At 43.6% G+C, this 144179-nt stretch overlaps 1 protein-coding gene across 3 annotated transcripts; it reads right to left on the reverse strand.

The window, feature by feature from the left end:
- Nucleotides 1-563: 563 nt before the first annotated feature.
- Nucleotides 564-118364, reverse strand: efr3a (EFR3 homolog A (S. cerevisiae)). Of its 3 annotated transcripts, none has more exons than XM_087832566.1 (24): nucleotides 118177-118364; nucleotides 117802-117930; nucleotides 76339-76415; nucleotides 73192-73319; nucleotides 70992-71142; nucleotides 64148-64269; nucleotides 55699-55848; nucleotides 40683-40823; nucleotides 28351-28429; nucleotides 26043-26178; nucleotides 20225-20392; nucleotides 20004-20118; nucleotides 17643-17694; nucleotides 16152-16324; nucleotides 15991-16066; nucleotides 12819-12980; nucleotides 9857-9988; nucleotides 9577-9644; nucleotides 7748-7875; nucleotides 2795-2880; nucleotides 2668-2716; nucleotides 2194-2297; nucleotides 2059-2108; nucleotides 564-1166 (listed from the first exon to the last, which is right to left on the reverse strand). In XM_087832566.1, the coding sequence occupies exons 2-24, from the start codon at nucleotides 117809-117811 to the stop codon at nucleotides 1061-1063; spliced, it is 2463 nt and encodes an 820-aa protein (XP_087688692.1). In that variant the 5' UTR covers nucleotides 117812-117930; nucleotides 118177-118364; the 3' UTR covers nucleotides 564-1060. The 3 variants fall into 3 exon arrangements, with proteins under 3 accessions (XP_087688692.1, XP_087688693.1, XP_087688691.1); XM_087832567.1 differs by having other exon boundaries at nucleotides 118046-118182; XM_087832565.1 differs by lacking the exons at nucleotides 117802-117930; nucleotides 118177-118364 and adding an exon at nucleotides 106586-106855.
- Nucleotides 118365-144179: the final 25815 nt, after the last annotated feature.

Below are 144179 nucleotides of genomic sequence, written 5' to 3' on the forward strand. Positions count from 1 at the left end.
TGTGACTACATTATGACATCATCCAAATGTGGAGCTCAAAACCAGACGCTGATGTCTCTGTGGCTCTATCCATCTTTTTTATACAGTCTCTGTTGATTTTGTCCACCTGTGGCTACTCAACTAGTACTACTAGTACTACTAGTAATACTAGTGGAGCATACAGTCTTAGTTCCACCATTTGGTAATCCAATGTCAAAGCTCCCCACTAAATTGACACCACACTGACTATGTCCATCTTTTATAGAGTCTCAGGTGGGAGCTGATGGACATGAACGCTCCTCTTGACCTTCCTCTTACAGACTCGCGCCTCTCAGAAACAATCACGTCATCACCAAACACGAGCGAGCCCATTTCCACTCGTCCAAACGTCGACTCTTCAGCTTTTGAGTGTCGCTGCCAAGCAGTTCAAGTATTGCCGTCATTGAATTTATTCATAAGAACTCAGCTGAAGTCATTTGTGACACTTTTATCTTAAACAGCAAAGACTGAAGATTAGAGCGAAGAGCTGAGGAGCAGCGAGCCTGAAACTAAACTGCTTTCTACCAACACTTATGTAATTTTCATAGCTGACGGCTAATATATATATATATATATATATGTTTTATTGCACATTCCTACTAATCAGTGACGGCACCGACGGCTACTGACAGGAGACAGATAGTTGTTAGGAGGCAGGAGCTGCGTTTGTGAGCCTCACGCTGCTTTTTTAAGAGAGCGTATGTACAAGGAGCGAAGCTTTGGCTGGACTGGAGCAGAGCAGCAACGTCTGATTCAGCAGAAATGCACTAAAACCTCAGAGTGGAAGCAGTTTATGGTTTTTTGTTGTTGTTTTTTTGTTCTCGGTGACTCAAAAGTTCAGTTTGGCTTCAGGGACGCGAGTCAGGAAACAAAGTGTGGCCAATCAGAGCAGCGCGAGTCAAGACGGGAAACGGGATTTCAACTTCGTCCCTGACGGCGTCCCCGCCACCTGAACGGAGGACACTGGAGTGCAGATGTGAGTGTGTTGTTCTTGCTGTGCATTTTCAATGTTGCGTGTGAGCTGGTTTGTGGATGTGTGCGTTCAGTAGACACACAGGTCTGGAAACTTCATCTCGTAGACGGGGACGGACTGATGCTGGGTGTGTCCCGCTGAGATGGAAACCACTCCGGACGGGCTGGGAGGAGGCCTGGTGACGAGGCGTGAAACAAGATATTCAATTAGAAGGAAAAACTGGTTGACTGGTGCACAAATGTAACCTTTAGGAAGCAAAAACCACCTGATTAACCTGATTATTAGGCTCTTGTCCCTTTCAAAGTCGTCTCCGTGTGCACCTGTGCACTGCCTCCAGCGCTCCGACAGTCCTGCCCACACGTACGTGCACGTCCCAGCTAACACAGCCGGGTCTAATCACGCTCACAGTGCTGTGACTCAGGAGAACTACACAGCAGGTAATTTCCTCTAAAAGATCCTTTCAAAAGGCGGCCAGTACTGAGGGGAACTCAACTCAAACCGTTCCAGACCGCCGTGTTAGCGATGTAAGCATGACTATGAGGAAAAGTGCACGTTATCTGCAGGCGTCGTACTCGTTCACGTGCTGCAAACAGACTGTTATTGTGTTCACGTGACGATGCAATCAAAAAAAGCTGTGAGAACATGTCAGACAAACACAGCTAAGCCTAAAAACACCGGGTCGTGTTTTATCATGAGCCACATTCGCTCCAAATATCTCGACACACCTGAAGCCTGGTGCACCTCAGGTGAACTCAGGCGGTCACTCTCACCTGGAGCCACATCTGGGCCAAAATAACCAAACATCTGTTTGCTGAGGAGAAGACTGTGGTGACGGCGGGTGATTGAGGCTTCAGGGCGTCACAGTCTCAGCCAGGGTGGTGAAATCACAGACGCAGCTTTAGCAGCGAGGACAGAACGTGACGGGACGCTGGAAGCAGAGCTGATTGGACGAGCTCGACGGGAGACGTCAGTCAGGTGTTCTGGGTTTGACTTTTAGTGTCACGCCTAAGCTTTTCTGATGTGGTGTATTTTGATCTAAATTCATATATTTAAATCAGAAAACTCACCTGATTGTGAGTTCAAAGATTTGTGCGAGCCGGTCGTGCAGCATGTTTGCCTGGAAGAAGCGAGCAGGAGTTTATTTGGGTGTTTTCTTTATTATTTTCTGATTTCTGGCTCTTTTTTGTTTAGTTTTTAATAACCTTGGATTCGCAGTGGGCGGCGATCTCCTCGAACGGCGCTTTCTGGAACTTCTCCATCACCTGGCGCCTCTTCGCCCTCTCCTGCTCCTCCAAACCGGTGGTGTCTGAAAACCACAAACACAGAGCTGCTTTAATAACAGAGACTTAACTGCACGGTGGTTTGTGAGCGCTCTTTCTTCTCCGCGAGACGAGCTTCTCGTAAAAAAACATTTTTTAATGGTGAAAATTTCACTGAAACATAAAATCAGAGCTTTTGAAAACGTATTTTGAGGTTAAAACTTTAAGTGCTTTCATCAGATTTGCTGCTACATGAGCATTTTTTCTGCTGGTCACTGAAATCAAAAGTTCATTTAGATCATTTTTAACAATAACTGAACACATTAGAGCCCACAGGTGTTGGTGAAGATGGCTGCCCGGTGGACAAAGTAACCCAGAGTCAACATGAGGAACAGCAGGAAGTCGCCGCGCTCTTACCGATGGCCTTCTTCAGGGTCTCAAACGTGATCTCCTCAGCCAGCTGCGACTGTGGACACAAAAACACAAACGTGAGCTCGCGTTTCCCTCCAGGACCAGACGCTGCTTTAAAGAAGATTACTCAGACCTTTTCTGGAAGGCTGTTGGAAATGATGTCCACTTGGAGGGAGACGGTGTCCACGAAACTCGGCCTCCTGGACAGACGTTCTACACCTTCAGGATGACAGATTCACACCACACAATGCTTTAAAAAGCCGCAAACATTTCAGACTTTAGTGTCACGTAAAAGTAAAAGTTGTTTCTTTGCAGCAGAATAATCAAACTGTGCTCACTGAAGCTGTCATATTACTGAAACCCAGGCAGCTCCTGTAATCTGCGCGTCCATCTCTGCTCCCACACACCAAACTCCATCTTTTTTCTCCACTTTAATACAACGAGGAACAAATCCGCCTGATCGCGCCGGGATAAACTCGTCCCCGGGGGACGAACGCACCTCGAGCACTTGTGTATTCATCGCCAGCAGAGGGGAAACTAAGGACCACAGAAGGGCAGCTACTGTCTGCGCTGTGAGGTCATCTGATGAGTACAGAAAGCAGCTCTTTACAATCGCACGATGACCTCTGCCGTGAACTGTGCAGAGGCCTGACTCAGCAGCCGTCCTGCGGGCGTTAATGAGGAAAACGATCTGATGGCGGCTGATCCGCTGGAGCTTTAAGATTTTGTTCACACGATGAAACACACAGAACTGAGCCGACGTGACAGGAAGCCACGATTTCATCGCTCCTCGTTGGGATCGCTCTCCGGAAACTTTGACCACCTGAGCCTGAATGCAGCCCGGTCAAGAGATCCGATTCCCTCTTAAAGGCCTCGTGCACTGATTTAAGGTCCCACTCACCACATTTACAGTCTGAATGAATGTTACTGAAGCGCAGCCGGAATTAAAGAGATGCTGTGATTCATGATCGAGCATCAACCTGCAAACTTGTGCAGCATCCGTCAGCATCCATCTGGTCCAGATCCTCCCCCAAGGTGTTCCCAAGCCAGCCAAGAGGCGCAGTCTCTCAGGAGTCCTGTCCTGGGTCCGGCCTCGGGGCCTCCTCAGTTAGACATGCCTGAAACACCTCACCTGGGAGGCGTCCTAGTCACATGCTTGAACTGCCTCCCTTCAATGTGGAGGCCGAGACCCCTCTGAACCATCGACCTCCATCTCTAAGTCAAAGCCCATCCACCCACAGCTTCAAACTCAGCTGCAAACCGCTCCACCTGCTGAAGCCAACAGAACCACATCATCGACAGAAAGCAGAGAGGTGATCCTGAGGCCATCAAACGGAGCTGGAAACCTTGCACAGCTTGGACGAACAAAGAAGACTCGTCCATAAAACCAGGACCGTGTGAAAGGCTGCCTGGTGGAGTCCAACAGGTCTGCACCGGTTTGTCCTTATTAGGAGTTTGAACCCACCCACTCTCCTCTCTGAGCTCCAACTGCTTCATGATGATTAAACTTCCTTATGTCATTAATAACACCCTACATCAGCGGTCCCCAACCCCCGGGCCTCGGACCGGTACCAGTCTGTGAGTCGTTTGGTACCGGGCCTGAAATGTATAGTTTTCAGTGTTTTTATCGGTGTTCAGCGTTATTTTGTTATCGTTTTTATCGTTTACTCGGTTTTCCTGGGTCTTTTCACGTGTGTTATGAATAAATCTTCTTTTTTTCGGTACCGGTACTAGTTTTATTTTGTTGTATTTATCCGCGACACCTTAAAGGCCGGTCCATGAAAAGATTGTCGGGCATAAACCGGTCCGTGGCGCAAAAAAGGTTGGAGACCGCTGCCCTACATGACGAGTTTTAAAGAAAAGCTTCTGTTAACACTGCAAACAGAAGCTCCACACATGTAAACAATCTGCACTACGGGTAAACTGCTCTACACAGACGTGGCAGCACGTGTACTCACCGCAACAGGTCCACGAGTAATGCAGGCAAAACATTTCAGAGTTATCAAATGACATGGTGAGAAAACCTACAGCTACACAACATCGAGCTCTGAAACAACGAAGCACCTCAACGACGCATCTACAGCTGCAGCAGTTTAAAGGTCAGGGCGAGTTTCTCTGCAGGCGTCAAAATGCTCTCGTGAATTCCAAGTTTGGTCTCTGCTCGGTGTGAGAAACACTTAAACTGTTCACACCAGGGGTCTCAAACTCGCGGCCCGGGCGCCACACGGGCACACGTCACCTACTCGTGGGAGGATTTGTTTGTTGTTACAATAAGTTCTTTAAAAAGCAAAAACTGATTTAATGTGAGCAGAGAGCACAAACATGCTGAGGGATCGGCTGCGTTAGTTCAGTGAGAGGGTCAACAACTAATGTGACACTTATGCAGTTTGTGTTTGTTTGGTAGTTCAATGAAAGGCTTCAGTTAAGAGTGACACATTTTAAAAACAAACACAACACGACATTTTTGGAAATATTTGTGGGTGTTTTCTTGTTTGTTTGTTGTTTTTTGCACTGCATGAACAGTGAAGTGGTCACATGATGACGGTGCCAGCGGTGGCCCACGGCTCGTTTGAGTTTGAGAGCCTGATATTTGTTCTTCTACACGTTCAGCTGAGACGACAGCAGCAGCAGAACGAGCAGAGCGAGAGCTCCTGCAGACTCTGATGCTTCACCGTCACAGCTCAAAACCCCGGGTCCTTTCATACTCACGATATTTAAAACTGTAAGGGTGTGCTATTATTATTATTATTATTAACTCTGGGAAAAAAAAGATCCTGCGGAAAAACTGTGAACTTCAGGGAAAATTTTAATGATAAAAAAAGAAGAAGAAATATTCTGAGATTTTACAAATTAGGAAAAAAACTAAAAAAAATCTTTAAAATTTAAAAAAAAAAAAGCTGACAAAAAAATCTAAAAAAAATTTAAATAAATAAATAAAACAGTCTGAGACTAAAGAAAACTAAAGATCATGAAAAAAATCTCTGAAATTCTTTTCAAATTTAAATTTAACCCCCAACTTATAAACATTTCTTTTTCTTGTATGTTTTTTAAACAAAAGTTCGAGGCTTCACTTTGTATGTTGGGTAAACTCGTCAGCGCGCAGACGCCGCTCGGCGCTGTGACATCACGTCAGCACCAGGTGCTGATCCTCCTCGCGCCATGAAAGGACAGTCTGTGCGAGCTGATCCCTCCCTCTCCTCCTGGGGGGCCGCAGCCTTTCAGACGCTGCTTTTACACCGATGCTGTTATCACCTGTGCTTCTGGGGTTGATAAGTAAATTGCGCCTTAATGAAATTGTCACCGTGCGGATCTAAAGCCACCTCACCCCGTCTCACCTCTTGCCCAGAGCAGTTATCGAGCTTCCATTCGCCTTACTGTTGCTAACGCCGCACTTTGCTGCTTTACTTCGGCCTGTTTTCGAGCCGCTTTAGCGACACAGTAGAAATGTGTCCACGCTGCTCCTCTCCACAGCAGCAGCCTCGCTCTCCTTCTCTGCAGAGTCCACCGGGTGAGTCAGCAGTGCAGAATAAGCTAACAGGAGGAGGCTGCATCAGACCTGCGAGAGTTTTCACTGGATCTGACTTTTGTACTAACAAAGTGCGTGAAAGACGGGGCCTGAGGACGTGGATCTCGGGGTCCACGGCGAGTGTGGAGACCTGCTTACACTGACAGCTCAACTCGGAGACTTCAAGGAAAGAAGAAAGAAGCCGTCAAACACTGACAGCGGTGTCCAATCAAAAACTGGGGTTTGCATTGATTACACTGAACTTTTCTGATTGCTGATTGCAAGTAATTTTGGTGTTTGGAGACAGCAACAGAGTTCTTGTGAAAGAGCCCATTCAGTTATAGACTGATGGCAGACTTCGTCTTACTGTCGTCTTCATGCACCGAGTGCTCGCACACCTGGGCCCCATGGTCAGAGTCGCCATTTCAAAGGCAACGAGACCAATAAGATTAAAGAAGACAGATGATGTGAAACGTGGGACGATCATAGAAGACGAACTTTTCAGAATCGGACCGATTCAGAGGAAGAACTTCATCGTTGCGCCTCCTCGTCTGCAGCGTGACGAGTTTCCATTCACCCAACTTTGCAAAGTGAAGCCTTTGGTTTAATGCGTCAGCTGATCTAAACGCAGCTACAACAGGTGACAGCACATCTCTACACGCCTGCACAGGGTTGCCTTGGTTACCTCTGGACGTCTGCTTGCACCTGTGGAGGATTTTTCCTACCGTGTAAAGAACTGAAGGGACATGAAAGCGTGACAGAGGGAAGAAAACAAAAGCTTGTTAGACAATCATCAGTTTTCTCCTCCTGCTCGTTTTATCTACACGAGGTCAAAGGAAGAGCACGAACTATTCCCGAGCCTTTTTTGGACGTGGACAGACTTCAAGGTCGAAGTCAAGCAACATTTTGAAGAAGTGCTTTTAAAGGAAGTTGTGCGTGAACACCTGCGGAGGTTCATGTTGTTCTGAGCTGAAACAAACCTTTAAATGACGGAGACGCCGACGGCCTTCGGACTAATAAAGCTGATCGCACACCGAGTTGGTTAAACTTTATTTTCTCTTCACTGAACAACTCCTTAAGCTCTTAATCCGACAAAGCTTCAAACAGCTCTGAGAGCACGGTGAGTATGAAAAGCAGGGAAATAAAAAAACACAGCACACAGCGTACCAGCAGACAGCGGGCACGTTAAATCCTTTAATCTGACTTTTTACAACCTTTTCAACTCTTGACTTTCCTTCTAAAGCGGTTACTTGTATCACTTTTATCATATTTCCTCTTTAAGAGATAACAGCATAATGTGACCATCGTCTAATTCGGTGGATTTTTACAGCTACGCTTTTCCATCAAAGGGAAATATTTTAGATGATCCGAGAATCAGCTGAGGCACATTTTCTCAGAAAGCGTCTGTGATATCTGAGAAACCATGTAACAGGACAAAAGGCTGCTCAACAGGTATGAGATTAAAAAGGTATGAATCAACCAATGAGGTAAAAAAGATGAGTTATCAGTTCAGCAGTTTTCTTAGATAAGAAGAAATCTAAACATGATGTTCCCGTCCTAACGGAGGCTGGACTGTCGTACCTGTGACCTGAGGAACGTAGGGGATGGAGAGGCGCTCGGCGTTGTAGCCCGGCCCGGCCAAACACTCGGCCATGTCGGCCGTCTGGAAGTACAGCTGGCTGTCCTCTTTGTCCAAAGATTCAGGAAGCCTGGAAGAAAAGACGCAAAAATAAACTTCCTGAGGAAAAACCTCAGAAAAGCACGGCTTTACTTCTCAGAGCGACGCTGCAAAAAAGGGTCACATTTGTTCTCATCTGTAATTCAACTCTGTACCAAGGTAACGAAAACTAACGAAATAATGAAAACTAGAAGTGAAAAAACATTTTCGTTAACGGAAATAAAAATAAAAACAAAAAAAGGAAAACTAACTAAAACTATAATGAGTGTTCACAAAACTAACTAAAATTAACTGAATTTATAGCAAAAATGTGTTTAGTTTTCATTGATGTGTGCGTGTCATACAATAGTCAAGGGTGAAAATGAAGTTTAGTTTCCAGATTTTTTTCTTGCTGTGTCTCATTATGCCAGCAGGTGGCAGCACGTTAGTCGAGTCGTCTGTGTCGCTGCTCCGTCCACGCGCAGAATCATGTCAGGAAAAGTCGGGAGCCAGAGTCCAATTTGGGATTACTTTGAATATGACTGTGTTTTGGATAAAGCAAGTGTCTTGTAGTGGAAACAGACAAATTATGAGGGACATTTCTAAAGGGAAAAAAATCCCACAAACCTTAAAGTGCACTTGAAAAGCTTACACAAGAAGGCTAACCTAGCTTAGCTTGAGAAGGTAAGGGAGCACACTCAACCCTCATCCCCAGAAAACAGAAGCTAACCCCAGGCAAGGCAGCGTGATGCATCCCGAGACAACAGGACGGGGATATCTACACAACTGTGTGAGTCAATTACCTTCAGAAAGTTTATCAATTCACTTGAACCAAAATTACGAACACCCGGTGCTGCGAGAGTTAATAGTCTCATTGGGGCCAAGATATACATTTTATAGTTGCCTGGTATCAATGGTTGTTCATCTGCCTTTATTTATTTATTTAAAGAACCCATAGGTGGGAATGTGAGTTGTCTGTCTCTGCGTGTTAGCCCTGCGACAGACAGGCGACCTGTCCAGGGTGCAGTATGGTAGCTGGAATAGCAACATACCCAAGGATGAGCAGAATGACTGATATGATGAAACTGGGATTTTGTTACACTTAATTATTGCAAACACAACTAAAACTATACCTGAAACTAATCAAAACTAAACTGAAACTAAGGATTTTCAAAAAAATAAAAACTAAACTAGCAAACAATTGGTAAAAACTAATTAAAACTGATATAAAATTGAAAATTGGAAGTCAAAACGAAATAAAAATAAAAACTAATGAAAATTGCAAAACTATTAAAACCCTGCTCTGTACAAGTTCATATCGGGGTCCCTGCACACGCGTCTCACAGCTGCTGCACAGAGACAAACTCAGTCTGAGCACAAATCGCTTAAATGAAAAGCAGCTGGTAGCGTCGAGGTGACCGCTGCTGTGATTTGGTGCCGTATAAATCAAACTGAACTGAAGCGAGTAGCTGTTTGTCAGTCTTAAATCTGTTGATGCAAAGACACGCTGCTGTTGTTCTAATGATATTTTTTTATGAGTTATTGATCCCAGAAGTTGAATATGTGAATTTATCTGCAACAGTTCCTTCACTCCTGAGTTTGTTTCTCGTAAATTCTTAAACCTTGTAAGCTTCAGCTGCCACACTCGTTACAGCTGTTTTATTAGAAAATAACGAGGCTTCACAGCCTTTTTCTAACCCGAGCCGTTGGATTATTTCTCATGAAACAAATTCAGGCTGTAATCTGCACTTACGGACACTTGTCTCTGAAGATGTGCTCTGGGAGGAGGTAAGGAGCATCCATGTTCCTCAACTCAATAACCTGGACAGAGAACAGCTGATTATATGATGTTACACTATTTACAAATAAGACGCAAACAAGAAGAAACAGCTAACAGGCAGAAAACGGCGCTGCATCATCAGGATACTGAATAAATCATATTTTTGTATTTTCTGCAACAAATGGCAGTAAAAACCAAAAGTGGGGATGAGAGCAAGCTGCTCTGATCCTCAGTAAAGTCAGGGAGGAGTCACCTTGCTGACATGCTGGCAGAAGGGCGGGTTGGCAATCATCTGACTCAGGAAGTTGAGGTACGCGGCCACCAACGCCATGATGCCGCAGCGGATAAACATGGGCAGGTTCTCTTCGTTGGTAAGAGCCATTTCCTGCACAAACCAGTTGCAAAAACTGTGTTAGCGAGGACAAACCAGCAGCTCGGCTTCTGTTTCTGGTCCTGGAAGCATCAGAACTCCCTGCATACACTCGGTGCACCCTCACAGGAGTTGAGGGTTTACTTCCCCTTTAATTTGTGTGCAGGGTTATAGCAGCAGCAGCATTTCTCTAAGGTCACACGAACACGTATCTTCTGTTTTCACACACCGTCAGTAAAAAGGTTGTTGTCAAGGTAACGACCCTGAGGTGACACAGCAAACACGGCAGACTAAATACACTGTGCCACATGTCTGTAGTGTGTCTCTGCGGCTCTTTGTTATTATGTGGTATTAATAACCATGTGAAGACTGAGTGCGACTTTGTTTTAGCTTCTAATACTTCACTTGAGCTAAGCCATCAAGCTAAAAGGACCAGTGCAGATGTGTGGTTGCTTTGGTTCAGGATACACATAAACTATTTAACATCAGATTCTCTGAAATTAGTCTGTACCTGCACCGAGGGAAGCTTGTAGCATGAAGATTGACACAAGACCGGGTTAAGTGCTCGATCTTGAAACTCAAGATGTGACGATCAGATTTGACTGAAGCCGCAGTCGTCGGCTTGAAACCATAAACTCATCAGCCAAAGTGTTTACAGAGCTCAGGCTGGAGGAACGTTTTACCAGAGGTGGGACCAAGTCATTGTTTTGCAAGTCTCAAGTCTTTATCCTCAAGTCTCAAGTCACTGGTGTAAAAGTCCGAGTAAAGTCTGAAAGTTTGAATTTCAAGTCCTTTCGAGATATGGGGTGAAATATCAAGTCTTTTCAAGTAAACCGGTTCAAGTCAAGTCACAAATCTTAGAACATTTTTTCAAATCAAGTCTAAAGTCATAAAATTAATGACTCGAGTCCAAGTCATGTGACTCAAGTCCACACCTCTGCGTTCTACCATCGATGTCTAGAAGACTGAAGTCTTTTTCCAACCACCAGTATCGCCCCCCAGTGGCCTTTAAATTAAACGCAAACACTTTAGCACTAAAATTGGCTGGCGAGTGATTGCAGGAGGTAGTCATGAGTGTAGAATGGTTACAGACTGGTATAGGATGCTGCACTGGAAACCTTGGGACTGGTTTGGTTACTAGCAGATTGCAGTGGTGGCCAGTAAATTGCATGAAAAATGCCGACTTGTAAACACTCGCCAACTTTTCTCAAGGCCACCGTGAAACAGACACGTGTGACAGAAACCAGACTGAAGGGAAACGTGACAGAAATGAGTCCCCATGAATTTGTGCTATGAAGCACTTCCTGTCTGAAGCACTAACTGCATGACAAAGAAACTAAACAAAGAGCAGAAATTCCTCTAAGTCTTTTTTTTAATGTCTCAAAAGTTCCCTGAATTAAACGAAGGTAAACACAGCACAGAGTGTGTGTGTGTGCACAAACATGTCTACAGTGCTGTGACATTGGAAACGATAAGATCTCAGCGTGATGCACAAACAAGCTGAAGCTGCGTGTGTGTGTCTTTTATGCGCGTGTGTGTTGGTGCGAGCGTGCACGTTTCCTTCACACCTCTCTTGCACTTCCAGGAGGTTTTATCGGAGCTGTGTGGGTCCTCACGGTCTAATGACATAAAGGCAAATGACAGCACAGCTACTCATCAGCCACTTAAATATGACACCTGACACCAAAAATATAGCATAATCACATCGAGGGTGCTTTAGACTGAAGCACCATAATGTGGAGCGTGAAGAGCTGCTTAAACACGAGGTTAAACACAAACCCTCCAAACAGGGATGTAACTGAGGATGTTTACTCCACACCTCGGCACCGACACCACCGCAGCGTCAACAGACGACTTGATCTCCTCGCCGATAAAACTTTTCCACTATCACCTGATACCGGTGACCTGGAAACACTGCACACTCATGACTCGTCTAATTTTACTGTATTAAGTTATAATAAGCTACGTTTTTACATTATATCTGAGTGAATGTTTGGGGACTGTCACTCTGGAGGATTCAGGCTCTTAACTGAATTCTTCTTCATTGATTTGCTGTAAAGTTGCTGCCTTCTACGAACACACACCATCACTGCAGGCATCTTAACTCATTTCAGTGGTCACCAGAACATAAAGTACATGTCATCAGTCAGATCTGATCTTAAAAACTCTGACCACCCTCTCTGCTGTCACATGGTTCTTTGGGTGTCTGCGGTGATGCAGAGACGGTAAAAATAAATGAAAAGTGTTAAACAAACATTATTTAGATTAAAATTCCCACCTGACACCCTTTGACAAATCAGATGTTCAGATGCACTTTTTAAAACTTAGCCTCAGCTCGTTGGCTGCAAGCCGCTTTGCAACCTCTCTGTCCTGCTCTGATCTCCACCTCTGACTCTGCACAGAGACGCAGACGTCCTGAATATAAAGTGCTACAGATGGAAAAAAAAATTCTCTGATCTGAGAAATATCACAGATCTTCACATCTGTGTGGAGAGAGGTGAGATACAGCCACAGTCAGGGAAGCTGTTAATGAGGAATGGAGCTCAGTGAGACTGCGACACGAGATCAGAATAAATCAGAAACAGAAGAAAAGCCCTCACCTTTCTCCTGAGTGTGTTGAAATCGAGAGTTTACAGATGGGTGCAGATTATTTTTAGATTTCAGATACTTAACTCTGGGAGTTATGGATGTAAAGTTTAACTGAAACTGTAAATGTGACAGAAAGAGCCAGAAAATCTACTTATGATGAGATTATTCTGACTGAGCTTCCAAACAGGTGAAACTGCTTTTTGTCTTCGCTTTGACTAAAAAACACAAACTTCAGATGTGAATTCATCGGTTTTACCTGCAGCGCGATGGCGAGTCGAATGAGGTCGATGACCACTTCCTCGTTGGCCAGCTCGATGGTCAGAATGGCGAGGGTGGTGAAGAGCAGCTCAAAGTTTTTGTGGACGTTATCTTCCTCTTTGCAGCCCAGATAGATGTGACGGTAGAGCTGCTGGCCGTGCTTCAGGGTCGACGCAGGACCAGAAGCAAAGAAAGAAACAAAGAGGACAGAAATATGGGAACTGTTTAAAAAAAAATTATCTGAGAGACACTCTGGCTGATTAAAACCTGTGTTCGTGTTTTATTCTTTCTTTCAGTGTTGGTGCTGTTTAACATAAGGAAACAGTGGAGGTGTCGGGGACTATTTTCAGTGGCTGATTAAACGATATGTGGGGAGTTTTAGTGGCAGTGTGGGGTAAATGTAACTACAACATGTGGGTTCACTTTAATGATGGTCCATGTTCTCCAGTGCAGACTCACTGATGTGGATGACAATAGAGTCACATGACTCAGGCTGCGTCACCCACACAGTCAGCAGGAGACGCAGACTCTGGACCATCAGGCAATCCGGTAGTTATGTCTGACGTCACTAGCCGTGTCTGGGCCTAAACTCCGCTGCAGGTCCATATATCAAACGATCACTATGGCATTACTGAGAGTTGAAAAACTGTCTAAAGTCTTTCATCTTTAATAAAATGATCAGCGTTCTGCTCTACCAGGTGTAACAATTGAGTTTAACATCCAGGCATCCATGAAAACAGAATTTATGACATTTGGAGTTAGAAGTTAGCAGGAAGTTAGCTCGCTAGCTTCTATCTAAATACAATATAGCATGTCCTGACTGCGGGGTTTTGGAAACAAATTAAAATGTACAGCTCTGTTATCACTTCCAACATAAATGAAGACAGAAAACTAAACAGCAGTGACGTTTGTAGGGTTACTGAAGTTTGGCTAGCTGGTATTTAATGATGTGCTACGCTACGTGACCGCTAGCGACACAGCTATGTTAGCATAATATAAACAAGCTAACTTTTTTTCCTCTCGATAAAAGTTAGCGTGAATGTTCTCGGTGGTCAGGAACAAATGTAATCACATGGCAGGATGCTGTAAAAGGACCAAACTTCAACCAGGAGAACAACTGAGATAATCCATCCACAATACGAGGTTAGTCATTCATATACTGCTGCATGGGCTGGGCTGTAGTTACATCCTAAGGGTTTAAAAACTGAGCTTAAATAAATGATTAGCGGTAATAAAAGCCGAGGGAGGTCAACAGTGATCACTGACTGTTTTAGGAGCTTTTTGAGATTAAATAGAAGATAATACAAAACATTAAACATGTTAACAACACAAAAACCATATTAAACGCAGACTACTTTAGGCCTGGATTCGTCACGTCATCACTTAACGACCGGATGACAGACGGCGAGCTGAGGACGGCAGGGGGATAGTACGTAACTATATTACAGGAGTTTAAGATTAATTCTGCAGTTATTGCTTAGCTTCAAATTTAATTTCTTTAAAGTAAAAATATCAACATTTCCTCTTTTCCGGCTGTAAAGATTCATTTTTATCTTCTGCGATATTAACCTGACATTTTTTATCAGATGGATGCAGACATTTACAGACGGTGCCTTGGGCTCTAAAAATGCATGACGGCGATTTTTAAGGACATTCTTTGACATTTTAATAAGCAGAACTTAATGGCTCTCAGTAAAAAAAACAACCAGCGGATTAAAGTCTTAATTAATCGCCCTGTTCTGAACATCTATCACAGCAGCTCCACTGCGGATGAATTAAAAAGTTATTGTCCCTGAAAATGCAAATGAAAACGCCAATGAAATGATTAAGCCCATTAAAATCTGGATAAAAATACCCCACCGCTGCTGGAGTGGGATTTATGATACAAATATAAAAGCAGGGCCTGGCTGCCTCGACAGCTGAAGATAAAAACTTTTATTTACAGCTAATTAATTACAGTTAGACACCTACAGCCGGAGGTCGTTCGCAGGGCTTCATTTTGGAAATACCGCGTGCCGATGATGACCGAGGCTTCGCGCCCAGGTCAATAAGCTCCAAAGACCTCGCTTGGAAAAACACCTGCTTTCTGATAATCTCCAGCTCCATGTTTTCACTACGGCTCAGCTGGAGCAGCTTTCCAAGATTCCCGGTTCAAAATAATCTCTGTCTGAAATAACCTGCTTTAGCTCCTCCCCCTACCTTCTGATTGGCATTGCAAATATTTGGACAGCAGATGAATGAGGCAGCTGCGCCCCTGTATTATTCTTATTTACAGAATGACCACGAGTATAACAGGTGACTCCTCAAACATGTAGCAGAAACATCGCTGCACACGGTGATGTCGGCTTTTCTTGTTTGACATTGTTAACATGTACAAAAGGTAAACAATTTTATCTTTTGTGAAAAGATAAAATTGTTATTAAACGATTTTTTTTTCATGTTTATAATTTGCAAATTTGGTCCTTTTCATAAACTTCTATAAAAACCTTTTTAAAAACCGGACTTTCTGCCCCCTGCTGGCCACAAGAAAGAATGCAGATTTAAGCCATTTGTATACTGGCAAACCTACAGTGTTTATACAGTATCTATACAGCCTGTGATTACATTATCGCCTCGCAAAGATATTCAGACCCAGCGTCGGGGCCGCTGTGGCTCAGGAGGAGGTCATCTACCAACTGGAAGGTTGGTGGTTAAATCCCCGGCATGCTGAAGTATCCTCGGGCAAGATACTGAATCCCAAACTTCCTCTCATGGATGCACTGGAGTGTGAGGGTGTGAAAAAGTCCCTGTGTTTGTGTGTGTGTGTGGCAAGGTGTTTCTGCACAGTGTACCAGGGGCACGGAGAAAAGTTGTCGTACCATAGGCACGAGGAGTTTGAGTGTGTGTGTGAGTGTGTGAACGGGAGAATGAGGCTTGTAGTACAAAAGCACTGAGTGCTCAAATCGCCTATAATTATGCAGCATCAGATCCCCTTTAAAAGTTCTTTCCTATATTCTGAGCATTTTATTTCAATCATTCCCGGTTGGAAGTTTGGATTTCTGTGTTTCCCAACCGTTCTGTGTTTCACATTTTCCCCCCCAAGAGCTGATTAAGGTTAAATGAGGTCAGCAGTAAAAGATTGAGTATTTCTTTAGAGAAGAGAAACCGTGACCTCAGCGCGATTATGATACCTTCTTCATGAATGCGACGTCTTGCTTGGAAATCTTCTCTCTCTTAATCTTCAGTGCGGAGACATTAGGAATGATTCTGTAACACAGCCGGACACGAGAGCGTCGTTAAACCCGGCGCCAGCACCGCAGGGCTCGTGTAAATACGGTGAGCGATGCGCTACCTGATGCCGCGCAGCTTGGCGCGGTTGTCGTGGCGGTCGAGGATGTTGTGCAGGATCTCGAACACCAGCTGCCTCAGCTCGCTGTCCTCCATCAGAGAGATGGAGAAGAGCGGGTCCAGGAAGGGAGGAGGCAGAGCCGCCGCCATGGACTTAGACTTGAAGCCGGAGGTGACCTGAGGAAGAGGAGACAAGGTGAGATTCATAGCGGCATGAAGCAATTACCCCAGAGGGAGAAACGGCTCGTCGGCAGAGCTTAAAGGTTACGTTCACAAGCTCGTGAGCGTGTGCCAGTGTTGACTTTTCCCACCGTTTGTGACGCTGACGTGATGATTTTCGATCAGCGCGAACAGCTGAAGACAAATCTGATCGTTATCACAATCACGCCTCACTCTGCTGCGTGAGATTTCAGAGCACGTCGAGGCACAAAATGACACTACACTGTTTTTAGCAAAAAATGTATCCTGTCAGAGACGCATGCAGACGCTACACTGATCACTGTAACGTGGCCCATGTGATCAGCAACACATGCACATCAGAGATGCATACGCAGTAGAAACCATCACAACTCGCTGAATTTTTAACATTCAAACCGTTTGGTTTGTTAGCAGCAAACGAGAAGCTTTAGTGTAACTTTGAGTCCTGGCTGTGATGATCATTCAGCTTCAGAGACGCTGAAATCTGTAATGAAGCAGACTCACCTACTTCAAACAAGGTGGGAGAGTGAACCGAGCCTGTCAGCTGGTCCAGACTCTCACTCGGTGTTTGTACATGTGCACTGTGTGTCTAATTTACCAGCGCAGTTATTAAATGGCTTTAATTGAATAGCTCGGCCCTGTGATGGACTGGCAACCTCTCCAAGCTGCGTCCTGATCTTCGTCCTGGGTGAGTCCCTGCTTTCACCCCGACTACAAACCCTGAAAACATCTGGGTTTTCTCCCAGCAGGCTGCAAAATCACACACACACACCTCATAATGCTCAGCCCCATCTGCTGTCGCATGGCATTATAAATACTTCGACCTTTCACCCCTCCTCCAGCTGCTCTGAGAAGCAGGTGGCGGTGCGACGAGGGGAGACGAGGACAGACATCCGTAATGAAGCGGCGAGAGAGCGGGCACGAGGGTGTGTGTGTGTGTGTCGGTGCCACCTGTGCCTCCTCGTCTCGGGGAGATGAGGGTCTCTCGCTGAAGCAGATAATGAAGGAGAAGGAAGCTCCAACATGGCCGATAATAAACACACAAATACGACTTTCGTGTAACTGGAGACGCGTCGTTAGGACAGAGAAACACGTCTGTGATGTTTTTACATTTAGAGAACGTGACTCATTGTGAGGACGTCCAGTGTTTTCGTCCGTGGGTATTTCAGGTGGGACTGTGCACTATTTTAGTTTCCTTATTGAAGCTCAGGTTTCGTATGCCGGTGTCTTTGTCTCGCTTCCATTAACAGCACATTGTTCCTGTCTCATGAACAGAGGGAACAAACCGAGGACTCACCATGATGAGGGAGCTGAGCAGCATGGTCTGGATCCGCTTGGTGCCCTGATGCCTGCGTTACACAAAAGATAAAGAAACCCCGTCAGGACCGACCACAAACTCAGTGTCCAGTACAGCAGACCGGGGCAGTCAGTCCCCACAGGCTGCCATGTTACATGTTTACAGCAACTAGGGCTGCCACAAACGATTATTTTGATAGTCGACTAGTCACCGTTTATTTTTGCGATTAGTCGACTAATCAGATCATTATCCATTGGACATAAAACGTACAGCTTATTGCACCAGCACATCTGCTCTTATATAACTATCATTAGCTTACAGCTTTAAGTGTTTAAGGTATGTGCTAACTAAAAATAAAGACAAGATGAGAGTTTATTAAATTTTAATGAAGTTTGCAGATTGTTTCAATGGAGTTTAATCTGCTTGACGTTTATTCAGCTGTGTAAAAACTATAACTTTAATCTCAGCCAAACTGATTTAATCAGGAACCAATAAAATACTAAAAAAAGCCAAACAATAACATTTTTAAGTTATCTAAGTGACTTATATATCATGTTTAACCTGAGTAGTGAAAGACTGCGGTGGGTTTGAAAACGATTTGCGGGAGTCCGGTGTTCTCACGGCTCTAGTTAGCCTAGCCCCCGGCTAGCTATCGAGCTAGTGGCTAACAGACATCTCCGAAAACGTCGGAGCGCTTTTAAAAATATGTGGTGTCTTGATAAACTGAGCAGATATTTGAGGTTTACACAGCTACATTCTCGCCTGAAAATTTGTTAAACGTTTATTTTGTGACCCAGAAAGAATAATAAGAGTAATATTAAAACTAACTAGCTGCCGCCATTGTTGGAAACTGAGCTGGGCTGCGCTATGAATTCTGGGACACAGCTTCTTCTTCTTCGGGGTTTAACGGCAGCTGGCATCCTTGTACATGCAGTGCTGCCATCTTCTGTTTCAGTCCGTTATTACACTCTTAAATCCTACTACTTATTCCTGCGTCTTTTGTGATCTTACAAAGCTTCAAACGACGCGTCGACTATTAAATCAGTCGTCGATGATTTTGATAGTCGACGTAATCGTGACTAGTCGACTAATCGTTGCAGCCCTAACAGCAACTTTAAGACAAATAAGAAAGCTGTGAGATTCAGAACACCCGAGAAGTGAAATGAACGCATTTTATCTGCTTCTTAGTATTTATTAGTGTCACTGTCAACACACGATTGGTTCAGACCAGCAAACGTTTATAGAAGTGTGAACACTTGCTGAGGATCAGTTAATCATAATAAGTGGCTCTGAGGTGCTACTCACGTCTGAAATCACAGAGGCAGTGAGAATGCACTCAGTGTTTTTAAATAGACTTCATAGAGTGAAAACTTGACGATGCTAGCTTTAGCTGCAGCTTTAACATGCAGTCCAGATGTGCTCACCTCTGCCTATAAAATAGCAAACAACAAAAAACCTGAAGGTTCAAAATGAACGTGCACTGACATCCAGACAGTCTGTGGTTCTCTTCGCAGTCTCAACGTGAGGAAGAAGAGTAAAGGTGCTGTAAGCAGCAGCAGGATATCTTCAGTGTTGACTTTTATAGTGAAACACTGTCAGACCTCCTGTTAGCATCAACAAGCAGCAGAGAGAAATTACCCGAAAAGGAACAGAGAGAGCGAGCGTCTGTGAGGAGGAGGAGGGCGTTCGTCTGATTTGGGATTATCTGCCCTTGCACTCTCGCCTGAGGGATTAGCTTGTTTTTCTTTCTTTTTTCTGGCTGCAGGGACGGGTGCACCGCAGGGTGTCCAGGAGGTGAAGTGAGGACAGATTAGGAGAAAGATTTGATGAAGAGAGAAAAAAAATTGCGAGCTTATTCTTTAGAAACTGCTTCCAGTGTTCCACGCTACAGCGCTGAGCTAAAAATCAGCTTTAACTCGTGAAACCAGAACATAAAGGTTCAGTCCAAACCTCACAGCTGCTGAGGGACCACAAACAGAGTCAAAGTACTGAGAGGCGATGTTTTGACCTAATGACTGCCCTTTGGTCTCTGAGGATAAAATATAATATAAAAATGATTTTAAAAGCACGAAACGTATCAGCCAATCATATCGTTTCATTGACACAAGCATGGAGTTGATGTTCAGGACAGTTTAAATGTGCCGTGACAGTAAAATCCACTCATCGTCACCATCATCATCATCATCATCCAGCTGCAGAGAAGTCTCCTGACAGTACGGTCCTGTGAGCACGGCTCCATTTGTGACGAGCGGCGTCTTAGCTGCACGCAGCGTTAGCGGCGGCGTTCCAGAGCTGCGAGCTGACTGGCTGCAGCTCTACGAGGGAACCTCCGGGTCTCTGGATAATGAACGTGTGACTCACCCAATCTTGACTGTGTCCAAGGCGTGGCAGGGCGTCCCGTACACTGGCACTTTGCCCATGATGAACATCATGACTTCAGCTCGCTGGTAGTCTGGCAGATTTCCACCGAAGAAGCCTGGCGGCGACGCCACGAGAGACAAAGATGAGTCAGAACTCACTAACACATGCAGGCACATGCTCATTAAGACAAACACACTCTGGAGTAATAGAGGAGCTCGTACCGATGGTCTGGATGATGGCGTTCTGGACGATCCGCTCCTCGCTCTCTTTACCGCGGACGGACGAAACGCTGGAGGCGGAGTTCCTCCTCGAGCTGTCGCCCAGCTCAAAGTCCACGCTCATCCTCAGGTGTTTGAGCAGAGTGTTGAACACCTCCAGCACGGTGGGCCCTGCCGTCACACGAGCAGGTTAAATGAACAACAGGAAACATTAGCCTGGCATTTTCGAAAACAGGAAGTGACGGGATTCGATCTTTTGTTTGTATCTTTTTAACTATGATTTCGTGGGAGCTTTGCATAGAAAAAGGTGAAGAAAGAAGGATGATTTAATCCTAAAACAGGGCCTGTGTCGTTGCACCTGGTGTGGCTAAAAGTGTTCTTTTATTTTGAAGGCCAGTGGCAGATGTTGTAGAAACATCTGTATAAACGGCCTGGGTCGAGCTCTTTAATGAGTCGTTTAAACGTGTGTGTCAGCTGCCACTAAGTGAAATTTGGGGTTTTGCTGACACTGCTTGTGTGGTCCACGAGTGGCTGAGAGTAGCTTCACAAACTCACAGTAAATAAAATTCACACAAATTTCATGTTTCAGATTTACGTGGTTTGTTTCCCTTCGTTGGATAAATCCCACACTCCACCTGTCACATTTTTATAGAACAGCTGTTGAAACCTCCAACATGTGAACAGTCACCATCAGTTTCAAACAGCCTTAAATTGAAACATATCGACACTCCTGCCTCAGATTGATCTGTCGTGGAGACACACGTTTCCTCCCGCGTCATCAGGTCTGCTTGTTTCTACCCAGCTGGTCTCTGAACTGGCTGTTTGCTCCACACATGCTTAGCTCTGGCCCCGCTAAGCTAACGTAGTGCAGCCGACGTGGTATTTAACCAATAATCGAGGGAAATACACAGTTTGACTGCTTCATTAAAAATAAGGCAAAACATTTTTACTAAAACTAACTTTTATTTTAATGGGTTCATGGATAAACTCAGGAAGAATTTTAAATACCATCAGGCAGATGTTGCTATGTTACCAATAGACCAATTAAAACATAAATAATTCGCAGCGCTTCCAGGCTGCTGTGATAAGGAGAAGCATATTTGCTTTGAACACTTAAAATTGTCTAGTGAGCTATTTTTGGTGGAGCTGAACCTGCAGATATCCGACAAACTGCAGTAAAATACACACGAACAGGCTCTGCTTTGCAGTCCTAATTCACTCTGTCACAGAAAGCAACACCACAGATTATTACAAGCCGGCGCTGAACGACGGCCGGGCGGCTCCGGGCACAGCTCGGACTTCGCTCGTTTAAAGAAGACAGAAAACATAAACTTTTAAAAAAACGGAGACAGGAAAATAAAAAACAACAAATGGAGACGGTAATATAAAGCTACCGTAATTGTCGGGCTATAAGCCGCTACTTTTTGCACAAGCTTTGAACCCTGCGGCTTTTAGTCAGGTGCAGCTTTTCTATGGATTGAACATGATGTTTGTGATATCGTAAGAGGATTTGTTTTGTTTGTTCTGCTGTTGTACGGCACTACGTTGCCTCGTGGAAGGATCGGGGTTCAAGAGTGGTATGTTGGTCACATGTCCGTCCGCCAGGCAACATAGTGCCGTACAAGTAGCGCAAAAAACAAACTTCAAAGTAGCGCTACTCGTTCAGCGGGAGGCGTGGATGACGAGCGGCGATAAACTTGCGAAAAGCAAGTTATGCTCAACTCCACCAGTGGATTCTGACAGCGTGGAAAAGTGTGAAAACATCCACGATCACCAACGGATTTCGAAGGGCTGGACTGCTGCATGATGGAGACACCGCCACGGCCCTTCAGAGGGTGTTCGACTCTGACACTGACAACGAGGATTTGTTTGGTTTTGAAAGTGACAACGAAGGAGAGAAGCGGAGAGTGGATGACGAAGCCATCCTGAGCCTGTTCGTATCCGACACTGGAGAAGAGGACTTCCTGGTTTTAGTGCAGGAAGAAGAGAAAGATGGTGGTGAATGACTGACGTTTCTTCTTGTTAAAGCCGTGTCACTGCACCTGAGCCTAAAAGGGAGTCCGAATCTATTTTTCTGGTGTGCTGTAGGTTATTGTTATGTACTACATTTGTTACTCGTTTATGAAGCACAGTACATGTTTCGTACTTGTATTTACCGCTGCTTGTACATATACCTAAAAAGTTATGCAAATATGTACCCGTAACTTGTTTTTCAAAATATTAATAAAAGCGGTGTGTCTCCAAACAGCCATCTCTTTCCTGACAATTCCCTTTGTGCATATTCTCTTACATATGATAAGTCAACATTGAAACACCTGCGGCTTTTAGTCAGGTGCGGCTAATGTATGTACAAAACAGGATTTTCCCCTGATTTTAGCTTGTGCGGCTAATATTCAGGTGCGCTTTGTAGTCCGGGAAATACGGTACATTAAATTTTAGCAAATATTATGAATATAAAAAGCGACATTACAGAGGTGCCAAAATCCTGAAGTTCCTCTGTTGGCCACTTGAGGCCGCCTCCAAAAGTGAGTCAACCTCAAACTATAAAAGATGGACTTTGAAGGTTAACACGTCGACCAGCGTGCAGGTTGTTGCTCCTGCTTCTTTACTTTAACTTTTTATTACTTTTCGTTTACTTAGTACTTTAGAGTGCTCGCCTGTTTTAATAGCTTTCTTTTACATAAATTCCTTTGGGATTATTAAAGTATTCTGATTCTGACTTAAAAGTGAAGCTAATGCATAAACATGCACTTTTATAAATGACCAGTAGAGGGTGATAACTGGTTACAAAAAGACTTCCGGTCCTATAAACATGTAGCAGTACAGATAATATATTTGGCGATATATAATAATCTAATATTCCAACAGACGTTTTTTCTTCTTTCAGACATGAAGCAAACTGATTTCCCTAATATTTGTCGTGGGTTGTTATTTAATCGATTAAGCTCAGCTCGTTGTTGTTTGTGGCGTTCCAAACAGAGAAACTGTAGAGTGCCCTCTAGTGGACTACTATGCAATGTCAGCACTTATAACATGGTTGAAGGATGTTTCTCCGTGTCTTCTTTACTTTTTTCTTATTGGCTGCCATAAATGCCAATACAGTAGATCAGCCGATAGCTAACACTGGCTGATATTATGGGTCAGGCTGCAATGCTTTGTTTCAGAAAGGAGGATTATCTGAGGAGTGCCCGTCTGTCATCACATCCAGCTTCATGGTGACGGTGGAAACGCTCATCTAGATTTAAAATGGGACTTCACAAAGCAGTGGGTGACATCACAGTAGCTACATCCATCTTTGTAAATCTCACAGATCAGGATTCTTTGAAGGGTTATTTTTCACTTTCTCTAGCAGTCTGGGAGCAAACGATTATCTGCAACAACACATTTTGAATCACCTTTAGTAATACTTACTCTAATATTGGCTCTAATCTACTGACGGTGCTATTCTACATACCACCAACACTCAGCTACACAACCACAGCGTGATCTCTGCGCGTCTGCAGCTTCCCCCGTTTACTCAGCTCACACTTCGGACACTCTCTGTGCAAATGTCACATGACACAGAGTGACCAGAAAGAAATATATAGACAGTTACAGAGGGCGCACTGTGAAGAAACCCTAAATAAAGATTGCTGCTCGAGCCAACCCTGCAGAACCTCTACAGCATCAGAGCAATCAACCTACTGGTATTACTGGGACGTAGCTGCTCACCATGTTAACTGGGAGACACTGCCTATGTAAAGGCTGACAGTATGACCGTCTGTTATTTAGTGCTGCTTGCACCTAAATCTCAGAGACAAATACAGATAAATCTGACCCTTCCAGTTACTGCAGTGTTATTGCATTACATCAGATTATAACATGATCTGGTTCTGGTCAGTCTGTGCACGTTAAAGTTGAACTGAAAGTATCTGGTGGTGTATCATCATCATCATCATCATCATCATCTAAGAGCTCTAAGAGCATCTGCTGGTAAAAGATAAAAGGAAGAAACTCAAGAGAAGAGAGGTTCAAATAACTTAAATCTATTTTTTTTTAATCTTTTTTTTTAGAGAACAAAACTTGAGACGTGAAAGCTGTGATTACCCAGAATGCTCGTTAACGCCGGGCGTGTGCAGAGGGGGGGAAGTCTGCAGAAGCTGCTCTACTCCGTTTAAATCCAAGCACAGGGTCATACCGTACCGAGCCACAGATTAGGAGGAATCGTGCATTCGCTTTCAAAGGTGAACACGTCGCTTCTTTTGGAGCCTTGGATCATTCCTATCCAGGAGGAAGGTTGTGTTTTATTTCCAGGAAGAGGCAGTAAAAATAATTACTACTTACAGCTTTTCTTCAATTAAATACTCTCAAGTTTTTAATTTGTTTTCACACCTCAGTGGGACAGAGTCATTTGAATGTTTTCTGTCGACTTCTTTTCTTCCTAACAGTGAAAAACCTGATGATTTAATTATCAGGCAATTAGCATCTACAAACATTCAAGCAGAACGAAACCCCGGGACAGCAGACACAACGTGACAACATCAAAAACACTCGAGCACCTGTTTAAACACCTCCGAGTTCTGTCTTTACTTTGTGTTTCTTCAAATTCAAACTTGTTCCTTCAAGTTTGGGTAACAAAGTAACACTTGTAGCAAAACTTTAGTTTCTTCCAAGATTCAAAAGTCTAAAGAGGTCAAAATGTCAATAACATAAGTGTCAGTTTAGCATTCACGATGACAAATCTCATATATAAAGTCTACGATTTAACTTCCTTCAACCTGTCAACAGCTGCTGAGAATCTGCAAGCTGCTTTGCATCCCTCCTCCACCCAGCGCCTGCTTTTAATGCTCTGTCCAACTTAATGAACAACACAACTGTAAGTTCAGGTGAAATAAAGACACAGTTTCACTGACGTGGTCGCGACAGGTAAGAAGACGAGGAAGACGCAGCCAAGCTTACATCTTAAATCAGCTGAAAACAAACAAACAGAAAAAAGGTTGTTTTTCTCTTCATCAGTTAATCGGCTGATTGTTTCAGACAGTTTATTTAATAAGAGTGCAGATCATCTTTTAACAACTCATCTCTAACCAGCTTAGTCTGAGCTTCCTCTGCAGTGGGAGGCGTTTATGTCAACGCTTCATCTGGACCGTGACGTTTCTCCTTGGCTTAATAGTCGCACATAGGAAACAGAACTCGTTACTGTTTCAAGCCTGTCAAAGGAAAATGTAATTAAAATACTGCCTTTTGGTTTTATGGTTTTAAACTAAACATACGGAGCAAGAAAGCTAAAATCGACGTGGAAGTGTCAAAAACTGTACTTCCTCTAATCTCCACTTGAGGGCGCCTCTAAAACTGAGCCACTCCCCCGTTATTGGATTTTGGTGAAGGCTAAATTTAGGGGTGTGGCCTCTTTGAGTCATTGAACTGGATCTGTTAACTGTGTTTGTTGTTGCTGACAATTATTATGGCCTAACAGCCGAAACATCGCAGATCAGCTTCCTGTTTAAAATGTGAAAATATCACCAGCCTGTTACTGCAGATGATCACACACCTGCGTGTGCAAACTGAGCCAGCTCACATCGGCTGATAACTTTCTTCTGGCTGCAGAGAAGCTGGCTAAAGGCCAACAACATCCTGCTTTGATGCACGTATTTAACCCTGATTCTCTACGTTAATGCCTCCTCTGTCTGTGCCTCTACCAGCGCGTTGTTGTTGTGTTTGACACGTTATGGCCATCTTGCAGTGGTAAAGCTAATGACACCATTTTTTAAACCTCAGAGAGATGATGACATCTTCCTCCACGACGTCCTGCAGAGGGAAGCAGTCGGTCACTTTAACTCACCCACAGATCCTTTGGCGGCGATGGCCACCGTCTCCAGGAGCACCTGGACGATGCCGGCTCTGACCCGCGGCGTGTTCTTGTTGTTAGTGTCGAGGTGGTTCAGAACCTGCTGGATCACGTGGTGCGAGTGCTGAGCCTGAAAAAGCCAAAGAGGATTTCAAACGATGTTTGGAACAAATATAGTTTGCTGCCGATCACATGGTGAACTTCACAGACAGACTGTATATAAATGATGGAGCAGCTTCTGAGCGTTCAGTGTTTTTAGACCAGACGTGACAGCGGGAAACGATACACTTGCACCACGGTGAAAAGTGTCAATCAGCAGGTAGGTCCGCTGTAAACAGTGCGCTGATCCGTTTTACTCTAAACGCGACCTTTGTTTACAAAATGAGCATCACGCTAGATTTAATAAAACCATGAAACGAGACCACGAACTAATCGGAAAATGTTGAATTATGTCATATGTTAAAGTTACAATTTGCAACTTTTTCCAATAAATTTCTCTACAATGACAGTTCTCTGAACCAGGAGTCGCCTCCTGCTGGCCAGTAGAAAGATTGCAGCTAAGTGAGACTTCTGCACTGGTTTAATTTTTCAGTTTGCAATAATCATTTGTAATTAAATCTTTAAATCACATTATGTGATTTACTATCATTAGGGCTGCCACGATTGGTCGACTAGTCACGATTACGTCGACTATCAAAATCGTCGACGACTGATTTAATAGTCGACGTCGTTTGAAGCTTTGTAAGATCCCAAAAGACGCAGGAATAAGTAGTAGGATTTAAGAGTGTAATAACGGACTGAAACAGAAGATGGCAGCACTGCATGTACAAGGATGCCAGCTGCCGTTAAACCCCGAAGAAGAAGAAGAAGCTGTGTCCCAGAATTCATAGCGCAGCCCAGCTCAGTTTCCAACAATGGCGGCTAGTTAGTTTTAATATTACTCTTATTATTCTTTCTGGGTCACAAAATAAACGTTTAACATATTTTCAGGCGAGAATGTAGCTCTGTAAACCTCAAATATCTGCTCAGTTTATCAAGACACCACATATTTTCAAAAGCGCTCCGACGTTTTCGGAGACGTCTGTTAGCCACTAGCTCGATAGCTAGCCGGGGGCTAGGCTAACTAGAGCCGTGAGAACACCGGACTCCTGCTAATCGTTTTCAAACCCCCCGCCGTCTTTCGCTACTCAGGTTAAACATGATATATAAGTCACTTAGATAACTTAAAAATGTTATTGTTTGGCTTTTTTTAGTGTTTTATTTGTTCCTGAGTAAATCGGTTTGGCTGAGATTAAAGTTATAGTTTTTACACAGCTGAATAAACGTCAAGCAGACAGCTGATTATCAGAAGTGTGAGATGCTCGAGAATTTACTCCGGTGTCCTGTTATATTTTAGATAGCAAGGAGTTTATTAAACTTCACCGAAACAATCTGCAAATGTCATTAAAATTTAATAAACTATCATCTTGTCTTTATTTTTAGTTAGCACATACCTTAAACACTTAAAGCTGTAAGCTAATGATAGTTATATAAGAGCAGATGCTGCTGGTGCAATAAGATGTACGTTTTATGTCCAATGGATGATGATCTGATTAGTCGACTAATCGCAAAAATAATCGGTGACTAGTCGACTATCAAAATAATCGTTTGTGGCAGCCCTAACTATCAAACATTCATCAAATGAACTTTTCTTCATGCAGAATTATTAACATTAAATACAAAAAGTTTATAGTTAGTGAACGTCTGAGCAGGTGCTAGCATGCTGCTGAATGCAGATACTAGACAAAGTGTTCTTTCATTTGTTGCTAATAAACCAGCAAATTTCCACTGAAACAAACATCTTACAGCGGCTGTAAAACTGGACAGACTGCAGCAGCAATAATCCGCTGAAGTTCACAGAGAACAAACAAACAAGTGAAAGTGAAGAAAGTTTTTCTTTTAAAGCATCTCAATTATTAAAAAGTAGCAGTCTGCAGTATTTCCTGCTCGCTGTGTCTCCTCTCTCTGTGCAGCTGAACTGCTATAAAAGTTACTTCAGAAGGCGACCTTTGACATCGAGGAAGTTTTTGTGAAGCTGCTGGATGTGAACTCGACCTTACAACATCTCCAGCAGCTGCTTTAGACAGAACTTTTCCTTTTTAAAGACTCGGCATGTCAGCGGAGCTCTCGACTGCATGCTGCACCTCCTCAGGTGCGACATGTAGTCGTGGGTGCGATCGGTTTTCACTGCTTCCAGATCAAATCAGCTCCATTTTTTAGCCCCTGCCATCTCGACCTACGTGTCAGAGGAAGAGCGACGTACCTGGATGGAGTACATGATGATTCTGAAGCAGGAAACTGCAAACTCGTTGGGGTCCCACAGGTGATGGTTATCCAGGTGACTGAAGGAAGAAGAAAATAAAGTGATTATTCAACCGACCCAGCTCTGAGGAGCAGCCCTGCAAAGACTGCATCTTTAAAACGACACTTATCTCTGGACAGAATCGCACACAGACTCGGCTGCATGAATGAGAACGGATTTATAATCTGACACTATTAGTGTTATGATTAATATAATCCTAATATTATAATCCATCAGGGGTTTTCAGAGGTTGGTGAACTCTCTCCTGTCCCTCTGTGTCTTTGGAAACAGCCGGAGCTCCTTCATCCTTCATCTTTCCTGCTACTACAGCAGCTGAACTGTCAGGGAGTTCGGGATGAAGCCTGACTGACGGATCTCCCTCTCTGCTGTTTGGCTGCTTTGAATTATTTAAAGGATAATAATAATGCTGCATTGCTCTGAGCCACAGATTCAGAGTCAGTTCAACATTTTTATTGCGTAACAATGAAGAACAACAACACAACAAAAACAAATAAGAGTAACAAGAACAAAAATAAAAAGTCAGGCTAAGAGTCTGCAAATTAAATCTCATCGTGGTTCAGTGATGAGCAACAATAATCTTCATCAGTGTTGGTCAAGTTACTTGAAAAAAGTAATCAGTAACTAATTACTGATTACTTCCCCCCAAAAAGTAATCCCGTTACTTTACTGATTACTTATTTTCAAAAGTAATTAATTACTTAGTTACTTTTTAAAAACACGATTTACAACCTGAATAGGTGATAAAGTGATAGATCTTTCAGCCCAATTCTACTTTTTCTACATAATCATCATACAAAATGTAATCAAATGGAAAAGTCTCTTTTTAAAACTTGTTTTATTAGTTTTAATCTTTTAACTTTATGCATCAAGCAAAAATTTAATTATCTGCAACATTCTCTGACTGGAAGAAATTAGTTTAATATTTAAACCTATTTTCTGCACATTCCAGCACATAAAATAAAATATTTTGTGTGTTTACACTCAGTCTTTCAAATAGATGCAAGTAAAACACAGCAGAAAATATAAATAAATAAAATCAAAGACTAGCGGTCCTGTTGCTCTATTTTCACCTGTAAAGCAGGAGTGGGGTAGGCGGAGGTTTACCCTGGTGCAGGTGTGCAGCGGTCAGTGGAAGAATCCGCGAGTTTCTCTGTGAGTTTCCCATTACGTCGTAGCTACTCGGTGCTTGTTTGGAAGTTTAGGGGTTTTTTTCGCTGTAAAAAGAAGTTTTCTTCCCATGCACAACGGACACTAATGTTTTTGTCACTTTTTATGGAATCAAACTCAAAGTAAGGTCAGTACTTCCACGCTTTAAACGCTGCACGCTCATACTCTCTCTGCACTCGATATATATGATCCATTGTTGATCTGCACACAGCTGTTGTCACGAACGTCGCACTCGCTTACGTCACTGTCATGAGACATTCTCGCAAAAAAATCACGGTTTTAGTAACGCAGTAACGCAGCGTTCCTACGGGAAAGTAACGGTAATCTAATTACCGTTTTTGCAATAGTAATCCCTTTACTGGTTACTTGAAAAAAGTAATCAGATTACAGTAACGCAGCGTTCCTACGGGAAAGTAACAGTAATCTAATTATCGTTTTTGCAATAGTAATCCCTTTACTCGTTACTTGAAAAAAGTAATCAGATTACAGTAATGCAGCGTTCCTACGTGAAAGTAACGGTAATCTAATTACCGTTTTTGCAATAGTAATCCCTTACTTTACTCGTTACTTGGAAAAAGTAATCAGATTACAGTAACGCAGCGTTCCTACAGGAAAGTAACGGTAATCTAATTACCGTTTTTGCAATAGTAATCCCTTACTTTACTCGTTACTTGAAAAAAGTAATCAGATTACAGTAACGCCCATCTCTGATCATCATCAGCCTTCATGTCAGAATCACAGCCCAGCTGTGTCAGTGAAGGATGTGCTGCTTGCAGAGGAGGATCAGTCGCATCAACACAAAAATGCAGGAAAACTGAAAATCTGACTAATCCACCTCTGATCCGAGATGGGAAAACACAGGCCATGAACACGTACGTGCTCGAAGATGAACCGAGTCGTAGCGGCTCGCACACACTCGGTCACAGATTTAAAGAAGCATCGCGTGGGTGTGCGTGAAGGTGAGGAAGAGGAGCGGTAACGATCGATAACGGCAGATTTAATCACCTCAGTGGGAGCGAGGTAAACTCATCTATCGCACATATGTGCATACATGCAAACACGCAGGCTTATTCGCCCAGCGGCTCACAGCTCAGAGCGTGCAGAGCTGATAGAAAGAGACGTGAACATTAATTCCCAGACAATAAAGCTTCCAGGAGAGTGTGGAGAGATGCCGTTCCTCTGACGGTCTTTAGAGCGCTGGCTCGTCTTCATCAGCTCATGTTTGTGTCTGCTCAGGTATCAGGTTCATTTAGGAGGCAAACTGCTGTTTTTATGGTCGTTACTTCATATCCTCCCTGTGTGAAGCACAACAGTGGCCGCTTATTTACACCAACACTGATCGCTGCGAGGCACATTTATCTGTTCATATGATTCAAGATGGCTCTTCTACGAGTGTCATCAAGTGGGAGTTTTCCATAATTGGAAAATTCATGCCCATCAACATGGATCGTTAAATAAAACGGCGCTCTGTGAACGGGTGGATGCGGCTTGTTCTGTAAGGCGCTTTGAGCGGTCGATAAGTCCAAAGGAGATCGTTATGTATGCAGTCCATTTACAGGCTCGTATTGTAGGCGTGGATTGATTATGTGACAACAGACGAGAGCTGTCAGAGGCCACGCCGCTGCCCTGCGTGAGAGCAAGACGAATAAAGATGGAGAGATCGTTTCCAGCCCTGCTGAGTGACCCGTATTCTGTCATTCTGCCTTATCACTCCACCTGACCATCACAGATTTCTCTAAAAGATGCACTTCAACGGGAATTTGACAGTTTCAGGTCTCTACGTCTGTGAAGGTTCTCAGTCATCCAGGTCAGCGTAGTCTAAGAAGTTTGGAAAGAAAAGCATCTGGACTTCTTTAAGTTTCTTGAAGACGTTTCATCAGAGAAGCTTCTTCAGTTCTAAGAACAACTGGTTTTAAGCCCTATGGGAGTGTCTGCAAGAGGCTCATGGACCCCTATTGAGTCGCCCTAGTTGGAAAATCAGAAGGACAATAAGAACAATATTGTTATCCCTCATCAGATTCAGAAGTTTCTGATAAGGGATGACAACAATATTGTTCTGATTGTGTACACAAACTTAACAATGTGGTGTATGCTGCACAGTGCAGCGAGGAATCCTCAGACCTCTACATTGGAGAGACCAAACAGCCACTTCATAAACGCATGGCACAAAATAGAAGAGCCACCTCCACAGGACAAGACTTGGCTATCCACCCTTATCTAAAGGTCAAAGGTCACTCTTTTAGGATGCCAATGTTCACATTTTGGACAGAGAGGACAGATGGTTTGAAAGAGGAGTGAAAGAAGCATCTATGTCCGCTGTGAGCGACCATCTTTGAACAGAGGCGGTGGTTTACGACACCAACTCTCTGCCATCTATAATCCAGTTTTGAGTTCCCTCCCCAGACGCCTTAACGCCCACTCACACCCTGGGACATCTGACCTCAGGATATCACATGATAGGGTGGGGCCAGGTTTCACAATGAGCTCACCTGAAACTCTGGCTGATTGGGACCCACACCCAGTTCCACACCTTGGCTTGTGTGATTAGGTAGGTCGCTTTTCTTTCCAAGCTTCTTAGACTCTACTTTTATTAGTTTTATCAAACAAATAAAAACAACTTTAAGTGATGAAATTTGGTTGATTTTAGATTTTTTTCTTTATTTTGGAATCAGTTTATTGATCTTAAATGTCCATCATCCAGAAAACTCCTTGAGCCTACAGAGCTACATCCTTCAGATGGTTTACAGTTCACCTCTGGGCGCTGTGACGCTCAGCAGTGCAGCTCAAGAAGACAAAACAATGTTTGCTCGAAGTCTCTGACAGCAGGTTTGGAGGAGGGGTTTAATTCTTTTACAGCTTCTGGAATATAATGCATATAATATTTTCCTTCAGATGGTTTAAATCACATCTGTCCAAATCACAGACGGGGAAATTGTTGATGATGCTTTTCTTCCTCATTCTGACCCAAACCTTATAGAAACAAACAGGACAGGTAAGGATTTCTCAAACACAGTGAAACTTGAGCCTTTATTGTGAAAGGACAGTGGAGAAAGACAGGAAAGCTGGGACAAACAGGTTTCCTGCTGGCGAACCGCTCGGCTAAACCCACCAGTCCTGCATCACACCTGCCTGCAGCTCAACGCCACAATAACCACACCTACTGTGCAGCAAAGCCACGTATGCATTTCCTAACATGTCACGAGATACATCGAGATATGACTGATTATGTTGAATTCACCACCTCTGCTGAAAACGAGGCATTAAAACAGAGCCATTTCAGTAAGTATGCCGGGTAACTGAACGCACGAGGCCTGAAACCCTGAGGGTGACTCGGCGGTCTGACAGTAATCGTGCTTTTCAGACTTACATAAAGAAAGAGAGTCGGGAGTAGAGAGAAAGAGGAGAGATAAGAATGACTTGAAGCTGTTATCATGAGAACAGTTCTGCACCGTGACGTCAATTCAAACCCCAAAACTCGCCGCCTCCTCCACCCCCTCCGTTAACCCCAATCCTTGCTTGCTATTTATAGTCTGAAGACGTGCCCCCCCTCCCTGCAGGAGCAGCGTGGGAGGAGAGAGCGGCGCAGAGAGGAACGACGGGCTGGGGAGTGCGGCGGCTGTTCAATCGAGAGAGAAATTAACGAGTGGAGCGCACTAATGGGAGTCTTCAGTCTTGTTCTGCCCGTCGGTTTTCTGAATGAGGCCGTAATAGGCGGGAACGTATTTGCTATTCAGAGAGCGTCGCAGCTCTGCAGACACCAGAACGTCTGACGTGGGATTTCTGTGTGAGGTCCCAGCAGGTTATAAACAGGTGATATACGAGTAAAAGAAAGGCTACAGGCTGTTAATTATAAATGAGAACCTGCTATAACAGAGAAGCACTGCTGAGGAGACCAGTCACACTGCAGCACGCTGCTGTGTGTGTGTGTGTGCTGCGTTTCCTCCATGCCTGAAGGTGGCGCTGCTCCTCCTGTGCAGTGCAACTTTAATCACTACTGGCAGCACTGATTGATGAAATACCAACACAGATGTATCAAACATTTCTTCTGCTGCTGGTTACAAACTAACCCCAGAAAACTAAACGCAGCCCCCGCTCAGTCAGTCATTTAAACCCCACCTTCAGCTACGGCAGGCGCGCTGGTCTCCAAATAACCACGCAGGGGAAGCATAACCTCACGTATTTATCACCCTGCACTGTAAAATATTTAAAAGCCTACAGGAGAATAAAATGCTGAGCTGAATAAAACATGACCGCTGAATCTTTAAAACCTGTTGTGGTGTTTCTGAACCACCTCCATCAGGTCACCGAGCTTCAGCCTCACACGTTCAGACACGTCCTCGTGTGGATTTCACAGGGACTAAATGTTTCTGCTCAGCAGCTTTACACGCAGAGATGCAACACAAACCATTGTTATCATCATCAGGCTGGATTATTCCAACAGTAGCAGCTCGGGGGGCATCGCCTGACCTGCAGGGGGCGCACAACGCTAGTGAGTCAGTCAGAGCCGGAGGTGACACTGAACACACAAAGTACAGTAACCAGCTGGAAGTATAAGAATGAGACACCGCTGCAGTGTTAAAGGCTGGTGATTAGAGGCTGAAGGAGTGTGTGAGTGTGAGTGTGTCTGTGTGTAGTTGGCAGACACCCTGTGTCGAGTGTCAGACCTCAGATGAGCTCTGACTGGGTGTCAACAGAGAGGAAGGAGACATCATGGCGTGAAGACGGGCCTGAGTGACACAATCCAACAAATTACTCGAAAACAAAAACGTGAACTAACAAACTCTTAAAGTACTCTAAGTATTAAAGTAGTCTTATAGTTACACAAGTAACTAAGTAGGGATGCACCGATACCGATACTGGTATTGGGGCCGATACTGTAAAATGTGTGTGTACTTATACTCGTAAAAGTTAACCGATACCATGAACCAATACTAGCTTATTTCATAAATCAGAGGGTGGCTTGTCATTTTTGTTGTAGTTTTTTAGATTGGCCACTAGGGGGACATCCCCTAGAGACAGCGCCAATAGTTCAGTGATATTCTGTTAAATTACAATGTGGAGACTCTGCAATAATTTAACAGAAGTGCTTATTTTTCACTTGAAATTTTTTTGTGGTCATTTTTATTAAGATTTAATTTTTTATCGGCAGAGAATAAAATAAAACCTGTCTTCCAATTAATTGCATTTGTGTGTGTGTGTGTGGTAGAAGTATCGGTTTTTGTACTCTGTATCGGCAAGTACTCAGATCCAAGTATCGGTATCGTATCGGTTTGAAAAATTTGGTATCGTTGCATCCCTAATTCTAAGTATTAAAGTAGTCTTCTAGTTACACACAAATTAGGTGCTTTACTTGGGTATGACTCCTCCTCCAAGCAACCCTTACGATTCAGAGGACAACCATGTGCTTTTTGCACCTCACTAAAATTATCTGACAGCTTTGTTTCCATTAAAAATGAGTAATTTTTATTTATTAATCTTTCTATAAACTGGCTATCCAGTCAGCAGTTTCAATATGCCAGAGGCTAATATGACACCACCTGAATGCTTATGATTAGCACAGGGTGTCTTTGTAATCAGTGGTTCATGTTCTGGTCATCACACATGATGACACGGAGGGGTGGTGGTACATCTGACAGGTATATGAGGAGACACTGGGTCCCACTTAGAGCAGGGCGATATGACCAAAAATATTTATCACGATATACATTTGAATATTTGTGATAATGATATAACTGACGATATAGACAAAATACTTTACAACTCCACAACTTTATTAGTGCAAAAAACCCCATCAATGTATGTTCACTTAAACAAGCAGCTGTTTTTTATGTGCATTAAAGTTATATAAAAATGTAACAGTGCAAATTCGTTGCTGACAGTTTAACCAAAAGGCATTTCCAGTGGAAACTGGCCGACATATCCTCAGCATAACCATGTATAATATCCACAAAACTTAAAAAGGAGGTTATACACACACAATACAGTAATATTATGTTGAAGCACAGTACGTATCACTCCGCGAGGCTCCGCCTACGATAGCCGTAATGCTCCGACAATCCATCAAGCGGTGCGGCTTCGTAGCTTAGCAAAGTCGTACTGAAACATCTGACAGATTTTCGAGCGCCGTGCACATAAAATCGTTTCGAGGTCAGTAAACACAACCAGAGTTCAAACATAAGCCACACGGGATTATAAGAGGCTCTGTCGACTTTCAGAAAAATCAAAGGATTAATTCTAAGTGTGCCGTATTTTCCAAACAACACGGTAATAACGACGGCCCGCTAGCATGCTCCAGTTCTGGTTCATCCGTTTCATTCAACGATCCACTTTCGCTTTTCTCATTCTGCGTCACCGCCATGTGCGTATGTAAACAAAGGCACTGCGCATGCGCGTTTTACCCATATTCCATCGCGATGTTTCATTTTCCTATCGTTGCCCAAAACTACACCGGTATTACCGTGAACGGTATGATATAGCCCAGCCCTAATTGGCCCACTTGCTGATTGTATTTGTTTTCTCCATAGACTGTATATAAAAGATGGGCACAGCCACTGTGACATCACTGATTGGTACTCTTGAACGTACCCTCGATAATCCTCCTTCCTGACTCTTGCAGCGTCCACGGTTTACTACAGTAACTGCTCGGATCTCCAATCGAATTCAATATAACTGATAGTCTTTTTGCGACCATGTGTTGCCCCCTGCTGGCTATTAAACAGAATACATGTTTAAAGCACCTTTGTGCTGGCTTCACTCTTCAGACCTGGAAGCAGCGCACTGTGGGGACTGACTCGCTTCTGGAGGCAGCCTCGAGTGGACATTAGAGGAACTGCAGACTGAGGAACTTTTTATTTGACTTCATGTTTCATTGTTTCCCTCGCCATGACGTGAGACTATCGGCTACTTTCAGATGACTTCAAACTGCATGTAGGGAGGGTGGGTCTTATATTTCACTCACTTTCACTCACTGCTAAGCTTTAGGCACTGAAACCTGTCAGGAAAAGATGGAGATTCAGGTTAAAAAGCACCTCTTCACAAAGCTAACCCTGATGGCTGATGAATAGTGAGCTGGGAGTGACAAACCTTTCTCCCTAAAGAACACTCTGTGTCTGACAAACACCAGCAGCTTTGACAGAAGTGTTATTGAACACCGCGGGAACGAGAACAGACTGAAACTGAACTTCATACTGGGGCAATAGGATGGTGCTATGGAGGTGGAGTTGGACGGGTTCTCTCCAGGTGCTCCACCTTTCCCCACGGTCCAAAAAATATGCACAGGGTTAACTTGTTATTGTGAATTGAGGTGTGAATTATCGGTCTGTGTGTTAGCCCTGAGATAGACGCGACACCTGTCCAGGATGTACCCTGCCTCTTCCCCTATGACAGCTGGGATACACCCCAGACCTGAAGAGGGATGGATGTTTATACTGACGCAGTAAAATGCTGCTGCTGTTTTCACCAATGCATGCTTTACTGCATGATGTGACAGGGCTGTCCATGAAAATTTAACCTTGATAAATAAAAGAGGACTATATAAATTCACCTAATAATTGCATCATACAAACTAAATCTGAAAAGCCATTTTCCTACATGTCATACTTTACTAAAAGAAAAATATCAGTGATTTTATTTAGACTTTAACAGACCAGAATATTTCCTCCATCACTGCAGAAACCCTTCTGATTCGTGTTTGATTGAAGAGCTTAAAGTCCAGGTGAAACCTCTCAGCAGCTCTGCAGAGAATCTGAGCTTTATAGGCTGATAGTTTTGTTGCACATTTCCTGCGTAGCTCAATCTGAGCTCCTCCAGCAGCAGGTGGAGGTCTTCATCAAATGAGCTCCAGGCGTTTGTTCTTCTAAACGAAAGCTAAATAATCTCAGAGAAGAAACAGAAATGTGTATGTAACGCAGAAGCTGGAGACCTGGGAATAAAAGAGTTTTCCCCACTGCAGAGATGTCGTTTTGCTAAGCTGTACATGTTCAGCTCACAGCCCACAGAATGAGACAGAAAATGAAGGCTGTCTATTTAAAGCTTTTCCTCCTCCTGGTGATTGTGTTCTGCTGACAGACAGCCGCATTGATTCACACAGGCCGAGACAGTTTAATAAAGCCGGAGTGGAAAGAAAGAAACGTATGGGAAACGCCAGTTTGTAGCTCCATCGCTACAAATTGCCATCGATGTGACATCGAGCACATCTTTGACGCGGGTTTGCAACAGGTGGGGATGCATTGTATCCCTTAAAGAAACTGATCTGGGGTCAAACGGGTCACTAATGAGATGGTCACGAATGTGAGGTCAGCCTGAGGTCGTGTTTCAGGAAGAACAAAGGAGGAAGAAATGAAGAAGACAGGACGGCGAGCGTTCAAGTATTTATTTGAAAAAGCTCTGAGGCACGAAACCAGCGAGAGGTGAGAAAAGCTGCCGCTTGCTTCCTGAAGAGGCCCTGCAGATGTCAAACAGCCACAGTGGTATTGTGTAATTAACTGCTAATGGCAGCATTAAGAGGCTCGCTCCCCCCGTCTGAAAATACAAGCAGCGGTTATACAGTTAATTAACAGTCGTCGCTCTGACTCCAGGCTGAAGAAACAACAAAAACACAGAAGAGCGAAAAAAATGATTTGAGCTCATTTCTTTTCTCACAGCCGGTCTGAGAGTTTAACTAATCTCTGACGACCTTCAATGATCAGTTCTGACACCTCAGCGCGTATCAATAAAGACGTGGTTTGATGATGGCTGCACGGGCAGAGACCCTCCCCAACTTCAGCTTTCTGAAAATCGGATTTGTCACAACTGATAAGTGTAACATATCATGTTTTATACAGTGTTAATTTAAAACAACTCAACACATAAAAAAATAAAGATCTAAAAGCATCCATCTTTGTGGTCAGCCCAGGCAGTGTGGACTGAGCAGGTGAGCAGCAGCTCTTGTTTCTGTAACAGCAATTAAAACCATTCTCAGACTTTTCCCAGCAAAACTAAACTGAACTGTTCAGCTGCAAAGCTACGCTAAAGCTACGTAAGCTACAGTAAAAGCTGTGCAGATAAACTCTCAGCTGAGTTTGCCATCATCTTTGATTTGGGTAACTTTGCTGCAGGCTGACAGCAGCTCTGTGCTTCCTGTCATGAAATGTAGAAACATGCACGTGATGGTCTGAGGCTGGAGCAGCGTAACGCATGGCAACGCATGGTAACACGTAACGCATGGTAACACATGGCAACGCATGGTAACGCATGGTAACGCATGGTAACACATGGCAACGCATGGCAACGCATGCCAACACATGGCAACGCATGGCAACGCATGCCAACACATGGCAACGCATGGCAACGCATGCCATGCATGACAACGCATGGCAATGCATGGTGACGCATGGCAACGCAAGGTAACACATGGCAACACATGGTAACACATGGTAACACATGGTAACGCATGGCAACGCATGGTAACGCATGGCAACACATGGTAACGCATGGCAACGCATGGCAACGCATGGCAACGCAAGGTAACACATGGCACCACGTGGTAACACATGGCAACGCAAGGTAACACATGGCAACACGTGGTAACGCATGGCAACGCATGGCAACGCATGGCAACGCAAGGTAACACATGGCAACACGTGGTAACACATGGTAACGCATGGCAACGCATGGCAACGCATGGTAACGCATGGCAACGCATGCCATGCATGACAACGCATGGTAACGCATGGCAACGCATGGTAACGCATGGCAACACATGGTAACGCATGGTAACGCATGGCAACGCATGGCAACGCAAGGTAACACATGGTAACACATGGTAACGCATGGCAACGCATGGTAACGCATGGTAACGCATGGCAACGCATGGCAACGCATGGCAACGCATGACAACGCATGGTAACGCATGGTAACACATGGCAACGCATGGTAACGCATGCCATGCATGACAACGCATGGTAACGCATGGTAACGCATGCCATGCATGACAACGCATGGTAACGCATGGTAACGCATGGTAACGCATGCCATGCATGACAACGCATGGTAACGCATGGTAACGCATGGCTTGTTTTTGCATTTCGAACATGATGTGATTTAGAAAATATATATTTATATAAATGTGTAAACTGTGACTGTTCTGTTGTTCCTCTTTGTTTCGAACAGACTCAGAAGTGGCATCTTTATAAAATCCACCGTCTGTATCGCAGGTGGAACGGAGGCCCAGCCTAAACCAACCAAATTGACAGCACCGCCCACGGAGCCAGGCTGCTGAACACAAAAACCTAAACAGCTACTTTAAATATCTGCACGAGCCGGGGAGGATAAATAAGCCGCCCACACTCATCGGTGCAGAAACAGAGCAAACCTCAGTGGGCTCAGCGTTCGCTCGGTAATTGTCCAATTTAGGCGGACAGTGCCGAGTGGCGGGCCGGTGCATCCAACAGGAGCAGTGTCGAGGATCTCGGAGTCCCAGGAGGGGTTGATGAGGGGAGGGCATGATCAGCGGCTGGAGGCGGTGTGCAGCATTCACGTGGCAGCTGATAACAGAGCTCATTTAATTTCCTCTGTGTGCTGGGAGTCAGAGAGAAAATGAAAGAAAGCCAGTGTATAGATATATATAAACCTGTGTGTGTGTGTGTGTGTGTGTGTGTGTGTGTGTGTGTGTGTGTGTGTGTGTTGGCTTATTGGCGGCAGATTTATTTGGCGTCCCGTCACCTCTCCTCCTCTCTGTGTCATGAACCCGATATGTAATATAAATCTGCCGTGTTTCAGCAGAGTAACGAGGAGGCGGCAGGAATGTGACGACGCCCAGGCGATGTGGAGCAAACACAGAGATGCTGTTATTATTTTTTCAATCAATAACAGCCGCAGTGCCGCATGGATTCAGCACAGCTGCTCAAACTCTGGATCAAACACTGCATAGGAAGTCAAATACAGGCACAGCAGGAAGAAGCCAGTCAATTTTCAAAATAAAAGACTACCGGCAGACTTAAATGCTCCGTTTCTGAAACACTCGTGGATCCACCGTGCTCCTGATGAGAAACCGGAGCAGACATCTGGAACACTTATGGGGAGCTTATCACAGTAAGTCGCGAGTGTACGATACTTCAGGTACTCACACCAGCACGGGTCGCACAGCGTTGTTCATGTTGCCGTACGCCGCTCGGCCCAGCAGCTCTCTGAAGCAGTTCTCAGCCAGCGCTGATGGGTTCTCCTCGCCATCCTGACCCGCCCCCGATGGCGTGTTGGGGTGTCCCGCCCTGCCAGAGAGACCAAAACAACAACAGAGAGGATGCTTAGAAAGAAAAATTAAAAATACTCCCCCGCGGTGACCGTTTACAAGAAACACAAACAGCTTAAACAAGCTGGACTGAAAACAAGAAAGCAAATTATTTACTTAATGTTTAAATGACTGAACAACAACCAAGAATCAATTTAACACATTGAACACAAAAATCGGTACAGGAGGAACGATGCAAGAAGCTTTAAGGCCATAAGGAAGGAAGGAAGGAAGGAAGGAAGCAAGGAGGAAAGAAAAAGTACAAAATAACAGGAGAAAATAATCAATCAGAGCAGCTGGGAAAAAAGGAGAAATCAATGAGGGCATCGACCTGCCTCAACCAGAGGGGTGTGTGTGTGTGTGCAGACAGAGGAAACAGAAACACTGCAAAGTCTGTGCCAGGCAGAGATGTACAGGCCTTCCTTCACTGCGACATCAGAAAAGAGAGAAGAAGTCAGGACTGAAACAATAACTTTGATTGGCTCACTGATGAATCATCGAGGTTTCTGACTGAATGACTGAGCGTTCAGGCCGGCTGCCTGTCCGATGGGTCAGCTATCGCAAACCAACAGTGCAAACCTTCAAACCTTTAAAAACTGTAATAAAATCAACAGTAACCAGATAAAGATGAAACTACTGTAAACAGAGAAGAAACACAGAGTTCTAGAAACGGCCAACAGCAGCCATGCCCTTCTATCCCACGCGTCGTAGACATTCACAAGCAAAAGAATAAGAGCTGAGCAGGAAGCAGTGGCTTTTGATTTACTGGTCAGGTAGCCGCAGCCACAGTCACGAGTTTGGGTAGTGACCTAAGGAATGAGATCGAAGATGCAAGCAGCAGAAGAGTGCGTGGGCTCAGCCTCAGAGACGGGCTGAGGAGCTCAGAGCAGAGCTGCCGCTACGCCACATCAAAAGGATGCAGTCTGGGTTATTCAACATCTGACAAGGATGAGACGCCCATCTGTGAGACCACACTCTGCAGAGATGACGTCTCTCTGCTGGCTTTCCAGAACAGCTAAAAAGAGGCAGGTCTGCCTGCAATCAACCTCTGGAGCTCTTTTGTCCCGTCTCCTCCCTCCACCCCAACCGGTTGCAGCGGATGGCCACCACTCCCTGAGCCTGGATCCGCCAGAGGCTTTTCCTTCCCACTTTCGCCAAGAGCGTGCTAATATGGGGTTTTCTTTCTATAATCGTAGGCGCTTTACCTTACAATAGAAAACAACTGAAGACATTCAAGGTTGGCAGAAAGAGTCTGACCACTTAAAAGACAAAATAAAGGTGTTGGAGACACTTAAACATACACAGACCTTCCACTTCAGGGTTAATAACACATTTTAACAAGCTTGTACATTTGTTCATTCCCAATAAACCCATTTGTTGCTTGTAATAAACCTTTTTCACTCACACAAATTTGTAGAAGTCATACTTTTGTCATAATAAATAAAGCTGCGTTCTGCAGGCATGAATGCAGAGCTGCTTTAATAACTGAGCTGCCTTTTGAGCCAAAACTCAAATCCTGACAGACTTTGGTGGATCACTGTCACCTGCAGAAAAAGAAAACAGTCTGAGAAGCTGCAGCCCAGCAGAATGAGTAAACAATAATGAGCGGAAGATTTCGGAGTGTGGCTCTGCAGAGGTGACAGTAAGCCCACCGAGAAATGTTTAGCGCTGCAGCTGCAGCAGAGCGAATTCTGATATCAGAAAATAACAAAAGTAATCCTAACGAGCTGTCAGACGATGACGAAAGCAGGACCGAGGTGTGGAAGAAATGTTGAGGATTCCTGTTTTGTAATTTGCAAACGTCACCTCGCAGCCAATGAGAAGCGAGTCCTCTCACGCCCGTGGGCTCTCTTCTCTGTAACGAGACTGGACCTGTTGTGAAATGTCAGCTGACAACAGGGTTAAAGTTCAACTTATTTGAAGCTCGAGCTCGTTGGGCGAGGTGTGAAATCTGAGGTGTGCAAGCTGTCCGAGACAGCGCCGCCGCAGGGAGCGTCTTTCCCGCTTCCCGCGCTGACTGAGACTGACGTGAAGCGGCGCGGTCGGTAACTGCGGTCCTGAAGATGCTGCAGAGGGCTGTCAGCGACGTACATGAGCCACGTAAGGTCAACATGGATGTTGACCATTTTTGGGGTCCTGGTTGATATTTTATCATTCAGATTTTTAGGACACCCTAAAATTGGGAAACCCCGAGGATGGCGGTTGTCCTGCACCTGTGCTCCAATAAACCAGCCTCAAGAGCACAAACAGGAAGCAATTGTATTGTTGTAGTGATGCGTGCGGACACCAGAGTGCCTCCTCCTGACCTCCTGAGAGTCAGTGGGGACTTTTTGTACAATAACTTTATCATATTTAACAACATTGAAACCATGTTGACACTCACAAAATGAGACGGTGGATATAAAACTGATTTGGTTTGAGATTAAATGTGTTTGTATAGACAGCGCCTGCATTTATAAAGAACACAGGCACTTTCTTTATAAAGAAAAACCCAACAATAATAATACCTGTGTAGTTTGAGGGCCTGTAGGCTCAGATTTTCTAATGTAGTTTAAAACAATCATAAAATATTAACATTTTAAAAAGAAACTGAACTACTGAAACACAGCTATGCACTTTATTAATGCCCTGTCATTGTTCCAGTTATCCTCGTTGGACCTGTTTTTGGTCCTGAACTCGTCTCATCTCAGCACGAGGTGACGAAAATCTGATTTAAACTGGATTTTAAAGCTGTTGTTTGGGAATCAAATGATCAAAAACTAAACTTTCTGCTTATGTGATGATCCGAGTTCAGGGTTTGGGTGGGTCACGGAAGATTTTGGACATTTCAAACTGGACCGCAAAGGTCCGAAGTCTGGGAATGGCTTCGTCTGCAAGACGAATGAACCGCTTTAGGATTTTAAGACACCATGAATGAACTTTCTGAAGATTTCTATATTGAATATTTAGTAACTACGATGACTGGGGAAGGTCACGGTAATCATCTCGAACGCCGTTTGCTGCATCTGGACCTCCTTCCAAAGAGGTGTTGCAGTACTTTAATAAATGCAGACTAAAGTTATTATTCACAAAGCCACAACGCGGGCCTATTTTAAGCAACAAACTCCAAATGCTTCATGTTGATGGAGGAAAGATGCTGCCAATTGGTTTCTTCTGCCGTCTTGTTGGTCCTGGACTCTAAATACTTGTTCTGCATGAGTTTTCCTGCAGAGCTGCCAGGAATCCACAGTCCTGGCCGGAGACCAGGAGAGCCTCATGTTATGTGTTATATTGATAAAATAATGCAATAGTAAATCCTTTCCCGAGCAATAAGCCTGGTCACAGATGGACCGTAGGCAGCCAGCTCTCAGGAGGGAAACAATGCAATTACTGACAGCCCACACGGGCGGTTCAGGGGAAATTAAATGCTTATTGCTTGTTAGAAGCAGGGAAATGAGACAAAAATGAAAATCTCTGATGTTATAGGAGGTGGGCTGTTGTTATTTAATGAAATAGAAGAAACTGAAGACGGACTTTTCCTGATGATTGCTCACTTTAGGAAAAAAATTGTTAAAACATTCCAGAACAAAAAACCCGGTCAGACAGAAACTCAATTTCAAGCCTCCACGGGAAAAAAAAAGTCTGAAAGGATTTACAGCACATGTGAAAAGTTCATGTTTGATGTCCTACAGTTTAAAAGAACAAGTTTACTCACATTATTTTTTAAATGGTGGCGTTTCGGGGTAAACATGGAAATAATAAAGAGCTTCAGTCAATCCAAAGACTCAACTGGGACTAGAGAGACCACATTTCTCCCATTTTGGCTTCTCTTGGCTTCCTTCATTCAGATCCAGATATAAATAAATAAGATCTAAATATAATAATAAACGCGAATTCACCCTGTAATTGTGTAACTTAATTAGCAGCGTCCTCCTGAAATGCACCAACAACATAGAGAGTAACATCCTCCTCTCTTCCCCCAAGTTTCTAAAAGTAGAATGGGAGGCAGAGCCTTCAGCTTTCAGGCCCCGCCTCCGTGGAAACAGCTCCCAGTTTGGGTTCAGGAGACGGAAACCTGCTTACTAAAATTAAACTTAAGACTTTGCTTTGTCAGCTGTAGATATTCTTATGCTGTGTGTTTCTTAACAGGACTTTTACTGTGAAATCAGCTAAAAAAAAACCTGGAGTTTTCTGCAGATTTCACAATTAAAGTCCGGTTGAGAAATGAATATTTTCTGTCCACTAAAATGCTATAGGCCTTTTAATTTGAAACAGATACTGGAGTGGTTTAACAGAGCTGTGCCTCTAACAGACAAAAATATTAAAATAGACCAATAATCATTTTCTTACTCCTACTGTTCTACTATTGTACCAAACAGTAGGAGTAAGAAAATGATTATTGGTGAGGCAAATCAGGGTCTATGAGATGAAACACAGAGTTTATGTGAATGATGCAAACATGTTCCTTAATCCTGGTTTACTTTTCATTTCTGAGCTTATGTTTAATGTGTAAACCAGCAGCTACTGCAAGCTTTTGATGTTTGCAGGTTACTTAATGCAGCAGATGAATCTGTGAAGCAATCAGCACATCGTTAAGATCAATGTGTGTGTCTTCACTGGATTTCAGCGGTGTTAGCTAGATGTGTATATTCTAAGGAAAGCCTCCTTGATGCACTGACCACTCCTCCCTGTCCTCTTAACCCTCAGCGGTCGCTTCCTGAACTGAATGTTAAGAAAGTTTTCAAGTTACATGTCAAAATGACAAAGTTATGACCGTCTAACACGTTTATCAGGAAAAAAGTTCTGGTACAATCCTGTACTGTTGAGGCCTCTGTTGTGTGCGTGCATTTAATCGAGAAGTGTGCTCTAAAGAAACGACGGTGGTGTGATTACAAAGATTAAGGCAGTTAAGACAAGTTAGAGGTCAAAGTCGTTTCCAAGGTGGCAGAGAGAGTGTGTTTGCGTGTTTGTATGTAGGTGTGTGTGCTGATGAGCAACACAGGCAGCCAGTTAATCGTGACGCAGGAGGAGGCTTTGTTCGCCTTCCTCTCTGGTTTCTGCACGCCGGGCACGTCCGCCTTCCCCAAGACGCAATTAAGAGGATCCAACGCCCTTGACCGCTGCTTCCCAGCAGCCTCCTGAGGTTCGATTAGAAAGCCGACAACATGCTGCCGAGCCCGAGTTCGGGGACAAAATTATCAGAAGGAAGAAAAAAACCAAACAAACAAGCACAACAGTGATTCCCTCAGAGGCGAGAGTCAAACTGTGTTTCAGTGGTGAGCTCTGAGTCACACTATTAAACCGACAGAAAGACATTTAGTTTGACAGGATGCTGCTGGACCGCAGTGATGCTGAGCTGCTCCAAGGAGGGAGGTCAGCATCCGAATGGGCAGAAAAGTGCAGAACAAATGTTCACCTGCCACTGGAAGATGTTTCAATCCGTGGAGAAACAAGTCTGAACTCCCCAGGGAGAGATTTTTGACGAGTCCAGGCAGCCTTTTCCTTTTCACTTCACCTCCCAGATTTTGAGAAACGAGGCAGAGCGACGAGAGAAGCAGAAGAAAACTGGTTTATCAGAAAAAATAAAATGCACATCACAAGCTATGCTTCCTGTGATTGCATGGAGCTGCGTGTGATTGCATTCGCATGAACAAAGCAACATGATAAGGTGCCTGATTACAGATGGCTAATGATTACCCTGCAGGGAGGTGATACTATCCTCAGCGGACCACCCGCTCTTCATTTCTCCAGCTCTTTTTAGCTAAACCGTCACCAGTAAACTCCTCAAATAACTGCTAACTGCCTCGTGAGAGAAGCTTCCTTCTACTCGATGCTGAACCGTCAGTTTGTACAGACGAACGTTAGCATTTTACTTATTCTTCAAAGTTTGGGAAAGCTTCAGAGGGCATTACAGGCCTTTAGAAGGTATACAAGACCTGCCAAGAGATCAAGTCGAGACAATAAAAGCTCCAAGAGAAAAAAAGAGATTTGACTGAACAGCTTCTAAAACTAAATGTGTCACAATCCTACATCTCTGCAGACGTGTGCTTCATATTTATGCGGGTATTGGTTTCACATGGATTTTAACTCCTGCCCAGAAGGGTCGGGTTTTACTGAGATTTATCTTCCAGCCATGGAAGATGGATCGGCAAAAATTCTGCTTTTCCGGTCAAAGGTTAATTGAGAAGAAACTGCAGCAATTAGCCTCAGAGAAACCAGACCGTAGTCCACGATCTGAATCTGATCAACTATTTTAGCAGTGGGGGGAATGAGTGAGTGAGACCATGTCAGAGTCATAGAAAAATAACAGTTTGGATTTGAAGGCCGGCTCATCTGCTCGATCGCTTGGCGTTAGGTGGTCGTGCATTTCATAAGAAAAGGTCAAAGCTGTGCGAGGCCTTTTTCGATAATATTAAACGTGTGTTGTTGTACAGTTTTTGATTGGGTCATGCAAACAGTGACATTGAAACACATGATTGTTGTTAGCCTCATGTTCACTTTCCATGTAAATGTTGAAGAAGAGCATGATGGGAAATCCCCGCAGTTTACAAACCCTCACAGTCCGTGGCTAAAAACCTTTAGTTGGATCCACAAGTTTGTGCACGAGGACATTTTTTGTAGTTTTGTGTTTGATTTAAAATCCTCTGTGGTGAAGTTGAGAGTTTCAAGAGTTTCATTCAAGGTATTAAATAAAATTCCCCATTTTTAGTAACACCCAAATAATTCCCAACCTGACTTCTGACACAGATGTGAGGATGAAACCAGACTTCAGTGTTTTATAAGACTTTCAGAGTCTTCTAGTGGACGCAGCTACAAGACGAAGGCTCAGTTGGTCTAGAGCCTGACATGAATATTCCCTCAGCAGTGATGTGTAATCAGGAAGGGGGACAACATTAACCAAAATTCAAAGATGAATTAGCTTTAAGTATCTGCTGATGCTAAGTACCCACTGGGAATAGGGCAGATGTTTCGTGAGCAGCTGGACAGATCACGAGTTTTCTCTCTAACATCACAGGGTTTTTACTTCACGATATAAAAGTGCATCGAACTGTTGCTGTGAAACGGTGCTGTATGAATAAAACTCTGCTGCATGTAATCCAAGTAAAACGGCTCAGAGATGAAAAAACTCAGAGATTTAAATTCTTCCAAACTGACTCCTCTGCATATGGTCAAGTAAAAAAAAAAAAAACTGTGTTAGTTTATTTACCATTTTATTTTTATTATTTATTTAATTATTTTTTTTTAGCTTGAATTAATAAAACGGATTTAAAAAAAAAAAATTGGTTAAAAAGCATTTTTATCACTATAGTGATGTTTCTTTGGTACGGAGCCCCGCAGGGGACATGGGAGAAAAAAAACATTAACACGGACTTTTGCGAGATCTCGCAAAACAAACTCGGGATCTCGCAAAAGTTGAATTCCAACAATGGCGGCAGCTACTTAGTTGTAATATTCCTCTTTCTGGGTCACAAAATACACTTTTAAGATATTTTGAGGCGTGAATGTAGGTGTGTAAACGTCAGATACCTGCTCGGTTTGTGCTCCGACGTTTTCGGAGATCTGACACCCACTAGCTCGAAGCTAACGGGAGGTCGAGAACTACTACAGCCGGGAGGAACACCGCTTTCCCGGCACATCGTGCCTCGACCTCCCGGTCGGCTTCGAGCTGGCGGCCTCCGAAGAATGCGGCTAAAACTTTTGCGAGATCTCGCAACAGTCGGTCTTAATTTTTTTTTCTCCCATGTCCCCTGCGGGGCTCCGTACTTTGGAGAAAGGTAAAACCTCTTTCGGCAGTGCTAATCTTTCCTGTATGTCAGGAAAAATGTAACGTGACTCGAGTGTGGCTGGAGTTCATGATTTCATAACTTTAGACTCGCGGTTCAGTCAATCTACGCCAAAAAGGACAGATTAAAGGCAGGAGTCAGACTTAAATATTTAACCACGTATCCTTCATGTTTAACCTCACACATCCTACCTCGCCTCCTTCAAAGAGCACACTTCCAGCCTCAGATCCGGCTCGGGGTTTCTGCTCATTAAGTCGCAGAAACGACTCGAACGCTGCCGTTACCGCTGAGATATTTCTCCCCCAGGACAGCGGGGAAGGAAGATATGCAGAATAATTATCCCAGGGAATTGGGAAGGTGCATTTCCATTTAAATGGTGAAGATAAGATTTGGTGATTGGACTGTTAGGAGCAGGAAATAAAACTGCAGAATTAAACACGAGAAACAAAGAGAGCATGACGGTTAAATAGAGAGACCCGTGTTTCACGCTGGTCCAGCAAAGCTCGTTCCTTCAACAGGAGACGTTCATCTCAAGATCAGCATAATTAATTAAAGCTAAGCTTTAAAGGTGTACCGTAAAAGCGTAACGTGCTCACTGGTTTTTTCAAACCATTCCCTGTAAACTTTAAGGGTTGTTGTGAGGAACGTCCCAGCAGATCATCAGGTACTGAAACAGTCAGACAAACGTCCGTGCCGCGTTCAAAGTCACTTAAATCTTCATTCTGATCCTCAATTTTGGTTAGAAACGTGTTCACATGCAGTTGAACTCGAATGACCCCTGGGTATCCTGCTTTGAATGCTTGGAAGTAACCTCCCACCATCACCTGTGGGTGACAGGAACACCAGCCTGTCCGAACAGCCACAGCGCTCTCATTCCTCCACATGTGTTTGAAGGGAGCGAGCTTCTTGTGGAGCTTTAGGTAGGAAACAAAAAAACAGGCGAGAGAAGGAGGAAAAAAAGAGTCAAAAGGAGGCAAAAAGCAGGTCCAAAAATAGCATTTTGTTCACATGGAAACCACACAAATGAGAAAGCAGAGGTTTCTACAGAACGGAGCTCAGGTGGTGAAATCAGGAGAGAAGGTGATAAAAATGAGGAGGTGAGGAGGAAAAGCGAGGAGAGTGAAGAGATACCATCATCTGCTTAATGTAACTACTTCAGTTCTGGGTTAATTTTCTTATTAAATATGTGACAGAAAATGTCTGCAAATGATCAAAGCACTCGTTCAAAACAAGAAAAGATATTTGACGCACTATTATTGTACATTTCAGACATCTTTTCTTTTTTAAATCAATAACTGTCTCAAAGACAGAGAAGATTGATAAGAGCTTTGTGCTCTGTCATGTTGATCTTTGCAGTGCAGGCACAGCATCTCTCCCAGCCCGGGGAGGGGATGAGGAGCAGAACTAAGCTCCTCAGCACGACATCGGGATTTCCTCCTTCACCTGGATGCGAGCCTGGATTTGTGGGCCGAGTGAATAAAATGAGGTTTGAGGTGTGTGGGAGGCAGTAATTCCTCCGCTCGAGTTCAGGTGAAGGTTTGTATTCCGTCGGCCGACCTGATGATCCCGAGCGATTTATGGCAGATCCAACGGCAGGATTTACTTTGGATTCTGACTCTCCAGGCGCTGCTGAATTAAAGACGTCAAAGGTCCAAAGAAGAGCGAGAAACACAGAAAACCGGAAGAGTTTGTTAGAAAGCAGGAAAAGAAAACGCACCAACCAAGTAAACACAAGCCAAGATCCTTCGGTTGCTCAGCGTGACCAGCGGTCATATTTTGGGTTTGTATTACAGCGTTAATCTTATCATGTCAAACTGAATAAATCCTCTTCCTATGAAAAGGGAGTTCTTCCTCCCCAAAGTTGCCACGTGCTTCTTCACGGGGATCATTTGATCGTTGGGGTTCTTAAAGTCCTGAGAACAGAATGAACTGGGAGCTCTGGGTCTTGTTAGCCCTTTCTTTGTCACACTGGTTCATGCGCTGAATCTCTGTAGAGCGACGATGTAACCTACGTAAGCGGTCGAGACTCATGCTTGTGTGTTCACTTCCAGCTCATGGCCCGACGGGACCTGTGGGATTTCCAGTACATGAAGGCTTTCCGATAGAGTCCAGCCGGAGTCCTGCAACTAGGACTGTGCCATAACACACCATCCATATTAACCCTGGGTATATTTTTGCATGATTTACAAAACCATTATTAAATGAATAAATGCAATAATGTCATGCTGTTATAATTTTGAGGTTATATTGCCCACGCCTACCTTCAACATATGAAACCGAGTAATTACAGTTTTCACACATCACTGAAGGCCGAAATCGAACGCAATCTGAGATCTAACACAAATTGTGCTGCACGCCCCCATCCGACACTCATGAGGCCCCCAGAAGATGATGACAGTGTATCGTTGGATTACAACATGATGAGAAGTAGGGCTGCCACAAACGATTATTTTGATAGTCGACTAGTCACCGATTATTTTTGCGATTAGTCGACTAATCAGATCATCATCCATTTGACGTAAAACGTACAGCTTATTGCACCAGCAGCATCTGCTCTTATATAACTATCATTAGCTTACAGCTTTAAGTGTTTAAGGTATGTGCTAACTAAAAATAAAGACAAGATGATAGTTTATTAAATTTTAATGAAATTTGCAGATTGTTTCGGTGAAGTTTAATAAACTCCTTGCTATCTAAAATATAACAGGACACCGGAGTAAATTCTTGAGCATCTCACACTTCTGATAATCAGCTGTCTGCTTGACGTTTATTCAGCTGTGTAAAAACTATAACTTTAATCTCAGCCAAACCGATTTACTCAGGAACAAATAAAATACTAAAAAAAGCCAAACAATAACATTTTTAAGTTATCTAAGTGACTTATATATCATGTTTAACCTGAGTAGCGAAAGACGGCGGTGGGTTTGAAAACGATTAGCCGGGAGTCCGGTGTTCTCACGGCTCTAGTTAGCCTAGCCCTCGGCTAGCTATCGAGCTAGTGGCTAACAGACGTCTCCGAAAACGTCGGAGCTCTTTTGAAAATATGTGGTGTCTTGATAAACTGAGCAGATATTTGAGGTTTACACAGCTACATTCTTGCCTGAAAATATGTTAAACGTTTATTTTGTGACCCAGAAAGAATAATAAGAGTAATATTAAAACTAACTAGCTGCCGCCATTGTTGGAAACTGAGCTGGGCCGCACTATGAATTCTGGGACACAGCTTCTTCTTCTTCGGGGTTTAACGGCAGCTGGCATCCTTGTACATGCAGTGCTGCCATCTTCTGTTTCAGTTCGTTATTACACTCTTAAATCCTACTACTTATTCCTGGGTCTTTCAGGATCTTACAAAGCTTCAAACAAATCGTCGACTATTAAATCAGTCGTCGACGATTTTGATAGTCGACATAATCGTGACTAGTCGACTAATCGTGGCAGCCCTAATGAGAAGGCTTCCTGGCTGGCAGCTGTTGGTGAATCCTTTCCCACTAAATACCAAATCAAATTCCGCCTCTAATGACGATGATCTATAAAACCTGCACACGCCTCATCAGCTAACCGTTTCTGCAAAAGCAAAACCGCTTCCCAAACTCCTCGTGTGAGGGTTCAGAGTCGCTACTCTTCCACGTTTACCCAACAATACGTTGAGGAGGAGAGCAGGAATGAGAGACTGTGAAAGCAATAAATCTTGCTCTGTCCCAGGACTCTGCTCAGATACGATAAGAGAAATGTTTAGGAAGGAATAAAAGCTGGAGGGAAAATGGAGTTATGATGAGGTGACACGCAGGTACAGATTTGTTTCCTTTCATAAAAACCTGCCCTCGCTGCTCCATTTACTAACGCAAGTATTTTTCTCTGCCTGTCACTTTGTAACGAAGGACACGTCTTTTTTTATCCCGTCTTCGGGTTCTTCAGCTGATTAATGAGCTTCAGATGAATTCTTGGCACAAATACACCTGAGAGCTGGTAACTGGTTTTAATGTCGCTGGGTATAATTAAAAGCACGGTCAGGATTTTGATCTTTCATCTTCACGTGCACACCACACAACACAGTTCTGCCAAAAATGTTCGATTATAGCTGGTGAATTGTAGAAAAACTGATCTGGAACTCAACAACAGCCCGACTGAGGTCATAAATCATGTTTTCAGCTTCTCTACACTGTCTTTCTTAATCCTGCATGATTGGTGGTTTTTTTGTTTCCTGCTGAAATTACACCTGAAAGTCACACACAGTCCAGTCTTTTTTCAAACACCTACTCTGAAAATTATCAGCCACCAGGGGCGCTGTGGAGTCTATCGAGTGTGGACGTAATATCGGCATGAAAATATAACTAATAATTAGACCTCTGTGCATTGAATCATATCTGTTATTAACCTCTGTCTCTCTTCCACAGCATGTCTTTATCCTGTCTTCCTTCTCTCACCCCAACCAATCACAGCAGATGGCCCCGCCCCTCCCTGAGCCTGGTTCTGCTGGTTGTTTCTTCCTGTTAGAAGGGAGTTTTTCCTTCCCACTGTCGCCAAAGTGCTGCTCACAGGGGGTTTGTTGGGTTTTTCTCTGTATGTATTACTGTAGGATCTACCTTACAGTATAAAGCACCTTGAGGCGACTGTTGTTGTGATTTGGCGCTGTGTAAATAAAACTGAATTGAATTAATCATCAACTAACTTTATTCAACAGGTCCAACATTACTGGGAAACACAGACCTTACAACAGCTGGGAGGTTTCTGTGCTGCTGTGACGTTGACTCTGTGTGGGTGTGGCCTACCAGAGCGCTCCTTTGTTTCCGAGGTGTGTGTCGTGCTCCTGCTCTGTGGAGAGGAGGGTGGGGTTTTGGTGATTTTTTTATTTTATTTAGTCTTTTGTTTGGTGAACATTTTCTGGGTTTTGTTATATTTCTTTATTTTGACAGTTTTTTGTCAGTTTGTCAGTTTTTTGTCAGTTTGATTATTAACAACAGAAAAACCTTTACTTTTACAGAGACGTGCTTTAACCTGGAGACACAATCATTTGATTAAAGATAAGTCCGACTAGAGTTTCTTTGAAAGCTTCATTAACACCAACAAGGCAGATGTTGACAGATGATGACAACTGTTGGACTACAAACAGTAGCAATAACAATGTGACACTAAGGATCAGTTCTACAGCCGCGAGACAAATACTTTGAGTCTAGTTAATCATTTAATATTTTAGCTGTTTTTATTTTATGATTAAATTTAAATGTTTTATATTCTCTGTATCTCAGACAGAACAATGAGCTGCGTTAAACTGCTATGAAGCATAAATATTAATACTCACTGTGAAACCAGCAGAATCTTAAATACCACAGAACCAAAAATTATCAACTGATTATTGAATCTGGAGTCTGTGAAGCTCTGTTGCTTGTATCAGCTCCAGAGTCTAACGATAACTTTCTACCGGAGTCTCTAATGCTGCAAACAGGAGAGCCTGAATTAGCTCCTCCCACTTTGCAGATGAAAAACAGGTGTATCGTCAGAGAACCAAAAATTGTGGCGTAAACCAGTTTGTCCCTCCGGTTCAATAAAAGCCTCTCTAAACTCTAAAGAAAGCAGGAAGCATGCTGTCAGATACAGCTCGCGTAAATAAGGCTACGACATGCTTCATGTGTTGGCCGGGTCTGATGGAGTCTATTGTCGAATGTTGTCGTCCAGCTGGTTCTCAGAGTGGATTTGACAGCTTAAAATCATCCCGAGGATCACAGCAGACAGCAGCAGGATGTGAACAGAGGAGGAGGTGAACACCTCAAGCACACATGTACGAGGAAAAGATGGCGACTGAATGATGAGCAACCAGACCTGTGGATTAGTCTAGAGCTGAAGTCTAACACCAGTTTAAAGCTAATGACCTGTCTGCAGGGTCATGGGCAGCATCCTCATCAGAGATGCACAGACCTCCCTCTTCCCAGCTCATCCGTGGGGGCACGTGGGCATTCCCAGTCAAGACAGCCAAGTAAGCAAACTTGATTTCTACGGCACGTTTAAAACCAAAGTGCGCTACACTAACACAGAATAAACCGGTTCCTAAAAAACTGACAGTACACAGAAATCAGCTGCTTCCAAAAGCTTAGATTTGGAAACAGTCCCTGAGGTTGTTCGTCTGAGGTCGTTCAGGTCATTCCAGAGAGGCGGGGCAACAGCAAAGATGATGACGACTGACTGAGATTCAGACCTTAATGATTTCGAGGGAATATGTGGACACACATGCAGGCGAGAGACCGGCTTTAAACACAAACAGGCTTTAAACTGGATTCTGTAACAGAGCAAGGCTGCAAACACAGTGAAGTCGTCCAGTTTAGATGTAATTAAGGAATGCATCATCCTTTCCAGATGAGAAGGTTTTTGTTTGATTGGCGACTGCTGAGCTGGAACAAACTGCTCCTGATCACTGCATTTATTTGTCTGTAAAGTTTTGAACCTGTGCTTTATTTAAAGCAGTAAAAAGCCCTGATTATCCTTCATCCTCTCAGTTATCAGTGGACAGCCTAACTGGGTCTAACCCAGGGCCTCCTCCTGGAACACCCACCCAGGAGGTGGATGCCCGAACCACCTCATCTTGCTTCTTCCACTGCAGGAGTGTCGGCTCCCGAACGTCTCACCCTATCATTAAGAGAGAGCCCTGCAGCTACGACGCACTGCGCCTTCATACCTCCGAGGCCTCAATCGTTCTCCGTGATTTGCAGATCCTGTCTGATTGGAGACTTTTTGGTGAAGGTGACAGCTGAATTGTGGGATATGAGAGCTGGCCTCACAACAATAACACTCATTCCCGCGTGTGCAGAAAAGTTTGATGCTGCAGGAAAACTAGTTGACTTTGCTGATTGCCTGGAGAGAAAAGCAGCAGCTCAGCATAATTGATTGGCAGTTTTTGTGCGTTACTGTGTGGCCCATTAAAAAAAGGTCACCTCTGAAATAGAACAGCTCTCACTTCAGAAAATCAAACATTTGCCTGAGAGACAGCCGTCGCTCCAGTTCCACATCCAGGGCAGAGAATAATGAGTCACGGGAACACGACGCACGGCAGGGAGGTCTCGGTTCGAGGCGAGCGCGTGGCTGCTTTGGCGTGTGTCGTACCTGTCCAGGTCTTCACTGTCCTGCATGTTGAACAGCATGGATGGGATCAGTTTGTCCATGTGCTGCGGCTCCCAGATGATGGCCTGCAGCTCGTCGTTCACCGTCTTCCTCACCACGCCCTGCAGACCTTTGATCCCGGCCACACGGATCCTGACGGCAGAGATTAGAGAGACTCAGAGGAAGAACAAGGCACACATCCAGCTGTGGACAGAAGTTTACATCACTCATCACAGGCATGAATGTCACGGTCATTTTGGGCTTTTAATGGTTTCTATGAAGCAGCATTGAACAGCACAAACCATTACAGACTTTAAAAACAAATCTGGGTGCACAACTTAATTCATTTCCTCGAATCCACACAGGGTCAAATATATACACAACTTTTTATAAGTGGTACTGAAATTATATCTTTTAACTTGAAAAGGCCGAGGCCTATTAGCTTCCCGTTAGCGTTCATCATCGACTACAGGTGCTAGTTTCTCTTTGCAGCATAAACAAGATTGACAGCACTCACTGGACTGACCAACACTGTGAACAACGGGAAAATCTGAGGAACTCCTTGTAGATTTACACAGACTGGGAGATATTTCTGAATAACTGAGGATTCCAAGATCATCAGTTAAAATGACCGTACATATATATTAGGGGTGCAACGATACTCGTATCGATATTGAACCGTTCGATACAGTGCTTTCGGTTCGGTACGCATATGTATTGAACAATACAAAATTTTTAATTTATTTTATCAACTTTCCTTCTGACGGTGCTGTCTGTGTTGAGCGCTCAGTGGATCTGCGCTCGACAGTGCAGCCTAGGCGGAGTAGTCGAACACAGATTCACTGAGCGCAGGGCAAGCTAGCGAGACAGAAGCTAAGCTCGTTGCAACATGGCAAATTGAACCTCCCCCACCCTCATTCAGATCTGGCGTTTGGAACTATTTTGGTTTTCATGTGACGTATGACCCTGAAGGTAAACGCGTCATGTACAAAAGTAAAACAGTATGTTGGATGTGCCAGCAATGCTCAATTACATTGGTGGGAACTACTGCGTTAGCGCAGTTAGCTCGTTAACGTGTTGGCCGTCCAGCCCCACGCACGGGGCGATCCGCAGTAGCTCGTTAACGGAGATTTGCCGTGTTGTGGCGTTAACGTCATTTCAGATTAACGCTGACAGCACTAGTGGGAACACAACGAATATGACTGCACATTTACTCCGACATCATCCGAGTGCAAAGACAAGTGGAAGCAGACAAAAACAACAAGCACGCATGCTACAAACTTTACCCGAGTCATTTAGACAGCCGTTAGCACATGATTCTCCTTATGGGGACCTGATATGTTTAATATGCTGCTGAGAATATAGCCCAGAAGAAGCGTATAGTAGAGCTTTTATTTTGGAAAGAGACATTTCTCTATAATAAACTCTCTTTTCCAAAGATGAGTGATTCCTCAATCAGATAGATTTATTATTTTATTACTTTGTTGTTTCAGCAACATTAAATTTAAAAACTGTACTTTTGAGTTAAAATACATATTTATAATTTTAATAAATGACAAATTAAAAAAGCATGAACATTTTTTGTATCGAAAAAATATCGAACCGTGACACCAAAGTATCGAACCGAACCGTGAATTTTGTGTATCGTTGCACCCCTAATAAATATTCACATACGTCACCACTTTGCTTCCAGACGTGGGCAAACTGTCACCCTCAGGCGAGAGGAATTTGGTTAGGATGTTCAGGAACAACCCAGGAACTAAAAAGGCTTAAGGCTAACGTAACCTGGACACTGCTGGAAGACCAGCATCAGTGTCCCCAGTGAAGTCAGTTTTACCTGGTCATGGACAAACAGCTACCAGACAACATCACGGTGCTTTTAATCTGAAAATGTCTCTCAAATAACTCGCTACTAAAGACTAACCTTCCAAGTTCTTCCCTCAAATTCCAAATCTTATCTGACTTCAGAGGAAAAACATCCAAACCTTTGACTTAATCTAATTTTCCGCCTGAGAAGAGGTTCAACAGCCTGCGCAGCAGAAATGTTCAGGAGCAAAGTGAGGCCGACTTCACCTTTTACTATTTCGTTTTTGGACACGGATAACTCCATGAGCAATAACACAAAGAACAACACTGATGACCTCGCCTGAGCACTAATCTAATCACTGCCACAGAAATCCTATTTGGGAATTCCTCTCCACCTACAGCCGACACTGCTGAGCGGAATAAAACACTGAGGAAAAAAAAAAGAAGCAGCGTCAGAAATCAAACCGTTTATAGCTCAGCGGTGGAGGCGAGGTATAGAGCGCACTCAAAAACAATCCCAGCATCCCCTGGCTCTCACCGCACCACCCACCCTCAACCAACCTGCAGCACGCACACACCCTCATACATACAAATGGAGATAAAAGAGGCTTTTTATGCACAGATACGTGCAGACACCTCGTCGCTCGGAGAGGTCTCAGCTGCTGCGGTGAGATTTCAGAAAATCTGGAGGAGGGAAGTTATCTTCACAGTGAATGAGACAGAAGTCTCCAGGTATTGTTTTAATGCAGAGGACGAGCGCCCCGGCGGGGAGAGCATCTTCTAACGTGCTGTGTGGTGTCACAACCTCACCGCCGCTGCCAAACCAGCTATTTTTTACCCTACTTACAATAAAGATCGCAAGCAGAGAGTTTCTCAGTGTCACAGTAAAAATGCGAGCGCCTGACGTCTGCCTCTTTTTAAAATGTAAATCTCTGCGTCGTGTTCATGAGTGAGGCGAGGACGCAGCGGGACACTGATGGAGAGGGTAATGTGGATGTTTTACCTTCTATTGTGGTAAAGTAGGGCTGTGATTCTCGCTAGGAGTGCGAGAGGTCCCGGGTTCAAATCCCGGACGAGCCCCCAATTCATGGTACGACATTCCTATCCTCACCAATGAACAATGAGCTCTGAGTAGTGAGATCGAACATACAAGTGATGGAAAAGGACTTCCTCACAAGGGTGTCTGTGCTCTCCCTTAAAGACGGGGGTGAGGAGCTCTGTCATTCAAGAAGAACTCAGAGTAGAGCTCCTGAGACTGGGCATCTAACCAGGACGCCTCCTGGACACCTCGTAGCTGAGGTGTTTCAGGTAGGGCTGCTCAATTAATCGAATTTTAATCTCGATTACGATCTGGGCTTTCAACGATCATTAAAAATGACTGAGCCGATTATTAGCCCCTCCCTCGTGCTTTACTCTCCGTGTGGCAAATCGAGCGCACCTCTCTGCGTTTCGAACACGCGTCACAACAATTAAGATCAGTGGTCTCCAACCTTTTTTGCACCACGGACCGGTTTATGCCCGACAATATTTTCATAGACCGGCCTTTAAGGTGTCGCGGATAAATACAACAAAATAAAACTAGTACCGGTACCGAAAAAAAGAAAATTTATTCATAACACACGTGAAAAGACCCAGGAAAACCGAGTAAACGATAAACTCGATAACAAAATAATGCTGAAAACCGATAAAAAACCCTGAAAACTATACATTTTACACCTGAGCCTCAACTCTCGCGGCCCGGTACCAAACGACTCACGGACCGGTACCGGTCCGAGGCCCGGGGGTTGGGGACCGCTGAGTAAGAGGACCCAAGGGAAGCTCGGAGAGCTCAGCAGAAGTTATTTGGAGAGGAGAGTGACTGCTGTTGGTTGAAAAGAGGTAAAAAAAACTTCAGTGTGGAAACATTATGGGTTCATGAGTCAGACGTGGATCAAGTAGACACAGTGTGTAAACTTTGCTACAGTGTCGTAGCTGCACCACAGAGCAACACTGCAAAGTTCACTAAACATAGATGTTTACATCTTTCATTTATTTCTTATATTGCAAACATTTGCACTGTTATCAGTATTTGCACTATTTTATATTATTTTATGACAATCTTTAAAGTCATTATTCAATACATTGTTATTGTTAAATAAATAATCGAGATCTCAATTTCAGTGAAAATAATCGTGATTATCATTTTTGCCATAATCGAGTAGCCCTAGTTTCAGGCATTTCCAATTCTGTGCATCTCAGGCAAGACTGCTGCCCACATGACCTGGACCCAGATAGGGTCTGAAAACGGATGTAATCCTTCCCTCAACCTGAAACTAAGAATTAGCGTAAACAAAGTAAAACAAAGATGCCAGACAGGAAACGGAGCAGCTATTGGTGGAGTCGAGTTCTTTCATGTTTTAATCAAAAATGTTTTTCTTTTTGTTTGCATTTATTATGCTGCCAAGTCTTTACACCTTGCTAGTTTAGAAGGTGTCGGCCTGAGGCTACGTCCACACGTACACGGGTATTTTTGAAAACTGAGATTCTCCGTTTTCGTTTTAAAAAATAATCCCGTCCACACGTAAACGCAGAAATGAAAGAAAACGCTGCTAGGAACATGCCAAAGCAGCAGGTGGCGCTATATTCCTAACCGTGTAGAAATGTTGGCCAATCAGAAGTCTAGAAGCCTCGGTGGGAAAAAGTAAACAAAGCTGGGGCATAGAAGCAGAACCGAGTCGTATGTGTGGAGGGACAGTAACTGTGTGTATATGTAAGCATTTAAACACTGCAGAGAGAACAAGTAACAGTAACAGTATTGTAGAAATTCATTTCACCGAAACAATAACGTGGCGCACAGTGTGACGTCAAAAAAGGCGCACACCTTTGACGCTGCGTTTTCTCCGTTTTTCTCGTCCACACGTAAATGCAAAAACAGAGTTTTTAGAAATCTCTGTTTTCAGTGACCGAAAATGCAGTTTTCATGTGGACGAAAGGTGCAAACGCATAGAAAAATCTGCGTTTTCAAAAATACCCGGGTACGTGTGGACGTAGCGTAAATCTGCACTGCAGTATTTTTATTAGAGTCATTAGAAAGAGTGCAGCTTTAAGTTTTTGCATCAGCTACATCGTAAGCCTTACTAGTCAGGTCCCCTTTTCAAAGGTACAAAAAGACTTGAGGCTTCACAGCGAGACGTCGTAAAACACCGAGCAACATCACGTGGACTACCTCTGTCTTTTATATACAGTCTGTGGATCGGCGTTGACTTTCTTCTCCCTACTTGCAGCTCCTGCTTGTTTCTTTTAAGACTTTATATTTCTGAACTGCACGCGGCTCGCTCGACTGTTTATTATTCTCCTCAGCTCCAAATCCTGTGGGCTTGCAACATTATATATTCTTCTCTCGTCTCGAAAGACTGCTGACTGTGAGTGATTACTCTCAACCAGCCATTTTCCTCTCGGTCTCAAATTTGTGCTGCATCTTTGTTTCAACAAATCATCGCCTAATAAAACTGCTAATGTTTCCTAAATAACACCTTCACCAGCAGATAACTGAGGGAGCTTTCAGACTACCACCTGTCAGGTTCAAGCAAAGTTACTTTTGTTGTTTTTAGTGATGCTGCCATGAAATATTACTCATTTAAAGGCTGTGATTTCTGCTTTATTACACAATAAAAACGTTTCTGAAAGATAAAAGAAAATCAAATCCACGTTAAAGATTAAAGACGACTAAAAGCCCAACGGGACAAATCAGTTTCCTGCTGTATTCTCTCATTACTGTGAGTGAAGTTGTTGCTGTGGAGGGAAGAATGAGCTCCTGACGCTGGAAGCAATGCAGGCAGGTACGCTCATTTATGCAGAGCCTTCCCAACACATCATTCCATCATCATCATCATCATTTCAGATCCTTATATTTCAACCTGGCCGGTGGAGCAATGCTTTCCTGTGGTGGTGTTACCAAGCCCCGCCCCCTCAGAAGATCTAAATCAGTCAGACGTAAGTCTAATTCTTTATTCACTGGATTCTAGTGGGGGGGGGGTTTTGTTTACGCCCCTCTTTTGACTGAAGTCTGTTTCCTCGCTGGCTTGAAAGAGGTCGTTCATGACATTTTCAGCGGTGGAAGAGCACCATGACATGTCTTCATAATACTCCAAAATGATGTCGCGGCATGAAGCCCAGATTTTAGAAGTAAAGCTCGCTGCTTCCAGATTCGAGTGAATCGGCCTGAACACAAAAAGGAAACCAATCACTAACTCAGACTGCTGCAGGGGAGGAAAATTATAACTTTGATTGAGAATCAATGGTTATATTTTAAATTTAGGATTATTCAGCCTCTCCTGAGTGCAACAAACAACAGTTGAGTTGTGGAGTAGTGCTGGGCGATATGGAAAAATATTTATCACGATATGAATTATTTTATATCACAATATACCACCTGACCTGTGGTCATCTAGAAAGTACGCAGTCTGTAAACAGCAAGTGCCGAGGGTGCAGTCTTTGTTTTGAGTTATCGTAAAGCATGTCGCAAATCCGGGTGCACGTACAGCAGCACCAGGTCGCAAACAACAAGACGGAGTTTCTTTGCGAAAAATATAATTTTTTTATACTTTATTTTCTCTTGCATAAAGTTAAGAGCATGTATAGTGAGAAGACAACACTAATATATTTGCCACAGGCTATTTAACCCTTTAAGACCTGCCATAGAACCAAGTCCGCTAGAGCTTATCTTTATGTTTTTACATGCTGTGGAGCCATTTGTGGGAGCGTTTCAACTTTCCATACATCAATACAACTGTTATAGCCCAAATCTTAATAATATGTCTGCATTAAGTGCATAGTAATTACATAAATTGCAAAAAAGTGCAATAAACTACAAAAAAAATTGAAAATCATTTTGTTTTTTTAACATATATTTCTAGTTAGAGAAATTTAAGAGGCTTATCCCTCAAAACTGTAAATACAAAAAAGTTGCACAAAATAATTTCCAACCACGAGAAATTTATTTTGAGTGTCTTCATAGTTTTATTTTTGAGATACACTATTTTTTATACACTGCAGGAAAAATAAAAATAATTATTATAATGCATCAAAACAAACTATTTCCAACAGTGTAATTTGAGTTCTAAGCATCCCAGGAACGATACAGAAAAGCATAAAGTCAAACATGACTTAAAAACACCAACATAGGCTTATAAGGCCCTTTCGCCAAAATGACGTCACTTCCGGTTTCGGGCGGGTAATGGCGGACATGCGATAGTTCGCGCTGGCGTATATGCCAACGTAGGAAGTGTTATTGAACATCAGCAAAGCGTGTTTCTGGAATATTATATTTTTGTTGCTGCAAGTGCTTCTTATGCAATTTTTGCAAAGCTATATGTGGAAGGAAACTGTGACCGAGGACAAGCTGATGGCATAAGATGTAAGTACAATTCCTCCGGTTTCACATGCAAAAAAAATGATTGCGCTAGCTCACGCGGTTGTAGTGCTACAAGGATTTAAAAGTAGTTGCGCAAAACGGAGCGTGCCCGCTCTGACTGGTTTTAAAGGGTTAATTATATATTTTATGTAATAATTTATAAAATTAGGTTAGAAACGATAGAAGACAAATGGCACGACAGACACTTTTCTATCGTCCACACGATATATATCGTCATATCGCCCAGCACTATTGTGGAGGTCTTTAAATGTGATGTGAGAATAAAGAGAAAGAACGTGACATAATGAATGTGTTTGTTCTTCTTGGTATAAACAGCAGCCTTACTCAAGTTCTTATAATAATATCTGGTTAAACATAAATCTGGGTCATTAACATTTCCTGATGACTTGGAGTAACCAGGAGAAACCTCCAGGGTTGAAGAATGAAGTCACGGGAAGCAAAAAACTGCAGTTCCTCAAACCTTTGGGCTCCATTAGAGCTTAAAACATGAACACACACACCATGCATGGTGAAAACAAGGAATTATAACTATAACTATTTGTTATAGTTGTAGTAGTCGAACCATTTTTTCTAATGCATGCATGTTTTTGAAGAACAACTGGAGGCCCAAAATTGAGCCCTGTGGGACTCCACGAACAATGTTGTGAAGGGAAGATGAAATAAATCTAAAAGCTGATGGCAGAGGGTCAGAAAAGTTAAACTAGCCCATTATCACTGTCAAAAAGAAAGAGCTAAAACACAATATCACAGAAAAAAGTACAAAAGTACCTCACATAAGATATAAAACTAAAAGGAAGATAAAAACAAAATCATAAGGACAATTAAAATTAAAACCTGCTAAAAAATTAGAGGATGTCCTGATATTGTGTTGCATTCAGAGTTTTTGTGGGTAAATCCTGAACCATGAGAAAATTCTACTTTTTGAAATGTTCACTGAACCTTGTGACAATTTTTCTAAAAGAAATTACAGTTTGTTTCCATATAGAAGTTTTAACCTGTATATTGTTGCTTAATCCAGCATTTTGTCTAGTTTATTGCTTAAAAAATAAAATAATAATAATAATAATAATTATAAAATTAATATTAATTAATTAATTAACTTAAAAAAATAATAATTATTAAATTAATTAATATTAATTTATTCAGGTTTTTCAAGACGAAAAAACCCTGAAATATAAATATAAATATAGTATACTTGTCATCAGAGGGTCTGTTTGAAATGTTTGGACTTACCTGGTTCTGGTCTCTGGGTCTTCGTGAGTAGAGTGGCACATGGCGCTGAACTGTGAGACAAAGAAATCGTAGCGGCGATGGTAGGAAGGCGTGTCCTCCTCGATGTTGGCAAACTTCACAAACTGCAGAGAGACGAGGAAGAATCAGCAAACGTTCATCAGCCTGAATTTTATGTGTGAGTCAGAGAGCACATGTGAGACATGATGGCTCGCCATGAAAGTGAACACAGCTCTGTGAAATTCTGAAAAGTAGTAACTGTACTATTCATAAATAACAATAATTATAATTAGTGAATAGTACACTCCTCGAGGCGTCCACATTAAGTGAAGCCTCCTCTGCTTGCAAAAAGACAATTAAATAAGTCTGTGGGGAAATGGCCCTGTGACCTCAGTAAGTACTTCCTGATTAATTCACGGTCTCGAGCTGTTTCTTACTTTAAACAACATTAAATAAACTATTATTATTATCAGCCAATCACACGTCAGCTGATGAGTCCACGCCCATCTAATCCAGTTTGAAAACACCAACCTGTCAACTGTAAAAACACTCAGGTACAGGCTTTACTAACCAATGCAGGACAGCCGTGTTTTATATGTTGTTCATTTATGCAGGAACCTGAAGTCCTGAAAATAGGAAGCTGATGAATATTTGACCTTTCACCTCAACAACAGATAAAGAAAAAAAAATCCCTCGATCACAACACTGATAACATTTCCTGTGAGCCAAAGCACCGTCACGTTCCTGCACACTAATTAATTTTGGAGCCAGTGTGACAATAACTATTAGAACCACCTCCCCCACCCGGCCCATCTTCTCCCTCCAAACGAGCCTCGAGCGTCCTCCGGAGAGGCCTCCTCCTCCCGGCTCAGTTGGCTGTGCTCGACGAGCCTCTCTCACCAACCTGTCATTGTCCACTATGACAAATAGCGTCAGCACAGTTCAGCGTCAGTGACAAAAACCACTCCGTCCTACCGGTAATTTCCTCCCATTTCGTACCTAACCTCTCCTGGGGGTCATGGCTCAGATGGAAGGAGCTACGCCGGCAGCTGGCGCACAGGAGAGTGGCTTCCCCTCAGCAGATTACGGTACTGTACTGCGCACATGTGCTGCTGCAGAAGAGCAAATTCAAGCTGTAGGCACTTACAGACCAATTACAGTCGTGTTTAGGAGGTAGAAGGAGAAGCTTGGGTCACGATTTGAATTTGCACGTCACACAAAGACATCCTGATACTCTGTAATATCCACCACACTATGCACACTGCATTGTTGTAAAACCATGACAGAAATCTGAGACAAGCTCAAACTTCACAGAAAGGAGTCTGAAGTCCTTTGTGGCATTAAAAATGCTCCACGTTTTGTTGAATGTGTGCTGTTTTGAGTCTGATTTTAGGGTCATTAATTCATAAGTCTGACATTCAGTCATCGGGACGATGTATTGCCTGGGCTGAGAGTTCACTGGTGAACCTGCTGGAGTGACAGTCTGAGTGGGAGGAGGCTGAATGTTTGCTGACTCAAGCCAGGAAGTGGAATACTGAAGCTTAAACTAATTATTAGCGTGTATTCCCTTCGGCGGCGGCTCTGATTATAAGTGATGATAACCTGTAATAACAGGGCTGACTCATTCTCACGTATCGTGCGCCTGAAGCAGTTTACAGGTGTCGTACTTCCTGAGAGCATTCAATTTCCTGCAACCTCATCAAACGTGACATTTCGGCATCATCCCCGCGAGAAACTTCGCAGGAAGTTTACGACGACTTGGGGGAACGTCTTGAGCTGTAGACGGATTCATAACTGGCTGCTTCCTCCTGAGCCCTGACTCAGCTGATGACGTTAAATGGTAAATGGCCTGCATTTATATAGCGCTTTACTGGTCCCTAAGGACCCCAAAGCGCTTTACATATCCAGTCATCCACCATTCACACACTGGTGATGGCAGCTACATTGTAGCCACAGCCACCCTGGGCCGCACTGACAGAGGCGAGGCTGCCGGACACTGGCGCCACCGGGCCCTCTGACCACCACCAGTAGGCAACGGGTGAAGTGTCTTGCCCAAGGACACAACGACCGAGACTGTCCAAGCCGGGGCTCGAACCGGCAACCTTCCAATTACAAGGTGAACTCCCAACTCTTGAGCCACGATCGCGATCGATGATGATGATGATGGAGAACTCCTCGCCCCGGGAACTGTTGGACTGGGGGTTTGCTCATCAGAAATCTACCGTCACCTCGAGTTCACCGTGCGATCAGCTGGCGGTTACTGAACGTTAAAATGTTTATTTTGATATTATTATTTCATGTTGCATGATGTGCAGTTTTTCTTTAATCTGCTAAAAAAATATCTTTTTTTCTGCTACATCTAACCTTTGTAAATCTGTTGTTTTTTTTCCAAATTGGGGTCTGAGCTTCACTTAAAGGCTCCGACAGAGGAAGAAACAAAGGCTGTACTGTTGACTAACGAAGGCTCGTCTGTTAGAAACGGCGCTCATGCTTCTCTGGCCATCTGCGAAGTGCTTTCAACGTGTGAAATCACAAGAGGAGAAGGACAACCAAGGCCGCAGTGAAAAGCAACAGATGGAATTCGATAAACAAGAGACGTCGACTCTGATTACGGAGCGTCTCGGAGGTATCGAGGTGTCAAAATGCTTCAAACTTTGGTGAAATGAAAATAAAAATAATCTTATTCCTACATCGTTTTTGAACTTAACCAAAACTTTCTGCTGTCCATAAACTGTACACAAATCTAAGCATGGGAAATTGGGTTTTGGGATAAAGCTGTAGACATCTGGCTCCACAGGTTATAGATCGCAGACACATGGACTCCCCTGTGCGTCCGACTCGGTGTCTGAGTCTGGACTGATGAGCGCCTCTTCCATTGAGATGGAGTGAAGGAAGCGCCACTTCGAGCTGTCACAGTTCGCCAATTTCTTGTGATAAAGTTAACTGGGAGATGAATTTGTAAAGCGTGAGCGGCTGGCAGCGCAGACAGCAGCACGACACAACGGTCACACACATTTGTACTGGGCACGGTAAAAAATAGGAAAGCCGGTGGGGCTGTAGGAGGAAAATGATTACATTAAAGCTGACAAATGTTGTTGGGTTTAATGAAAATGTCACTGTTAGACTGATTGGAACTTTTTTGGTATTATTTATATACAGGATGATTTATCACCTACCTCCCCCCACGATGGTTTGTTTTGGCTCGTTAGTCAACCGAATGTTTCCAAAGTTAACTTGCAGTGGACTTATTGGGCTTTCCCTCATTGTCTGACAAACATCCTCGCCAAGTGCTGGATGCTCACATTAGACAGAGCAGAAGATAAAGAGGTCCACGTTTGTACAAAAGTACAAGGTCAACTTTTTTTTCTACTGTTGGCTCTGCATGATGTCATAAAGAGTGGATATTCCTAATATGCCAATCAGGCACGGAGGCCCCACCCACCTTCAGTTTACAAGGGAGAGCTAAGGGGGAGGAGCTAAAATGGACTGTTTCTTAAAAGCTACTCAGTCATCATTCTTTGCTTCTCCAGCTTGTTTTAATAAAAGGTTATAAAAACAGCCCTGAGCTCCTGAAGACTGATATTTGAATGATTCGTTGAAGAAACGCTTTTGTGCCCACTAAGGTTTCAGTGTGGATGTGGGATTTTTTTTCATAATGATTAAACCAAATCACACAGCAGTGACCAACCTCGAGCTGTTGATGGATCATCTCAGACATGGTCTGGACTGAAGTTTGGTCCATTTTCAGCCTTTCTTCCCGTCGTCGTCATATCAACGAGCCCAACTTCACTAGTTTTTAAGTCCAAAGTTTTGTAAGAGTAACAGTTTTGCTGGCTTTTGAGGGGCTTTGAAAAAAACCGAGGTCTGCAGCTAACACTCGATCTATTTTGATATCATATCATCCCCGCCCGTCTTTTATCTTTAAATCTAACCCTTTCCCTCTTGGATGCCTACCAAATGAAATCCCTGTTTCTCTTTTCTGAACTGAGCAATTTCTGTTATATTTCAGGCGTGTTTCTAGAATAAGATGACGTCACAAGTTAACGTGGATGATCTCCGCCTATACAACTTACTCGGGCTCCACCTGGAAAAACCTGGAATCTGTTCCAATGGTCGTCAAACCGCGTCTTTATTGAGCTATAAAGTGACATGTCAAAACTACTCATTAAAACTCTCTTTCTGTGGTTCCTGCTCGATAATGATGCGCCCAACATGAACTGAGTGTTTCTCCATGTAGACCATCTTGGTATGAAGAGTATTAAGTATGAAGGTAAACAAGCATCACAATATTAAGATCAGGCTTCAAACTTTCCTTTTTGCTAAAGCATATAGTTAGGGCTGGACCAGGTGACCCTGAATCCTCCCTTAGTTATGCTGCAATAGACGTAGGCTGCCGGGGATTCCCATGATGCATTGAGTTTTTCCTTTCCAGTCACCTTTCTCACTCACTATGTGTTCACAGACCTCTCTGCATTGAATCATATCTGTTATTAACCTCTGTCTGTCTTCCACAGCATGTCTTTAACCAATCACAGCAGATGGCCCCGCCCCTCCCTGAGCCTGGTTCTGCCGGAGGTTTCTTCCTGTTAAAAGGGAGTTTTTCCTTCCCACTGTCACCAAAGTGCTTGCTCATAGGGGGTCATATGATTGTTGGGTTTTTCTCTGTATCTATGAAGAGCCTTGAGGCAACTTTTGTTGTGATTTGGCGCTATATAAATAAAATTGAATTGAATAGATGCCACTGTGTCAAAGTAACTGAGGATGGAACAGAAAAATAGATTGTTTTCTTTTCTTTTGTACTTTAGAAACTTTGAAAATATGCTGCGATCGACCAAAAACTGCAGAAAACCACAAATCATCAAGTGGAATGAATCAACATCTGCAAAGTTACAGAGGTTGTAGTACAGACATAACAAGACGTTTTGTAATTTGGCACCAGAAAATGTCGATGTCCGATGGGAAACTGCTCTTGAAGCACTCTGGGGCTTTGAGTTGTTCAGTTTTATCGCTGTTAAGTTTTGGAAGATAAAATGTGTTTGTGTTTACATCATTACCTGCCTTATAATTGTTTTTTGTTCTGTGTTTTGCAGTTGGAGAAATGATTTTTGTGAGTTTTGAGCTGAGATTCTGATGTTTGTGTGGATACCACAGATGTCTGTGTTTAAACAACAGACCAAACAACAGATGTTTGGTTCACCAGGTTGCGGGAACAGGGGAGGTTGTCAAACGTTATCTTTATGGAGGAAAGAATTAAAGACACTTTTATGTAACTAACTTTCACCACCAGGGGGCATTTCCTCTAAAGACGTCGTCTTTTTAAATCGTAAGGTGTCGTTAATGACTTGTATGACTGACTCACTGCATCATTTTGTGGTAAAATTGGTGTTAGAAGAATTACTTCAGCTTCTGCTCTTCAACACGATGACTCTGTGTTATGGACAAAAATTCATAGCAGTTTATTTTGATGATTTAAAACACTCAACATAAGCACCTCTGGGACTCTGGGAGTTGACCTCCTCTTGTTTGCTTGTATCATGAAGGATATGAAGTTCTTCAGCTACTGTAAAGCTGTTTTGCTGCTGAGCAGCAACAACAAGCCCTAAAAGTGTGACGTTTAAAAGTAATTAGACACCGCTGAGGCTCCGCTGAGGCCGGCCGGCTGGTTTCAAACAGTCTTTTGACCAAACTGCTGTAATTTGCTGAGCTCTCTGTGTCGGTGCTTTTCTGCAGACGTCTCAAACAAACTCATTAAACTGATAATTAGGCAACAGAGCAAACAAAGGAGCTCTGTTTTGCTCAGCTGCGCCACAAAACCGAACGGAGACATTAAACAAAACGTCTCCGTTTGCAGCCGGTGCCGTAAGGGAAAATTTAATTAACACGGCTCTCACCTAAAGACGGCGAGCACCTTCCAGCCCCCGATTCGGCTAACTGCTCTTCTCTTCTGTCAGTCTAAATACCACACATAAATAATGCAAAGGCTTTCACATCTAAACCTTGGGCTCGGTTTCCTGTTCGGATGAAGCCCCAACAATGGAGACAGACAGAACAGGAAGCGGCATGAAGGGGAAAACTTCGGGTTCACCTTCAGAAGAAACAGAAGGAGGAACGGGGCTGACATTTGCTGGCGGCTTAGAAGCTAATAATAATTAGAGTCTTTCACGGGATGTGTTACACGACGATTTCCTCTGTGAGAGGAGAAGTGAAACGAGCTATTAAAGTGCCAACATCAACCACTGATTTGACCTGCTTTGATTTATGACCTTATTTTTTGTGTGTGTCAAAAACGTTGTTGTGGCTTTAATCTGGAGGAGTGTGGGTTAGTCTGTGATGGGAAACATACAAAGTATGAATAAAGCAGAGTCAACAATAAAATCCTGGTTGCTGCTAAGAGAGTATCCGCCTGAGATTAAAAGTAAAATGAAGCTCAAAGTGAGAAGAGCAGAAGCTTTTTATTGCATGCAGCTTACAGCGTGTGAAGGGAAGTTCTGTCCAGCCAACATCTGCAACATCTGCAGCTTCAAAAGCTGCTGGCATGCATGATGAAGGCACACCAACTGCTTCCTCTTTTCCTATCCATGCAAAACAGGCCGTGCATCACCTGACATGCTAATGCTTGCAAGTGGAAGCAAAGTTCTCTGAGAAACGATGTTTTGGTTTCTGATGCTGTAACGGATTCATTTAAAGGAAATCTGTACACATTCATCTTTTACATAATGCACCAATTGGCTTCACTAAGGTTACAGTTCACAATGTCTTCATCAGCACATTTCTGCATGCTCTCCTCCTCCGTTCCCTTCATGTAGAAAAAAGGCTTCAAGTGTGTGTTTCTGTGTTTCCGTCTTACCGAGTTGGTTCCCAGCACCTGCAGGTCTGGCTCTCTAGACTCCAGCAGCTTGGCCACCATGTGCAGGAAACTCTCCACGAAGGGTTTGATGCTCTGAGAGTGGCACGCCATCAGCAGCTGATCCAGAGCCTCCATGGCTATCACCACATTCCTGCACACAGCGATACGCAAGTTTACAGAAACACTACTCCAGATGTATGTCATAGGGGGAGAGGTCTAAGCAGAGACCTCGCCTAACCCACTACCTCCTAATGTGCTAACCGAACAGTTTTTTGAGGCTCTTCTCTATTTAAAAACAGAAGCAGCAAAGGGTGGAGACGAGAGATTGGTTCTGCAGCGGTGCAGCAGATGTGTTTCGATCAAAATACACAAAAAGAGTGGGTCACTGTCGAGTTGAAAGTGGGCGCTGTCTGTGCACTGAGCACATTATTGCATGATGTAACTTTACAGCAGCTCCACCTGGAAGGAGAAGGCTGACGTAACAGACCCGAGCATGTAAACATGTCGCTAGGGCTGGGCGATATGGCCTAAAATTCATATCGCAATATAATTTGAAGCATGTGCGGTAACGATATATATCGCGATATATTCTTTTCTTCTGTATAACGTATTTTCCACTCTTAAAATCCTTTAATTTTCTCAAAAATTGAGAGAGTGCCTTATGTATGAATTCTGGTTGTGCTTACTGACCTCGAACCGATTTTGGCTGCAGAAATCTGTTAAAAAATGTTTTAGTACAACTTTGGTAAGCCGCACTGCTTGATGGATTGTCAGAGCATTACAGCTGCCGTAGTGAGGAGCTTCGGAGTAACCTGGGTCCAAAACTCCGTCCATTTCAGGTCCCAAAGTCAAACAAACACTAAGAGTAAAAAACGGTCTAAATTATTTAATCTTTAATAAAATCATCAGCGTTGCTGCTTTACCAGGTGTAACAATTAAGTTTAACATCCAGGCATCCATGAAAATAGAAGTTATTAAATTTAATGGAGTTAGAAGTTAGCAGGAAGTTAGCTCGCTAGTTTCCACGTGACATACTATGTTCTGACTGAGAGATTTTTGAAACTAATTCAAAAGTACAGCTCTGCTACCACTTCCGACATAAATGAAGAGAGAAAACTAAACAGCAGTGGCGTTTGCAGGGTTACTGAAGTTGGACTACCTGGTATATAATGTTGTGCTACGTGATTGCTAGCAACACAGCTATGTTAGCATAACATTAGCACAGTGAAGCTGGAGGATGAACGCCAACTTTTTTCCACTCGATAAAAGTCATTAATGAATCAATGTTACGGACGTGGAGGAAGCGCAGTTTTTGGCTTTCCCCATATTTCAAAAGTGCTTCATCTCTTTGCTATGACTGTCGGCATATTTTGCAGATGATAATGTTTGTAGCCGCTGCCATGCTTTCGACCAAAACAGGCGCAGCTTGATGACATCACCAACATGCGCTATCACGATAGATCGGTATAGTCAAAATCTCTATCGTTGGCCAAATTTATATCGTTTCTATCGCCCACCCCTACATGTCGCCTTGCTGGGTGAACAGCGGTCCGGTAAGGATGCGTGGATGCCGTGCAGAAGATAGATGCGTCTGCTCTCTGACCGTCAGCCTCAGGGAAACAACATCAGAGCCGATTCAGACAGAAAGTCTGACATTATAATGGTTGTATTGATTCAGTGCTGACAGTCTTCTTCTGAAATACTTCAGGGAGCTTCTTTGTTCCGTCTCTCAGCTCATTTTAATTACTTTCCAGAGCAGAAATGGAAGTGGACGAGACTTTTAATGTCACTGCACTTCTTCTGATGAGTTTTAATGACAGGTGGCTGGACAGTCTCCTTCACGTTCTGTTTTTAAATGTCACCTAGTATCTCTGAACCTCGGGCTGACTGCGACTGCTTTCATCCTGTTTTCCAGCATCCTTACTCGTCTTTGCTACGTCGCGCTACATTCTCAGGTATTTTTCCCTCAGACGTTTTTCTCTTGTCATTTCCAGATTTCCAGTATTTTTTTGGCAAATTCATTTGCAGCTCACTGTTTCATAGTAACTGTGCAGCTTATCCTCCTCCTGCTGTCTCACTGAAGTGAATCTGCATCATGAATTGAAGCTAATAGCATTTGCTGTTTGAGGTGATGAAGGGTTTTCCGGGATAAAACGCGTTTATCTGGTGCTTGGGACTTAACAAGTCAAACGCCACTCACCCGTAGCGGTGTCGCACCACATCTCTGCTCAGCTTCTCGGCCAGGTAAGCTCCAATCCTGTCCAGTTTCTCTGGAGCCGACACGGCGTAGAAGGTGAGCTTCTCCATGTCCGACTTACTGAGGCCATCCTGGAAACAACAACGCAGTCAGGATTCAGAGGATTCAAACAAAGCCTGTCAACACTGACTCCCTGACGGATCAGATGATGCACTTTGTCATATAGAGCATCGCATGTAGAGCAGGCTTCCTGAACCCGTAGAACCCATTTAGACGTAGAAAAAAAGTGCAAATATGTAAAACTGGGTGATACGTGTTGTATAAAATGCTTTGAGTGCTCAAGCCGAATAGAAAAGAGTTACATAAGAACCTGTCCACTTAAAAGATAAGCTGCTTCAGCCTGCATACAGCCACTACTGCCTCTGCAAGCCACTTTGCAACCCACGTCTTCTTTTTAAGAGTTTATCTGTTGTCACTGATGCGGTCCTGACCATTTGGCTTTCATGACTAAAAACTCATCACAATCTTCCCGTATGATTGAAAATAAACTTAGTGCCTTGTAAGACATCACAGCACTCTGTACTGAACACGTTTGAATTTTGCTGATCGGACGAAACACGAAACTCGACGACATCGCTTCTATTTTTCTTTTCAGTGTTATTTTACACACGATGTGATGAAGCCAAATATTCACTACTATTTGCAGCCATCGCTCATCGATGATACAGACTTTCTGCGGTACTATAATAAAGTAATAAGAATATTCTTACAATGCTAAAAAACTTGGAGTCGATGTGGCGATCAAAAAGGTCGGATTGAATTCTATCAGACAAGATGAAGAATTTAAAACTTGGACATGTATCTGGTATTCCCAGCTGTCTCCTCCAGCTCTTTCAGGACCGAGGCGTTCCCAAGCCAGCCAGGAGACATCATCTCTCCGCTCTGAGCTCCTCAGCCTGCATCTCTAAAGCAGGAAGCTCATTTCCAGCTCTCGTACCCATGATCTCAATTTCTCATTATAAGAATAAAAAACGAACACTTATCAGCAGGTTCATCGAACGGCAAAAGTCAATCTGTCAAATTTCCAGTCAGACTTATTCAGTTGTCTGAATCCTTCTTTTAACTTCCTAAACTTCACTGACATTAGAACCAGTGGACTGTGTGTGTTTAATTTGGCTTCCCTGACATGGATGCAAACGAATGAGCGCCACAGATCAGTGCTCAGAAACATTATAGAGACTGAAACTGCACATTATCGGAAATTATTCATACTGAAGTCCAATTACTGTATTCACGGCCTTCTCTTCACTCAGGGTCCATTTCTGCCTCGTTAAAACTAACGAGAGCTCGTTGCGGTGCAGGGACTCAGATTCTTCTCTATCAGAGTGCTTCAATACTGTACTGTAGTCAACACGTATACATGCTGTATGTACTGACTGGCCAGAGGGGGGAGTTCATTTGATCTGTTCCCCGAGTGCTTTCAACCCCTCGGGCGCTCAGTGAGAGATAATTAATTGACCGAGGTTTTGATTTCAGACTGCACATGTTTGCTTAAACCAAAAGGTCCTTGAGAAGACGTGTGAGCGCCGGACCAATCGCACACACATTTGGCGTTTTAATTAACACGCGTCAAAGAACCAAACAGGTGAGAACAACTTGTGGTGGTCTGCTTATCAAAGCCACGTTTAACAGGCAGAATTATCAAAGTCTGAAGCGTTCATGCGTGGCTCTGCGGTCGACCAATTATCTCCGTGTTGTGTCGAGGAAGCTCGTCGGTGGACGTGTCGCCGGGTCTCCACAGCAATCCCAACGGTGTGATAAGACCCGGGCAGCAGACGCAGCGCTAACACACCGAGGAAGCTACAGACTTCTGTAGAAGAAGGTTTTCTGCTTCCTTTGTCTTTTGTACCACACGTTTCTGATCAGATACCAGCAGGACACAAACTTCTCAGTCCATAAAAACACAGCGGAGGATGTTGGGAAACCCGCCCAGCTTCCCCAGAGCAACAGATATCTGACACGTGGCCTCACACATGAATGCACAAACTAGTGTTAGTAAAGGTCTTGAGGAGCGCTGTTTCAGCTGTGTTAAGGTAAAAATCAGATACTTTACTAATCTGGATGTAAAACATTTTCACTTTAACCCTTTAAGACCTACCATAGAACCAAGTCCGCCAGAGCTTATATTATATGTTTACATGCTGTGGAGCCATTTTTGGGAGCATTTCAAGTTGCTATACATCAATACAACCATTACAGCCTAGATTTTAATAATATGTCTGCATTAAGTGCATAGTAATTACATAAATTGCAAAAAAGTGCAATAAACTACAAAAAAATTGAAATCGTTTTTGTTTTTTTAACATATATTTCTAGTTAGAGAAATTTAAGAGGCTTATCCCTCAAAACTGTAAATACAAAAAAGTTGCACAAAATAGTTTCCCACCACAGGAAATTTATTTTGAGTGCCTTCATAGTTTTATTTTTGAAATACACCAATTTTTATACACTGCAGGAAAAACGAAAATAAATATTATAATGCAAATTTGCAAAAAAGCAGCATATGCATCAAAATAAACTATTTCCAGCAGTGCAATATGAGTCCTAAGCATCCCAGAAACGACACAGAAAGTCATAAAGTCAAACATAACCTTTAAAAACACCAGTATAGGCTCATGAGGCTATATGGTAAAAACAAAAACAACTACATTTCCGCGAAAATGACGTCACTTCCGGTTTCGGGCAGGTCATGGCGGACATGCAAAAGTTCGCTCTGACGTCTATTCCAACGTAGGAAGTGTTACAAACAGCTGATCGGATCGGCAAAGCGTGTTTCTGGAATATTATGTTTTTGTTGCTGCAAGTGCTTTTTATGCAGTTTTTGCAAAGTTATATGTGGAAGGAAACTGTGACCGAGGACAAGCTGATGGCATAAGATGTAAGTACAACTCCTCCAGTTTCATATGCAAAAAAAATTATTGCGCTAGCTTACGTGGTTGCAGAGCTACCGGGATTTAAAAATAGTTACGCAAAACAGAGCGTGCCCGCTCCAACCGGTTTTAAAGGGTTAATGGTCCAGTCTTTGTGCATTTGAATCAGTTAAATGTCCTGTAAGGGAGATAAACATGTAATGTGTTTGCAGGTACTTACTTTGGGGTCCTCGGGGAAGATGTTGTCCACCAGGCGTTTGTACCTCGGCCTCAGCGGCCCACAGCAGCCGCAAACTCCTGCAACAAAGACAGAAATGGCCGTCAGTGAAGCCTGACCTCCAACTTTCTGTAATTAGCAGCCGTCTTCATGCCTCACAGACACCAGAAAACTGGAGGCAAGAAATGGAGCTTGTGACCCTTTTAAGTCAGAGTAGCTGAGGACGAAATGTGGAGCTTTCAATCGGATCGATGGAACCTGACGGTAAAACACGTTTCCTCCTGTGACTCATGGACGAGCGTCTGAGACAATCCAAACTTACTCTGGAGTCGGGAGCTGGCTCTGATAGGTCACCTCGTATTGACCAACAGGAATTAGCATTACAGCAGCAGCCCGGGAGTCAATACGAAAGGGATGAGTCATCAGAGTCGAGGCTCGGCGGCGAAGAAGTCCTCGCGAAAGGCATCTGACTCAGGCGAGTTCATCCAGTGTTCGACTACTTTATGGTCATTTCTTTCTAAGCAGTTAAATCCAAGGTGAGAATTTGTCCTTTCCAAACATTATCCAGTAATTCTCCAAACGTGGGGCTAATGCAACATGAAACATCATCTTTCTGTCCCAACAGGCCTCAAACTTCACGTGCACACAGATTTGTGAACGCTCTTCCTGACGGATGACCTCGACCGTCAGTGCAAAGTGTCACCAGTGAAATGTCAGCGTTTCTGCAATCGGAGGAGCAGCAGACCACCGCCGAAGGGTCACGGTAACGCCGCGCTGCTCTGACAGTCGATCAATGAGGCAAAACATTTAGCACGAGGGGAAGCAACGCTAAACATCTGAAATGAGAAGGACAACAGCGCTGTGCACACTCGAGCCAACACTCAGTCTTTGTTTCCTTCCTGGAAATGATAAAATGGTAGAGAAGCAGTTCCCCAAACTTCTGATTTGGACTTTGGTGCTTTTTCAAACTAGAAATAAAGAAGTGCTGGCTTAAGAGTTTCGCACAGCACTGCATTTGTAAAAGTTTAATAAATGCAAGGTGTTTATGGAAGTTCTGTAACATTGTGTTAAAATAATACAAATATAACAATTTAGACCTTGACCTTAATTCTGAGACACTAAGCAGGAGTTGTTGTTGTTTTTACTTCAGACTAAATCTGAAAAACTATTGGAAACCACCAAAAATCAATTAAGGAATTAACAGCATGTAAATTTGGCTCAAGCTGAATCCAAATGCAGAGAATCAGAAGAAAGGAGAGAAATCCTCCAAACACGATCGTCCAAAACACCGAATAACACTTCCCAGAATTACATTTAAATCCATCAGCTGCAAAGAAACGTTTAAACGGCTTATGAAGCCGGGCGTCCTTTATTGATATTTCTTAAAAGTCAATCAAGCTCGATGCTTTGAGCGGGCAGCCGACTCACAACCATCTGAAGATCCAGCTCCAAAAACATCTGCCCCTCCTCACGCTGCTGATGTTGGAACATTTTCCCAGAATCAGGTAAATAAAACATATTCTGACACTTCATTTAATTTTCTACTATTACATTCTTATTACTATTATTATTATTATTATTATTATTATTATTATTATTATTATTATTATTATTATTATTATTATTATTATTACTTATTACTATTACATTATTATTCTATTACAAACGCAGAAATGCTACTTTCTCCATATTCCTCCGCTTCCCTCCTCAGACTTACAACACTAACTTCAGGGATCAGGCCTGGGACATCATTTCCCAGGAGCCCCTGCTGCTGACACCCTTCATAAGATGGAAGGTGACCGCAACACCTCCACAGAGCAGTCCTCGGGGAACCTGCAGGTTACCAACTTCATTAAGGCTCGTATCAACAACCTGCCGCCACTTTAAAGCGTTCATTACAGATCCTACAATTACCTGCCACATTAGGGCGGCGGGGGGAGTGGCCGTCTGTTAGTGCGACCTGTCGGCTTTAATGGAATTCAGCTCCGATGTTCTACACCTGTAAGCGCGACACAGAGACTCTCACAGCCGTGAGCGTGTGCACCTCCCTGCTTTGCTAATTCTGATATCTGAACCAAAGTTTTGGCCTCGTTATCGTGACCGTCAGTTGACACCACTTTCATGTCCATCACAGTGTTGCACATCAACAGTTCGGCCTCTAGAACGAGTAAAATCCGAAGCGTCTTCAGATTAAACATCGCGTTTGTGCCTCTCGCTGCAGTCACCTTAGACACGGCTTACTTCCAGCCTTCACACTTGAAAAGGTGAAGACGCGTGAACGTAAACGCGCACACGCTGGGCTCTTGTGGAGACGCGGCGTGTGTGTTTGTGTGTTTGCAGACGTTGAGGATGAAGTGGAAACACCTAGGAGGCCGCGGCTCCTCCTGCGCGAGGCGTTCAGGAACAGCGGATGGATCGGGCCGAACACGGCGCTGCGGAGGGGGGAGGTGGTGTGACAGCTTTCTATTTCCATCCTCGTTAACTCGCCTCTCGTTCCAGCGTCCAGGGTGAAAATGCATCCGCCTTTAAAGGACTAGTTTAAAGAGAGGCTCAAGGCACATGTGCAGTCATCATATAATCCCGCTAGTTCCGCCCTCAGGGACCTTCAGGGGTGTATTTAAAAAGTCTGTTTCACTGAGGAAGCTTCCTAACTGAGTGAAGAATCGTTCTGTCAGATTCTCTGAGCACCATCGGTATTCCTCCACCTCCTGACTACACCGAGGTCAAGGAAAAGGAGGCAGAGGTCAAATTTTGGACTAATCGAGTGCACCCGGGCTCCGGTGCTCAGCTTTCGCCGTCTGTCTCTTGACAGCTCTAATGCTTCCTTTAACGTTCGGTCCTCTTCGCCTTGTATTTTGATCCTTTTTTGATCCGTTTACCATCTCACCGTTTCCTGGACCGCATTCAGCCGCGCTCAGCTCGTCTGTACGGAGGCACCAACAGCAGAAAATGAACGACAGCAGCTTTAAATTACATTAAAACTAATTCTGCTTTCGAGCTTCGTGACTTCAGCGCCGTAATAGAGGCGATGCATCAATTCAAGCGTCGTGCTGCATAGAAGGCTGCGCGACTGCTGCAGGCTTCAGACGGAGAGACCGTGGTGGTCGTTCAAACACACACACACACAAATAAATTACAAACACGCACGACAAAGTGAGCGGGCTGAGGAGAGGCCATTACAGAGGATGGAATCCATCATCCTGCAGCGACGAACACAAAGGCGGGCGGGCGTCGGTTAACACGTCCTGACAAACCGCATGAGCGCCACGGCAACACGTGTTTCAGACGTTTGAGAGCAAATCGCCACTAAAGGTCTGAACCCACTTCTGTCTGCAGTGGGTCTAAGTAGCTTGTAGCACGTGCTTTAATCACAGTTGCATGTTGGGTAGAGATTAGCTTTGCCCCCGAGCAACACCGGAGTACTAACATCATTTTTCTTGGTTGGTATCCAGCCCAGCACAGAGCTGCACGTGTGTTTGATTAATCAAACATTATGGTTTGCATTTCTATGTGAAGTGAAAATAAGAAGCTAAAGCAGGAGGATCACAGAGCTGCAGAGGGAAGCACGATAAACTCAGATTTCTCAAACTGTTGCTCGGAGATTTTCTGCTCGTTTGTCTCATTGAGACTAAAATCTGTGTCTCATTTTAATGAGAAACCAACCAGACAGTGATTAAAATCTTATAGTGAACTGAAGCGTTCTAGTTTAGTACTTTATTTTTCTTTACTTCAGAAAAGTTTAATGATCATTAAACAATGAAATGTTGGTTAAATAAAAACCAAGCGTGGGGTCGAGTTTGACCTACCGGAGCTCACAAGGCCTCGTCTGTTTGAGGAGCGGTTGTAGCTGAAGGCAGCCTCGGTTCGAGGCACCTGCCTGTATCTCCTCAGGATGACCCTCCTCACGTTACCACAAAATGATGGCATAATTGCAGAGAACTTCAATTTATCCCAACCGTGGTCCAAACAGATCCCACAGCCTCAGTGGGCAGGCATGGGCTTCTCTTCTTGGACTAAATCCTCCAAAATGAGACTCAAAAAGTAGATTCTGCGTCCGCCTCACCAGTGACACCAAGAAAACCTTCCAGCTTCACCTTTTCATGCTTTTTCCCTGGCACGGGATCAGCATCGCATCTGTGACGGACAACATGCTCAACCACTGGGCTTCGAGCTGGAGCCGCGAGTCTACAATCACCTGGGATTACCCCACGTTCTGACAGAGAAGACGACACCCTGCCGGGCCTAATGTAGGTCTGTCTACGGGGTCTCGGGTTACCGGCCTCTGCGCTCACTGGAAAACGTAATCCAACACAAAGACGGGGACAAAACCTGGCAACAGAAGAGCCTCAAAGTGTCTCTGACATCATCTCAGAGCAGGAGCTCAGTGAGAAATGAGAGGAACATTAACCTGAGAACCACAAATAAAAGCTTTGTGGTTCCTTTAAATCACATGACAGGACGTCACAAGACTTAAAAGGTAAAAAACCAGAGAAGAAAGGTTCCACAAAAACTAATTATGTGTTCTATTCATGAAAATGTAAACACATTTTTAATGAGCTCCCTTACATCCTTGTTGGTAACACATCCCGTCCTCGTGAGCAGCAGTTTACAGTCAGCCTATATTTAATCCCCAAAACAAAACAGAGAAGAAAGGTCTGGAAGGATCAGGGCTGGAAGAAGCACGATGACTAAGAGCTGTTCAAATAACTCAATAAATGGAAACTAAAACAGATTAAAAGGAATGATCTAGAAGAATGGACCCACGGGCTACTAGTCGTTTTTGGCAAGCTGAGGCATTTAAATGGAAAAGATTCCCAGTAGAAATCACACAATGTGGAAAAGCCTTTCGGGAAAAGTCCTGGGAATGTGCCAGTTTGGTTGGTTTAGACATGAGTAAACATAAAGCTCCAAAACCAGCCCTGTGTCTGGATACACGAACACCTGTGGACCAGAAATCCAAAAAATACAAACTGAAAGCAGAAGAACCAATCAGGAACCTCCAGGGATGAAAAATGAAGCAAAGAGTTGAACCTCCTCTAATGGCCTCTGGAGGATCGCTCCAAAAACGAGAGCTTCCAGTTCATAACAACTACGAGAAGGGCGCTTTAAATTGTTTACATTTCATTTATGCTTAAAGTTGCACATAATTCAGAGTTAGGGGTGGATACCAGCCGAAGTAGCTGTTGCTGACTGTTATTGGACAAGCTTCACATCAGCTAATTCGATTCCACTCGACCTCTCGAATGGGCTTTTTAGTGCAATCGATCAGTTTTGGTAACTCAAACTGTTACTTCAAAGGTTTAAAGACTGCTTGTTCTGGTTTTCCTTATTTCCTGCGACACACGTCATCTTCAACTCATTGATGCTCATTTTAAACATGGACAAAGTTTTAATTAATGATGCACTTTTCAGGCTAACCACTCTGTTTCACACGTTTTTTTCTACTCTTGGATGTGCATGATGTCATGAGTGTAGATATCCTGAAAAGGTCACGTAAGGTAAGGAAGCCCCACCCATCTGCAGGTTAATGGGCTGCCAATCAAAAAGAGTTACAGAAACAGGTGAGATGCTGCACATAAAGAAGGATTATTTTGAACAGTGATTCATGCAAAGCACCTGTAGTAGAGCTGAATATGTTGCCTTTGAGTTGAGGTATTGATACATGGCCTTTTGTCTGTTGCTATTTTATTTCAAAGCTAAAAAAAATAAACGATGACACTCAGCACCACTCTACACTCACGGATGGATGCTTTCCCCAGCTGTATAAATGATTACATCACCAAGAGGGCGGTCGTATTTCCTCCTCATTTTCATCCATATTTAAAGCCAGTAAACACATCAGGTTTGGTTTTCTTTCATGAGATAAGTTACCCTATACTTCCAGTGGCGTATACAAAGGTAGAACTATGTTCTTCAGACCCTACAGCTCCATGAAAACATACACCTCAAGACCTCTTAAGCGTGCCGCTGCTGCTCCATCTACTACTTCCATCTTTTCTCCAGCCGTAAGTAAAAACAAACACACCTCCCACCAACGTAACTCTCACCTCTGGCGTCGCCCCGTCCTTTAATCTACACCTAAACTGTCTGCAAGCCACGTAATCTACAAGATTAAAGAGTGCCCTCACCCCTGCTGATTAATTCCCTGCCCTTTGACAAGCAGATGAAAGCCATGTTCTCCCTCCCTCTCTCTCTCCACACTGTCAGGCGCCCGACAACATCCTCCTCGCTGCGCCCTTGTTCGCCTCGCGTTTTTGGGGTCGCAGATGAGTGTGCGCGGGCCCGTCTGGCTGCTGAGACGCCGTCCTTGGAGATAAGAAAAATTAATAAAGTTGAGTCTGTGATGATAGAAGCTGGATTTAAATGAGCTGTGAGAGCGGCCTGAAGGAGAGCAGCGGGCAGCTGAGCGTGTTATTGTTAAAATTTTCAAGGGAAAGCAGGGCGATGTTATCAGGCAGGAAACATAATCCTCTCACTGAAGGACTACAGACGAGGACGCAGGTATTTATATGAAGATATAAAGCTGATACAGATCCATCTTCATCAGCTCTGACACCGATCTGATGCACAAGCATGGTCCCCTACATCTTTTAGAAAGACATGAAGGGAGCATTAAAGCCACTGAAGGACATCCAGGACGTGATATAAGTTAATTTAATGGACGTAACTGAGACGATGTCCGTGTGCCATAAAATCCCAGCATGGTTTGGCTGAAATATCACAGAACAGCTGGAAGCATGTCCAGGGTGTTTTCGTGCTTCGTGCTCACACTGAACTCAAATCATGCTGCAAGCCCTTCTGAAACCCTACGCCATAACCTGATGTTTACTCGTTAGAAATGTAACAACATGTTTCTTCGACCCAGTCTGCAGCGACTGCGATGGACACGTTTAGTAGGGCTGGGCCATATTATACCGTTCACGGTAATACCGGTACAATGTTAGGAAACGATAAGAAAATGAAATATCGCGATAATATGGGTAAAACGCGCATCAGCACATGGCCGAAAAAGCATGGCGGTAACGGAGAATGAGAAGGGAGAAAGCGAATCGTTCAGTGAAACGGATGAACCAGAATTGGTTTATAAAAATGGTGACATTTCAGTAATGTGGAACTGGTTTGGTGTTTGTCCGTCAGATACCCATCAAAGCACTTTTTTTTTGTAGAACATGCAAGCGGGCCGTTTTTATTGCCGTATTTGTCGGACTAAGGTGCTGGGAGTAATCTGGGTCCTAAACTCCGTTCGCTTCAGGTCCCAAAGTCAAACGAACACTGCAGCATCACTGAGAGTTAAAAACTGTCTAAATTCTTTCATCTTTAATAAAACGATCAGCATTGCTGCTTTACCAGGTGTAACTATGAAATTTAACATCCAGGCATCCATGAAAACAGAATTTAACGGAGTTAGAAGTTAGCAGGAAGCTAGCGGAAGTTAGCTCGCTAGTTTCGCTAGTTACCTAAGCATGATGTAGCATGTTCTGACTGAGAGATTTCTGAAAAAATTCAAACGCACAGCTCTGCTATCACTTCCAACATAAATGAAGACTGGAAACTAAACAGCAGTGACGTTTTTAAGGTTACTGAAGTTGGGCTAGGTGGTATATAATGATGTGCTACGTGATCGCTAGCGACACAGCTATGCTAGCATAACATAAACAGTGAAGCTGGAGGATTTAAGCTAACACTTTTCTACTCGATAAAAGTTAACGTGAAAGTTCCCGATGTTTAGAGACAAATGCAATCACATGGCAGGATGCTGTAAACGGACCAAACTTCAGTCAGGAGAACAACTGAGACAATCCATCCACAATACGAGGTTAGTCATTAATATACTGCAACAACATGGGAATAGAGCAGATGTGATAGAATACAGCATTAACAAATCAATGGTACAGAAGTGGAGGAAGCAAGAAGAATGAGTTGAATAAAGTTTTATTTATCTGACTGCTTTGTTTCGCTTAATGTGCCTTATCCCGTGCACCTTATGGTCTGAAAAATACATATTTCACTTTTTCATTTGGCACACTGCAGTTTAATGTTGCAAAGCACCTCTTTTTAACTTCAGTGGATATTATACATGGTTATGCTCAGGATACGTCAGCCCATTTCTACTGGAAATGCCTTTTGGTTAAACTTTCAGCAAGGAATTTGCATTTGCGCTGTTAAATGTTTATATAGCTTTAATGCACATAAAAAACAGCTGCTTGTTTAAGTGAAAATAAATGGATGGGGAATTTTTTTGCGCTAGTGAAGTTGTGGAGTTGTATTTAGTCTCGCAATCAATTATATTGTCAGTTATATATCGTTATCGCAAATTTTATAAATATATATCGTGATAAATATTTTTGGCCATATCGCCCTGCTCTACCGTTTAGTGCTGTCGTTTTACTGTTGTTTCTTCTTCTGTTATTTTTCAAAGAGATCAGAAGAGAATGGAGCAAATCAAAGATAGAAACTCTGCCAACTAGTGTCTTGGTGGTGAAATTGAACAACAAAGCAGACAGGAGCATAAATGCTGGTACGACGTAAGCTCTGCAAGTCCCACCTCTCCAACAACCCTCTAATGGATAAAGCAGTAAAGAAAATGAATAAGATGGGCTTGTAGAGTCAATTTCTCCCTTTTTAAGAACTCATCCATTTAAAGTTACTGACTTGATTGGTGCCCCGACACAAGCAGCTGCAGATTTCACCTCCACTAATTCACGACACTGAACCCGACTCTCTCCGCTACACTTATACTGTTGGAATTAGCTGATAAAAATCTGTCTGTGCTCCAGTTTTGGTGAGAGAAATTGCTGTATTCAAGTCTGTTAGTACCAATTAGCAGATATATGAATCTGTCCATTGCACCTGTTGGTGAAATATGCAAATCTGTGAATGCATGTTCAAGAAGTAAAAGCAAACTGTTTGTATACGATGTGCCCAACATATTCAAATGTCGTTTTTATTTCACCTGGAAAGAAAAAAGGACCCACTTTGTACATCCATCTCCAACAGGCTCACTGTCAGTCAGGAAGACGAAGGAAATATGGAAATCTGACACATCATGACTCCAATATTTACTTCACACCTAAAAAGTGTCTCATCAGATCTGCAGCTGTGAGCCTGTTTGTTACATTAACAGTTACACATTATTTATACATGAATGTCTGCTGCTCATACCCATAAATATCCTGATATTTATGCATTTTGCAAATGGCCCGAGAGTTTGAAAACCCTTCCTGTGAATGGCTGGTGGGCTCATTGACTTGCATTACCAGATCCTGCTTTTGAACCTTGAAGGACACATGCACAAAAACAGATGATGGCCCATAAATTTACAGCCTCCCTGTCGCTCTGGAGCTGTCCCAGCCAGACGGATATCTAAATTTATGCTGCTTAAAAATCGGTTTTTCACCCTCAGTCTGTGGCTCGGAGTTGTGGCCGGGTTTCAGCGGTCTGTCAGCAGGATTATCTGACCGCCGGACACACAACTTTTCAAGGTCTCTTATTTATGAGCAGAAGGTGAGCTCGCTGCACCCGTTCCTTTGCAGAGATGCTGTTTATATTAAAGCGCAGTCGGAGAGCTCAGATGTTCAGCTGTAAGACTTCTGCCTATTTTGTTAGTTCAACCTTAGTTTGTGAAACGCCGGGACCAAAACACTGATCAGATTATCAGATTTCTTCTCCCTGCATGCACTGCTACCTTTCACATCATAAACGTGGCCACTGCGAAATGAAACTGTGGAGGCTAAACTTCTGTAATATGCGGATTTTTCTCCGATTCGTCTCTGGCTCGAGTAAGATAAGGACTACTCTTCATTTTATTCCCAACAATGGGCAGGATGAAAGAGTTAGGGTGTGCTGTTATTTAGGAAGATATTTTATAATGAGTTTCTGACATGAACGATGGGGTGAAACACCTTAAACTTCTTAAAGCTTTCAGGAAAAAGGAAAATACAGAGTGAGCTGTTAGGGTTACATGAGCCGGGGCATTTAGACCTCAGAGCGAAAGGACAACATTCATGTTGGGACATTATAAAAGGGAGTCGAGCAACACAGGTCGAGGGAGTTTGGACTCATAAGCAGAGTAATAAACTCTCCTGTGGTGCTCAATATTACTGCGACCTTTCCTCGATGTGCAGACGCAGGATGCCGGGAGGACTCATAAAACAGCCTGTTTAGTCCAGTTTGTTTCTCATTTAACGAGTCAGTCTGTTGGATTTAACTCACTGTCTTTGCAAATATAATATATTTATTCCATTTGGTGCGATCGGTCACATCAGATCTGAGCTTTCAGCCAGAGTTTGGGAGGAAACGGACTTAACTGAGACCAAAAAACACGCTGCCAGTATCATCCAAATTAGGGATGCACCGATACCGGTATCGGGTATCAGCCTCGATACCACATTTTCTAAAGTACTCGTACTCGTTAAAAGTCCCCCGATACCGAGGACCAATACCACGGTCTGAGACCTGTCTATGTTTGAGCGGCATGTAAGGGGTTAATCACAGGCGCCGAGTGCCCGCCCCCAGCACGTATTACATGCTGTCACTACCCGATCCGTACCGGAAACCCGATCGGTACCCCGCATGCGCGAAAGGTGTCTACTTCCGGTCGTAGCGTTTTACGATAGTTACAGGTCAGAGTATCTGTTAAGATGTTAAGAATAATAAGTATATCTTAAAATGTTTCCAATAATGAAGCATTTCAATACAATGTAGACAAAAACGAAAAATAAAAAGATAGTTACAGATCGGGACTCCCCGATCCGTACCGCGCATGTGCAGATGTTTTCTTCTTCTTCTGTTCATTTAATGGCAGTTTACTCCCCAGTGTACGAGGATACTGCCACCTGCTGACTGAGCGAATGAACCCTATTGTAAACTGAATTGGCGTCATTACAAACGTGTGTTAAATGTGATTTAGTGATAATCAAGTGTGTTTATGCTTGTCTGTGTGGAGAGGATTGATTAGTATAGTGATGATGATGATGTCCGCTATCACTGTTAATTGTCAGTAAACACTTCATCTGGCTGATGAATCTTCACGTGACACATTGCTAAATCAATATTATTAAGTCTGTAATTAGGCGCCATTCTTCTTATTTTACGGCGCTGTTGTTCAATCGGGGGACGCTCTCTGTTGAGGAGAAAAGCATGAATTTGTTTGTATACGGATTATCCATTGTTTAAATGTCCCGGGCAGTCGAAAAGGGGGCAGAGCTGCTGAGAAGTGCTAGGAGCTAACTGGGGGCTAACCATATCATTCAAATATATTGAATGTCGCAATGTTGGCAAAGAGAGGAAGTGACGTAAGATTTGCGCATGCGGGGTACCGATCGGGTTTCCGGTACGAATCGGGTAGCAACACATGCTCCAGTCCCTCATTGAGCCAAAGCGAGTGCTGGGCGTCCTGACTATCTCACCGCTCACCAATGGGCTCTTATGGAGACGACTGTTGCCATCCTCGCCCCCTTTCAGGAACCAACTAAAAAAGTGAGCAGCTACGACGCACTAGCCTCTGATGTCATCCCAGCTGTGACTGTGCTAGTGAGACTTCTAAACAGAGAAACAGATGAACAAATTTAAAATTTATTCTGTAATATGTTGCATACAACATGCTTTTCATTTTAAATAAATGTTCTTAATTCCAAACTAGTCCCTTGTTTGTTTGTTTTTTGTTAAATTATAGGACTAAAGCTGTTACCTGTAAATTTAAATCATGTTTTTATTAAGTACTCGGTATCGGTATCGGCGAGTACTGAAATGCAAGTGCAAGAAGGCAACAAAGAAGGTAACAAAGAAGGTAACAACGAAGGCAACAACGAACTCATACTCGTTTCCAAAAAAGTGGTATCGGTTCATCCCTAATCCAAATGATACCAAAGCTATCACAGACTAAGCTAAGCTAACTAGCATGCTATAGCTGTGACGTTACTCCAAAAGGTTTGCTCCCACGCAGCCTGTGAGCTGTTTGGTTAAAATTATCTTCACATCAAAAACAGTCAGGGAGTCGGCATCATCTCATGTACTCATCTTTTTCTTTTAATGCTAGATTTTTGGACAATCTGTGAAAAGCTAATAACTCACCCATCACAAACACAAAACTACAAGGCCCTAATTATTTAATCTCTAAATGTTTATATAATTTAATCTAAAAATACGTTTAATCGATCCAACACGAACCAACCGAGACTTTCTTTGTTTGAATCAACAAATCAAATGTTTCCTCCACAAACTGTGATGAGGGTAAAGTTACGTTCAGGTATCTGTAGTTCTCCAACAACTTCATTATCTGGTCGTTTACACTTCGTTACAGTTTATTTCAATCTCTCAACGTTGAAGCTACAATAACCTCTACTAATTTTAGTTTATTGCATTTGTTTATGAATTATGCAAATACCCTCTCTGCTAATTACCCCCCACCCCCTCATATAATATAGAGCAAATACTTCTTCGTGTTGTTAGTGCTTCGTGTTGTATTAGTTAACGTGCAGAATTCGTTGAGTCTTAATCTGCAGAATAAATCTACAAGTTAAAGTTTTTCCCCGAAACCAAGGATATTCACCAACACTTCCCTTATTTATACAGTAGAGAGATTTGCAATGGTATCGCCTTGAGCGCGCTCACCTTCCCCGTGGCACTGCCTTATAAACATTTAACCAGCAGCCACAGGAACAGTCGGCGCCTTGTGATAAATTTGTTATGTTCGAAAGTGAATTATGATCCAACTACAGATAGTGGATTTGTTGCGGAGGCGGTGGAAGCTCAGTGTTCCTCATTTAAATATTTATGTAGAGGAGACAAAAGAAGGAAATGGAAACGGAGTCAGATGAAATCCGAGGGTTCACGTTTCCTAGATGGTGAAGAGGAAGGAGGCGTCACGGGGAACTTGAGCTCTCTGCAAACGCGGAGGTGGGAAGGTACAAGTCTTATAAAACGACAAATGGATGATTTTGCTTTAAGCGCAGTGAATATTAACCTAAAACAGAAGAGAGGGGACAGAAAATACTGCAGTTTTATTTAAAGCTACAGATTTAAATACTTTAAAGTGTGTATTACTTCATGAATGTCTATGTGCAGACCACGAAGGAGTGTTTTATAATCCTTTATTAAAGGACAACGGCTTCTCAAGGTGTGTTGGAACAGATTTCTGATGATCTTAAATGTTAAAAAGCAGTAAAGGATGCACTAGAAAAACATCAAGCACTCTCTGACTGGTAAAGGTAGACTTTAGTGTGTCTGTGGGGTCAACAATACATCACTGACAGTCATGCTTCCCAAAGCATCTTCTACTTTTCCAGACTTAGGTCAAGGAAGCCAAGCAGGTAATCCAAATGTGCTTTGTTCCCAGCAACATGTTGTTGTGGGTCCAGCTCAGAGTCTCCTCCCATCCAATCAGATGCCTGGATCATCTCAGCTGGATCCTTTCCCCGGGATCTTCTCCAGCCACGCCAAGCTCGTTTTACACGGTGGGCCGCACACAGCTCACTTTGATCTTAAAATGGGCTGGAACAGTAAATTCCTCTGTCAGCGTGAAGAAGTTTACCTACACATTCAACCCTCGAGTCTTTGGGTTTAAATTGTAAGAAATAAATGTAAGATTAGAGAGAACCTCTGCTTGTGATAACTATAGTATGAACAGCCATGTCTTTACCTCTTTCATCTATTGCCTATCAGCAGTGTTGGTCAAGTTACTTGAAAAAAGTAATCAGTAATTAATTACTGATTACTTCCCCAAAAAAGTAATCACGTTACTTTACTGATTACTTATTTTCAAGAGTAATTAATTACTTAGTTACTTTTTAAAAACACGATTTACAACCTGAATAGGTGATAAAGTGATAGATCTTTCAGCCCAATTCTACTTTTTCTGCATAATCATCATACAAAAAGTAATCAAATGGAAAAGTCTCTTTTTAAAACTTGTTTTATTAGTTTTAATCTTTTAACTTTATGCATCAAGCAAAAATTTAATTATCTGCAACATTCTCTGACTGGAAGAAATTTGTTTAATATTTAAACCTATTTTCTGCACATTCCAGCACATAAAATAAAATATTTTTTGTGTTTACACTCAGTCTTTCAAATAGATGCAAGTAAAACACAGCAGAAAATAAATAAAGTCAAAGACTAGCGGTCCTGTTGCTCTATTTTCACCTGTAAAGCAGGAGTGGGGTAGGCGGAGGGTTACCCTGGTGCAGGTGTGCAGCGGTCAGTGGAAGAATCCGCGAGTTTCTCTGTGAGTTTCCCATTACGTCGTAGCTACTCGGTGCTTGTTTGGAAGTTTAGGGGTTTTTTTCGCTGTAAAAAGAAGTTTTCTTCCCACGCACAACGGACACTAATGTTTTTGTCACTTTTTATGGAATCAAACTCAAAGTAAGGTCAGTACTTCCACGCTTTAAACGCTGCACGCTCATACTCTCTCTGCACTCGATATATGATCCATTGTTGATCTGCACACAGCTGTTGTCACGAACGTCGCACTCGCTTACGTCACTGTCATGAGACATTCTCGCAAAAAAATCACGGTTTTAGTAACGCAGTAATGCAGCGTTCCTACGGGAAAGTAACGGTAATCTAATTACCGTTTTTGCAATTCCCTTACTTTACTCGTTACTTGAAAAAAGTAATCGGATTACGTGTTACTGCCCATCTCTGCCTATCAGTAAGAAATGCTGTGAAATTGTGTGTCTGGCAGTCTGGCCCCTGGGCCTTATGTTTGACACCCCTGCTCTACAACGAGCTCTTCATTGCATCTTTGAGGCCGTTTGAGAAAACGCGTTTTGGCACCTGTGACCCGTTTAAGACCTGAATTAGTTAAAAAGTTGAGTTCTTGAGAAAGCAAACCATTAAATTAGTCAAATAAAAACCACAAAATGTAAGTGGCTGTTGAATGATAGAAAAACCTGCTCAACATCTATTAAAAAAACTTACAAATTTACATGAAGAATAAAAATTAAAGCTAATTAATGCAAGTTCTTGCAGACTTTTTGTCTTCTGAGCAGCAAATGACCGAATCGGAGCTTCATAACAATCTGCAGACGGTTTCTAAAAAGGCTTCCAGCAGGAATAAAGGCTCTTAAATAAATCATCTTCTCTCCACGACACTCAAACGATCTGCGTGACCTCCTGATCCGAGCCCAACAGACCACCATCGAGATGAGGGAACACAAAGTGACCTCTTGAAAATCCACAGGAAGTCCAAGATGGCGACTCAGCAGGGTCCAGCATTTCAACATTTTCAGCAAAGGCCAGCGGGGATCCTACTCAGCACCGGTGAGGTCGAGCTTATAATGCCGACCCGAGAGCGCATCCGGCGACATTTGGGTTTTAAAAAAACGCATTTAAGTAACAGAAGCTGCCGTCTCCCAGCCGCCCGCTCCATCAGTCCGACGCAGAGGGGGGAGCTGAAGCCGAGCGGCTCGAAGAATGACTCCGACGGCTGAGCCGGGAGATCCATCAAACACAGCAGGGAGGAGGATGATTGCTGAGCAGACCCATCCGTCTCTGAGCAAATTACAGCCACCGGCAGGGAGAAATCAGCCGGCAAAGACGGAGGGAGAGGTGGATGCAGGGGGAAGAGTGAGGAAAAAGTGAAAGAGGGGAAGAAAGGAAGGAAAATGGGACAAAACAGCAAAAGGTTTAAAAGGGCAAAAGACTTGAACGGGTGGCATCATGGGTGATGGTGGAGGGAGAAAAACAAGAAGAGGTTATGAGGAGGAGGAGAGGCTACAAGCTGACAGATGAGCCCAATATAAAGACCTCCACCGTCCCATCCACCTCCCAGACAAGGAAGCTGAAGGTGACGACATTAATCACAGATCTGACGTCCACACCAAAACTTCACTTGCATGTATTTGCTAAATAATGAATCGCAGCTATCAGGACGTCTTTAAACCAGCCTTCATTTCAGGGGAGCAGCTAAGTGAAAGAGTGAGCTGCTAAAACTGAAGCTGGTGGGCATCCAAGAGGAGGCGCGGGGTGGTGAGAGTCAGCGCCAGCACACAATTACCTGTCTAAGCCTTTTATCGAGGGAGAGCGGCGCGGCGAGGGGATTTAACTCGACATTCCTCTTCATAAATCCTGAGAGCTCAGGATCCCTCGGTGGTTATTGGATTGAATCACTTTCTTAATGTCTCTCAGTTCAACTCTTGGCAAAGAATGTGTGTTATATTAAACACATTAGCCTGAATCGAAGAGCTGCTGGATGCCAAACTGCAGCCTTAGAGCTGGTGGGTGCAAACGAGCCGTTACTGTTGTTGCAGAAACTGTTGGAAATACTTTTATTTGTTACATTGTGTTTTAAAGTGTGATGGATTCCCTCCTCTTTCCCATCATCTTCTAACTGATGAAGAATCTGGTTCTTCCTGTTAATAAGGAGTTCTTCCTCACCGCTGTCGCCCTGTACTGCTCATAGCCGATCACCGGATTCCTAGTTTCTCTCTAATGTTGCAGAGGCTCTAAATTACATTATAAGGAATCTAGAGATGCTACCTGAGTCTAAATGATGAGTAAGGTGAGCCGCAGGGGTCCTTTTGTAGAACCATCTATTACACACACTTCACAGATCGTAAATCGATGGAGCAAACATGGCAGGTGAGCTGATGCGGCCCTAAAAGAGCCAATCAGGTAAAAATCGGTGCTTTTGACGTTTCTTGGCTTATTTTGCACAGCACTTGTTCCAGCACAGATCTTTTGTCTGTAGGTTGGCTCTCCATGAATAACACGTCAATTTGCCTTAAAATAAAATCATTTATCTCAGCCTCTCCCTCACTGAGTCGTGCAGCTTTTTCTCCTCTTAGCGGTGACAGCTGGTGGTCTCAGCTGCACGGCCCGACCCTTCTGTTCAGATAGAAAATAATAAAGTAAACGCTAAGTTTTTTTGTTTCACTTTGACATTATTTTTCACATTAACTACTTTTATTTGTTTTAAATCGACGATTGTTTACGTTCGCTGCATTTTAAAAATTTTACTGTTGCATATACGTTTATTTTTTATTTTAACTCTTAATGTAACACCTGCCGATAAATACGGAGCCCCGCAGGGGACATGGGAGAAAAAAAAATTAAGACGGACTTTTGCGAGATCTCAAACTCGGGATCTTGCAAAACTTTTGCGAGATCTCGCAAACGTTTTAGCCGCATTCTTCGGACGCTGGCTCGAAGCCGACCGGGCGGTCGAGGCACGATGTGGCGGGAAAGCGGTGTTCCTCCCGGCTGTAGTAGGTCTCGACCTCCCATTAGCTCGAAGCTAACGGGAGGTCTCGACCTCCCGTTAGCTTCGAGCTAATGGGAAGAATGCGGCTAAAAGTTTTGCGAGATCCCGAGTTAGTTTTGCGAGATCCCGCAAAACTTTTGCGAGATCCCGAGTTAGTTTTGCGAGATCCCGCAAAAGTTTTGCGAGATCCCGCAAAAGTTTTGCGAGATCCCGCAAAAGTTTTGCGAGATCCCGAGTTAGTTTTGCGAGATCTCGCAAAAGTTTTGCGAGATCCCGAGTTAGTTTTGCGAGATCTCGCAAAAGTCCGTCTTAATTTTTTTTCTCCCATGTCCCCTGCGGGGCTCCGTAGATAAAAAACACAACATGGGATTATTTTTGTTCTTTGCACACAGAAGAATAATTAATAAAAACTTCATCACATCATCATTTCACTCAGACACGCCTGCAGACACACACCTTGAAGCACAAACACACACAGCAGAGACGTAGGAGAGACGCACTGTAATAATTCGATATCCAGAGGCAGCATTACGACTGCTGTGTGCTGCACACGAGTCACAAACCACAAACACACACCGCGAACACGTCCTGCTGCACGACTGCTGCTCTTTTACAGCTCTGTGTCACGTGCACGTAGGTGTAGATGATACATGGCAGGCGTGCACGTGCGCGTTTGTGCCACAGCACATGAAAACAAATAAATCAGGACACGTTTAATCACTTCCTGGTCAGAGCTCCACGGCAGGAACAATTTAACGCAAATGTGAATACAACTCGTTCAGCAGGTCTGGCACTTATCACGGAGCTTTTATGTGTCGGTGTAGAGCCTCAGCTTGGAGCGCTCCCTCTCTCCCCGTCATATCTCCACCGGCTGTGGTGAGATGAGAGCCGTCAGTCTGATAAAGAAGCTGCTGTGAAGTGTTTGCAGTGGAAGCTGAGGGGGGATTCACAGGATCTCTCACTTAACTCGTCCTCCAGAAGAAAGCCGACAGGCGTGACTGACGGAGACTACAGCTGCAGATACTTCAGGGCAGTCGCAAAGTTTATCACGCTCGGCTGCAGCTACACTTACGGACTGAAGACAGGCCTTTGATTGTTACATTTCACTGTTGCAGTGAAAGCTCTGCTTTGTTTTCATGGTAACTTGCAGCAAACAAAGCTGGCAGTGTTTACGGTTGTTTATTAGTGTGAAAAAAGAGCTAATGAACTGATCCAGTTGCTTCTGATCTTTTCTCAACTAAACCTCAGCAACAGTTGAGACAAAACATTCAGATGATCTGTATTTTTATAATAAACGACCTCAGTGGCCTTAAAATCACATCTATTCCCATCTAGTCGTAGTTCAGGACCACCTCAGTCAACACGGCTGACCCCGCTGCTTCACATCACAGTCAAATGTTTATCTTCCCGCTTCCATCCGCCAGGCCTTCAGCTTTATGTCAGCTCACAATGGGAGTTCAGTTGGACTGATGGAGGCGCTGCCCCCACGCTGTGATCTTCAAAAACCCCCATCAAACCAAAAAAAAAAGGAAAAGAGATCAAAACTGTGCTTCCCTTTTTCCCGAGGTGCTGTGAAACAGCTTTTTCTGCCTCCTCGTTTTGCATCCTAAACCTAACAATGAAATCTGACCAATAAAATCGCTTCTTGCAACCAATGAGCAAAAACTTTACAGTAACAGGAAAACGGAGACGAGGTCGAGTACGGGAAGCGCAGGAAAAATTCAATCCTAAAGCTTTTATCGGCTCATTTCTCCTTCAGATCAAATTTCAAAATAACTGAATTTTTATTTTCTATTCTTCACAAAGCAGATATGTTGGGACGATGTTGGGTCAATAAAAACCTCTCAAACCACATTTAAAATGATAAAGCGGCTCAGCTTTATGATACTATCCAGCTCAGCTGCTGAAATATCGAAGGCTGAAGGGCACGAAAGCGGTTCAAATCAGCCTCTGGTCCAGCAGGATATGAAGGTTTGAAGTGGAGCAATTTTGTGCTGCTTCCTCTCTTGACAGACAGTCTCAGTTTCTCTATGAGTCAGCAAATGGACTGCCACAGGAAGCGATATGCAGGCATATGGCGCTGTTTACGCAACACCACTCGAGTTTACTTGTGCTGAAAAAACACATCTGCTAGGCGCAGCGACAGCAACTCAAACACGGCTCAGCGTGGAGGAAAAGTGAACCAAGAGGAGCGTTTGGTTGAGTTTGCCTGAAGTCAGAAAGTTGTTGTTTTTGGATGCATCGTGTCAAAGTAAATAAGAAGATGGTTACACAAGAACGAGTGTATAGAGCGACATGTAAAGTGGCCATTAAAGGAACTACAGTTCCTCTAGTTCAGCGGTCTCCAACCTTTTTTGCGCCATGGACCGGTTTATGCCCGACAATATTTTCATGGACCGGCCTTTAAGGTGTCGCGGATAAATACAACAAAATAAAACTAGTACCGGTACCGAAAAAAAGATTTATTCATAACACACGTGAAAAGACCCAGGAAAACCGAGTAAACGATAAAAACGATAACAAAATAACGCTGAAAACCGATAAAAACCCTGAAAACTATACATTTCACACCTGAGCCTCAACTCTCGCAGCCCGGTACCAAACGACTCATGGACCAGTACCGGTCCGAGGCCCGGGAGTTGGGGAGACTCCAGTGTGCAGCTGTAGGTGTGGCTGAGTGTGAACTGCAAGTAAAAAGCTTCAGTTTTTGTTAATAGGACGAGGACACGCCCATTAAAATGACAGAAGATACAGATTCCAATAGATCCCAGTCAAGCGTCATCAAACCTGCTTCCAGAGACAGTACCCAACTGTGGCCACAGGGTGGCAGCAAACAGGCACTGGGAGGTGTTTTATGGTACAGAATGCTGTTTGAGGTAAAGAAGGACTGCCTCGCTTGACCTCACAGCCATATTACATCATGACACTGGGATGATACTTATGGACCTGAGCTCGACCGGTGATGCAGCTGTTGTGAAAGTCATGAGACATCAACTCTCCCTCCTATAGGAGACACTACAGGACGTTAGACAGGCAGCTCGCATCATGATGTGCGTCATGTGACTGCAGCTGCAGGACGGATGGCTGTGCAGTAGACTGAAAGCAGTGGACCATGAAATTACTGCATACAGTATGATTTATAGAGCTCTGCAGTGCAGCTATGCTGAACATCATGAGAGGTCCTCAGGTCTGAGTGTCCTGGAGACACCGTGTCAATCAGCCCTGCAGTACAGGAGGGTGAATAGACTCAAAGCACTTTTACACCGCAAGCCACATTCACCCATCTAACCATTTATGTGGTCTGTTATTTGGAAATATTAGCGGCATATTTCCATTAGCATTCAATTATCCAGTGTCATATAGACATTAACATTTTAACTGAGATTTTCAGCCACTTCAAAATTATTACCAGTCATTTCCTGACCATTTTTTAATCATCTTCCATCGTGTCGACAGCAGTAAAAAAACCAAAGGAGAAGTAATGGAACAAGTAATGCCGTTAAAAGGAGGCCAACATCAGGAAGCACATCATTAAGAGATCACAAAGAAGGAGATGCTTCATCTACGGCTCAACCCCAAACCTTTAATACCATTAAATGCTTAAAGATTTTCATATTTCCAAGCAGACAAAGCCATCCTGCGTTTGGTGTACAGCAGAACACCAGCATTGAAATCACTGCATGTTCACCATGTTGGAAAAATATATGAGCTATGACTATCCCAGAGGCTGTGCCGAGTAAGCTAGTGGAATATTGTTTGTTTGTTTTGCTAAAAGGCCGATCAGAGGTTCACTGGTATCCTTTGGCTTTTAGGTCACCAAACACTGCAAAATAGAAGATTTGGGTAATTTTTCCAACGAGCCGACTCTTCAAGCTTTCTGAAACCAAAGCAAGTTTGAAGTTGAGTCAATATTTCTATGTAGCATCAATGAAAATATTCAACTTAAACCTGTTTATTTTTGCTGTGGGTTCATAACTAGAGACTAGAAAGGTGAATAACACGATCCTAAACATTGGCAGCATGTGGGTAATTAAGCATTATTCTCAGTCTTGAGTACATCTCTAAGGCTACGTTCACACTGCAGGCAAAAGCGCATTAAATCCGACTTTTTTGACCCTATGCGACCCATATCTGATCATGGTGTGACAGTGTGAACGGCACAAATCCAATATTTTCAAATCCGATCTGGGTCACTTTTGTATGTGGTACTGAATCCGATACATATCCGATGTTTTAGAAAGCGACTGCTGTTTGATGGTCATGTCGCATTAAATCCGTCTTTCACGTCACTGACACAAGAAAGACACCAATTATCAGCTCCGGAGAAGACATCGCGAACGCTTCCTGGCCATCCAGTGAAACTGTTGGGAAGACAACGTTGGAGAAACGTGAACATTTTATTTGTACTGTATAATCTGCAGATTCTGACAGAAATCTGCAACTATCCTTTGAAGCACCGCTCCTCTAAAACAGCAATAAGGATCATTATTAGGTTATCTATAGGGATGCAACGATACCAATTTTTTCAAACCGATACGATACCGATACTTGGATCTGAGTACTTGCCGATACAGAGTACAAAAACCGATACTTCTACCACACACACACACACACACACACACAAATGCAATGAATTGGAAGACAGGTTTTATTTTATTCTCTGCCGATAAAAAATAAAATCTTAATAAAAATGACCACAAAGTGCAATAATTTAACAGAAGTGCTTATTTTTCAGAGTCTCCACATTGTAATTTAACAGAATATCACTGAACTATTGGCACTGTCTCTAGGGGATGTCCCCCTAGTGGCCAATCTAAAAAACTACAACAGAAATGACAAGCCACCCTCTGATTAATGAAATAAGTTGGTATCGGTTCATGGTATCGGTTAACTTTTACGAGTATGAGTACACGCACATTTTACAGTATCGGGGCCGATACCCCGATACCGGTATCGGGGCCGATACCGGTATCGGCCCCGATACCGGTATCGGCCCCGATACCGGTATCGGGGTATCGGCCCCGATACTGTAAAATGTGCGTGTACTCATACTCGTAAAAGTTAACCGATACCATGAACCGATACCAACTTATTTCATTAATCAGAGGGTGGCTTGTCATTTCTGTTGTAGTTTTTTAGATTGGCCACTAGGGGGACATCCCCTAGAGACAGTGCCAATAGTTCAGTGATATTCTGTTAAATTACAATGTGGAGACTCTGAAAAATAAGCACTTCTGTTAAATTATTGCACTTTGTGGTCATTTTTATTAAGATTTTATTTTTTATCGGCAGAGAATAAAATAAAACCTGTCTTCCAATTCATTGCATTTGTGTGTGTGTGTGTGTGTGTGTGCCGATACCGGTATCGGGGCCGATACCGGTATCGGGGCCGATACCGGTATCGGGGCCGATACCGGTATCGGGGCCGATACCGGTATCGGGGCCGATACCCCGATACCGGTATCGGGGCCGATACCCCGATACCGGTTTCGGGGCCGATACCCGATACCGGTATCGGGGCATCCCTAGTTATCTACATTATTATGTAAATAACAAAATAACTTAAAGCAAAAATTGGGAAACGTAAAGTCCGAAGTCTTTATATTAAGGGCTATCAGTCAAACAATACTGTTGCTCTGGGTCTAAACAGAGCGCGTTGTGTGTGACGTCTTCTTTTGCGCATGCGGCCGCTTTGAGCGTTCACACTAGAGCGCGTTTGCTGTCGCATTTTATTTGTAGTGTGAACGAGCAGACAAAAAAATTGGATTTGATCAAAAAATCGGAATTGAGCATTAAGACCTGCAGAGTGAACGCAGCCTAAATAAGTGTAACGTTTTTCACTGTAGAACACGACTATACGTGTCCTTCAATGCTCCACAAACGGATGAGCAGCCTAGAAGCATTTCTACATTTAGACCTTGGAGCTGAGGCAGAAATACCACGATTTACTGCGTCTGTGCAGATTTTAGTTGGGATTTACAAACGTGAGTCTCTCACAGAGATCGAAACAAAGATGTTACAGAGACGATCAATAGAAAAACATCCACGAGGCTCCTGATGAGAGGAAACTAGGCCTCGGCTTTGGATGGATGACTACAGACAGACCCGAGCTGTTCAGCAGCAGCTCGTCCAAGCAGCGTGTTCATTTGGCTGCAGCCACACTTGGAATTTTTGCTGCCACAAATAAAAACTGTCACCAGCGTACGCACTCGCACAACCCGAATATAGATGCTCGACCGTTCTGACATCTCGCTGCTGCGGCTGTAATCGGTTGTGGCCGCTCTGTCAGTCTGTGACTCGATAAGATTAAATGTTCTGGTATGCAAATGATTCAACATGATGATGATGCAGAATATCTGCTGCTTTAGTGTCAGCGAGGTCCACGTGAAGCGAAGCTCTGCAGGCAGAAACCTTATAAAAGACATCCTGCTTCTTTAAAGGCAGAACGAATCCAATTAAGCGGGACTGCCTCTGAATGAATCTATCAGCAGCCCCATCTTCTCGATCGGCCAGAGACTGAATTACACTGATCACGTTAGGAGTTCAGCCACTGCCGTTTCAATTAATCAAAGCAAAGACCGAGATTCCAAGAACTCAGTATTCTGGAAAACACAGCGGTTTCCACTGACCTCAGCTTCATTAGGAAATCTGAAAACATCGAGGCTCGGGCTTTAACGCTTTGGTCTGGGCGGGCAGCGTGAAACTGAGCGGCGAACAGGAGAGCGGATCAGATAAATGAAAGGTCACAACATGCCACCTTTTCCATGTCAAACCTCTGCGATCTTCAGTGGGTGAAATTACAGATTCCTTCTACACACAGCCAACCGTCATCCATCCACTTTATTCTGGAAAATCTTAATGTGGAGCGATTATTTATTATCTGTAACATGCTGCTTAACACAGGTTCTGATTACATAAAAACTGAATCATTCATAATAAAGTTGGAGCAGGTTTCCAGGTAAAACAGTAAACCTGCTGCTGGGGAAAAACGGGGGTGTTCAAGCGAACACCCAGCTTGAAGCTCTCAGACGCACTTGGATTACGCTGCTTTTTATTTAGTTTCACCTAAAAAGTAGCCAAGAGCAGAGAACCAAGTACATTTGTAGAGGAGCCTCTGACTGTGATGATTTATAGAATTCATACAGAACTATATAATCATAATATTTTACATAATTGTGAACTAGTTTTATAAGAATCTCTTCGAGTGGACTGCGACCTTCCTCAGAGATGAAAAGCTACAAATCCAAGTCGACTGTGGGTGAAATATCTGCAAAGTTAAATGTCAGCAAAACGTCTAAAAATGTTCATGCAGAATAAGAGCAGAGAGAAACCTGCCAAAGGAATAAAAGAGAGGGACATTTTGAAGGTAGTTCGTTGTGACTGAAATTCAGGTTTTGGTTTCATGGTTTGGCGGTTTCCAGCCCGGCACGCCGCTCAGATCAAGAGCATCTGACAGGAGAAAGATTTAAAACCACAATATGAAAGAAGACGTGATGTGACGCATGAAAGTCCTCACGTCTGACTTCTGATGTCTGATCTGACTGAAATTTGATGCAACACATCAAAGTTTATTTATGCTTCTGTCACAAAGCATCTCAGATGTCATATCTTATATTATAATGAAGTCTAAGATCAGGACTCAGTCAAATACAGTTTGGAAGCAGACTTTCAAAGGCGGGGATTACGCTCTCTGCTGGTGTGGACTCGGAGGTTAACTTTCATTTGTCTGTGGCTTTTACATCAGTTTTACTTCTGTAACAGCTCATGCGTGTTCCTCACACTCCAGACGTGCCACACATCTATTACAGGATCATTTTCAACAATCATCATGTTATTCAGACTGCATCGGGGTACGAGTTACTGGAAAACCCACAAACAACATTTCTAAACTCCTCCCCATCCAGCATGAAAGCATCTGATCTGCACTGACAGGAAACATGTTTGCAAAAGTTACATTTAAACTAATTACAGGCAAACACTTCGCAGTAACAAATAAATGAGATACAACAACTAAAAGGCTGAACTGAGGTGACCCCTGAGGTGTGCAGACAGGTGGGCCGTGAGTAGGGCTGCACGATTTTGCATAAAATGAGAATCACGATTTTTTGGCTTAGAATTGAGATCACGATTCTCTCACGATTTTCTTTTCCAGTATAAATATTTATTGCACTTATTAACTGCACATCAACTTCGTAACAGTTGAGACTGAACATAAAAACAAATGTCTCACATTTTGTCGTTGCCGCAAAATGTTGTACTGCTTGAAATTCCGTCTCCACCGTTGCTCGACACTGCGTGTATAGAGCAGGTAGAGCAACAATAGAAAAATAGTTGCGGGACGGCACTGTGTAGCGTTTGTCTAGGGTGTTGATCATTTCCCTAAATCCCTCGTTTTGCACAGAGTTGATGGAGCCATATCTTTAGTCAGGTGATAAATGTATAGGATAAAGGTATAATCATCTCTTAGTTTACTCAGATTGCACAGAGTGTATATTTGTTAATAATTTGAATCATTTTGGATAAGGATACTGTCGCGTTTGCGACGGACAGTGTGGAGCAACGGGGGCTTTAACTAGCTGTGGAGAAAAACAGTTTCTTAACGTGTTTGCAGTGTACATGAGCATTCAAACGGATCACTGTATTTGTGGATCACTGTGGAAATAAATGTTTACCTGTTTGTTTTTCGACTACAAGCGGACTTTGTGGGTTATGTTCAACTGCACTAAGACACGCGTACAGCCCGACTACCAGCTAGTGCTTCCGCGGTATTAATAAGTAATAGCCTCCGTAATTTCTTTGTGCCTGCGGGAGCTCGACGGGTATAGGGAAGCGCTGTATAAGGTTCCCGTCGTTATTGATGTTTGGGTGGTTGACCGGGACGGATTTTCTCCTGTCACTTTCTCGTCATCCCTGACGTGCTCTCCGTTGTTTTTTCCTGCTAATTTTAGCAGCCAGCTTCTGTATCACGTGGTATAAGGCTCCGCCCTCGTCATTTGTTGAGCAGGAAGAGTGAGCGCTTGTTTTTATGCAGTTTACGTCCCGGATCAAAATGCGGTACAATCGTCGCCTGTTTTGTTTGTCTCCTTGTTTATGAAGAAAGAGTCCTTTTGTGATCTGCGACATACTTTATTCACCATCCTTGGTTAGCCGGAAAAAAACAACAACCACCCATCACTTCTTAGCGCTCATGCCCATGTTCTTTACAGATAGTGCCACCTTGTGGTATGGCATGAAACTACGTTAACTTACAGCAACAGCTGCTTATCATTACAGTCGTCTTTTTTTTTTTTAAATCGTTGTCATTTGGAAATGAGATCGCACATAAGTATGAATCGAGATCGCGATTTTCTAACGATTAATCGTGCAGCCTTAGCCGTGAGTCTCGATTCGATCCGGTCTAATCTCCAAGACCTTTTGGAAGAAGCACAGATTTTCAACAAATTGCTCCTTGATGGCTGGAAGATGTTGGTCTTTGAGGATATTTTTAAAACGGTCAGTAAGCACAAGCTGACTGGACTGGTTTTAGATATGTGCACAAGCACAACCATAAAAAAGACCCAAAGAGAATAAAAGACAAAGTCCCTCCATTGTTTCCAGGCTTATATCTGAACGTATGTGAAGAGCACCTGTGGCATCAGCCATCATCGTGCAGAGTCTCTCACACGTGCTGCAACCTATAATCTGGCACAATCATGCATTCAGAGAGTGTATCCTGATATATCCTTGCCTGCTACAAGCAATGACCTGCATTACTCTCTCTGAAAGCCACTACTATAACCAATATCACAGCCTGCAGCAGGGAAATCGAAGTGCTGCCTGCAATCAACTCCTCACTCGCTGAGAAAGCCGTTTGACTCCAAGCTTGGCTCTGAAAGGAAAGCTTTAACCATCCGACTGCTGTTGGAGCTACATTTAGTTAGCAGACATGCACATCAGTGAGAGCCCTCATGAAGACGTGCAGGGTGTACCGCAGGCAGGGACTTAATTGAGCGTGAAAGGCAGCAGATGACCTCTGGTGCTTCAGCGCTGCCGCCAATCAAACATCTGCCAGCCTGAAGCGGAAGGACGACCGCCCTCTACCCAAACATGCACGCAGTCCTTCATGCTCAGCTTCATCTGGGAACACAGGCCGAAGCAGCTTTCTCACATACAAGTGGATTAACTTCGTGAACTCTGTGTTGGTTAACGAGTAAATGTGAGGCAGCTGATCGAGTCGGCCATATTTGAGAGATCTCGTTTACAAATGATGCCATCAGCCCCAAAAGACTTCCTGTGACCAATCAAATTGTTGTTTTAGCTTTAAAAAAATGCTGTTTTTATTTGCTTCTTGTCCTTTTTTTCAACCATTGATGAGCTAACCAAGCAAGTGTTCAGTACTAATGTGTGCAACAAACACAACAGCAGTGTTATATTGTAAAGACCCTGCAGCGTTAATCAGACGAGCCAATGAGCTGCAAACAGGAGAGCTCTGAAGAGGAAAAGTAGAAAAAAATCTTTTTGCATGCAACAGTTTTATTTTCTGCAGTTTTTGCCATTTATGCCTCCAAACTTTGAAGAGCCAACATCACAACATGAGGGAAGGAAACGCTACGGCTAATTGAGCCACACGATTTGAATCCAAATCAGGATTCTGGCTTCATACGATTTAATGAACACGACCTCATACTGCGCCACGCAGCTCCAAGTTTCCTGGAAATAGTCGGGATGAGTAACAGCGTGTTCAGAGACAGATACACAAGAACAAAACGTGAGAACGTGACGAGCTCGTTCCCAGAAGAACGTCGTCATCCGTTCTTTGGAAGTACTTCAGATTTAGCATAAGTGATGAATACCTGTAGAGCTGTGTCTATGACACAAAGCAACGTAACTGACTTAATGAGCTGCCAGCAAACGCAGCACAAACTGCAGTATTATTAATGCGTGACGACAAAGTAAAACAGGTCAGTGGCTGCGAACGTGAATCGCCCAACATCAGCTCGGACGTCCGTGAAAGCGAGCGCGCGCTCTGTCCAGCTCGCCCGAATCTCCAGCCAGTCATGTTCCCCTTGGCGAAAGGTGAGAGTGCAATAAACAGTGTTGGTCAAGTTACTTGAAAAAAGTAATCAGTAACTAATTACCGATTACTTCCCCAAAAAAGTAATCCCGTTACTTTACTGATTACTTATTTTCAAAAGTAATTAGTTACTTAGTTACTTTTTAAAAACACGATTTACAACCTGAATAGGTGATAAAGTGATAGATCTTTCAGCCCAATTCTACTTTTTCTGCATAATCATCATACAAAATGTAATCAAATGGAAAAGTCTCTTTTTAAAACTTGTTTTATTAGTTTTAATCTTTTAACTTTATGCATCAAGTAAAAATTTAATTATATGCAACATTCTCTGACTGGAAGAAATTAGTTTAACATTTAAACCTATTTTCTGCACATTCCAGCTCATAAAATAAATATTTTTTTTGTGTTTACACTCAGTCTTTCAAATAGATGCAAGTAAAACACAGCAGAAAATAAATAAAGTCAAAGACTAGCGGTCCTGTTGCTCTATTTTCACCTGTAAAGCAGGAGTGGGGTAGGCGGAGGTTTACCCTGGTGCAGGTGTGCAGCGGTCAGTGGAAGAATCCGCGAGTTTCTCTGTGAGTTTCCCATTACGTCGTAGCTACTCGGTGCTTGTTTGGAAGTTTAGGGTTTTTTCGCTGTAAAAAGAAGTTTTCTTCCCACGCACAACGGACACTAATGTTTTTGTCACTTTTTATGGAATCAAACTCAAAGTAAGGTCAGTACTTCCACGCTTTAAACGCTGCACGCTCATACTCTCTCTGCACTCGATATATGATCCATTGTTGATCTGCACACAGCTGTTGTCACGAACGTCGCACTCGCTTACGTCACTGTCATGAGACATTCTCGCAAAGAAATCACGGTTTTAGTAACGCAGTAACGCAGCGTTCCTACGGGAAAGTAACGGTAATCCAATTACCGTTTTTGCAATAGTAATCCCTTACTTTACTCGTTACTTGAAAAAAGTAATCAGATTACAAGTAACGCGTTACTGCCCATCTCTGGCAATAAACACAGTGAGCACCGAAGGCTTCGGGTAAACGTGATGTCGGCCAGACGTTGACTTCATTTCCTGTTGTTTTTTATGCTCTTCTCAGCGGTGCATTTAGGTGAATGAGGAACAGTTTTATTTTTATGCAAAGATTTGTACTATACATAAAACTCAAAGCATAATCCTGATAAATAACCTGATAAATATCATTTTGGTCATAACTGCCCCCGTAACAGATAACTCCCAGGAAATGTTCTAACAGCTGGAACCAAACTACAGATGCTGAGATTTCTCTCACGTCTCGCTTGTTTCGTGTCTCCTGTATAAAAGCAAAGTTGAGCCATTCAGCTCCAGCCTCAGCGAGCTCCTCCTTCCTTTCTGAAAGTCGGCGGCGTCGGACGAGCCGATGGGTTTTCGACATCCTGCGAGAAACCGTCACTCAGGTTTATCGCTGCTTTTTGGCTGCTGTGAAAATAATTTCCCAACTTTTGGGGTAATAAAGCACAACGTTTGTATTTCATGGTGTAACTCAGCTCTTTCTAGAGTTTTCTGTATGCTGGAGCATTTTAATATGTTCGTACATCTAAGTAGCTCTTTGACTGGCTGCCCATACTCATCATACATGACACAGCAATAAGAATCTAGCACTCACATTTGTACAGGCACAAATCCTACAGACACACACCCATGCGTGCACGCACACACACTGCAGCTGCTGAGGTGACTGTGAGCTTCGATTCAAAAACAAAAGCAGTCAGAAAGCGTCAGGATCCCTCACAGCATGAAATCTGTGCATTCGCCACCATTGGTCTCGAGGCACGTCAGTCAAGGAGAACCGGCAGCTGATTGGACCGAGACGAGCAGATCGATGGCTGCTGCCACGCAGGCTTCATCACCGAGACCTGGACTGTGTCAGCCTCTCTCACTGTGCCGTCTCACGCACAGACACACACCCTCACACACACAGGAGAGGCATTATTAAAAAGACGCTCCCTACCCGACTCGTTGTTCTCCGAATCCATCTTGTTGGAGGCGACGCAGAGGACGGCCTGCCAGGTGGACCTCGACTCCACAGTCTCTCTCTCCTTTTTTGTTTCCAGCCCCGCTCGCTCCCTCTCTCCTCCCCCCTCCTCACATGCTGACACTCACCACTGACCTTGCAGCGCTCGTTTCCCCTCGCCGCTGGCAGCGGCAGAGCAGCAGCAGCTCAGCTAAACGCCGCAGGTGAAGCTGCGACGCTGCAGAGTGGCTCCAAAAAACCACGTCGGTATCATTCCCCCACCGACGGCTGAGGGGAAAGGATGCTAAAACACACACACACATGCACACACACTCTGGAGAGATGACATGAGTGTTCTGGCTTTGTGCGTGTGCGGGGTCGACGGTGTTTTAATCATCCTGATTGGAGAGTAATTACGCAGATTTGCTGAGAGACTGCTGCTAAAGGAATTTGGCGTTTTTAAAAATGTGTGTGAGCATGTGCCTTTACATCTGTGCGAGTGTGTGTGGGCCTCTGCGATTGTGTAACTCAGGACTAATTTTAGTTGAAGACCTTGAACACGAGGACGTTTCTCTGAAGTGAAGAACATTTCAGGATTCAAAGAGAGACGACATTCAGAGCCAGGTTTTCTCTTTCACGATGATCTGCTCTTTGAACAGATCCTCGCTGTTACCCTCCCGCTATCACCGGCCTCACGGCGCTCAAGGACGACGTCTAAATGTGGACATTTGGCTCCGAATGTTGAGCACAAACATGAATCGATGCTGGTTCAGGCGGTGCTGCAACCGGAGGCACGGGAGCGTTAAAAAGATGACAAGAGGACGGTTTCTCTAACGGATGTTGATCCTAAACACACCTCAACATTCACAACAAGAGGCACAAACTGAAGGTTTCATCACAGCTAATGCAAAAAGTCGAAACCTCGTGCAGGACAAATGTGGGAAACTCAGACTCTCGGCTGCCCCAGAAAACCTCGACGAGTTTTCACACCTGCTGTCACCAAGACCGCTGCCACACAGGCCTAGAGACTGGTTGCCAACCACCTGGCAAATAACTGGAAACCACTTGGCAACCAGCGGTCGCTAGGAAAATTGAACCCTATAAAATCCTTGACCAGCTTTGACGGCTGCCAAACGGCTGCTAGTGCTCGAGGTTAAAAATAACAACAGTCGTAATCTGGTTTTAGAAACATGCTTAATAAGTTTGCTGATGTGGCGCAAAATGAGGTTTTAAAAAGATGTTTTCATCTCTGCTGATGAGCAAACTTATGGATTTATTCAGTCTGTTTTTAAAAGAGTTCAACAGAAGTTCAGCCAAGTTGCACTTTCAATTTCAGAGGTTAGTGTAGACATGGTCTCGGGTTCAAGGTTAGATAGCGGAGAAACGCTTGATGTCGCGTCCTCGCGAGTGTGGAGCAGCTCGGTGCGTAACGGCCACAGATGGCTGCTGCAGATACCGTCATACCTCACACAGTCAGGCGGCTCAGGCTCTAATTTTAGAGTCAGACTGAGCTGAAAACACTCCAGACAGGCACAAATCACAGCAGTGCTCCGTCTTTTAAAATTACCTAAAACTTTTATCACAGAGCTCCGTTTCCTGAACCGCAAAAGATGCAATATCAGGACTAAATGAAGGGGACAGGAGCAGATTTTATTCTGTTAGAGCAGCAAAAAACAACCAAAACAAGAATAACTGGTTAATTATTGAATGAACAGGGAAGGACACAGCTTCCACTTCCACTCTTATATAAACCTACAGGCTGCAAAATTAAATCTGACAGAAACTGTGAAAAATAATCTCCAAATAAACACTTTTCCATTAAGTCGCCTTTATTTTGCTCAGACATTTGCCAGAAAACACTCAAAGCTTCAGTTACTGTTTCCTGCTGCTGCTGCTTTTTGAAATATTTACATATTATATTTGCTACATTTTATTAATGTTATGTAGATTTTGTTTTTCGTTTTTGTATTTACTACTTGTGAGAGACAAACTAAACTTTACTGTTCCTGAATTTACTGAGATGATTCTGATTAGGGCTGCCACAAACGATTATTTTTGCGATTAGTCAACTAATCAGATCATCATCCATTGGACGTAAAACTACAGCTTATTGCACCAGCAGCATCTGCTCTTATATAACTATCATTAGCTTACAGCTTTAAGTGTTTAAGGTATGTGCTAACTAAAAATAAAGACAAGATGATAGTTTATTAAATTTTAATTAAATGTGCAGATTGTTTCAGTGAAGTTTAATAAACTCCTTGCTATCTAAAATATAACAGGACACCGGAGTAAATTCTGGAGCATCTCACACTTCTGATAATCAGCTGTCTGCTTGATTATCTAAGTGACTTATATATCATGTTTAACCTGAGTAGCGAAAGACGGCGGTGGGTTTGAAAACGATTTGCGGGAGTCCGGTGTTCTCACGGCTCTAGTGAGCCTAGCCCCCGGCTAGCTATCGAGCTAGTGGCTAACAGACGTCTCCGAAAACGTCGGAGCGCTTTTGAAAATATGTGGTGTCTTGATAAACTGAGCAGATATTTGAGGTTTACACAGCTACATTCTCGCCTGAAAATATGTTAAACGTTTATTTTGTGACCCAGAAAGAATAATAAGAGTAATATTAAAACTAACTAGCTGCCGCCATTGTTGGAAACTGAGCTGGGCTGCGCTATTAATTCTGTGACAGAGCTTCTTCTTCTTCGGGGTTTAACGGCAGCTGGCATCCTTGTACATGCAGTGCTGCCATCTTCTGTTTCAGTCCGTTATTACACTCTTAAATCCTACTACTTATTCCTGCGTCTTTTGGGATCTTACAAAGCTTCAAACAAAGCGTCGACTATTAAATCAGTCGACGACATAATCATGACTAGTCAACTAATCGTGGCAGCCCTAATTCTGAAGGTTTTATTAGCTTCTAGTTGTATCTTAAATTAGCTTTTTATCAAACAGCTTCAAACCTAAAATAATAAAAATATGAACAGAATCTGAATACACACCAGCTGGGTGGAGATGGAGTTGATAACGAAGCTCAGCTGCACAAAACCATTTTGAACCACAAGGTGCATCCAGTATATTCCATATGAGTCGTGCACTCTTATTAAAGCTACTGTTAACTCAACAATTACATTAAATTCATGTTAATATGACACCTAACCGAGAGAAACAGACTTGATCTGAGGTCGTCTGTCAGCTATCTGCGATGAACAAAGACCAAAAGCTAAAAATTAGCAACGTTTGGTGGAACGGCAGCAGTATACCTATGAATACAAATTGATTGATTTATGATTGTAATATTTAACCTCATCTACGACTAACTTTTATTGAAATGTTTCAAAACAATCAACTAAACGTGATTTCTTCCTGTTTAAATCGGCTTAACAGTAAATTAGATGCTGGGTTCATCACTTTTTAGCCCCGCCCATGACCTTTTCCTACACCTGACCAAGTGAAGCCAAACATCAAACATCCAAGCAGGTCACTGCGTGGTGTTTGTAGACAGTGCTCATTTATGCAAAGCTTTAGTCACTTTGCTTATTCTAAAATAAGCAAAGTTTAGCTGTGTTTTCTTCCTCCTGCTCATTGTGTTCTGACATTCTTTCCACAGAATTCACAAACAGCCTCTCGCATCCAAAAAAGGACAGACTGCAGAGCCAGAGGGACCTCACAGCGAGCGTCTGGACCGCTACCGCGCGAGTCGCGTGCGCTCTGAAAACAAAACACCGAGAGAGGAACACGAGAGTGCCACAATGGACGGGTTGTGGTCTTTAGATACTAACTGCAAAAATAAATCTCTTTTAAAAACATGACGCTGAACTGAAAGGCAAGGTCTGGCAGCAAACAGCCATAAGGGAGCGATGTGGCAACTGCAAGATTAAGCTGCGCCGTGAAGAAAACACTCTTCCTGTTTTCACAGCAAAGGTTACGAGGTCGGACTGACGGCAGCCTGAAATTCAGCCGGTCCATATCAAACATGCGGAGTTTAAATGTCAGCAGCCTCCTGATATGATGAGGTTCCCCCTCAGCTACGAAACCAAATACATTTTTATTCCACTAGTAAATGTTAGAATATTTCCATCAAGCGACTGTACAGATGTGATCTGCTTCCACACATCTGGCTGGAGAAATGAACGCTAGATGGATCAATCAGCTACGCAGCATAACCCGACCCAACCCTGCGTTTGGGAGGTTTTTGATTCGTCAGCTAGAATGATCGTCGTCTTTGTCCCCTGATCTCCAAGACTTGGAAGAACAATTTAATAAAAACTAAATCTACTTATGATTAGAATCGAGATTAAAGTCGTGATCGATGGCGACCTCAGAGGGTTAACATCATGTGGAAGCTGCACACATTTTATAGCATCTGCAGTGAAAACTGGAAGCTTCGCCCCCCGTTCGGCTGTTTTACATGCTGCTGTTGTCCTGACAGAGGACTGCAGCTCAACATCTCTGTACCGACACCTGTGATGCTGACAGCGCCGCGTGCAAACACCCGACTACAAAACAGACCAGAAGAAAGGTGCAAAATCCATCCTGAAGTGCTGAAAAGCAGCGAGCTGGGCGTCAAACAACAAGCACAGAAAGATAAAAGCTTCCCCGTCTGCAAAGACGCAACCGGTGGGGGAAACAGAGCGAGGCGCATCTCCTTTGAAGTTATATTTAGGCCAAAATCCTCCTTTGCAGAACAAACCGTCTTCCACTGTGAATACAAATCACAGCCAACAACTGAGGGAGGAACCGTCCTAAGAGCACAGGAACCGACGGCTCACGTACAATTAGCCAGCGGAGCATCAAAACAACACGGGCCCGCTGGGTTTCTTTCACTGCGACTCCTCCTGCATCCTAAATACTCCCGTGTTCCACCGAAGACGCAAACGGGCGACCAGCTTCTCATCCGACGCAACTTAGAAGATGTGAGCGGACAGAGGGCCCTCGCCGCAGGTGGTCCTGATCTATTTAGACGCTTTTACAACGGCGTAAGCACCGACAACGCAAATAAAAGTGCAACAATGGGTTTTTTTTAATGGCAACCCTGCACACGGTAGCTGTGGAGGGTTGCCACTGAGCAAGGAGCCTCCTGCCAAGGAGGATTAAGTTATAGCACATCTATCACGTTAACCTTTATTCTGACAGTCTTCTGAACACTGCCTGATTTCTACCGATGATCTCTGAATGCGTCCTGCACTCTTCTCCGTTTCTTTCTCGGTCGAACGTTTCTCGATTCATTTTGTTTTCTTTAGGGGATGAAAATCAATTAGCAGCCTGCTAATTTTAGATTGTGTAATCCATCAGCGTACGCTGGTGTCTCATCTTCTGAAGGTTACATTATTGCTGTTGTTTATGATTGTTTTCATGATCAATTAATCTGCCAGATATTTTTCCTCGATTAACTGATGACGATGATCTGCAGAAGATCAGAAAATGGCAACAAATCCCAACAGTCTCCTAAAGGCCGAGATCGTCGATCATCTCAGGCCGTCCGATCGTAAGTATGTTTCATTCAGCCAGGACGCACATCGAGAAGTCTGAACCATCGGATCGATCAAGTAATCAAGACCGGGCCCGCTACAGGTGCAAGCAGCTGAACAGGAAGGGAAAACCTGACCTTGTTTTTTTTTCAAATTAAAGAAAGAAATTCTTCAAGAAATAAGAAAAAAAACGTTTCTGATGTTTTTAAAGGTGTTCCAGTTCAGATTCCCTTTACAACAGCTCTGATTTACAGCAGATTTGGTTATTCTTTTCATTCATGTTCAGAACAAAGCACCGAGCTTTTAGTAACCTTCATTTCTTTTTGCTGACAGCTGCACCAGATCTCAAGACCTTCTATCACTCTCATTGAAGCAGTTCTCAAAATAAAGCTCCTCCAGCTTACTGCACGTGATGTTTTGTCCATGATTTCCATTCATCTTGTGCCTCTTATGCCGAGCAATACTGCGGTTGTGTCCATTTGCAAAAGCGTTTACCTAAGAATAACCCAAAATCGGCGCTGAACGTGGACGATGATGCGCGGCCGTTGAATTCTGGCTGATTGATAAATCGACCGTAACAGGGAAGCGAGTGATAGCGTTCACCGGGAATGGAAGAAACACACATTTAAAAAGGTAAATATCACAAAACAACCTGTTTTTTAACAATCTGTTTCATTCAGCTCTTCGTATGGTAGAATTTCAGGCGACAACGGGGTTTCGGTGATTAGTCGATCTCCACTAATAACCCATGTGTAACTGTTTAAGATGGTTCACTTATCGGCCAAACAATTGGACACTAAGACCTAAGACAGACCCAAAACTCCTGACTTCTTAAGACAAGCTGGTGCCGTTTGCTCAAAGGCTGCTGGTACAATCGATTTATAGCCAATAGATGAAGACGGTTTTAAGGCAGGGTTGGTAAATGTGGCATCAGCAGACCTCCTGCAGCACTGGGACCAACCAGGCACTCTGCCAACATCCAAAGAAGTGACGACAGCATTATGAAAAACATTAGGCTAATGTAGCTTCTGGGGAGCGAGCAGAGGTGCTTCATCACCGAGCCGAAAGGCCACACGTTACCGTTTAAAGCATCGTTTAGCGGCTACTCTGACGGGCATCAGGATCTGAGTGGTAGACTGAAGCGTCCTCTTCAGATTACCCTGAATGTAAATGTCTCTGCATAATAACAGGAGAAGAAAAAATGTTTCCCATCAGGAATATTTCCATTTATCTCCACTTATCTCCCCGTGCGCTTATCTGACTGTTCGTTCAGACTTAAAGAGCAGCAGCAGCACAGGGAGAGGCGACAGCAGCGACGGCGGGTTTGTCCTACATAATGACTTAATTGAGGTGGTTAACACTTTGAGGATAATGAGAGCCTCTAGACCACAACACGCCCAGGAGCGAGAGCTCTGGGAATGGAGCAGCGCTCAGAAGAATCTGTGTCGACTATAAATGACAACAGAACTGAAAATGAGCCAAATCAACACAGTTTTGTGCACTTCCTGTCTCGCAGTGGCTCAGACGCACACGCCTGATTCAACTTTGACTGGGTAGGCTTGAAGCTAACCCTCCTTTAAGCTACCTGTCTTCTGATTGGCTGTCCTTTGCAAACCGTGGGAATGAGATGATCATATTAGCGTCATTCCCTCTCAATGCTCTTTCACAGATAGGAAAAACCTGTGTTTGAAGCAATCTGAAGCCTTGTAGCTACACTGATGTCATAGCTTGAGCCATGTTTGACATGAACGTCCACCACTGGAGCAGAAAATAAGGAAACGTGACACCGATGCTGATTGGACGAAACTTTGGTTGGATGCACATGAGCATGGAGGGCTTGTCGTCGAGACAACAGCGAGTTTGTAACGTCCGCTGCAGAATTCATGTGAAAAATAAGAAAAAGTGACATCACCGCAGCTGCAGCCCGTTAGCATCTCCCTGTGAAACGACTGTTTAGCGAGCGGGGGAGGGGAGCAGCACATTCCTTCGCCCAATTAGCAGCCAAACGGAGGCGAGAACGAGCTGCGAGCGTGAAAAAAACTAAGGACCAATCGCTGACGCCCACCGTCTGTCTGGGAGCTCGTTTTAGAATAAAGTTATTTTAAACTTGGCCGTTAAATCGTTTTAAAATGAAGCGAAACGGTCACAAAACGCTGTTTTTCACCGACACCAACAGCATGCATGACAGACTCTTCAGTGGGATGTGTAACCATAGCAACCGGGAAATTTGAGCTCTGTAAAAACTGAGAACATTTTCATTTTTATTATCACAAACTGTGATCTGATTAACCCTCAGAGGTTTAGTCTTGTCTCATCTTTATCGAGTAGTTTCCAAGTAAATGTAATTCCCTACTTTTATTCCCAGCGTAGGCCTTTACTTCAATCTGGAGTCATTTATTAAGCAAGTGTAAATCACAATATTATTATTAATAAAATATTATAATAATTAGTTCAGTGCTCTGAAGTGCTGTCCAAATAATGTTTTCACCCTTTAAAAGTGGAAAACTTTTAATGTTAAGGTAAACAAACATAAGGAGGGACGTTTGGGTCCAGCAAACACATGCATGCATACATGCATACATACATGCATGCATGCACCCCTACGCAGCTCCTCGGGGATCGATGTTGAAAGCGTCACATTAACACTAATGCAATCAGCAGTTTACCACCAGGACTAATTATAGAGCGGACTCGAGGCCTGCAGGGATGCAGAGTCCTTGAAGCTGCAGATGCTGTCTGCAGCAAAAGCGCCAGCATCCACACACATCAGCAGCCTGAAATACCACCTCTGTCTCCTCCTCCTCCACCACCACCACCAGCACCAGCTCCAAAGCATAATGAGTCCGTCTGGGGGGAGATCGTTTCTTGGCCCGCAGACTCGTTTCTCATCCTACTCGTCTCAGCAGCCAAGTGGGTTTTTAGGAGAGAAACGATCTGCAGTAAACAGCAGCTGGTCACCTGCCAGAGCTGCTGCTCGAGGAGGAGAAAAGGCGAGGGCGCCCAAAGTCCAACTTTCCCAAAATAGAAACAGTCAAGACTCCACACACACACAGTCTGAACACGTATCGCTGATTCAAGATTAAAGGGGTCAAAGTGAGGACAAAGAGTAAGAAGGACAGGAAAAAACCACTGCAGCAGATCACAGGAACCTCGATGTGTTTTTAATAAAAAGTCTGTGATTCATTTTATTTGACTTCATCTTTAATGCAGCAGATAAAAGATGAGAGTTACAGAGCGCGAAAGAAGAAAAAACTAAACAAAAATGCTGAATTTTAAGATGACAAACTCCAAAGTCGAGAGGTGTGACTCACTCCACCTACAGCCGGCAGAAAACAAAAACCCCGTCAAATCCCTGAGAATCAAACTTTACGACTTCCTCTGTGATGAATGAGAAGTTTTCACAGTAGGAAACTTAAATCCATCTTCTGCTGCTTCTCTGCATCTGGGCAGCAGTCCAAGCTCTCTCTGGCCAACTCCTCCAGCTCTTCTGGGGGGGGCACAGAGGCTTTTCCAGTCCAGCTGGGAGACATAATCACTCCAGCGACATCCTGAACCACCTCACCCAGCTCCTATCAACGTGGAGAAGCAGCAGCTCTACTCTGAGTCCTTTAAAGTGATGGAGCTCCTCACTCTGTCTCTAAGGAAGAGCCCAGACATCCTTCAGAGAAACTCGTTTCTGCAGCTCGTATCCATGAGCTCTTTCTTTCTGTCACTATGCACAGCTCACGACCACAGGTGAGGGCAGGAATCACTTCATCAACAGCCTCTCTATACCACCACAGACCAGCCCAACCCTTCTGTCACCGTCTGCACGAGGAAAAGAAATCCCTGAAACTATCAGAAGTTCACGTGTGACTTCTGCTGCCTTCTAGTAGACGTCCATGAAATCCAGAAGCACCACAGCTTCTTTCCAAATAGTCAAACAAACAAACAAACAGCACTTGGACAGGTTTCGGTATCTTACACTGGAAGACGTCTCACGCATCCAGTGTGCTATATGAGAACTGTTTTTATGTTTACACATGTTTGATTATTTACTTGAATACACCGCAAACGTTCAAGGATAATAAAGGCTTTGTGATGCCGACAGCAGCTGCATCATCTCCACAAATCAAACTTTGTGGGCTGGATGCAGAAAATACCGTGAGGCGGGAAACAACAGGAAAAAGCATCTGGATTCATTTCTGTTAAACGGACCCAGTCGTCAAATTGCCTCTGAGACTGATGCTTCCTCTCTGCAACACACTTCCACGAAAATCCATAATATTCCAGGAATCTAATGAAGTGGACATCTGGGATCCAGCTGCTTGTGCATGTAGGTGAATGTTTAGGATTAAGCAGAAAATTAAGATCAATTCCTCCTTAATAAACGATTATTTTGAAACCAAGCTGACGTTAAAATTGCACCAGTAGTTACAACACTGCTGCAGAGAGCAGTCATGGTGATCTGAACTTACAGACACTGACAGTGACGTTTGACCAGTGTTCAGCCAGCTTAGGAGTGATAGAGTCAGGCTGGTTCAGGTACAAACAAGTCTGATCTTCAGAAAAGTGCAGCTTATTCACCTGGATGATCAAATAATGTTTGCAGCAGAGCAGGAGGGACAGCTCAGAGAAGCTAACTCCTGCCATCGCCTACAATTTATTCCTGTTTACAGCCCTGCTCTCATCATCGGCTGCTTTTCATCACATCAGAGAGTTAAACTCCACCTGGCCTCACAGGTCTGACCGCACCTTACTGGCAGCAGGAGTGACTCACAACAGCATTCAGAGGGAAAGCTTTAGACATCTCATCCTTATTTCTTTCACGGCACAGAAGCAGTTACATTCAACCAACAGGTGATGGTGAAAAGAGGACACCGTCTCCATTTTTAGATTTAAAAACGACTTGGATATTTTATTTGTGGGGCTTATCCTCCATCGAGCACCTTGTTTTGGTGTTTTTCTTGCTTTTCTTGCACCACATAAAAGTTTTTTTTCTGTATTTTTATGTTTATTCGACAAAAGCAGACAATGGATGTACAAGTTGCCACCCAAGTTTTCCAGTGGACACTCCCTACTGACGAGGACAATGATTCACTCTGAACCATGTGATGACATATCAGGCCCTTCCTTGTTAGATGTTGTCAGTAATGAGTCGTGACTTCCAAATATTCTCTCGTCAAAACTTTTTTCTTCCTCGAGACCAATCTTGCTGAGCTGAGCAGATCTCGGCTGGAACTGAACTAAACAGCGAGTGAGTTTGGCCTTTTAGGGAAGGACAGAAGAGCTGCACTGTCGTAATATTCTCCATATTCACGGAAACTTAAATCATAAGCAGTTAAATTAATTAGGGCCTTTGTATGTCAAAAGTAACAATCTGCAGCTTCTCAAATTGAAGAAAAACTGATTATTTTGCTTCTTAACTGATTTGAAGATGTGTTACACTCTATAGGTGAAACATGTAACAATCTGGACTAAAAAAAAAAAGATTCTCTACTTTGAGAAGCATTTTAAGAATGAAGATCATCAATTAATCGATTGATCCGTCATTTGCGGGGACTACAGGTGACACCTTAAAAATCCCACACTGAAACAGTGACCATGAACACACCACCGCACTTTTTTCAGACAGCCATTTACCGTTGTAACAATTAGCCCAACACTTAAACGCAACACTGACACGGCGGACCGTAGGGATATCTGTCAAACATGTCAGCACACACACTCACACTCATCGACACACACCGACATGCAGCTTACCGGCTGGCATTTCGGTACCGATGTACCGCAGTCCCCGTGTGTATGTGTGATCGTCTGCCGAGCACCGACGGATCCGGGCTCAGTTAGTTAGCCTCCATGTAGCTTCTTCCCCGGCTGCTTTCTCTTTACCTGTAACGGCAGAAATCACCTGACTGTGGCTTCATAAGACACCTTCAACAGAGACAGCAGAGAGGCCGGGAGGCTCGTTAATGGGCTAAACAGGAACAGCGGTGTAAACACGGACCGTCCGGGAGGAATTAGCCCGGGAGAGGCTAATGTCTGCGGTCCAAACGGCTGCGGAGGGTTTACGGAGCGGAGACAGGCGGGAGGGGGACGTTAGGGGGAGAGAGTTGAGACGGTAACCGGTGGACATACCTGTGAGGAACCAGCAGCAGGAGGGCTCGTCAACTCCTACACATTACTACAGTGCTTCCTGCTTTACGGTGACAGATAAACACGGAAGTGTGTGTGTGTAGGAGCCAAAAACCGCCCCCGCTCTACATATGCTGCCTGCTCACCGGGACGGTGCTAATTATAGCCGCCTACGGGACCCCGGAGCTCACCGCAGAGGGTCAGCGATGAGTTTTTAGCCATGATGGAGTTAGCATGAGCTCATTATGAGATAAATCACCTCAGCGCATGCTGGGCTTAAGTATGAGGGTCCAAAACGAGCGCACACACACACACTGACTGAATATTTACATTTCAGCCTTAAAGAAATCACATGGGGACAGTGGGAAAGAAAAACTCCCTTTCAACACGAAGAAACCTCCAGCAGAACCAGGCTCAGGGAGGGCAGGCATCTGCTGTGATCAGTTGGAGGTGGGGGGAGAATACACACTGTGAAAGAGAGCCAGAGATTAATAACTAATGACTGAATGCAAAGAGGTGAATTAACACAAAGAGCCGAGTCAAAATGTAAAATAGTCACATAAACTAATTTTGTGACTATTTTACTCATCACATTTGGAAACCACTATTAGCATTTTGGTTGCTGTCATACTTTATGGAGATATAAGTGTTTGACCCAATTTAGATAAATGGGCTGAGTGTTTATCAGCTAAATTATAAACTATACACGTCTGCACACACTCACACTGCTAGGTTATCCACTTACTGCTAAGTAACAGACTATTATACTAGAATGGCTCTCATCAAATTTGAAGCACAGACTCGCAGAGACATGGTTGAAATGTCCTGTGCAGGTGAAGCTCAGCACACAGGTAGAAGCAACAGCTTTCTGTTTCTAACCTGTCAATCAAAGTGGCCACGCCCCTAACTTTAATCCTTACCATTACTGTCAGTAGAGACCTAAAGTGGTTTTTGTTTGTTTACTTTTGTAGCAGGTTGTAAACATTTATTTCTGCTGTAAAGTTGGGAATCCATGAGGACTAGGTTGGAGGCAGCCCCTAGTGGACATCAGAGGAATTGCAGTGTTTGGCTTCATTTTACAGCTCTGATGGTTTTGCTATCAGTGCATATCTACTCTTATGAATGATGTCTGGATGTGTCACTCTTGTTCCTACTACACTTTCCCAGCTAATATTTCGATGATGAATATTTTTTCCTGATGTTTTCATTAAAAATAGATTTGAAGTGACAGCTGTGTGAGTGTCATCAGCTCATCATCTGCTGGATGTTCTTTTAAAACGTCACCTCTATGATGCAACTCAGCTAATTGATGATGAAGACACTAAGCAGACTGCATCATATAGTTTATGATAATAAAAGTGGTGGCTGTAACAGCTGATTCACTAATAATTCACTAATAATAATAATTAATAATAAATTTATAGATACATATATATTTAGTCATCTTTTCTCTTTTACCATGTCTCTCTAATATTTTGCTCCTTACTATTTTTCTATTTTTCTATTTTATTTTATTTTATTATATTATATTTTCTCCTACTGTATCATGCTGCTGAGTGACTGCTGCTCGTCAAACACATTTCATTGCAATGTTGACCCTGTGCTAACTTGCATATGACAAATAAAACTGAAACTGAACTGAAACTAATTCCAGTCCCATATTAAGCTGAAAATCTTTCACTTTCACCTCTATAAGTGTGTAAAAGAACGCCTTTCTAACAGCAGAGACGATAGCTGACCAGGTTCATCCCAGAAAACAAAGCCATTGGACGTCTGGCATTTGGTGGGAGGGGTCTATGTTTCAGTTTTTCCTTTAATTTGTCACATGTTAGCAAGATAAGAGAATAAATAACGATCTGCAGATGGTGATTATCTGAAGTCTGCTAAAAAAAAGAACGCACAATCCTTCAGAGCTGATGTGTAAATGTGTGTGAAAGTGTGCCGGTTGTGCTTTTTAAGCTCTTAAGGACATTTGCTGCACTGTCCAATAGACTTAAGGGTGATTAAGAGCTTTGGCCCCACAGATGGCACGCCGAGCGTCTGTTAAAGTCAACTGCAGCCGCCTGATGCAAAATACACAAAAACACTTTTTTTTCTGTGTGTGCGTAATTACTCTAATGCAGGAGATGCCTGCGTGTCACATCTGGACAGAGTGACAGAGGTGGGTCAGCTTATAAATAAAGCTGTGGGGGGTGGGAGGGGGAGGCGTGTTGTGATTACCGAGCAAACATCAACAGATTTATCCGTCAGTCAGCAACGTTTCGCTGTCAGCACAGAAACACGGACGGTTATTTAACCAGGAAGATGTTTCACTCAGCCTGTTTACATGTGTGTGAAGGGGGCGGGGCTTCACACACAGAGAGCTCTGTCTAATTTTTAAACCAATGGGATGTCAGAGAGGGAGTAATTTTCAATGTAAACCTTTTAGACACGAGTTTAACATGTTAAAGACACACACGCCTGATCTGCTGACAGGTGAGTCCCTGCGGGAAGGTCAATCTTTGCATACCTGCCGACATTCCCGTCTCTCACATCCTGTGAATTAATCTGTTTGTTCATGAACAAGTTGTAGTGAAACACATCGAAACCAATAGAGGAAGTTATTAACTGACCCAGATCGACTGATCAGGGTCTCCTGATGTTCCCGCTTTTATTTTAAATCCAGAGACGCTGATGTGTGTGTGTGTGTGGAATCAATGCAAGGCTGAAACGTAAGTGTTGATTAAATATATTGATTGCAAACTGTTTGTGCCATTAAACATTTCAGCTATGAATGCTTGTTAATTATAACATTTCTAACACATCAGGCCAGCTTGCTGCCACTGAGCCGCTGAAAACAGCCGATTTTAAACGCCAGGAAGCAGCTGTGAAAACACTCGTCGTCACCCCCCTTTTGAAAAGTAAGTGGTGATTATTTTGTGCCATCAGAAACAAATCCTACTTTAATGTATCAGCTGCTGTGTGACTGAGAAATGAACACATCCTGCTCTGCATCGAGTCAGTCCACTCATCTGCGATTCTGCTGAGACCATAAGTGGCCCGTTCACCGCTGTCTCATCTTCTTCCTGCTCAGGAGGCGGCGGCGGCGTGCAGCACAATATTGACAAGTGTAATGAGCGAGCCGGTGAGGTCAATGAAACGTTAAAACAGTCACAGTTTTCTCATTACCTCCAAGATGGCTGCTGATTATCGGGCTGCTCTGGGATGTTTTTGTGCTTCAAGTCAGAACCGGTTTCGTTTTTGACAAGCGGCTGCGGTGAACAGATGAGACTCCTGATTGGCTCTTTCTGCTGCTCTCTGAAACAACTTCTGGGTAAAATTAAAGTTCATGTCAGCACCAACAGGACAGGAACAGACAGGAGCAGCATCTGAAGGTGGGCCGTTTTTAAAGAGAGGTGTTGGAGGAAGACTGTGGCTGAATCTGGAGATGCTAACTTGGGATCAGCTTTCAGTAACAGGGTTATCGCAGAGGTCAGCTGGTGGTCACTGAATCACTCACAGAGGGAGAAAATAACTGCAGTCAGCCTGAGCCAGTGTGTGCTGATGAGTGCAACCTGTCTGCAACACGTCTCTTTGCAGCAGGGCACTGGTGTTATGACCCAGGCCTTTGGGTTTGGAGAAGCGGTTTTTGTTTCTTGGTTCTGTCCTTAATGTTTACCTGTGCTAGTTCCCTATAGGATCATTTTATGTCTATAGTTTGGTTATTGATGACTTTAGGTTTATTAGTTCCCTTCCTGTTCCCTTCGCCATGTCTCCATGTTTGTTTACCTTTCTGTTTTTGTGTCCCGTCACCGTGTCTGCTGCTTCCTGTTTTATTTTGATGTCTCTTCTTTCTTGTGTCTACTTCCTCTGTCTCGTGCTCTGTGATTGGTCCCAGCTGTGCCCCCACCTGTTATCTTGTGTGTATATATATGGTCTCAGTCTTATCTGGCTCTTTGCTGTGTCCCTCCTCGTACCTGCATTAGATTCCAGGCTTATGTTACATTTACTTTGTGAATGCTCATAAATAAAGCTGCTTTTAAGTTTTCATCGTGTTTTCCGAGTCCTGCATCTTGGGTCCACTCTTCCTGCCACACAGGTGGTTTCCAGCTGGTTGTATTCCTGCATCTCATCTTGGTTGGGTCATTAAAAATGTGAATTTCTGTGTTTTTAGTTAATCATTGAATTATCACTATCAGACTGCATGTACAGTGGGGCAAAAAAGTATTTAGTCAGCCACCGATTGTGCAAGTTCCCCCACTTAAAATGATGACAGAGGTCAGTAATTTGCACCAGAGGTACACTTCAACTGTGAGAGACAGAATGTGAAAAAAAATCCATGAATTCACATGGTAGGATTTGTAAAGAATTTATTCGTAAATCAGGGTGGAAAATAAGTATTTGGTCACCTCAAACAAGGAAAATCCCTGGCTCTCACAGACCTGTAACGTCTTCTGTAAGAAGCTTTTCTGTCCCCCACTCGTTACCTGTATGAATGGCACCTGTTTGACCTCATCATCTGTATAAAAGACACCTGTCCACAGCCTCAACCAGTCAGACTCCAAACTCCGCCATGGCCAAGACCAAAGAGCTTTCGAAGGACACCAGGAAAAGAATTGTAGACCTGCACCAGACTGGGAAGAGTGAATCTACAATAGGCAAGCAGCTTGGTGTGAAAAAATCAACTGTGGGAGCAATCATCAGAAAATGGAAGACATACAAGACCACTGATAATCTCCCTCGATCTGGGGCTCCACGCAAGATCTCATCCCGTGGGGTCAAAATGATCATGAGAACGGTGAGCAAAGATCCCAGAACCACACGGGGGGACCTGGTGAATGACCTGCAGAGAGCTGGGACCAAAGTAACAAAGGTCACCATCAGTAACACACTACAACGGCAGGGAATCAAATCCCGCAGTGCCAGACGTGTTCCGCTGCTGAAGCCAGTGCATGTCCAGGCCCGTCTGAAGTTTGCCAGAGAGCACATGGATGATACAGCAGAGGATTGGGAGAATGTCATGTGGTCAGATGAAACCAAAGTAGAACTTTTTGGTATAAACTCAACTCGTCGTGTTTGGAGGAAGAAGAATACTGAGTTGCATCCCAAGAACACCATACCTACTGTGAAGCATGGGGGTGGAAACATCATGCTATGGGGCTGTTTTTCTGCCAAGGGGACAGGACGACTGATCCGTGTTAAGGACAGAATGAATGGGGCCAAGTATCGTGAGATTTTGAGCCAAAACCTCCTTCCATCAGTGAGAACTTTGAAGATGAAACGAGGCTGGGTCTTCCAACATGACAATGATCCAAAACACACCGCCCGGGCAACAAAGGAGTGGCTCCGTAAGAAGCATTTGAAAGTCCTGGAGTGGCCTAGCCAGTCTCCAGACCTCAACCCCATAGAAAATCTGTGGCGGGAGTTGAAAGTCCGTGTTGCTCGGCGACAGCCCCAAAACATCACTGCTCTTGAGAAGATCTGCATGGAGGAATGGGCCAAAATACCAGCTACTGTGTGTGCAAACCTGGTAAAGACCTATAGTAAACGTTTGACCTCTGTTATTGCCAACAAAGGTTATGTTACAAAGTATTGAGTTGTATTTTTGTTATTGACCAAATACTTATTTTCCACCCTGATTTACGAATAAATTCTTTACAAATCCTACCATGTGAATTCATGGATTTTTTTTTCACATTCTGTCTCTCACAGTTGAAGTGTACCTCTGGTGCAAATTACTGACCTCTGTCATCATTTTAAGTGGGGGAACTTGCACAATCGGTGGCTGACTAAATACTTTTTTGCCCCACTGTAGTTCATTTGTAAGCTGATAACAGATTGCAAAGCAGCCCTGACTGCAAACAGTCGGACACCCGGTCCCCATCTTTGAAGCAGGTTTACAAGTTCATTACACACAGTAATTCTGCTCTCCAACCAGCTTCCTTTAGACCGACTGTAGCACTAGAGTGCTTATCTGACACGAGGTCCAGTCCAGTAACTCAAAGCAGCAGAAACGATGCCTCGCATAATGCTGCTGCCATTGTTATGATGTTAATTATTCAATTCAGTTTTATTTATATAGCAACAGTCACCTCAAGGTGCTTTGTGTTGTAAGGTAGACCCCACAATACTACACACAGAGAAAAACCCAACAAATATTGGGTCGGTGTTAGGGCTGGGCGATATATCGAGTTTTTTTAAAATATCAATATATTTTTATACGAGATATAAGATGTGACAATATCTTTTATATCGATATAGTCTATGTTACGTTATAATTATAGTTGTGGAGCCACAAGTTTGCCTCTCTTTCGTCCACTTTTGTCTCTACGCAACGTTACTCAGCCTCCCCTCTCCTTCACTGAACACAACTCCCCCTCCTCCCCCATCGCTTCACCTGCAGGCAGCGACAAGATGAACACGGCAAATCTCCGTTAACGAGTTACTGCGCATCGCCCCGTGCGTGGGGCTGGACGGCGTCAACGTGTTAACGAGCTAACCACGCTAACGCCATGCACGGCCTAAAATCCTTTCATTTTCTCAAAAGTTGACAGCGCGCCTTATGTATGAATTCTGGTTGTGCTTGATGACCGCGAACCGATTTTATGTGGAACACAGCGCTCAGCAATCTGTCAAAAAATTGTCTTTTAGTTTACATTTTGACTGCACAATTGTGAGCTTTTTGTTATGGACAAAAACAACAATACTTTTCTTTTATTTATGGAGCATTATTATTTAATAAATGCTCATAATTTATTTTTGAGTATTTTTTTTCATGTACATCTATGCTGTATGTTAATAAAAGTGCCTGTGTGACATCTGGGACACAGCTTTGACTAAGAACTCTCTTTTTGTTCTTACTTTATGGCTTTAAAAAAATATATCGAGATATATATCTTATATCGCCATCCAGCTAAAAAATATCAAGATATATATCTTATATCGCCATCCAGCTAAAAAATATCGAGATATATATCTTATATTGCCATCCAGCTAAAAAATATCGAGATATATATCTTATATCGCCATCCAGCTAAAAAAATATCGAGATATATATCTTATATCGCCATCCAGCTAAAAAATATCGAGATATATATCTTATATCGCCATCCAGCTAAAAAATATCGAGATATATATCTTATATCGCCATCCAGCTAAAAAATATCGAGATATATATATTATATCGCCATCCAGCTAAAAAATATCGAGATATATATCTTACATCGCCATCCAACTAAAAAATATCGATATATATCTTAAATCGCCATCCAGCTAAAAAATATCGAGATATATATCTTATATCGCCATCCAGCTAAAAGATATCGAGATATATATCTTATATCGCCATCCAGCTAAAAAATATCGAGATATATATCGTATATCGCCATCCAGCTAAAAAATATCGAGATATATATCTTATATCGCCATCCAGCTAAAAAATATCGAGATATATATCTTATATCGCCATCCAGCTAAAAAATATCGAGATATGAATTTTGGGTCATATCGCCCAGCCCTAGTCGGTGTATCTGGATCTGCCTTGGAGTGGTTCTCATGTTTGCCTGAACGATGCGTTTCTGTGGCGATTTCTAAGTGCAGGTCATCTGCCACTTCCCTTTCCCACGGTGTGCCACTGGGTTCTTTATTGGGCCCCTTACTGTTTCTAATATATCTACTTCCTCTTCAGCATATTTTGAGCCCCGTTGAGGACATTTGCTATTGCTGCTATGCAGATGGCATTCAGTTATACATTGTAGACAGATTTGTATCTACGATGATAAAAGCTCTTGGTCCTCTTTCGACATTCATTGAATAATCTATCAGGAACTTTGGGGTAACTTGTAACTCTGCTTTCACTTTGGATGAAGATAGTTTGAAATCCCCGTCAGTGTAAAGGTTAAACACATTTATATGAGATTACAGGAGATCTTATACTTTGGTGAGTAGCATGAAATGTGCAGTGTTTTACAAACCTGCCTCCTACAAGCCTGAAAATGTGATGAAAGTTCACTCGAGTGACAGAAAATCGAACGCGCCCTTCCTTCTTCTGTAAAGGAGATATTTGACTCTATGGGCAGCAATTCACTCTTATTAAAACATTTTGTACATCAATAACTGGAGACAACACTCGGAGACAAAACATTAACTTTAATGTTAAACTGTTATTTTAAAGCACGCGTACATAAGATGCAATCACTCTGCCGTGGACTTTATACCTTTTTTAACTTTCTACACGTGCACAAACACACATTTTCGCACAATCCTCTCTGCAGCATCCAGAGGTGGAGGTGAAAAGTGCTGCGAAAGCCTCGGTTTGCACTTCAAAGAGCTGTGTGGGCGGATGGTGGATTCCCGCGGCGAGCTGCTGCAGTCATGAAAGGAGCATTTCTGGAGTTAAAGCTTCTCTGAAACGGCCTCTGCTGTCCGACAAACATCTGCTCCGCTCTGAAGGCTGTTTGACAACAAGCATGGAGGAGGAAGAGGAGAAGGAGGTGGGATGGTGTAGGGTGGGGTGGGGGGGTCCAATCACCTTATATATAGAGTCAAAATGTCTTGTAACCTTTGCATGTTCACACAGAGAGCAGGGCCAGCCTCCCTCCTGGTGATTACACATATTTTTCTCAGTGTGCTGTTTAAACTGCTGAACTTTCCACATTCCTGCTAACTTTAAATGTTTACGTCGTGCATGTTTGAGCGAGGAGTTGGAAAATCTAGTCTGTATTGTTCCTTTGGTTGCTAGTAACCCAGCAAATATTGTTCTAAGACTGACTTTATCTCTGCTTTTCTTATTTTTAGTACGAAGGATAAACTAAACGACTCTTGTACCCAAACTTTACTTTGTTTGAAAGTCCAAGAAAGATGTTCAGGTGACTAGAGCCTGAGAAAAAATAGCAATTTAACGTCCACGTCTCACAGGTGCCTAAACAACACCAGGAGCTGCTTCTGTTCTTTGAGGTTTACGCTGCATATTTCTGTTACGGGGTAAGAAGTGATCCGTCATGAAGAAGAACAATGACATTTCTGTCAAATATTTGGACAACGCTGCGTGATCTCAGACTGTTCCTGGAAACCTTTCTTAGAGGTTTTCTTAGTTGTTTACAAGAAAAAATGAAAGAAAGGTCAAACAAACCTGATTCATCATGAAATATTATTCAGCCCGGGCAGTAATCACAGCAATTTGAGGCAGGAAATTATAGATTGAGGACACTGGAGAAACTTTTTTCTTTTAAAAAGTCAAATGATGAGTCGTGTGTTATCAGTTTGGATGAACAGACCCGAATTTTTATCTCCTGCCAGGTTTTCCCTGAGTTAGAGCTTCGATAACTCCCCACAGCACCAGAGATGGGCAGTAACGTGTTACTGTAATCTGATTACTTTTTTCAAGAATCGAGTAAAGTAAGGGATTACTATTGCAAAAACGGTAGTTAGATTACCGTTACTTTCCCGTAGGAACGCTGCGTTACTAAAACCGTGATTTTTTTGCGAGAATGTCTCATGACAGTGACGTAAGCGAGTGCGACGTTCGTGACAACAGCTGTGTGCAGATCAACAATGGATCATATATGAGTGCAGAGAGAGTATGAGCGTGCAGCGTTTAAAGCGTGGAAGTACTGACCTTACTTTGAGTTTGATTCCATAAAAAGTGACAAAAACATTAGTGTCCGTTGTGCGTGGGAAGAAAACTTCTTTTTACAGCGAAAAAAACCCCTAAACTTCCGAGCAAGCACCGAGTAGCTACGACGTAATGGGAAACTCACAGAGAAACTCGCGGATTCTTCCACTGACCGCTGCACACCTGCACCAGGGTAAACCTCCGCCTACCCCACTCCTGCTTTACAGGTGAAAATAGAGCAACAGGACCGCTAGTCTTTGACTTTATTTATTTTCTGCTGTGTTTTACTTGCATCTATTTGAAAGACTGAGTGTAAACACAAAAAATATTTTATTTTATGTGCTGGAATGTGCAGAAAATAGGTTTAAATGTTAAACTAATTTCTTCCAGTCAGAGAATGTTGCAGATAATAAAATTTTTGCTTGATGCATAAAGTTAAAAGATTAAAACTAATAAAACAAGTTTTAAAAAGAGACTTTTCCATTTGATTACATTTTGTATGATGATTATGCAGAAAAAGTAGAATTGGGCTGAAAGATCTATCACTTTATCACCTATTCAGGTTGTAAATCGTGTTTTTAAAAAGTAAGTAATTAATTACTTTTGAAAATAAGTAATCAGTAAAGTAATGGGATTACTTTTTTGGGGACGTAATCAGTAATTAATTACTGATTACTTTTTTCAAGTAACTTGACCAACACTGGTAACGACTGAATTAATTTTAATTTTACATTTACTAAATCGTGACAGCTGAATGTAAAGCTGTTTGTGGCTGAGGCACAGTCAGTCCTGTCTCTGTTACACAACAAAGACGAGTCCTGATGGTTGAACAGGTGACTCAGATGAAATGAGCACAAACCTGTTTCTTTTCCTCGCTTTCCTGGTTTGATCGTCTGAAAGTCCATAAACAGGGTCTGTTTATGCCATCAGGGTTATGAATCTTACATGTAATATATCCCCTGAGCTGGAGATCTCGCCTTCTGTCTCAGACTGGATGACACTCTAACGGCTTCAGCGTGAGTGCTGTCTCTGAAGAGGAAGATTTAGGCAGCAAGGAGACGATCAAAACAACTCTTTTTAGCTGAGGTACAATCTGTTCATGCTGGCGCATTATTACCATGTAATATATGAAAATTGCTTCACGATTAACATTTAACTGTTGATTTTCAGAGATAAGATTTGGGGCAGTTAAATATTAAAAACAGCAACAATTTTCATTATTTCCCTGTTTCAGCAATCTATCAGGCAGAAGTAGGACGAAACTGGCAGATTTGGTCTTTGAGCTTCTTAAACGATTGACGAGAACATGTCACATCTTCACTTTGGGATCCAGTTACTATTTACAGGCATCTCATAAACCATATTAGTAATGAAAAGACTAATTTGTTGCAGTGGTAGTGTAAATGTTTTGCTTATTAGTCATGCAAAATAAACTCAGCAGGCAGGAAACAATTTGCAGAGTCATTCATACGGAGATAATAGATGAGTGTAATCTGCCTCACAGTCTGCCATCAAATATCCTGAGAGATGCTGCGCTCTCTTTTAACCTGCCCGGCCCTCCTCTGCTCCTCACACCCGCTGTGTGCTTTATGTACGAGCAGCTGCCTAAAACGATGAAATCACGTCAATCATTCACAGAGTTGATCCACTGCTTTTCCAAGTCAAGTCCGGACATAGGCAAGCCTTTAAAAGCTACAGGGACATTTCAGAGCCTGAAGGTGAGAACGTGTCAACGACAGAGGAAGAACAAAGAACATCCATGTGTCCATGTGTGCTGGGCAGTGTTGGTCAAGTTACTTGAAAAAAGTAATCAGTAACTAATTACTGATTACTTCCCCCCAAAAGTAATCCCGTTACTTTACTGATTACTTATTTTCAAAAGTAATTAATTACTTAGTTACTTTTTAATTAAAAAAAATTTAATTATATGCAACATTCTCTGACTGGAAGAAATTTGTTTAACATTTAAACCTATTTTCTGCACATTCCAGCACATAAAATAAAATATTTTGTGTGTTTACACTCAGTCTTTCAAATAGATGCAAGTAAAACACAGCAGAAAATAAATAAAGTCAAAGACTAGCGGTCCTGTTGCTCTATTTTCACCTGTAAAGCAGGAGTGGGGTAGGCGGAGGGTTACCCTGGTGCAGGTGTGCAGCGGTCAGTGGAAGAATCCGTGAGTTTCTCTGTGAGTTTCCCATTACGTCGTAGCTACTCGGTGCTTGTTTGGAAGTTTAGGGGTTTTTTTTCGCTGTAAAAAGAAGTTTTCTTCCCACGCACAACGGACACTAATGTTTTTGTCACTTTTTATGGAATCAAACTCAAAGTAAGGTCAGTACTTCCACGCTTTAAACGCTGCACGCTCATACTCTCTCTGCACTCGATATATGATCCATTGTTGATCTGCACACAGCTGTTGTCACGAACGTCGCACTCGCTTACGTCACTGTCATGAGACATTCTCGCAAAAAAATCACGGTTTTAGTAACGCAGTAACGCAGCGTTCCTACAGGAAAGTAACGGTAATCTAATTACCGTTTTTGCAATAGTAATCCCTTACTTTACTCGTTACTTGAAAAAAGTAATCGGATTACAGTAATCTCTGGTCGTTACATGTAAGATTTAAATTTCCAGTCTCTAAAGTTGACCTTTGAAAATATTCTCACCTTCCTCTCCTTCATACATCTGAAGCCTCGTACTTTGTGTGTTGATAAACCTTTTTGCATTTAGTGTTATTATGAGAAACCTTATAATTGCCTAATTTTGTTTAATGTTTTAATCAAACTTCATTTGAATTCAACACAAAAACAAAACACTGTAAACAAACAGAACAGAAACACCCAAACTCAGCAGCCGAACAGTCTGTCCTCAGCGCAGGCTGAAAATCAAACAGCTTTGATGGGCTGATGCGGTTTCTCCTCTTAGTATCTGCTTCTTCTTTAAACTGCAGCCAGATGCTGCTTTGTTTATTGTGTCATATTTATGTGTTTTTGCGACGCACTCTCCTCCTCACCGCTGTCTACCATCTCACTCACTGACTGAGGGGTAGTGATGTGTGGAGCCATCCTAAAATATCCATACTTCCGATACCAGCGTTTCATGTTGTAGGATCACTGCCCATATATATATATATATATATATATATTAGGGGTGCAACGATACACAAAATTCACGGTTCGGTTCGATACTTTGGTGTCACGGTTCAATATTTTTTCAATACAAAAAAATGTTCATGCTTTTTTAATTTGTCATTTATTAAAATTATAAATATGTATTTTAACTCATATTTTAAATTTAATGTTGCTGAAACAACAAAGTAATAAAATAAATCTATCTGATTGAGGAATCACTCATCTTTGGAAAAGAGAGTTTATTACAGAGAAATGTCGGTAAATCTCCGTTAACGAGCTACCGCGGATCGCCCCGTGCGTGGGGCTGGACGGCCAACACGTTAACAAGCTAACTGCGCTAACACACTAGTTCCCAACAATGTAACTGAGCATTGCTGGCACATCCGACATACTGTTTTACTTTTGTCCATGACTCGCTTACCTTCAGGGTCATACGTCACATGAAAACCAAAATAGTTCCAAACGCCAGATCTGAATGAGGGTGGGGGAGGTTCAATTTGCCATGTTGCAACGAGCTTAGCTTCTGTCTTGCTAGCTTGTGCTGCGCTCAGTGGATCTGCGCTCGACAGTGCAGCCTAGGCGGAGTAGTCGAGCGCAGAGCCACTGAGCGCTCAACACAGACAGCATCGTCAGAAGAAAAGTTGATAAAATAAATTAAATAATTTTATATTGTTCAATACATATGCGTACCGAACCGAATGCACTGTATCGAACGGTTCAATATCGATACGAGTATTATTGCACCCCTACTATATATATATATATATATATATATATATATATATAAAACCAGCCACAAGACCTGGAGCTGACAGGAGCCTTAAAGGTCTGCAGATTTCAGCATGGAGCATTTAAATCCAGACTAAACATCTGTATTCTGCCAGCTTTGTTCGTCGGCGAGTTTCATTTTGAAAAGCCGAGGTGCTGAAACTAAATCAGAAGTTTAAACTGTAAAAATGTAATGACAACGAACAAAACCCGCTGCGCTCGTGCGCTCAGACTGTCGATTCATTTCCGTCAGATGCGAAAGGTGTCGCGGCACCTGTGTGTCAGCTGTGGGCCCTGTTCTTCATCAGGAGGCTGAGAATAGCAGCGCTCGGATGAAACTGGGAACCGAGGTTCGGAGGAAAACAGCGAGGCAGTGCGAGTGCACCTGTGAGTGTGAGATCACAGTTTGAGCAGGAAGGAAAGTTTCTGAGACACGATAACAGCTGCTGAGCCCGAGGTGGAAAAGTCTGACTGACAGGAGTGCAAATAATCCTCATTCCTCATTACATCATATTTTATCACTGTTCTGGTAACTTTGTGTGGTAGTCATGGGTAAAGGCCTCTTATTGGATCATCGCCACCATGATGTCACTGATTAGTTTTGGACTCAACATTTTGAAGCCTCAGACGGTCATTTTTGGAGACATGAATGACCACATTTGGAGGAGATGGTGGAGCTCTAACTTAGCTTAGATAGAGAGCTGCATCCTTAAACTGCTCAGGTTATATGATGTTTACACCATTTCATGTCTTTCTGCTTCTCCGAGCCTCTTTGTGTTAGTTTTGCTTCTTTTCACACACACGAGTTACACTTCTGGAAGAAATCTTCACGTTTATTCGCTCTAAAAGGGCTCCAAGCTCTCGTCGAGCCTTTGAATCCTTGAAAACTTTGACAGGTCAATGTGACGAGTGGCGTTACAGCTGAAGAGCCGGGGGTGCAGGAGTCCCACAGCACAGAGTGAGAAATAAGCCCACTCCAATCCGTGCAGCTGTGAGTCGAGGAAACTCTGAAAACAATGAGTCATCCTCCACAGAGGGGGAGCCGGCACGTCTGCAAAAGTGAGGGGACGAGGAGACGAGGAGACGAGCAGACAGCGGCAGGTGGAGGAACAATGGGTGTTTGATTTCCTGCAGGGATGCGCACATACGCCCAAACTGGATTTTAATTACTTCGTATTCTCTCGCTCATTGTTTGAGCTTCTGTGTACTCCAGTATCCCAGTTCAAACCAACCAAGCCCAGCCATTTTCTCAGAGATTAGTTTCACTCATAGCTACAAATTTTTCTTTTATTGTTCTTGCCTTGTTTTATATGTAAAAATATGCCAACACGAGCTTAGAGAGGGGCCAGCAAACATCTGAGAGGATGTTTGCTGCCGTGTATATCGTATTTAACTTGAGTAGCGAAAGACTGCGGGCGGTTTGAAAACGATGCGCCGGGAGTTCGCTGTTCGGCCGGGCTCTAGTGAACCTTGACCTCTCAGTCTGCTATCGAGCTGGTGGGTAACAGACGTGTAACACACAATACTTTACCACTACTGAATGTAGAGAAAGTTAGGATCTTAGGCTTAGGGTCTCTAGGAATCGACTAAGGAGCGAATGACACAGCTAAAAGAACAGTCAACATTTATTCAAAACAAAAACAAAAACAGTCATCCAACAGTTCACAACAGTTCCAATAGTCCATATTTGTCAGTCCGTGTATTCAGTTTTAGAGTTCAGAGTTCAGAGTTCTTTTCAGTCTTTTCAGTTCAGGTGTGTGAGTGTGTGTGTATAGTGTTAATGTTAGTAGTACTACCCGGGTAGTGTATTGTTCTGAGATCTCATAAGCTTATCTGTCAAGAAGTAACGCAGTTGTCACTTCTAAGTAGGCTGGAAATCTTTCCTGCATCGCAGATGGGGATCCGGAATGGTCGCAGTACTATTTAGCCAAAGACTGCTCATATTTCTCATCTCATTACAATAAATAAAACTTACCTACTAGCTTCCAAAAAAATATTTCCGATTGGTTTAAAACATTCACAAGTGAAGAAATAAAAAGATAATACAGCACTTAAAAGGAACACATGAAATTTACATTATACTAAGCTAATGATTAGCTAACGATTAGCTTGCTATGCTAGCGCAGTTAGTCAACTCACCGGAAATGATCAAAAAACACAAAAACAGAGGTACATCGGCATCAACAAAAAGTGTCCGCGTTTCCCAACAAGCGGAAGAGTAAAATCCAATTTGTGTCTTCACTCATAACCTTTTTCTTGAACAAGGATTAAAGAAAAATTCGGTGAGTAGCTCCGACCAGCATACGTAGCCTTAGCGCTATTCTCCTTCTCTATAGTTCTCAACTCAAGTTCACAAGCACTAAACAATCTCATAGTGCCACCTACTGACATTCTTTGGTAACAGCAGTTCATTTTCATGAGGCAAATTTTAGTGGGTTACAGACGTTTCTGAAAATGTCGGAGCACTTTTGCGAATATGTGATGTCTTGGTTAACCGAGCAGATATTTGAAGCTTACACAGCCACATTCTCGCCTGAAAATATGTTAAAAGTTTATTTTTCCCGCCATACTGGACATGATGCACCAGGGAAAATGTGTATTCCCTGGTTGGTTGGCATTGTAGGCAGGTAGCGTTTGCTCGATGACATGCATAAGAAACCTCGCAGTTTTGGTTGCCAGCAGGTTGAAGAATACATTTTCCCCAGCGATAGATCGTTACTGGGGGGGGTCATGGACTGGTCTGAAGGCCTGTGCGACTTTCCCAGGGATTTCCAGAAACCGCTCATAACCAGTTGGGGAATGTTGATTTTTCCGTGTGGATCGCTCTCTAAGCCTTTGAGTCCTTATTCACTTGATCATACATCATCACCACGATTGTCCGATGTCCAAAACAGCAGACGACATCGTTTGTGGTCACATCTGTAAAAACTCCGTACATCTGGACTTCTTTCCCCCTGCTGGCCACTAGAAAGACTGCAGGTTTAAGATGCTCTGCTTGGTTTTAAATATAATCTACGTTAATTTATGAGGAAATGAGCACTCTGAGTAACTTTGCTCTTAGCTGATTCCACATCATAGTCTTTCTTTTTCTGCTTTGGCCTCTTAGGTTTAATTTGGTTGTTTCACCATGAAAAGTTTCAAATAAATGGAAACTTGCACATAAAATCCCAGTTTAAATTCCAGACTTGATGCCTGATATCGTAAGCGTATTGAGTCCCCTCGTTGTTTCCCTGGGAGGAGAATGAGACAGGCAAACAAAGACGAGGACACGACAGACTGCAGAACCGAGCTCTGGGTGTAGAAATCCCATCTGTTTTATCTAGTAACAGGTGACCTGCAGCTTCCACGGATCACAAATAAAGAAAAGAATGAAAAACCAAAAGCATCCAAACATCAGGCTGACTAAATCTTAAAACTGTGCAGCGTGAACATGAAGTGGAAACCAAACACCACACAGCCGAGTGCACCAACAGCCTGCAGCAGAGCTTCATTAACCAAATATTTTTTCCACTTTTCCAACGGCTGTTTGTCATTTTGAATGATTCAAAGGTTTATGGTGAATCTGCCATAAAATTCACACACAACACTGTTAACACTGAGCTGTCTTTATAACATTAAACATGGCTGAATCCTGCATCAATGTCTCGGAGCATCTGCAGGGTCAGAGAGGCAGAAGGAGGCCACTCTGCAGGATCTCCTCTCAGTGGAGTGTGCAGGATCAGAAACTCTCACTTTTAGTGACTCTGATCTCTCCTGACCAACGAGCCACGGCTGAATACTGGCCGATTGTTGAGTCGTTGACCAAGGGAGCTTATTCAGTATTATTCTGGTTTTGGTGTCTAAGTTAGTAATTGGTCCTGTTCGTGTTTTGGTCTCGTCTCAGTGTTCTTGTTGTCTGCATGTTGCCGCTGTGTGTTTCCTGTTTGTCTAAGTGGTCTGTCTCCCCACTTCCTGTGTGCTCTCTGTCGTCCCTCTGTTTATGTTGTAAGGTCGTCTTCGCTTTCCAATCTAGTTTTGAGCTCTTCTGTTGTCTTGCCTCCCTGCTGCTCCATGCCCCACGCAAAGTCTTGTCTCTGTTTATTCCCAGTCGTGTCTCTGTCGCTCCTGCTGTTACCTGTATCTACTCCAGGCCTCGAGGGCCGGTGTCCTGGAGGTTTTAAATGTGTCCTTGAACCAACACAGCTGATTTAAAGGCTAAATTAGCTCCTCAACATGTCATGAAGTTCTCCAGAAGCCTGGTAATGAACTGATCATTTGATTCAGGTGTGTTGACCCAGGGTGAGATCTAAAACCTGCAGGACACCGGCCCTCGAGGCCTGGAGTTGACCAAGCCTGATCTAGTCAGTCTGTGTCTCAGTGTGTTCCTGTACTTCCTGTGCGTCGCGTTCTGTTTTGCTTCTCCAACGTCTCGTTTGTCTGATTAGTTGCCAGCCATGTTTCCCAGGTGTTTCCTCTTTGCCCTGTTTCACCTCTGTTCGGCGTCACGTTCTCCCTCATCCCTGGCTGTGTGTTCTCTTTGAGAGTGTAGTTTCTAGTATCTCCCAGTTTAGTTTTGTGTTTTTCCTTCCAGCGATGAAGCTGAGCTTTGAGTTAAATCTGCCTGTTGAGTCTGCATTCTGGGTCCTCCATCCCTGCCTGCTTCACGCCGTCCTTGACACTGACAGTTTCAGGGTCGAAGAAGGCAGCTGAGGGATGAAATCAAATCTAATATGAAAGTTGTCTGTCCAATAAAAGACCTACAAGTGAAGTTGTAACGACCAAACACGATATTATAATACTGAATTAGAGAAGTTATAAAATTAATTTAAATTTTTGGGGTCTATTTCCTGTTTTCTCATGAAAGCAAAACGAGTGCAGGCATGAGCAGGAAACTCAGGGTCGTGTTTATCTTGGTATCAGTGACTGAAATTGATTTGATCGATTGATCTCTATTAAATGTGTCTACCACTAAAAAATGATTCAAATGAATTTTCACAGCTCCGCCCTTTAATGCAACCTTAAACCTTATTTAAACACTTAAAGGTTTAAATTCTGCATGACCGTTGGATGAACCGCTGCTGTGCACATCCTCCCTCTGCAATAACACAGCAGAGCCACCAACTGCAGCACGAAACAAAGCTGAATGATAACACAAGAGCTGCGATGTTAAATGAAGATAAAAAGAAACTCTTCCTTTCTTGGAATGATGACTACTCGACTTTTAGGAGGATTACTCCTACGTTTGTATTTGATGTGGTGACTCAGACGTGCTCTGAGAGGAACTTCAGAAAGGAAATCGTTCGGCTGCAGCTAGATTGATCAACAAAAACACAGAAAATGTGGCTGAACCACTAACAGACCAGCATACAGTAACCACATTTCCCACCTTAGAGGGCAGAGTTGAGCTGCTGTGTTCCTGCTTCCTCTCTCAGTGCACTCAGACACACAGAGGTCTCTGCTGATGGGATCCGACTGAAAGTAGGACGTGACGGGCAGGTTTCACCAGAGACAAAAGAAGGAACAGATACACTGCAAATGAAAAGAGGCACGCGTGTGCACGAGAGTGTCGGTGCACCACAAAGCACAAACAATGGCGGCTTCAGAAACCTGCTTTCACGGCTACAGCAGTCACGTCTGTAGATCTAATATAAAAACACCCTGAATCTGTTCGTGCTCCGGTTTGACGTTCAATAAGTCAAAAGTACAAGCTTTAAGCTTCTGTGGATAAGCTTAGCGTGCACACTTTCTTTTTACTCTGACCAAACCTGCAGTGAGACTAGAACGAGGCTCATTAATGAGACGAACAGACACTCAGAGCAAAGAGCACACAGACCTTTCTGAACATTTTATATCAGACAGGTTGTTTCCTTTGTGAGCATGAAATATTGCAATCTGCATATTACAACTCAGCCCTGAGGTTGTTCTTATTTGTAGAGAATTACAAAAAAACGTCCCTTTTAATTCCTGAAGTAAAGACGTGATTTGCAAAAGAGTTCTTTCATTAGTGATCAATGAGTCTTTCAAAATCAGCAGTTCGTCATCTTTGTTCGTGGAAAACTACAGTTCTGTTTGATTAGACTGACCCGAACTAAAAAGTACAAACAGCACGCCTGGATCAACCTCCTGTGGGGCAAATATGCCATCATTTCGCCAAACAACCAGCAGTTTGTGGCTGCAAATGTTAACGGTTCCTGGGTGAAGCCTTTGGCTGATAGCACGTGAAGCTTGTGGTAAACCTGTGAATTCCAGCACAGTAAAGTTCCCTGGAGGAGTCTGGATGTGGAACGTCGCGTTAAACGACAGATATACAGCAAAAGTCCGGCACAGCAGAACGTGACGAGCTCGTCTCTCAAAGTGGATTATCTGCTGTTTAGAAATACTTCAGATGCAGTGCAAGTGATGATAACCAAGAAGAAATCAGATGCAAAGAGTGCTCTAAAGTTTTGTCTTTACTGCAAAACAACAGAACTTATTCAAAGCAAAACCTGCAGTGAGAATGAAGGCAGAGGAAAACAGTGCAGGGTTTGCGATCCTTACCGCCCAGTATCAGTTTGCACGTCCATAAAGGCGAGCCATTACAGCGCGTCTGCATATCCATCCCGCTCACAAAGACTCGGTGATTCCATTACATGTGACCAAAGACGAGAGGTGAGTAATGAAGACGGTCGGCTTACTGGACAAAAGAGGTTTCCTCCCCTCGTGAATTAATTTTTCCAACGTGCAATACCTGCGCTGTGTGCAAACACATGAGTTACCAGTTTTATTTACATCCGTCATGCAGCCACAAAGAATGGAGGGAAAGACTTTATATTTAGCTTCCAGGAGATGTGACAGGCTGGAAACCTGTCCAGGGTGTACCCACCTCTCGCCCCGTGACAGCTGGGATCGGCTACAACCTTTTGATGGATGATATGATAACATTTTTTATCAGTTGTCATCAGACATTCATCGGCTGTCGGTTTGTCCAGAAAATACCACACGAGTTGACATGTTGGGCTCATTTTCTGGCAAAATAAACTCTGAGAAAAAACCCTGAGTTAAAGACAGTTTGAGGACGAGTTGTGCTATGATGGCAGCAGGAATCAGGTGGCGTCTTCTCACCTGTTCAAACAGATGGAGCGGCTTCTGGAGGCTGACTAAAACCAGAAATCCGTGGGATGGTTGCCACCGCGCGCCGGTGTCCTAACGCGTCTCCCAGCCTCTCTCAGATCTGCTGATGTTACGAGAGCGAGGCAGGCGGCCTGACAGTCCGTCAATACCAAAGATTCTCCCCCAGCTGCTCTCTGCAGATTCCAGGACGGCCCTGTCTGCTCTCTTCGCAGGCCTCATGTGGATTTTTGTTGTTTTTTTTTAAGACACGTCAAAGATGGAAATAAAAAAAAGAAAAATCGATGACTTTTTTTTTCCTGTTTCCCGTCGTATCTGCTGCAGCCGGCGCTAAAGGAGCCCTTTGATTTCCCATCCCTCAGCTAGTTGACATTTATTTCACAAACACTTGACATTTGGAAATGGGGTCTCTGTGCGAGCGCGGTGCGTGCACGCTTGTAACACACACACACGGACATGCACGCACACACACACACACACACGTATACAATCGAGCGCCATTAGTAGCCTTTGTACGGAGCAGCCGGATGGACCAGTGTCTCAGTCTGGGCTGAAATCGACAGAAGTCTGAAGACTTCAGTCAATTTTAACCAGAGAGCGCACACACACGCACACACACACACACACACACACACACACACACACACACACACACACACACACACACACACACACACACGTTGGGTATTCATATCTTGTGGGGACATCTAATTGACATAAGGCTTTCCCAAGCCCCTTACCCGAACCATGAAAAATGAACCCTTACCCTAAACCTAACCATAACTCAGTTGTAACTCTGTCACTAAAACTGTCACTAAAACCACATTTTGAGTCAAAAATGTCTTCAAACTTGTGGGGACCTGGATTTGGGTCCTCATAAGGGCTGTTGGTCCCCACAAGTATAGTAAATTTCCAATTTGTGGTCCCCACAAAAATATCAATACACACTCTCTCTCTCACACACACACACTCAAACAAACTACATTCAGACTTTTCCCAAAAATACATTATCAGGGACTGTAACATCTAGTTCTTTTACTGACTCTTAATTGCTGATAAATGTTCCTCATTAATTAAAATGGTAAAGATTATTTCTGTAAAGGGAAATACAAATGGACAGTTGTCCATGTCCTGGGACGGTTTCTGGGTCTGCTGCTTCTTCCGTGTTTTAACAAATGAACATGTCCTAAACCAGGGGTCTCAAACTCCAGTCCTTGAGGGCCGGTGTCCTGAAACTTTTCCATGTCTCCCTGTTGCAACACACCTAAATAAAATTAGTAAGCCATTAGCAGGAGTATAGAACTTGACTGCATGCTGAAGTGGTAACGCCTAACCCTACTCAAGTAAATTAAGTGTTTGGAAAAATCTGCTTCTAAAAATACTTTTATTGCACCGTGTTCATTCAGTCATGAGCTGCTGCAACATGAAACATCAAATGGCTGAACTGCCACCTCAGCATGCAGTCAAGTTCTAGAGTCTTTATCATAACGAGGTCCTTCAGACACCTCTGAGCTCCAACTCCACGTTCTTATCAGAAAAACAATCGCCATCTCTCATCATGGACATATTTAACTGGTTTCAGTGGGAAACTCTAATATCCATTTGTTAAACAGGATTTTACCTCCGTTAGCTAAGCTAAATTCACCAGAAAACCCTGAACAGAAGCTTAGAATAGTTCCTCTGGACATTACAGTTCCTCTGGTATGAAATACACTTCTGATTATGTTAGGAGGTGGTGGGTAGGTTTATTGTTGTTTTTTTGGTTTTGTTTTCCTTCTTGGCACAGGTAGGCGGGGCGGGGCTCGATGGCATTCCGGCACACCTGCGGCGCATCGGACGTCATTAGGGAGCGCTTTTATGGAGCTGAATCTCGGACGTCTGGTGTCGGAGTATTGTCGTCTCATAAGTGGTAACGTGTCGGTGCTAGCTGAATCTGCTGATTCCACGCAATTGAGCTGCACGTTTCAGGATCCATCATCTGCCTGCTTCTCCTTTGTTTTAGTCTGTCCCGCTGCCTGTTCGCCTGCCTAGGTTTCTGTGTGTGGGCTTCTGTGGATCCGTGATGGAGAATTACTTCACACCCGGCTGTGACCACCGCTACATCTGTGTGTCAGTGTTGCAAGTAAGCTCTCCAACTCTCCTCGCCCACTTTTAGTTGAACTCTCGGCGATCGACGTACTCTAACTTTGTTTGTCCTTCGTTCTTAGGTAATTCCGGCGCGTCATCGGTCCGCCCGCATAAGACGGCTCCGTCTTATCCCGTCAGCGTTGCTCTCCGTGTACATTTTTTATCTGTCACTGTATATAGCCCCTTCCCTTGTCAATACTCCCTCATCTGTGTACATAAAACCTGCATCACTTCAACCCTGTGCTCGTGTGTTTTCTGCCATTAAATCCATTCGGGTAAGGTCCCCTTAACAGAATACTCCGACCACTCTTATGGATTCGGCAGAACGCGCAGGTCCCGATTCCGGCGAATTACTCCAGAAACACGAGGAGTCTTTGTCAAGCTTGTCTCGGCAGTTTAAGGAATCCGAGAAATGGGCAGGTCGGGTTAATGAGACCTTGACAGCCATTCAGGAAACTTTAGCTCGGTTAGTTCCTCCTACCGTTCCCACTGTTTCGTCCCCCCCACCTGTACCGTCCGTTCCGCAGAGTTCGGGCTCTGTTCGTGACCCCGCTCCCCCGGCTCTGGTGCCTTTCACGGGAGAGTTGGGCCGCTGTGGGGGTTTTTTGATTCAGGTTTCACTGCTTTTTCAGCGGTTTCCCCAAGCGTTTTCTGATGATGCTTCTAAGATTTCCCATATTATCGGTGCCCTTCGTGATCGTGCTTTGGATTGGGCCGAATCTTATCTCGCTCTACACCCCCTGGAGACTGTCACGTATGTACAGTTCGTTCGGGATTTTAAGGCTGTTTTTCATCACCCCCTGCGCTCTGACGAGGCGGCGCGGCAGCTGCGTGGGCTCCGACAGGGGAGCCAGTCGGTGGCGGAGTTTTCTATTGATTTCCGGGTTAAAGCCGCTGAGACGGGGTGGGGTGATGACGCGTTACGCGGGGCTTTCATTATCGGGTTAAGCGATCGCATGAAAGATGAGCTCGCCACTCGTGATGAACCGGAGAGTTTTGAGGCTCTCGTTAATCTGGCCATTCGTATCGACAATCGCCTTCGCGAGCGGGAGAGAGAAAGGGGAGGCCGGTCCCGTGCTGGGTGGGGAGAGCACGCTGCTGTGCGCGCAGTCTCCCGCCCCTCTCCTTCCGGTCCGGCCCACGCATGGTCTCCTCCAGCGGACGCTGCTGAGGAACCTATGCAGTTGGGTCGTTCGAGGCTTACTCCGGAGGAGCGTCGGAGGCGGTTTGAGGGGCGGTTGTGTTTATATTGTGGCCAGGCGGGCCATTTTGTGTCCACCTGCCCATTGAGGTCAAAAGGGGGTGCCCACCAGTAACTGTGGGGGTACTGGTGGGTAGCACTTCCTCTCTTTCTCGCGTCCCCCGCATGCAGCTTCCTGCTGTCGTGACCAACGCGTTTGGTACTTTTTCCACTAATGCACTTTTGGATTCTGGCGCCGAGCAGAACCTTATTGACGGCGGTCTCACGAGGCGTCTCGGTATTAAGACGCGGCCCCTGCAGGTGCCCGTCTCCGTTGTGGCGCTCACCGGACAATTACTACCCTCTGTTACTCACGAGACTGAACCAGTTTCATTGGTTCTTTCCGGTAATCATCGCGAGCTTCTTCGGTTTTTTGTTTTTTCCTCCCCCGAGTCTCCCATCGTTTTAGGTTACCCGTGGTTCGAGCGTCATAACCCTCAGATTAATTGGTCCACTCGTCGCATTGAGAGTTGGAGTAGCCACTGCTTGTCTCACTGTCTACAGTCTGCTCTTCCACCCTCGCCTGTCTGCTTGTCTAAGCAGGCACCTGAGGAGTTGGATCTCTCGTCTGTACCTGAACAGTATCATGATCTGGGGGCAGTTTTCAGTCAACGCTGTGCGCTCTCGCTTCCCCCCCATCGTCCTTATGATTGTTGCATTGAATTGTTGCCTGGAGCTCCGTTGCCCACCAGCCGGCTGTATAACCTCTCTGGTCCGGAGAAGGCGGCCATGGAGAGGTATATTACGGAGTCACTGGAGGCGGGCTTGATTCGTCCGTCATCCTCACCGGTGGCGGCGGGTTTTTTCTTTGTGGACAAGAAAGATGGATCTCTTCGACCCTGCATTGATTTTCGGGGTCTTAATGATATAACGGTGAAGAACAAATACCCTCTTCCTCTGATCTCGTCTGCTTTTGAACCTGTACAGGACGCGGTCATTTTCACGAAGCTGGACCTTCGCAATGCGTACCATCTGGTGCGCATACGCCAGGGAGATGAGTGGAAAACGGCCTTTAACACACCGCGTGGACATTATGAGTATCTGGTGATGCCTTTCGGGCTGACTAACGCGCCGGCGGTGTTTCAAGCATTAATTAATGATGTGCTACGGGACTTTTTGAATCGGTGTGTGTTCGTTTACCTTGATGACATTCTTGTTTTTTCACGTTCTTTGGAGGACCATGTTCAGCAGGTGCGCAGCGTTTTGCAGCGGCTTTTGGAAAACAAACTTTTTGTGAAAGCGGAAAAGTGTGAGTTTCATGCCCGTTCTGTGTCGTTCCTGGGCTATGTCTTTGCTAAGGGGCAGGTTAGGCCCGATCCTGGTAAAATCAGGGCGATTGCTGATTGGCCGACTCCTTCCTCGCGCAAACACTTGCAGAGGTTTCTGGGTTTTGCTAATTTTTATCGCCGGTTTATCAAGAACTACAGTCAGATCACTCTTCCGCTCACCCGGCTGACGTCCCCGGCTCGAGTTTTCAGTTGGTCGCCTGCGGCCGAGCAGGCGTTTACTCGGTTGAAGGAGTTGTTTTGCTCCGCGCCCATTCTCGTTCACCCCGATGGTTCCAGACAGTTTGTTGTGGAGGTGGATGCTTCTGATGCGGGTGCAGGAGCCGTGTTGTCGCAGCGCTCGGCCGACGATGGCCGTCTCCATCCGTGCGCGTTTTTTTCGCGGCGGTTTTCTCCAGCTGAGCGGAACTATGACGTGGGCAATCGTGAGCTGCTGGCAGTTAAGCTGGCTTTGGAAGAGTGGCGTCACTGGTTGGAGGGGGCGGAACAGCCGTTTGTGATTTGGACGGACCATAAGAATCTCTCTTACATTCGGTGTGCGAAGCGGCTCAACTCCAGGCAGGCCAGGTGGCAGCTATTTTTTAGCCGGTTTCATTTTACTATTTCTTTCCGACCGGGTTCCCGCAATGCTAAGCCTGACGCTTTGTCCCGTCAATTTTCTCCCGCATCTGAGTCTACGGGGGTGGCCACGATCATCCCCTCGTCCTGCGTGGTGGGGGCCGTGACGTGGGAGATTGAGAGCCTGGTGCGCAGTGCGCAGCGGCAGGACCCGGACC

Source organism: Neolamprologus brichardi, chromosome 18 (assembly GCF_056152115.1).
Source record: "Neolamprologus brichardi isolate AB-2024 chromosome 18, ASM5615211v1, whole genome shotgun sequence".
Lineage (NCBI taxonomy): Eukaryota > Metazoa > Chordata > Actinopteri > Cichliformes > Cichlidae > Neolamprologus > Neolamprologus brichardi.

Coding starts and splice junctions, on each gene's coding strand:
- efr3a (XM_087832565.1), bottom strand. CDS start 106,610: ATGGATTCGGAGAACAACGAGTCGG. Junction 71,143..73,191: donor GTGGTGCGACACCGCTACGG/GTGAGTGGCGTT, acceptor CGCTGTGTGCAG/GAATGTGGTGATAGCCATGG. Junction 12,981..15,990: donor ACGTCGCATTCATGAAGAAG/GTATCATAATCG, acceptor TCGACCCTGAAG/CACGGCCAGCAGCTCTACCG.